Below are 110504 nucleotides of genomic sequence, written 5' to 3' on the forward strand. Positions count from 1 at the left end.
ATTCCAGCACATCCATGAGAAGCCAACAAGGAGCTTCAATGTAGGGCAACCAGTCTTGGCCCGCGACTACCGAACAGAAAAATGGCAGCCAGGAACGATATGCACACAGCAGGGCCCACTAATGTACACAGTGGACGTTGGGGAGAGCATCGTGAGACACCATGCTGACCAGATCCTAGAGTCACAGGAACAAGTCAACCCCATGCCTCGCCCATACGTACCTGGTGATGAACCCGACATACAGGTCGCACCTACCCCAGAAACAGTAGCATCGGAAGCTGATGATCCAACCGACGACAGGGGGCCAGAATCGCCTCCGCACCAAGAGCAAGACACTCGGGAAAGGCGCTATCCAGAAAGGATCAGAAAGCCTCCCCAAAGACTGAATATATAAATAGACTATTTTCAGCTAATGTTGCATGTTAAAAGTGTTAATTGTAATTAGTTTGATATTTAATTGTTAAATGAGTGTTATGGTACTGTTAATCTAAAAGGGGAGGAATTGTAAAGTATATACCTTTAAGGGAGGGAACTATCTTTTACTGCTCATGTATACTGCAGTACCAGCAGTGACCACACCTGTATATAACACTGAGTAGTAATCTGTACAGATCAGTTCCTGTGTGAGCCACGTTGAGTAGACACCTGTTATACTGTTCTCCTGCAGTCTGTGTCTTATTATACATAGACACAACAGTAGTGACACAGGAGGCACCACCAAAACCACCTCATACTGGATTCGTACTGGTTTTCCCACACTTTGTTATCGACAAAACACAATTATTACAGTTACAAGTTATAATTCAGTCTCGCAATCATTTCAAACGACATTACAGTTTAACATCTAATCAACTAATCATGGACTTAAAAGATTCTCCAGGCCTCTCTTTTACTCGTATCCATCTTTTAGATAATTCTTGCTAAACATGTTTTCTCCTTAGCCCTCAATTGTCCCAATCCAGATTCCATGTAATTCTCCACTTCAACTTCAATTTCAATCCCTCTAACAGGTACCAGTGTGTTTAATTCTATTCTGATTGTTTCATTAATTAGATAGTTTCTCAATGGAGTATGTGTCAATGCTTTAAAAGTTGTCTCGCTCTCCTGAGCCACATTAACCATTTCATGTCTTGCTGTTGTCAAGTAACTGAGCCTGTCTGAGATCCGTTCTTCAGTGCAAACTCAGCATACATTCCCGGATGGTAATTGCTTTATACATAACAAATCACATTTGCACACTCATATCGGTATCTCCATATTATGCCATACATACCATCCGATACAAGCCTTTCTCGGGCTTTCAGATGATCTTATCAAAAGATTGTAGTCGTCTAAAGATCTTTGTTCATCTTCCACCACATGGTTCTGATGTCTTGGATAGTGGCCAGACTATCAAATTCAGTTTTCTTAAAAAGTTCATTATAGGCAGGGACACAAATGTCTCCAAGAGAAAGCTATCAATTTACTATTCTTAACTACACTTTCCTGACTTTCACTAGAAAGTTTGGAAAATTCCCAATTGGTGGTGTAATTCTCCTGTTTCTATCTCACACCCTCAATCACTTCCTCTCTCCATTTTACACATCCCATTAATTATCATTCATATCTCATTCATGAGCCCTGGAGAAACGTTATTGTCCAGTACAATATTTAAGATTGAAAACATAGATCAAACATTCTCACTTGGTCCAAGTTATTAACATTTTTTATTTATCATTATTTTTTATTTATCTTTTATTTTCCCAAAAGTAACCCAATATATAGTGCCTGAGTCCATTTTGTTATTTCAAAATTATCCCCAAATCCAAACAGCAGCATTGTTGAACTGATAGGTTTTGTCAACGTTCAATTTCATTTCTATCAATTTATCTTCCATTTCCAATTTCAGAAACAAGTGATTCCCAGGCTAGGTGGCTTACACAGTGTTTTAACATTAGAGACAGAAGTGCTACAATTAGTTTACAAGGTAACTTCCATATAACAAAAGAAAGAAGAGAATCCACTGTGGCTCTGCTTAGAGCCCAAGGGGTTAATTTATCAAATCGTAATTTTTCTTCTGTCACTCTAGGGAAATATTAACTTAAAATTAAGAAACTTAAGTTTAATAATGTCCAATATCTTTAAATGTTATACTAAAGTTGTTGCTTGGTGAACTTAAACAGCTGTCAGTGGAAAGGGTTAACACCATTGCAGGTTTTTAAGAAGGTGGAGCGAAACATTGTCAGGCGCATGCAATTGCGTCACTTCACGTAAATTAAAACTTTCCCAATCGAAAAAGATAGTTGTGTTTTCACACTTTAACTAAACATGAACAGAACAGATAAAACAAAACAAAATAGCACATGCTTGCAGAAAACAGTAAATTGTCATATTTCTTATTGTCCTTTCTTCAGATGCCTTTCCAAAATACTGTAAAAACATTGAATATAACTGGAGAAAAATTAGTTTTTCACATTTAAACAAATCAAATCAAACTGCTTTGGAAGATTTCACCATAGCAACCGCAACTCCAAGGTTAAATCTTAGACTGAAACATAATCTTTTGTTAAAGAAACTTTTTGTTGTTCTTCTCAGATTTTACACACCAGCTTAATTTAAATTGTAGTTCAAAGTTTTTTTTTCCGGGTGCACAATCTTATTCACACATTCTTATAAGTTCCAAAATCCAAAACAAGACAAAAGTTTGGTCAATGGCTACACTTGAATTTATACATATATGATTCTCATCTACTAAATATCTCTAAATATCAGCCTTTCATACACAGTGGTCACTTTGATGGTCACTGGCAGAGCTAATATTGTCATGGAACTTGTTTGAAGTTCTGGCTTGAGGTGATGGTGTAATTCTGTGACTGCCTGGTGAAGCGTAGGCAGCAAAGGCAGATCTTCACAGACACGTGTAAGTAGTTCCTTGTATGCACTGATGGTTGGATAAAGATGGTGTGGCCAGTCTGTCACAGGTGTAAATACATCTCCTTCTTATGCTTTTTTAGATCCCCTCTTCCTTAGTTCCACCAGCAACTAAGGAGATATGCAATCTACTCTGAATAATTGTCATTTTTTAATTGAAAAATGGAACTATCCAATATTTTGAACTAATCAATATAAATAATAATAATAATAATAATCAACTTTATTGTCATTGTTAGTGCACAAGTGCAGTACAACGAAATGTAGGCTTGCGGCTCCTGAGAGTGTACATTTAGATTAAGACATTTAAACATTCAACATACATTTGGCTTGTAATACATTAACATAAACATAACCATAATAAAGTGCATTGGCAGATGTGCAGGCTTTAGAGTTTATTTGTGGAGTTCAGTAGGATGACGGCCCTGGGAAAGAAACTGTTCATAAATCTGGACGTACGGGTGCGAATGCATCTGTAGCGTCTCCCAGATGGCAGGAGGGCGAACAGACTGTGGCTGGGGTGGGTAGGGTCTTTGATGATGGTCCGTGACCTCCGTAAACAGCGTTCCTGGTATATGTGCTCTATGGTCGGTAGCCGGGTGCTGGTAATGCGTTGGGCAGTTTTGACTACCCGCTGCAGGGCTTTCCGGTCATAGTAGCTACAGCTGCCATACCATACTGTGATACAGTTCATCAGGATGCTCTCTATTGTGCAGCGGTAAAAGTTAGAGAGGATCAGGGGTGACAGGTTACATCCCTTCAGCCTCCTTAGGAAATATAGGCGCTGCTGGGCCTTCTTCACCAGAGAGGAGGTATTGAGGGACAAGGAGAGGTCTTCCGTGATGTGGACTCCGAGGAACTTAAAGCTGTCCACCCTTTCCACCACAGCCCCATTGATGTGGATGGGGGTGTGACTTCCGCCTTTAGACTTCCTGAAGTCCACAATGATTTCTTTGGTTTTCTTGATGTTAAGGGCCAGGTTGTTATCGGCGCACCACTTCACGAGATGCTGGACCTCCTCCCTGTAGGCTGACTCATCGTTGTTGGTGATCTGGCCTACTACCGTGGTATCATCCGCAAACTTGATGATGGTGTTGGAACCATGAACAGCCACACAGTCGTGGGTGAAGAGGGAGTAGAGGAGGGGGCTCAGCACACATCCTTGTGGGGCCCCCGTGTTCAGGGTCAGGGGGGGGGAGGTGTGGTTACCTAATTTGACAGACTGGGGTCTGTTTGTTAGGAAGTCCAGGGTCCAGTTGCAGAGGGAAGTGTTCAGGCCAAGAGTGTGGAGTTTGGTGGCCAGCTTGTTGGGGACATAGTGTTGAATGCTGAGCTGTAGTCTATGAACAGCATTCTGATGTAGGTCTCTTTACCATCTAAGTGATTCAGTGCAGAGTGTAGCAGTTGTGATTGCATCCTCCATTGATCTGTTTGCACGATAGGCAAACTTGTGTTGGTCAAGAGAGACGGGAACACTGGCTTTGATGTGAGCCAGGACCAGTCTCTCAAAACACTTCATTATGATGGGTGTGTGTGTGACAGGTCGATAGTCGTTCAGGCACGTCACAGCCGTTTGTTTTGGCACAGGAATAATGGTAGCAGTCTTGAAGCATGTAGGGACTACTGCCTGGGCCAATGACAGATTGAAGATGGCGGTGAAGACATCAGCCAGCTGATCAGCACATTCCTTGAGTACCCGTCCAGGGATGCTATCCGGTCCAGCAGCCTTTCGTGTGTTCACTCCGCGTAGAACACCCCTTACGTCGGAGGTCGACAGAGTGAGCACCTGGTCTTCCGGGGGTGGCAAGGCTTTGGTAGCCGGCTCCCTGTTGTCCCTGTCGAAGCGAGCGTAGAAGTTGTTAAGCTCCTCCGGAAGGGAGGCATCGTTAACCGGGGGGCTGGTGTTTTTGCTCTTGTAGTCAGTGATGGACTGGATGCCTTGCCACATGCGCCGGGGGTCCGAGTTATTGTGGAAATGATCCTCTATCTGCAGTGTCTGTTTCCTTTTGGCAGTCCTGATACCCTTTTTTAGGTTGGTCCTAGCTGCACTGTAAGCCGCCGCGTGCTTTCAACAGCGAGCGGACCTCTCCATTCATCCAGGGTTTCTGGTTGGGGTAAATAACAGCAACGTGGGAGTTTGGTGCTTAAAAATGAATTGTCAGATGATTTGAATTAAGAGAAATAGACTGTTTTTCTGTAAGATCAGTTCCCAGTTGCCTCCTATCAAAGTTGAAAGCCTAATGTTTTTCCAGTCTTTCCTCAGACCTCAGTCCTCTAATACTAGGGATTAGCCTTGTAGTTCTTCTCTGAACTGTCTCCAGGCCTTGAATGTCTTCCTTATGTCGCAATAACCAGAGCTAGATACAGTTCTCAAGGTGTGGTCTGACCAGAGCACTATGGAGTTTGAATATGCTGCTTCAACACTCCACTACTTTGACTGTAAAGTTCAGCTTTCTGTTTGCTTTGTTCATTGCTACTCCACAATGGTCTGACATGGTGAGTGTTGAATCTACTCAAACCCCTTGATACCTTTCAATTTCGCTCTTAGCTATTTCAATACCATTCATGGAGTACTTACGTTGCACATTTTTTCCTTCCTATGTGCAGTGTTTTATACCTATCCATATTAAATTTCATCTGCATTTCTTCTGCCCACTTACATAGTTTTCCAAGTCATTTTGTAGTTCCCAAGCTGTCTGTGGGAGGCACTCCCAATGATATAATAAAACAAAATGTGATATTGCACAAGTGTAAGAAACATCAGTGCTAATTGGCGTAGACAGGGGCAGGCCATGTGGGGAAGATCCTAATAATTGTAATTTTAAACATTTCAGTATTAATGACACTTACACGTATTAAAACTAAGAATCTGCAATATAAGCAGTTTGTAAGAGTTCATATTCAGGACAAGATTGGAAGCTGTGAACAGACATTAATGGACTAATAATCTGAAAGAACAGACATGGTGCATTCTAGGCATCGAGCCAAGCTGTCAGGAGATGATCAGAAGATTTAAGATGAGATAATAAGGTGCAGACCATGAGAAAAGCAATGATAGTGTTGTGCAAGTGCACTAAAGAGGATTACATAATTTGCAAGATGACTTAATGGGCTAATGTGTTAAGTGTTACGTAAGAATAACGAGAATGCATTGATATGCTATAATCATGCTAGCAATAAGTTACTAATAATATAAATGGTACAATGCACAAAAGCTCAGTGGGACTTGAACTTCTACCTTCGACCAGTGTAAGCAGATTACAAATCTTCCTGATGAGTCCGCCCATGAGTATCTGTCTGTAACAGTAATCTCATGGCCACTGTATGTAGTGGGTTGTGTAATATGATTACAAGGCAGTAAACTGATGTCTCATTGTTTCCTAGTTTTTGAAATTGCTTAAAGGCATCTGGATACAGATTACCCTTTAAAACCCCAGTGTATATTGAGCCTATTAGGACCAAAAGCCTAACAAGTGGCAGTCTATGCTGCACCGAAGAGTATTTGGGAATCATTTTGCACTGGTTTAAGAGTCTAATGTGACATTGTAATTTAGGAATGCGTTTCTTAGAAACATAGAAGATAGCAGGAGTAGGCCATTCGGCCCCTCGAGCCTGCTCCGCCATTCAACGAGGTCATGGCTGATCATCCAAATTCAGTACCCTGTCCCTGCTTTCTCCCCATATCCCTTGATCCCTTTAGCCTTAAGAAATATATCTAACTCCTTCTTGAATATATTTAATGAATTGGCCTCAACTGCCTTCTGTGGTAGAGAATTCCACAGGTTCACCACTCTCTGGGTGAAGAAATTGCTCCTCATCTCAGTCCTAAATGGCTTACCCCTTATCTTTAGACTGTGACCCCTGGTTCTGGACTCCCCCGCCATCAGGAACATCCTTCCTGCATCTAGTCCTGTTAGAATGTTATAAGTTTCAATGAGATCCCCTCTCATTCTTTTAAGCTCCAACGAATATAAGCCTAATCGACCCAATCTCTCTTCATACGTCATTCCTGCCATCCCAGGTATCAGTCTGGTGAATCTTCGCTGCACTCCCTCCATGGCAAGAACATCCTTCCTCCGATAAGGCGACCAAAACTGCACACAATACTCAAGGTGTGGTCTCGCCAAGGCCTTGTACAACTGCAGCAAGACATCCTTGCTCCTGTACTCGAATCCTCTCACAATTGAGGCCAACATACAATTTGCCTCCTTAACTGCCTGCTGCACCTGCATGCTTACCTTCAGCGACTGGTGCACAAGGACACCCAGGTCTCATTGCACTTCCCCTTTTCCCAATCTATTGCCGTTCAGATAATAATCTGCCTTCCTGTTTTTGCCATCAAAGTGGATAACCTCACAATTATCCACATTATACTGCATCTGCCATGCATCTGCCCAATCACCCAACCTGTCCAAATCATACTGGAGTTTCTCTGCATCCTCCTCACAGCACACACGCCCACCCAGCTTTGTGTCATCTGCAAATTTGGTGATATTACATCTAGTTCCCTCGTCTAGATCATTAATATATATTGTGACTAGCTGGGGTCCTAGCACCGATCCCTGCGGTACCCCACTAGTCACTGCCTGCCACTCGGAAAAAGACCCATTTATTCCAACTCTTTGCTTCCTGTCTGCCAACCACTTCTCTATCCAAGTCAGTACCTTACCCCCAATCCCATGTGCTTTAACTTTGCACGCTAATCTCTCATGCGGGTCCTTATCGAAAGCCTTCTGAAAGTCCAAATACACCACATCCACTGGTTCTCCCTTATCTATTCTACCAGTTACATCCTCAAAAAATTACAGTAGATTAGCCAAGCACGATTTACCTTTTGTATATCCATGTTGACTTTGTCTGATCCTGTCGTTGTTTTCCAAGTGCTCTGCTATTACATCTTTTATAATGGACTCTAGCATTTTCCCCACTACCGATGTCAAGCGTACCGGTCTATAATCCCCGTTTTCTCTCTACCACCTTTTTTAAATAGTGGGGTTACATTAGCTACCCTCCAATCCATGGGAACTGATCCAGAGTCTCTAGAATTTTGGAAGATGACCAGCAATGCATCTACTATTTCTAGGGACACTTCCTTAAGTACCCTAGGATGTAGATTATCAGGCCCTGGGGATTTATCAGCCTTCAATCCCGTCAATTTCCCTAACACCATTTCCCTACAAATACTGATTTCATTCAGTTCCTCCCTCTCATTAGAACCTATGTTCCCCAACATCTCTGGGAGGTTATTTGTATCCTCCTTTTTGAAGACAGAACCAAAGTATGTATTTAATTGGCCTTCCATTTCTTTGTTCCCCATTATAAATTCCCCTGATTCTGACTGCAAGGGACCTACGCTTGACTTCACCAATCTTTTTCTCTTCACATACCTATAGAAGCTTTTACAGTCAGTTTTTATGTTCCCTGCAAGCTTACTCTCATACTCTATTTTCCCACTCTTAATTAATCCCTTTGTCCTCCTTTGCTGAATCCTAAACTGCTCCCAATCCTCAGGTTTGCTGCTTTTTCTGGCCAATTTATATGTCCTCTCCTTGGATCTTATGCTATCCCTAATTTTCCTCGTTAGGTACGATTGAGTCATTTTTTTTGTTTTATTTTTATGCCAAACAAGGATGAACAAATTCTGTAGTTCATCCATGTGATCTTTAAATGTTTGCCATTGCCTATCCACCGTCAACCCTTTAAGTAATGCTCCCCAATCCATCCTAGCCAACTCACGCCTCATACCATTATAGTTTCCTTTATTTAAATTCAGGACCCTAGTCTCTGAGTTAACTACTTCACTCTCCATCTTAATGAAGAAATCTATCATATTATGCTCACTCCTCCCCAAGGGGCCTCGCACAAGATTGCTAATTAATCCTTTCTCATTACATAATACCCAGTCTAAGATGGCCTGATCTCTGGTTGGTTCCTCGACATATTGGTCCAGGAAACCATCCTGCATACACTCTAGGAATTCCTCCTCCATGGTATTGTTACTAATTTGGTTAGCCCAATCTATATGTAGATTAAAGTCACCCATGATAACTGCTGTGCCCTTATTGCACCCATCTCTAATTTCCCATTTAATACCATCCCCAACCTCAGCATTACTGTTTGGGGGTCTGTATACAACTCCCAGTAACATTTTCTGCCCCTTGGTATTTCTCAGCTCTACCCATACAGATTCCACATCAGAGCTAATATCCTTCCTTACTATCGTGTTAATCTCCTCTTTAACCAGCAATGCTACCCCACCTCCTTTTCCTTTTTCCTGTCCTTCCTGAATATTGAATACCCCTGGATGTTGAATTCCCAGCCTTGGTCACCCTGGAGCCATGTCTCTGTAATCCCAATTATATCATATCTGTTTACATCTATTTGCACAGCTTATTCATCCACCTTATTACAAATGCTCCTCACATTAAGACACAAAGCCTTCAGGCTTGCTTTTTTAACACTTTCTTACTCCTTTTAGAATTATTTTTTTTACTGTGGCCCTGATTGATTTACACCCTTGATTTCGCTGCCTTCCACTTTTGCTTTTCTCCTTCCTGTCTTTTGCTTCTATCCTTGCTTCCCTTTCCTCTGTCTCCCTGCATAGGTTCCCAACCCCCTGCCATTTTAGTTTAAACCCTCCCCAACAGCACTAGCAAACACTCCCCCTAGGACATCAGTCCCGGTGCTGCCCAGGTGCAAACCGTCCAGTTTGTACTGGTCCCACCTCCCCCAGAACTGGTTCCAATGTCCCAGGAATTTGAATCCCTCCCCCTTGCATCATTCCTCTAGCCACATATTCATCTGAAATATCCTTCTATTTCTACTCTGATTAGCACATAGCACTGGTAGCAATCCTTTGAGGTCCTATTTTTTAAATTTACCTCCTAAATCCCTATATTCAGCTTTTAGGACCTCATCCCATTTTTTACATATATCGTTGGTACCTATATGCACCACGACAACTGGCTGTTCACCCTCCCCCTCGCGAATGCCCTGCAGCCGCTCTTCACATGAAGTGAGCTTGTTTGATATGCTCTAGTTAAATTATTGAACAGACTATGAGAATAAAGAACTGAATACAAATCATCCAAACAAGCATAGCTCACATCAATATTGGGTAACAGTGCAGGATGTCTTTTTTCAATTAACGAAACCAAGGAGAAGGGTCAGGGGCAACAGTGGAGGGCCACTTCCAACTTGTAAGAAATAAAGAGAAGATAAATGAGAAAGTAGTAATTAATTGATGCCATCTTTGACTTTAAAAAAAGCTGAAGACAGAGGAAAAGAATGCCACAATTTTGAGGACCTGGGAAAGCGGGAATCAAAATCCGATTGATAAGTTTTCTTATACAGGGGTATGTTGAAATCAAGACAGCAACATATATTGGAGTGCTGACCATAGCAGCAAGGATGAAAGAAAAAATTGTGAGGAAAAGAGATTGGTAGCTAGAGGTAAGAAAGATCACTTATTAGAGGATATGCTTTTCCCTGTATCCTATTCAGGAGTGCAAAAGAAATGCTACAACAGCCATTTTAGATAAAGGAGCAGGGTGAATATGGTGGCGGTAAAATTAAAAAAAAAAAAAAAATCCCACACGGGTGGTTCAGTTAAGTGTGCATGGTTATAGTTGGTGACGGTAGACAACAACACATCAAATGATGATTTAAAGTAGCTAACCAATGGTACTCGGAACACGATGCAAAAAGTACCAAAAGCAAACATGCTTAACACGGTGCCCAGTTCACTCCGGAGAGTGCCTTTTCCGAGTTTTTACGTTGCTCATCGACGTGCGAAAACCTCTAGCATTACCACAGCTTTGGGGCCGGGCCATACCGGTGTTATTAAGAGGTAGGGGAATGACTGGGGTCATTTGGGTCACAGTGGCATAGTGGTTAGCACTGTTGCCCCTCAGCGCCAGGGACCCGGGTTCGAGTCCGGCCTCGGGTGACTGTCTGTGTGGAGTTTGCACATTCTCCCCGTGTTTGCGTGGGTTTTCTCCGGGTGCTCCGGTTTCCTCCCACAGTCCAAAAATGTGCAGGTTAGGTTGATTGGCTATGATAAATTAACCCTTAGTGTTAGGCGGATTAAATACGTGGGGTTACAGGGATAGGGTGGGATATGTGTTGGTGTAGGGGTTACGGGGATCGGGTGGGATGTGTGTCTGTGCAGGCTCGATGGGCTGAAATGGCCTCTATCTGCACTGTGGGGTTTCTGTGATTGTTAAGCTTTGGCCACACAGGGGCATTAGAGAGAGCTAAGAGTTGGTGAAGGGAAAGTCGCCTTTAGCACAAAACAGGAAATTGAGTCAGTTTAGCAATGGGGATGAACTTCCACCTGAGGAAAGTGGAGATAGGTCAAAGGTAAAAGGGGATAGCTGTTGGTGAGACTTGCAAGAGACGTGAAGATATTGTTTGTGAGGAACTGGAAGTAGTTTTCACTGCCCTGTTTAAAGATATGGAGAAAACTGAATGATTCAGCTATTCCACTGAGGAGACTGGAGGTTGTGAGCATTAAGGGAATGCAATGTGTCGGAAGGTGATGACTGTAGAGTGGAAAAACCTTAAGAGTGGATGGAGTTGGATAATGAGTGGAGAAGATTATTGATTTGAAGGAACAGAATGGAAGAGGACAGATCTCTGAAGAATTCCTGAGTAATGGCGGGGTGGGGTGGGGGGCAAGAGTCAGGATGAAACAAGGTGGACACAGGTTTTCTGCGGTGAGTTGCTAAACAGATGCCACCATGTACATTTCGGATAATCACAAGATATAAAATATTTTTGTGATGAGGCAACAAATCACAGACAGGCAGAGGTAAAGCATGCTGACCCCAGAGGCAGTGGTGTAAAACAGGCACCCGAGGGTCCAATATGGCAGACACTGTGCGCACTGGCTGTGGCCGTCAAGCTCACCATGGCCTTTAGCTTTTATGCCATGCGGTCGTTCCCGGATGCAGCAGGTGACATCTCCCAGTTTGCTGTGCACCACTGTATCAGGGAGGTCACCAAGACTCTATGCCAGGAGGAACATCTACATCACTTTCCCAATGGACACAGCAAAACAGGAGAGAGCACCAGACTTTGCCCACACTGCAGGTTGCCCCGCACTCCAAGGAGCCATAGTCTGCACCCATATTGCTTTGCATGCACCCCATCACCATCATGACATCTTTCCAAATAGAAAGGCATTCCAATCCCTCAATGCCCAGCTTGTTTGCGACCATATGTAATGCATTTTGCAGGTCTCTGTCCGGTTGCCAGAAAAGTGTCACGATTCATTTATCCTGTGCCACCTTTATTCCAACTAGGCTGTCTGGTCACACTGGCTACTGGGTGATATGGGATATCTCCTCCAGACATGGCTCATGTCTCCTGTTAGAAACTTGGGCACACTCTCCTGGCACTGCACCTTGACACTCCTACGGCTCTGCATGGAGAGCGGAGTGCAGGAGTGCTCTGGAAGCTATGTCAATGCTTTTGCAGCAAGGTTCCTATCCTATTTTATAGCCATCTGAATTTCTGGACCATTTGGGGATGGGTGGCTATGGCAACCATCCGAGCTGGCGTGGCAGTAGTATGAACTGCAATAGAAGCTGTCAGAGTGGTCAGCAGAGGCTTCATCATGGTGGATGCCACTGCCGAGCAGGCCGCATGCTCCACGTCGGATAAACAGTCTCCACGAAGCCACGGCACAAGTTGGAACTGGTCTCCATGTGTGGAGACATGGCATGCAAGCTCACCGGCAGGCTGCCCAGTGCACCTATTATTTCCTGGTGTATGCCCATCAGCCTTCTTCGGTAGACCAGGCCCTCAAACTCAGCATCCGAATCCTCTGCAGCAGGAAAGCTGGCACTTGTGGTGTCCCATCAGCCTGCACGAGCTCCTGCACGCTTGTGGCCGGTGATAAATACCACAGTCCAATATCTCTAAGTGGCAGGGTCCGTTGTGAAGGAGGAATAGAGGCGACAGAGTTGAACTTCTGGTACTGGCTATTTTGCATTTATTTAGTAAACAAAAGTCTAATTACACAGAAAGAAAAACAATAAATATGGCCAGAATGGTCCATTTCGTATAACAGCGCCATCCTTCCCTTACAGAAATTTCTGTAAAATACAGACATAAAATGTAAAAAAAAAAAAACTGCTCAATGACGATCTTTGCAACCCTGTAAAATGTTTAGAGATGGAACCTGCAAGTCACAACTTCATATACATAAAATATATTTTTATTGCCAATAAGATGGTTACAAAAACTCTCTTTGGTATTGTTTAAAGCATATCTGGTCAGCTGACTGATTAGAACGGGTTACATTCAAATAAGAGATTTTTTTTTTTCCAGTACTATTTTAGATTAGTGCTAAAAGTGTAGATATACAAAAGTTTTAAATTAGAATGATTCCATTTGAAAGTTTACCAAAATATACATTAACAGCAATACAAGCTTAAAACAGGTTAAAGCAGATCAAAGTGGTCAAAATCCAGTTTGCACAGGTAATACTGCCACTTTCACCAGTAACTGGTAGACTGAAGGGTCGGCATTACTTTGAGCTGTTTCAGGCATGCATAAAGAATCAAACTCAGGCCATTACGAGCACAAGCATGGGGTACCCTATGTTTCTTAGCCCAACAAACTGCCCGTTTACCGCCCCCATGTGTGTACTTGTATGGAGCATATACAATTCCAGGGAGTACCCCCTGCTGAGGCTTATCCAAGAGTTTATATATAATTATGCTCGTCGTCATCAGCTTATTCACCAAAAAGTTAAGGGGGAGGGGGGTGGGGGGAGGATAGATTTAGACTATCCCTCTCAGGATCAGACCGCCGCCCAAATTTACTTTCATTTGAAGTTGATGAGAAGCAAAACGGGCAGCTGCTCTGATCCCATCAGTTTTCCGCCAGGCAGGTTTGGATAAAATTAAGAATTTATTCCAATGACTCCAAAATGCTTCCCTGCCTTTCCAAGAGGTACAGCTAGTGCTACTAGTTTTTTTCCTTCTTCCCCCCCCCCCCCCAAATATTTGGGAACATCGAAAACAGATAAGCAAAATGTATATTGGGAAAAAAAAAGGTCGGCAGGCTTCTCTTGCCACTTGCCTTTAGTCTACAGCCTCCACTTTATTCTGAAACAGTGTAGATTCGTCACCTACTTTATACTAGAGTGTGAATTTATTCATGTGAATGGTGAACTTTAGTTTGACCAATAGAATCTTATTGCTGCCTCACGTTCTACTGCGATCGATATACTGGCATGAAAGTTATTGATATTTGCACTCACTTTCCATAACAAAGAACATCACTGCAGCAAGTTTGCCATTAACACAAAGACTTAACGATTGCTGTACACCCGTCTAGCTGGCCCCTATAATTTGAATGGACAGAGCACTGGTTTGATTAATGTTTGGCTCTTTTGGAGTTTTGCCTCTCCCTTCTACTTTTGTAGTGGTATGCCATCACAGGAAATCAAACTTTCATCAGAATCCATTTCCTGTTCAGTGTTTAAGACAGACTGAGATTCTCCACATTTAATATAGCGGATCTTGATGGCATATCCTTCCGGTGAACTTCCTAATTTCTCAATTTAATTTCCCATTAGGAAGCACAACCTTTTTTGTAGTACTATGTTTATGAAGACTAAGGAAGTTAAAAGGAGTGATATATCCCAAGATTAGAAATGCAGTACAAGTCTTTTCAACCCTCTGGGCAGTAGCATTAAGTGGGTATTTTTTGTGCTAACATGCTCTGCAATTCAATAGCTTTCACCTCACTGAGAGAAAGTGCAGAAACAGGCAGCCACACGAGCCGTGTGTCAGATTTCAGGCCAGTTTGCAGGCGATCACGTTAAGCGATAGTGAGGGACCGTTCTACATTTAAAGTAGGTTTTTATTTAGCAGATTGTTGCCGTTAGAATCGCAATGGTAATGATTCTACCATCAAAATTACTGGTTAGAACACACACCATTCCTTACAGAAGTATTACATACTGGAGAAATACAAATTCTTGTCGGACTATTCTCAGAGAATTCATGTGATTTTCAAAAATTTGCATCAGAAATCAAAGCTATAAACTAGTTGCCAAAATCTACTTAAAAATATAAACCAAGTGAGAAAATTACCTGATGAAAAAAAATTGCCATTTTTCCTCCCATAATTAAATCACTGCTAATGAAATTTGCAGGACCACAGATCTTCCATTAGCAGATTAAATTAAGATAGGCAGCAGCCAGTCTCCCACTCTGAGAAATAAACGTTACTTCATGTGCTCCAATACCTAGCTGTTAACATTCTAGAAGTGAAAGTGTAAATTTTCATTTGAGAAATACAAAATCATCAGATTCTACAAGAAAAACACCCCCGTCTTGCTGCACTATCAAAATTGGATGATTCACAGAAGCACAGCTGGATCTTGAGGTGACGTTTTACAGGCGCTTGCAGCTGCTGATGTGCGCTCTACAATTTGGACAACTGTGTTCCACATCCTGAAGACCATCAACACAAAATGGGATCAGGCAGCAGCCAAACAGACACCTGGTAAAAGCAGAAATATCAAACAATTAGAGCGCAACCAAGAAATAAGATTTTGTAGGACAAGCAGCTTATGAAAAAGGTGACACTATGGAAAGAGAGACCAGATCAAAGTAGCATAACTGTAGGGAGAAAATAAAAATATACAGTCCAGTCACTTGGGCAAAACTGTGCAATATGTAAACGTGGCCACAGACAGTGAGCTAGGAGGTGTACAAAAGCATATTTAACCTCAGCACTAACTTCCTAATGAAGCAGCATTTACTTTCACATGCATCTTTTCACAATGTTACTTTTGTTATAGATTAGAAGTTGCAACACGGAAACGGCCCAACTAGTCCAGGTCACGTGTTTACCCTCCACACGAGTAAATAGTTTGCATCACATTTACCCGCCCGGTTCCCATATCCTTTAATCCCCTTTCTTTTCATCCACCTATCCAATCTAATTTTGAATATTCATTGCATTTGTTCAAAGTGCATATGATCCACATTGTAACAGATTGCTGGAAGCATAGGAAGAGCCAAATGGAGATTGCCAAGTCCGTCAATCAAGCTCACTTCTCAGTTCCAAACTATTCTAGAGGACATTTGTTTTCAAAAACTAATTGTGCGTGATCATGGAAGCTTTTGATTGAAATGCTTAGCTCAGTTGGTAGCACTCCATCACTTATGAGAAGGTTGTGGGTTCATGCCTCACTCCAGGATTTGAGCACATAATCTAGGCTGACACGCCAGTACAGTACTGAGCAAGTGCTGTACTACTGAATGTGCTATTGTTCAGATGATACAATAAACAGATGCTTGCTCAAGCAGACATAAAATATCCCATGGTTTATTCAGAAAAGAGCAGCATTCTCAGTGTCCTAATCAATATACACCCCTCAAACAAAGCTCATCTCACCAGTTGGAACTTGGTGCACATAAAATTGGCTGCCACATTTGCCTGCATGAAAGGCATATTTAAATGCATGTTTTCTATCACATTCACCTACAAAGTAGTGACTACACTCAAAAAATAACTTACAGTATGTAAAGAGCTTTGGGATTTCTTCCTGGAGTATCTCGGGATGTGGGCAACACTGGCAAGGCCACATTGATTGCCCATCATTAACGGCCCTGAGGTGGGTGGTGACAGGCCTTCTATAACTGTTACAATCCTTGTGGTGTTGGTGCACCCAAAATGGTGTTGGGCAAGGAATTCCAAGTTTTTGATGCAGTGACAGTAAAGGGACAGCGATATATGGCCAAGTCAAGATGGTGCGTGACTTGAGATTTTAGCAGCTGAAGCCGGCTGGGCCAATAACACTGCCCTGAGGAGCTCCAGCACCAATGTCCTGGGCTGCAATGATTGGCCTCCGACAACTGAAGCCATTTTCCTGTGCATCAGGCACGACTCCAGCCACTACTTTCACTTCAAACTGACGGTAGACCTCAAATCAGTGCACTTACAGAAGCAAAGGAAAGCTTGAACCATCTGTCTAGCATATGACGCAGCTCATATGTATATCCTGCTCTATTAGCATTATTAATGCACAAGCTAACCCTTAGTTAAAAATAGTTTATTAATGGGTTGCTTGTTCCGCAAAGCCGCTTCTACAAAGTTGAGTTGGAGGGGAGAAACTTAACTGCTTCTGGCCTGTTTAATTTGTCAAGTGGCTAAGAAACCACTACTGTTACACAAAAACACCTCAATCACCATCAAATCCAATCAGATAACATTTATTAATGAAGGTTTTCAGAGTCAATAGCAAACAGGAACTTGAACAGATTATTTATACCAGCAGCAATTTTTTTTTTTTTTTAAACTGCGCTATTATTTTCAGTAATTCATAGGCTGTATATTTTGGAAAACTAACAATTTTTAGTTGACTAAACCAAGTGATAAAAACTTAATACACAAAAATTAAAAAGGTGCTATAAATTTAGCCCACAACTCCTCTCTCTTCCTCCTTCCCTTCCAGAAGCCCAATTTAACTCATGTTGAGATTCTGTACAAGAGCCAAGGGAAAACAAACGGCTTGCCCACCATTACAAAACAGCTCACTCCTGAAGAAAAAAAAAAGTTACCACAGAAAATATCGTGACATTATAAGAGTGCTCTGCTGTGTGCAGGTACACAGTTTATACAGCAGTTTGTATTCCAGATATTTTCAGGCCTTTTTAAGCGGAAACAAAATGTTGTGCAACATCTCCCATATGGCCTACATTTACAAACAAGCCAAAGAAATGCACTACTCAGGAAGATCATGAGGAAAGCATACCGAGTAGGAGGCAGAGAAGCCTAATTAATTTGCAATAGCACAAGTCGGCTTCAAGTATGTATGGTTTGTGTATTGATGCTGTGGATGTCACCTGTGGTTTGCGTATTGTGCTCCGACATCTCGTCTTCACGGGAGCCGAAACCGGCAGAGGAAGAGAGAGGCCTTAAAACTCCACCAGGATTTTTCCTGGTATCCAGCCATAACTTTTCAGCTGATCATGCCATTTTGCTGATTTCCACCTGGAGACCACCCCACCCCCTCCAGAATCTCAGGGCCAGATTTGTATTCATCACATCTCGCAAACATAACAAGCTTCACATACAATGAATTACATCTGAAGTGCAGACACTTATGGATGGTATGCACAGAGCTCCAGTTTCAGATAACTAATTCCCGACAAGAGCACACGAGATGGCTGGAGCTTTTGCTGTAAACATTAAAACATAGAAGATAGGAGCAGGAGTAGGCCATTTGGCCCCTCGCGCCTGCTCCGCCATTTAATGAGATCATGGCTGATCATCCAAATTCAGTACCCTGTCCCTGCTTTCTCCCCATATCCCTTGATCCCTTTAACCTTAAGACATATATCTAACTCCTTCTTGAATATATTTAATGAATTGGCCTCCACTGCCTTCTGTGGTAGAGAATTCCACAGGTTCACCACTCTCTGGGTGAAGAAATTCCTCCTCATCTCTGTTCTAAATGGCTTACCCCTTATCTTTAGACTGTGACCCCTGATTCTGGACTCCCCGACCATCGGGAACATCCTTCCTGCATTTAGACTGTCTAGTCCTGTTAGAATTTTATAAGTTTCAATGAGATCCCCTCTCATTCTTCTAAACTCCAGCGAGTATAAGCCCAATCGTCCCAATCTCTCCTCATACGTCATTTCTGCCATCCCAGGTATCAGTCTGGTGAATCTTCACTGCACTCCCTCTATGGCAAGAGTCCTAGTGCGAGCAAGCACTGAGTGCGAGTCATCAAAGATTGCTCTGAGTTTGGGTAAGTGTGAGAGTTCTTTAATTGTTATTTCTCTTTAAATCATTCTTGATAAGATTACTTAAACAGTTTAAGTAAAGGGGAAAAGTTAAATATTTGGGATTCTGTTGGTTTAAGAGTAAAACAAGGTTACACTGCAGTAGGAGTAAATTGGCACAGCAGGCAGTGGAAATCAGTTTTCTAACCAATCAGCAGGGGTGACTCATTTGGCTGTAAACAAACAAACAGTATAAAAAGACCAGTCCTAGTGCGAGCAAGCACTGACTGCGAGTCATCAAAGAGTGCTCCGAGTTTGGGTAAGTGAGAGTTAGGGTAAGTGGGGTGTTCGGTGCCCTTTTCAAACTTTAACTCTGTGGGTTGTAGTTAATAAGGCCTTTCTGGTGCAGAGTGACTGTTGGTAAACCATTTAACTGGTGTAACTAGAGGGATTGATTTAATTTAAATCCAATTACTTAAAGGGGATACTAGCATCTAAAATCGGGCAGAGGGTGTCCATAACTAACAATAAAAAATGTAATTAATTACATAGAATGGAGCAGGTGATGTGTTACTGTTGTGAGATGTGGGAGCCGGTGAACCCCATTGAGGCTCACGGTGATTACGTCTGTGACAAGTGTCTGCTGCTACAGGAATTCCAGCTCCATGTTGATGAGCTGGAGTCTGAGCTTCAGACACTGCGACACATCAGGGAGGGGGAGAAGTACCTGGACTCTGTGTATCAGGAGGTGGTCACACCTATGAAGTTAATTAATTCAGATGTAGCCCATGGTCAGGGACAGGACGGTGTGACTACGAGTAAGGCAGGTACGGGGATCCAGGAGGTAGAGCTGGAGCAGCCGCAGCCCTTGCTCTTGTCAAACAGGTTTGAGGTTCTTACTCCCTGTGGGGACAGGAGCAGGGACTGCAGGGAGGATGAGCAACCTGGCCACAGCACCGTGGAACGGGGGGGCATTCAAGAGGGGGGAGTAAATAGAAATGTTGCAGTGGTAGGGGATAGTATTATTAGGGGGATAGATAGAGTTCTCTGCAGCCGAGAGCGAGAGTCCCGAAGGCTGTGTTGCCTACCCGGTGCCAGGGTTAAGGACATCTCCTCTGGGCTGGAAAAAAACTTGCAGTGGGAGGGGGTGGATCCAGTTGTCGTGGTCCATGTTGGTACAAACGACATAGATAGGACTAGGAAGCCGGTTCTGTTAAAGGAGTATGAGCAGCTAGGGGTCAAATTAAAAAACAGAACCTCAAGGGTAATAATCTCTGGATTATTACCTGAGCCACGAGCAAATTTGGCTAGGACAAATAAAATTAGAGAGTTAAATGCGTGGCTCAAAGACTGGTGTGGGAGAAATGGGTTTTGCTTCCTGGGACACTGGTACCAGTACTGGGGCAGGAGGGAGCTGTTCCACTGGGACGGGCTTCACTTGGCCAGTGCTGGGACTAGAGTCCTGGCGGATCATATAACTAGGGCTGTAGAGAGGGCTTTAAACTAACTAGTGGGGGGGGAGGTTCCTAGAGAGCAAATAATAAAAATGACAACAGAGAAGGTCATAGACCTAGGTAGCAGTGGGGGAATTAAAAACCAGAGCGTGTCAGAAAGGGGCAGAAGGTATGGAGTAAAAGGTAAAGTAATAAAAAGGGCAAAAGCAGGAACTAAGTGTCACAAAGCATATTTGAAAGTTCTTTATCTGAATGCACGTAGCATTCGTAACAAAATAGACGAGCTAATAGCACAAATAACTACATATGGGTATGATCTTGTGGCCATTTAGAAACATGGCTGCAGGGTGACAATGCCTGGGAATTAAACATACCAGGTTATTTAACGATCAGGAAGGACAGGCAGGAAGGAAGGGGAGGTGGGGTGGCTATGTTAATAAAGGAAGGAATCACTGTAATACAGAGAAATGATATTGGGTCAAAAGATCAGGATAATGAAACAGTTTGGGTGGAGGTAAGGAATAATAAGGGGAAAAAAACACTAGTGGGCGTAGTCTATAGGCCTCCGAACAGTGGCAACTCTGTTGGACGGAGTATCAATCAGGAAATAGTTGAGGCTTGTAATAAGGGAACATCTATAATTATGGGGGATTTTAACTATCATATTAATTGGACAAATCAAATTGGGCAGGGCTGCCTTGAGGATGAGTTCATTGAGTGTATTAGGGATGGGTTTCTTGAGCAGTATGTAACTGAACCGACCAGGGGGAAAGCAACCTTAGATCTGGTCCTGTGTAACGAGACAGGATTAATTAAAAATGTCCTAGTAAAGGATCCCCTTGAAATGAGTGACCATAACATGGTTGAATTCCATATTCAATTAGAGGGTGAGAAGGTTGGATCTCAAACAAGCGTGCTAAGCTTGAATAAAGGAGACTATGAAGGTATGAGAGCGGAATTGAGTAGAGTGGATTGGGAAAATAGATTAAAGGGTAAGATGATACATGATCAGTGGTGTACATTTAAGGAGTTATTTTACAACTTCCAAAAAATATATATTCCACTGAGAAGAAAAGGGTGTAAAAGAAAAGACAGCCATCCGTGGCTAAGCAAAGAAATTAAGGATAGTATTCCACTAAAAACAAGGGCATATAAGGTAGCCAAATCTAGTGGGAGGATAGAGGATTGGGGAAACTTTAAAAGACAGCAAAAAATAACAAAAAGATTAATTAAGAAAGGGAAGATAGATTATGAAAGTAAATTAGCAAAAAATATAAAAACAGATAGTAAGAGTTTTTATAGTTATATAAAAAGAAAAAGGGTGGCTAAAGTAAATGTTGGTCCCTTAGAGGATGAGACCGGGAAATTAATGGTGGGAAATATGGAGATGGCAAAAACACTGAATGAATATTTTGTATCAGTCTTTACAGTAGAAGACACTAAGAATATCCCAACACTGGACAAGCAGGGGGCTATAGGGCGGGGAGGAGCTAAACACGATCAAAATCACTAAGGAAGTGGTACTCGGTAAAATAATGGGACTCAAGGCGAATAAATCACCTGGACCTGATGGCTTACATCCTAGGGTCTTGAGGGAAGTGGCGGTAGGGGTTGTGGATGCATTGGTAATAATTTTCCAAAACTCCCTGGACTCGGCAAAGGTCCCGGCAGACTGGAAAACTGCTAATGTAACACCCTTATTTAAAAAGGGCAGTAGACAGAAGGCTGGAAACTATAGACCGGTTAGCCTAACATCTGTGGTAGGTAAAATTTTGGAGTCCATTATTAAGGAGACAGTAACAGGACATTTGGATAATCATAATGTAATAAGACAAAGTCAGCATGGTTTTATGAAGGGGAAGTCATGTTTGACAAATTTGCTGGAGTTCTTTGAGGAAGTAACATATAGGGTGGATAAAGTGGAACCAGTGGACGTAGTGTATTTAGACTTCCAAAAGGCATTTGACAAGGTGCCACACAAAAGATTATTGCTTAAGATAAAAAATCACAGGATTGGGGGTAATATTCTGGCATGGATAGAGGATTGGCTATCTAACAGAAGGCAGAGAGTTGAGATAAATGGTTCATTCTCAGACTGGCAATCAGTAACTAGTGGTGTTCCGCAGGGGTCAGTGCTGGGTCCCCAACTCTTTACAATCTATATTAACGATTTGGAGGAGGGGACCGAGTGTAACATATCAAAGTTTGCAGATGATACTAAGATGGGAGGGGAAGTAGTGAGTGAGGAGGACATAAAAAACCTGCAAGGGGACATCGACAGGCTAAGTAAGTGGGCAGAGATTTGGCAGATGGAATACAATACTGGAAAGTGTGAGGTTATGCACTTTGGCAGGAAAAATCATAGAGCAAGTTATTATCTTAAATGGCAAGAAACTGGAAAGTACTGAAGTACAAAGGGATCTGGGGGTCCTGGTGCACGAAACTCAAAAGGTTAGTATGCAGGTGCAGCAAGTGATTAAGGCGGCCAATGGAATGTTGGCTTTCATTGCTAGGGGGATAGAATATAAAAATAGGGAGGTATTGCTTCAGTTGTACAAGGTATTGGTGAGGCCGCACCTGGAATACTGCATACAGTTTTGGTGTCCATACTTAAGAAAAGACATACTTGCTCTCGAGTCAGTACAAAGGTTCACTCGGTTAATCCCGGGGATGAGGGGATGGACATATGAGAAGAGGTTGAGTAGATTGGGACTCTACTCATTGGAGTTCAGAAGAATGAATGAGAGGCGATCTTATTGAAACATATAAGATTGTGAAGGGGTTGGATCGGGTGGATACGGGGAGGATGTTCCCAATGATGGGTGAAACTAGAACTAGGGGGATAGTCTTAGAATAAGGGGCTGCTCTTTCAAAACTGAGATGAGGAGGAACTACTTCACTCAGAGGGTGGCAGGTCCATGGAATATGCTGCCCCAAAAAGCTGTAGAAGCTACATCATTACATAAATTTAAAACAGAAATAGACAGTTTCCTAGAAGTAAAAGGAATTAAGGGTTACGGGGAGCAGGCAGGAATTTGGACATGAGTCTAGGTTCGGATCGGACATGGCCCTGTGGGTAGCGAAGCGGGCCCAGGGGCCGTGTAGCCTGATCCTGCTCCTATTTCGTGTGTCTAATTCTGTTAGATTCAGGAGATGGTTCTGTGATTGTAGATTGGCGGTTAGGATCAGATCAGCCATGATCTTATTGAATGGCGGAGCAGGCTCGAGGGGCCGATTGGCCTACTCCTGCTCCTATTTCTTATGTTCTTATGTAACATCCTTCCTCAGATAAGGACATCCTTCCTCAGATAAGGTTCCACAGGAAATTTAAGGATGCTAGTGGATCAACTTGACAGTATGATCGCACTGGATATAGTATAACTTCAATCCTGTCAAAGTCCACATGCTGCAAGACCACCAGCTGGAGGGACAAGGACTCTCTTAATTCTGGCTTCAGTGTGTTTGGGAGTCAAATAAAAAAAGGTAAAAAACTGAAAATAAATCGGAAACACAGAGAATCCTGGAAACACAAGCAGCCTGGTTACCATCTGTGGACAGAACATTTTGGGCCAGGCCCTTACTCAGGACAGAGAAGCGAGAAAAAAAAGCAAACTTTTTAATATAAATCAGAAATAAAAATGTGAAGGAAGGGATAAACAAATACTCCAAGCACAGAGAGGGAAATTACTGAGCTGAATGACCTGTAATCCATTTACCACCTCCCACATTCCGTAACACCACTTCTGCAGGAGATTGTTAGTTGAGGTTACATTAAATAAGCTTAGTCAGGCAATAAAATAAAAAGCATTAAAGAAACTGATGATATTAAAAGAAACAATGTGAATAGCTAAAGCAGGAAGAGGACCATCAAGAAAAAGAGAGAAAATAGGAGGAAAAAAACAGATCAGGTATGTAGTTAACAGAGAAAATACTGGCAAAAAATGGGTCTTCCAGTCCAAAAGAGCAAAGTAAAAAACAGGTAACTATAGGGGCACAGACAACCACTCCCTTCCCTCACCAGCACTGTGGCCGTGTTTTTGTAGGCTATGTTGAATATTTTGTTCTGATCCTACTGATCCCTCCCCGAGCTCCTCTTCCCTTACATTGGTGACCGTGTTAGTCCTGCTTCCTGCTCTCGCTCTGATCTCAAGTGTCATTAATTATGCTTCCAATTCTTATCTATTCCTCATGGTCACAAGTTTCATCCCTGACACGTACCTTCCTGGACTTTCTTCTCTGTCCATCTATCTCTGGCGACGGGTTTGCCACACACACCTATTACACGTTCACTGACGTCCACAATCACCTTCTTCACACGTAGTGTCCAGTAAGGACTCCACCCGTTTCTGCCAGTTGTTCTGTCTCCATTGCTTCTATTCATTACTTTACCATCCACACCAAAACACTGTGATTTTTCTTCAGCCAAGGATTACCATCTACAGTGACAGGATCCTTGACCGCCTCGGACCCCTTCCTGCGCCTCTGCCGCCACCACCCCCGCAATCTCCTTTCATAACAGAACCTCTCTTGTCCTGAACCTTCTACCCTACTAGCCTTCACATTCACCAGATCACATTCCACCATTTACATTATCCAAACACCAGAAACATCTTCCGATCCCCTCCCCGCTTTCTAGGACGGTTTCCTCTGTGAAATCCTGGTTCACTCTTCCAGTGCCCCAACCGCTAGCTGCTCTGCCCCTTCCCATGCAAGCTTAGAAGAAGCAATACCTGTCCATTCACCACCTCCCACATCCCAAACACCACTTCTGTGAGATAAAGCAATTTACATGTAGTTACTCTAATCTAGCATACTGTATGCGCTGCCTTGGATATTTCCTCTACACCGAGGATGTCTTGGGTGGAGATATTTTATCAAACACAGTGCTGGCGGGAGGGCCTGTCTCACTGCTGCCTGCTACTTTTCCCCTCTCCGGGACTGGCAGACCCACTGTTTTGTCAGCATTTTGTTAATTTTAACCTGATCAGCAGGCTGTATTTTCAATTTCTCCCAGTGTCTCTTTTTTCCTTAGCTGTTCACTTTTTTTGGGGGTATGATTTCTTTAATACTTTTTTTCTAATGCTGGACATGAATGATCATCTAACAATTTCCTGCTTGGTCATTCAACCCATTAGCTCTGTGCTTGAAGTATCTGTTTCCCCCTTTCAATTATCAATTCTGCAAATGGTCCCAACCTAAAACAATAACCCATTTGTTTTCTCCACAGATGCTGACTGACTTGCTATTGTGTTGCTAGCATTTTCTATTTGGAAGTCAGATTGCCTCCTAATTTATACTGCTACTCATGTCAATGTCCACTGACACTACTTTGCATTAATGCAAAACGTACTTAAATTACAGAGCAAGATAACAAAGATTTGTTTCAACCAATGCATATCTCTCATACATACATATCTGGCAGCGTACATTTAAAAAGGAATTGCTACTTTCACGCTGAACATTCAGAGAAGTTAATAGTTATTTGGATAACCTACCCAAGAAGGCAGAGACCTCCACAGCTAAGCCATGTCAGCGCTCCTGGTGAGTGATTAATACGGGTTATAATGACCTGGTTACAGGACGGACAGGTAGTCTGGACTGGCTGGAAGCTGAAGTTTTGAGCAGGCTGCATATAAACAGTGTGCAATACTGGAGGGAAGAAAAAAAGCTTCTGTAAGCACATCCTGCATAGCAAGAGCAAAATATTCAGTAAATCTGTCCTATTCAAACTATTTACGATTTGGCATCGAATTATTAAAGTTCAAATATTCCTATCCCCATTTTTACTTTCCTCCCCTGAAGGTGCCTCCATGGGTAAATTGTGTTCTGCGTACGTGCCGAGTCCATATCACCAAACATTGGAGAGAAGGGGCACGTGGGGGGGAACCCGAGGCAGCAGCTTGCATGGTCAACTGTAGTGTGCTCAGTTGAACAGAAGTGTGTATATGTACAAATGCTCCCGAGTTGCAGAAGATCAATAAAAGCCGTTAACAGCAAGCTTGAAAAGCCAAAAATGGCATTCAGGAACAGATCAGAAGTTCAGGCTTGAGGTTCTGTTAACAACGAGTGCTTTTGGAAACTCACGTCACAAGCACGTGCCCAGACAAGTATAATCATTTCAATAAATCTTGAGTTAGTGAGTAAATGCATTGCCTAATGTTGTACTAAGCCACAGACCAGGAAAGCTCCATGTTCAACTCTTACTCAGCTGAATTAACGGATCTCAGCTGCAGTAGGGATGCACCAATTTGTCAGAAAACCCCGAGCTAAGGAAGAGAAGGAAAATAGCTAGGGTTCCCACTTTTCATCAGTACCCAGTAACCTGTGCTGGAAAATGCAACAAGTGAGCACAGGATCAGCTCGGCCGTGAGGCTCCCTCTATATCTGAATAGCCTGCTGGCACTAATGTTAAAGACCTGTATGAATGGTCAGCACACGTCAGTGCATTTTGAAGAGGAAGGGAGAAAATTGGAATGACTAGGTTACCAGTTTCTTTTTGCACTCCCCAAGGGCACAAACCTAATTTTGGGCATGAATGAAAACCATCATTCCTAATCTTTCTTAAATCACGCAGCACTTCTAACTTAGAGTGACCCTTCTATCAGCAGGCTACAATATGGAAACAGTGCCCCCATTCCATGATTAGTAGATATTTAAACCCTTTTAATTAGATTCCCATCCAGTAACCAACACTTGAGTAACTGTTTTGGTCATGTGTCAAAAGTTCACTTTAATGCTTTCCAAGGGATGCTACTGACAGACTTACCTACAGGAGGGTTAGCAGGCTGGATTGGATACTGAGGAACTGGCATCCCAGGATTTCCCATGACAGGCCCTGCAGGATAAGGCAGATGTCCAGCATTCCCTTGATAGTTTGGAGGTTGCATTGCATCAGCATAGGCAGGGGGTGCACCAGGAGCAACTTTCGAATCCATTGGGTCAGATATCGGCTGAAATTCAAGAGACTATGTAAGAAATTTTGCTCAACTCTTCCCAAGTATCAAATCTAATGCCAGCTTAGAAAATCTTGCGTATAGTTTTGTTCCAGGCAATAACCTAGAACAAAATTATGCTGCAGAATTTGCTGATATCTTTGCTCTGCCTTCATGCTGTTCCTCTAAGTTACACATTGGAAATTAAAGCATTCTGTACTCCATATGCATAGCTAAAAAATGTTTTCCAAAAAACAGGTATTGCAAATCCTAAACCAACAGTCAGTCAGTTACAATGAAGGCCAAATGTCTAATTAAATTAGCATTATAAATCCACAAGCAACAGGTTTACTACTGAACTAGTCTTTGGTTTGGAATGTTACATTTGTCCTATATCAGTCAGTCAGTCATTCTCTACTATGTCCACAGCCAATATTCGAAGAGCAGGAGCATTCTCCCCAGTGGCCTGGCCAATATTTATCCCTCAACCATCAAAAACAGATGATCTGAGCTCACATTGCTGTTTGTGGGGCCTTGCTGTGCACAAATTGGCTGCTGCGTTTCCTACATTAGAACAGTGACTACACTTCAAAAAGTACTTCATTGGGTGCACAGCGCTTTGGGACATCCAGAGGTCGTGAAAGGCAATATAAAAATGGAGCTGATTATACTATCCGATTAAAAAGCAATAGTTATCCGATGACTATTTCCCCTAAAATGTTAATAGAAAGGAACATTACCAAATGGTAAATCACAAGGGATCCTAGGGTACTTAAGGAAGTGGCCCTAGAAATAGTAGATGCATTGCTGATCATCTTCCAACATTCGATGGAATCTGGAATGGTACCCATGGATTGGAGGGTAGCTAATGTTACCCCACTATTCAAAAAAGGTAGTAGAGAGAAAATGGGGAATTACAGACCGGTAAGCCTGACATCGGTAGTGGGGAAAATGCTAGAGTCCATAATAAAAGATGTAATAGCCATTGGAAAACCATAGCACTTGGAAAACAGTGACAGGATCGGACAAAGTCAACATGGATTTACAAAAGGTAAATCATGCTTGACTAATCTACTGGAATTTTTTGAGGATGTAACTGGCAAAATAGATAAGGGAGAACCAGTGGATGTGGTGTATTTGGACTTTCAGAAGGCTTTTGATAAGGTCCCACATAAGAGATTAGCGTGTAAAGTTAAGGCACATGGGATTGGGGACAAGGTATTGACTTGGATAGAGAACTGGTTGGCAGACAGAAAGCAAAGAGTTGGAATAAACGGGTCTTTTTCCAAGTGCCAGGCAGTGACTAGTGGGGTACCGCAGGGATCGGTCCTTGGACCCCAGCTATTCACAATATAGATTAATGATCTTGACAAGGGAACTAGATGTAATATCTCCAAATTTGCAGACGACACAAAGCTGGGTGGGCGTGTGTGCTGTGAGGAGGATGCTGAGAAACTCCTGTATGATTTGGACAGGTTGGGTGATTGGGCAGAAGCATGGCAAATGCAATATAACGTGGATAAATGCGAGGTTATCCACTTTGGTGGCAAAAACAGGAAGGCAGATTATCTGAATGGCAATAGATTGGGAGAAGGGGAAGTGCAAAGAGACCTGGGTGTCTTTATGCACCAGTCACTGAAGGTAAGCATGCAGGTGCAGCAGGCGCTTAAGGCGGCAAATGGTATGTTGGCCTTTGTAGCAAGAGGGTTCGAGTACAGGAACAAGGATGTCTTGCTGCAGTTATACAGGGCCTTGGTGAGACCACATCTTGAGTATTGTGTGCAGTTTTTATCACCTTATCTGAGGAAGGATGTTCTTGCCATGGAAGGAGTTCAGCGAAGATTCACCAGGCTGATACCTGGGATGGCAGGAATGACGTATGAGGAGAGATTGGGTCGATTGGGTTTGTACTCGCTGGAGTTTAGAAGAATGAGAGGGGATAATCTTATTGAATGGCGGAGCAGGCTCGAGGGGCCGATTGGCCTACTCCTGCTCCTATTTCTTATGTTCTTAACTCATTGAAACTTATAAAATTCTGACAGGGCTGGACAGACTAGATGAAGGAAGGATGTTCCTGATGGTCGGGGAGTCCAGAACCAGGGGTCACAGTCTAAGGATAAGGGGTAAGCCATTTAGGACAGAAATGTGGAGGAATTTCTTCACCCAGAGTGTGATGAACCTGTGGAATTCTCTACCACAGAAGGCAGTAGAGGCCAATTCATTAAATATATTCAAGGAGGAGTTGGATATATTTCTTAAGGTTAAAGGGATCAAGGGGTATGGGGAGAAAGCAGGGACAGGATACTGAATTTGGATGATCAGCCATGATCGCATTGAATGGCGGAGCAGGCTCATGGGGCCAAATGGCCTACTCCTGCTCCTATCTTCTATGTTTCTATGAAGGCTATTCGGTGCAAGCTCCCAAAAAGGACCCTAGTGTTACCTCCCTCACAGCATCTAATGTTTCCTAAAAAATGACAGTGTTTGCCTCCACTTCCCTACCTGGAGCATTCCATGTGTTGATTAATCTGTGAGGAACTCCCTGGAATTCAGCCTAAATTGGTTGTGTTTTTTGGGGTTTTTTTTAATTGAAAGTGTCGCCTTGTTCTACCATTACTATTCACTTTATAGACACCAGATCATTCAACTTTGGAGGGGGCGTAAAACGGACGATAACGGACCGACCGCCCATTATACACCCTCCCGAATTTCATTTCCATTGAAGTCAATGGGGTGTAGACCTGGTGCCAATCTGATAGCACCCATTTTAAGCCCCTGAAGTGTAAAGATCGGCTCAGATCTACCTTGTCCATATCATTTGCTATCTTATAATACCCTCATAAGGTCACCTCTCAATACCTCCTTTTGCAACTTTAGCAAATATAGTAAACAAATATGGGCCAAATGGCTCCATTTTGTGCTGTAAACTTCCATGATTCGATGACTGAAAACTAAAGTTGCTCCAGTCTTTTGTGGTGCTAAACTTCGAATCTTCTCTAGCTCAGAGTTTCTCCCGTATGTCTCAGTGGCCAGAACTCTAATCTATTGTTTGCTTTGTCAGTTGCTGCCTTGCAGTGGTGCCACATGTTGAACTTCTAGTAATCCCACTCCCCTGCTCTTTCCCCATAGCCCTGTCATTTTTCTCTTCAAGTATTTATCAAATTCTCATTTGAATGCAACTATTGAATCTGCTTCCACCACCCTTTCAGGCAGTGCATTCCAGATCACCACAACTCGCTGTGTAAAAAAGATGTTTCGTCATGTCACCTCTGGTTCTTTTGCCAATCACATTAAATCTGTGTCCTCTGGTTACCGACCCTTCTGCCACTGGAAATATTTTCTCCTCATCTACTCTATCAAAACCATTCATGATTTTGAACACCTATCAAATCTCCTCTTAATCTTCTCTGCTCCAAGGAGAAGAACCCCAGCTTCTCCAAATATCTGAAGTCCCTCATCCCTGGTACCATTCTACTAAATCTCCTCTCCACCCTCTCCAAGGCCTCGACATCCTTCCTAAAGTGTGGTGCCCAGAATTGAACACAAAACTCCAGCTGAGGCCTAACCCGTGTTTCCTTGCTTTTGTACTCTATTCCTCCACGAATAAAGCCAAGGATCTCATATGTCAGCCTTCTCAACTTGTTCCATCACCTTCAAAGGTTTGTGTACATACACCCCCAGGACGCTATTTCTGCACCCACTTAAAAAAAAAAAAAATTGTACCTTTTAGTTCATATTGCCTCTCCTCATTCTTCCTACCAAAATGTATCACTTCACACCTCAGGTGTTAAATTTCTACTGCCACATGCCTGCCCATTTCAATTCAAATCGCTTTATTGGCATGACAAGGTACATCTTATGTTGCCAAAGCATTGAAAAACATTCATGGTTGAACACAAAAATACAGATCTATCCATACAGTGTATAAACAGATATATCCCTGAGTGTATAAATATACATTCATATAATTTGTATATACTCTTTTCTTATATTTAGTGGTTGTCCCTCTGTTTATGGCAAGCTGTAACATAGTGTGCCGCTAAGGTTACACAATTTCTCTCTTCCCCTAGTAGGTATGGGAGTTTTTGGTCGTCATTCAAATTTCTGAATTCCGGGCATATATTTTTGTGAATTTTGGGTAGAAATTCTCCCTTATGCCCTGATATATTCTACAAGCTGTGAGGAAGTGCATTTCTGCCTCCACCACTCCCTGACTGCAGTGAGAGCATATCCTGTCCTCTCTTGGTAGCCGGGTCTGCCTGTGTCTACCTTTTTCGATCGCCAGGCTATGTTCACTAAGTCTGTACCTTGTCGAGGTTTTTCTCAGTTTGCTATCCTTTACCATGGTCAGGTAATCAGCCATGTTGTATTGTCTGTTTAGGGCCAAGTAGCAATTGAGTTTGTTTTGGGTTTTTGTTGTTTCTGCCCAATATGACAGATATGTTTCCTTTTGCTTAGTGACGATTGTGTTGGGTCGAATTCTTTGTGTTACGCTGTCACTGTCCTGGGGCTGGTTATTGTTAGTAGTGACTTCACTGAGTCCCAGGACTAGTTGACTGAAGGTATTCTTCTTTATGGTCCTCTCTTGGCATTTCAGGGCTTCATAATGATAGCAGTGGGGGTTGCTCATTTTTAGGTGTTTCCAAAATTTGGTGGCTCTTTTTTGGATAGTGATTATTAATGGATATTGGCCTAGTTCTGCCCTGCATGCATTGTTTACGGTTTTCCTTCGAGTCCGGAGGATACTTTTACAGAATTCTGCATGTAGGATCTCAATTGGGTGTTTGTCCCATTTTGCAAATTCTTGTTGTGTTAGCAGTCCCCACACCTCACTGCCATAGAGTGCAATTGGTTCAATTACTGATTTAAAAATTTTGAGCCCAATGCTAATTGGGATTTCTATTTGGATTGATTTTTTAAATGGCATAGAAAGCCCTTCTTGCTTTCTCTTTTTCATTCACAGCCAGATGAAAATTTCCCGTAGAACTGATTTTTAAGCCCAAGTATGTGTAGTTAGTGGTTTGTTCAATTTTGGTTGTTCCTAGTGTGAAATTTATTTTGGGTCCCTGATGTCTGGATCTTTGCTGGAACACAAGGACTTTGGTTTTTTGGGGATTTATTGTCAGGGCCCAGGTCTGGCAGAACGACTCCAGCAGATCCAGGTTCCGCTGTAGACCCTCCTTAGTTGGTGACAGCAGAACCAGGTCGTCTGCATAGAGGAGGAATTTAACCTTGGATTCATATAGGGTGAGGCCGGGCGCTGTAGATTGTTCAAGTAGTTTTGCCAATTCATTTATGTAAATATTAAAGAGCGTCGGTAAGATGGGCGAGCCCTGCATCACCCCCCGCCCCTGTGGGAAGTATTTTGTTTGTTTGTCTCCAATTTTAACTGCACATTTGTTGTTTGTATACATTGATTTAATTACATCATATGTTTTTCCCCCTACGCCGCTTTCGATAAGTTTCAGGAATAGACCGTCGTGCCAGATGGAATCGAAAGCCTTCTGGAAATCTATAAAGCATGCGTAGATTTTGCTTTTGTTTTGATGAACGTGTTTGTCAATTAGGGTCTGTAGGGTGAAGATATGATCTGATGTTCTATAGTTTGGCAGGAATCCAATTTGGCTTTTACTCAAGACATTGTGCTCCTCAAGGAAGTTTATAAGTCTTTTGTTTATGATACTACAGAATACCTTCCCCAGGTTACTGTTTACACAGATGCCTCGATAGTTATTTGGGTCGACTTTGTCCCCACTTTTGTATATGGGCGTTAGGAGTCCTTTGTTCCAGATATCAGGGAAGTGACCGACACTCAGAACCAAGTTGAAGAGTTTTAGGATAGCCAGTTTCATTTTATCGTCTGTGTTTAATCATCTCGCTTAGTATGCCGTCTGCACCGCAAGCTTTTCCTGGTCGCAGGTCCTTGAGTTTTTCAAATAGTTCTTTTTCTGTTATTATGGAGTCTAGCGGGTTTTGGTTATCTTTTATGGCCATTTTGAGCTTTTCCAGTTTTTTACATATTTGGTATTGCTCTAGCCTTAGTGTGTTTTTCTGGTATAATTTTTCAAAGTGCTTTTCCCATATGTCTCCATTTTGAATGGCCAATTCATCGTGTTGTTTTTTGTGTAATGTATTCCAGTTGTCCCAGAAACAATTGGAATCAATGGATTCCTCAATGGAGCGGAGTGTATTCTTAATATACTGCTCTTTTTTGGTTCTGAGTGTGTTTCTGTATTGTGTTAGTGTCTGACAATAGGTAAGGCGTAATTCCTTGTTTTCTGGCTGTCTGTGTTTTTGGTTGGATATTTTTCTAAGTTTTTTTCCTCATGTTATGGCAATCTGGGTTTCACCAATCTGTCTATGTTCTCCCAAGTCTGTTAATATCCTCCTCATTATTTACTACATTCTCAAGTTTCGTATCATCTGCAAACTTTAGAATTATGCCCTGTATACTCAAGTCCAGGTCATTAATATATATGAAAAAGAGCAGTGGTCCCAATACCAAACACTGGGGAACACCACTGTATACCTCCCTCCAGATTGAAAAACAACTGTTCACCACTATTCTCTACTTTCTGTCCCTTAGCCAATTTTGTATCCACGCTGCCACTGTCCCTTTAATCCCACAGGCTTTAATTTTCCTAACAAGTCCACTATGTGGTACTTCTTCAAACAACTTTTGAAAGTCCAGATGCACCTCAACTGCACTACCCTCATCAACCCTCTCCGTTATTTAATCAAAGAACTCGACTAAGTTAGTCAAACACGAATTACCTTTAAAAAAATCATGCTGACTTTCATTTATTAGCCCATACTTTTCCAAATGCCAATTAAATTGGTCTCAAAGTTTCCCCACCACCGAGGTTAGGCTGACTGGTCTGTACCTGCTGGGTTTAGCCCTCTCCCTTTTTTAAAAACCAGCCATGTAACGTTTGCAATCCTCCAGTCCTCTGGCACCACCCCCATATCCAAAGGAGGATTGGAAGATTGTGGCCAGAGCCTCCACAATTTCCACCCTTACTTCCCTTGGTAACCTAGGATGCATCCCATCCGGACCGGGTGACTTTTCGACTTTGAGGAGTGTCAACCTTGTAAGTACCTGCTCTTTATTCTATTCAAGATCACTACTGCCACACTGGCAGCATTCTCTTCTCTAGTGAAGATACATACAAAGTACTCATTTAGTATCTCAGCCATGCCCTCTGCCTCCACAAGAATATCTCCTTTTTAGTCCCTAATCGGCTCCACCCTTCCTTTTACTATTTATGTGTTTATAAACGACTTTTGGGTTCCCCATTATGTTAGCTGCTAATCTATTCTCATACTCTCCCTTTTTTTAAATCTCCTCTGTACTTTCTATATTCAGCTTGGATCTCCACTGTATTATGAACCTTACAATTGTCATAAGGCTCTTTTTTCTGTCTCATTTTAATATCTATATCTTTAGTCATCGAGGGAGCTCTAGCTTCGGATGCCCTCAGTTTCCCCCTCATGGGAATGTATTCGAACCATCTCCTCTTTGAAGACCTCCCATTGTTCAATTACTGTTTTGCCTACAAATGTTTTGATTCCAATCCACCTGGGCCAGATCCCTTTTCAACTCACTGAAGTTAGCCCTCCTCCAGTTAAGTATCATTACCCTTCATTGTACCCTTGCCCTTTTCCATAACTATTCTAAACAGCTAACAAAAGGTCATCAGTTATTCCATTACATGGCTACATTTGTCTCTGCGCATCAAAATGTTAGGCAAGCTAAATCAAACAGATAAACAGACACAATGTGCCAACTGTGTGGGAACATGTATAATAGGAAGTGTTAGTTAGAAACCATCAAGCAGGTGAGCAGGAGGAACCTGGGCACATATATAAAGTATGAAATGATTCATTCGATCTGCAAAACCATGGCTCAGGAGAAAGAAATTGATGTACAGCATCTGACATTTAATACATGCATAAATTATCCCCTGCCCCAAAGTGACAGGATAGCAATAAGGCTTTAATAAGGAGATACGTGTAGCATAAACAATCCACAAGGACTCTGTAGTTTTCAAATAGAAGAAGAAGAAGAAGGAGGTCTTTAAAAGGCAACATTGGTCTGAATAAAAAGAAAATACTGGAAAGACAGCAGGCCAGGCAGCGTGTGTGGAGAACACAGATATGGAACGTTAGTAACCTGAAATGTTAACCCATCTGTTCGTTCCACACACGCCGACTCACCTGCTGGCCGTTTCCAGCTTTGTTTTTATTCAAATCAACATGGCCTTTTAAGGCCCTCATATTGTTCTTTTAAACAGGAACTCCGATCGCAGCCCTGCCTTCGATCTAGTTTCTTTTCTTTCCAGTTTTGAAGGGTTCGACCCGAAACGTCAACTCAAATTTCTCTCCACGGATGTTGCCCGACCTGCTGAGTTTTTCCAGCATTTTCTGTTGTTATTTCGGATTTCCAACATCTGCAGTATTTTGCTATCCTGCAAACTTGGCATCTGGTTCCATAGGCCAACGGCAGACTCGTAGCCATGGCTCTGTGGTAGCACTCTTGCCTCGGAGTCAGAATATTATGGGTTCAAGGCCCACTCCAGAGACTTGATCACAACATCTAGGCTGACATTCCATGGCAGTACGGAGGGAGCGTCGCATGGTTTGAGGCGCCATCTTTTGAATGAGACAATAAACCAAAGCCCCGTCTGCCCCCTCAAGTGGACACAAAAGATCCCATGGCACTATTTTGAAGTTCTCTCCAATGTCCTGGCCAATATTTGTCCCTCAACCAACAGTGAAAAACAAATTATCTGGCCATTATCACAGTGCTATTTGTGGGACCTTGCTGTGCTCAAATTGGCTGTTGTGCTTCCTTGCTAGAGAGTGACTATAGGTGCTGTAAAAATGCAAGTCTTTCTTTCTTTAGACCCAGTCTTACCTACGCCTGAGAATATAGAATGCAAAAATAAGGTAACAACTTGCTCCGCATGGCCAAGGACCCTGCCAACCTAAAATGGAGGACCCTGTTAGCCTAAAATGGTGGTGCAATGTCGACATCGCTGAGTCACTTGCATATTGTGAGAGATGATCATGTTAATTCAAGAAACTGAAGGCAGCAGGAAGTAAAATGCTAATATGGCTGGCACCCACGATGTCACACCTTGCTGGTGGAACAATGTAGGGTGGAGTGCAAAGGGTATACTGACAATAGGCGATCCGAAAACACATTACCATGCATTACCATAATGATTAGGTGATCGTGAAACCATTACCTGCATATTTTCTATATTATAAACCAGTGAACTGTGACTTCTTTATTTCAAACTGCCAGGCCAGGACATCACTTTAAACTGTGTACGTGCCTCGCTCGGGATTGGTGTAGAATGTACGATGTGTTAATGTCTTTTCAAAAGTAAAGTATAATAATGTGACCCACTGTATGAAAGATTGCTTGCTCTGGTGGAACCTGTCGAGACTCTGCTGGAGTCAGAACGGTGCTGTATCAGAGTAAGTCTCCCGGGACAACAGAATAAAACAACTACGATGATAGCAAAATACTGCAGATGTTGGAAATCCGAAATAACAACAGAAAATGCTGGAAAAACTCAGCAGGTCAGGCAACATCCGTGGAGAGAAATTTGAGTTGACGTTTCGGGTTTGACCCTTCTTCAAAACTGGAGAGAAAAGGAACTAGATCGAAGGCAGGGCTGCGATCGGACAAAAGAATAAAAGAACCAAAAGAAGTAAAAGAGATTAGAAGCTAGACGAGATGGTAATAGGCTGGGATTAGGTGTAAAGTGTACTGGCAGGGCAGAAGATCGACTCAGTGTTTGTACTGAACCAGATTGAGGACCAAAAAATCCGTTTCAACACGCCTGTCAAGTCTTCTACCAGTGTAAGGAAACTGGATTAAATAGCATAAAGGCTGCAAGCCAGCTCCAAGTTAAAATACTAATTACAGCAGCTGAACATGTTTACATATTTGGTTCATTCAGTTCACATTGTGCTCACATAGTACTTTATACATTGATAGCTTGCACATAGACATTGAAGAACTGGCCATGCTTGGTATCATTATGCAAAGGGAAATTGGAGCGAGTTCTCAGCTGTGACTCTTTGGGGAAAGTTTGGGGGGGGGGGGGGGGGCGGCGGGGGGGGCCGGGGTGGTGGCGGTGATATATACCTGGTAACATTTGTATTAACACAGTGCCTGATCATGTCAAACCGTTCAAAGCACTTTAAACAATGAACTACTTTTGAAGTGCCCAAGCATCTAGAGGGTTGGATCTATGCAACATGCACCAGGCCCAGTTGACCATGGACTGCCTTTTCAATAGAAACAGATGGAACAGTCTTCCTTTAACCCGGCCTCGTCCTGCATCCCCTGTCTCACATACAAACTTTTCCAAAATCTTTCTGAACACCTTTAAAAGTGACACAAGAACAGGACTAATGAGGCAAGAAACATCTTGCATAGCTTGGCCATTTATAAAAACACTGGCTGTAACTGAACGGATATTTACACTTTACAACGCCTGGCACAAAAATCAAGACACTTCCTCCAACTGTTTGCCTATTTTAAAAGAATGACGACTTAAATACAACTTGTTCAATAACCGAGAATTATTTTGGTTGGTTGGTCCGGAAAGGGACCTTTGGTTGACATGTTTGATGCTTTCGTGCTTTTCAGGCCGGGAGGCCGCTTCCGGACGTTCGGTCGTCTTATTGATGACATTAGCTGGCAAGTTCTCAGTGAAATAGCACACACAGGGAGACCATGTGTAGGTTGTCATCGGCTCCCAGAATACTGCTCAGCCTCATGGTCCTGCAGCCACCACACGAAGATCGTGGACATACAGCTAAACGCCACCAGGAGGACGGTGTCAGGGGCGCTCAAGTCCACACCAACTGAGTGGCTCCCGGTGCTGTCCCACATTGCCCCGCCTGCCATTCACCGCAACACCACCGTGCTCCACGAGATGGAAAAAATCACTAGCAACACAATCTTCCCATTCACGACGACTGGAAAAACCCACCATGAAAGCGCTTAAAATCGTGCCAGCCATTCTGGGAAACAGCAGCCAATATTCACGCAACTGGTATCGACCCACTATCCAGATGGACGGAATCGTGGGACACACGCAACATTAAGAACCAACACCTCATCGCTGACCCAACAGCAGAGGTTCCTGGCGTCGACCTTCCTCGAAGACAGTGGACGGCGCTCAACCGAATCCACAAAGGGCCTGGACGATGCGGCCACCTGCTCCACAAGTGGAAGATGAGGGGCGACCCGAAGTGCAACTGTGGCCATGTGTCCCAGATCATGGAACACATCACATCAACCTGCCCACTGAGATCTGTTGCAGGAGACACCTCATTTCTCCACTCGGCATCTCGGGAGACCTTCGAATGGATAGCCAAACTAGACATCCCATTATAAGCTTTTCCCCGTCATATGAAGCAGCAGCAACGAATTAGATTCTTTAACACCCCACAGTGGTTAACACGCCACAGTGTGGTACCAACAATTAGCAGCAAATAGAGGGTGCTGGTCAATTCCACCATTATCAGAGATCTCTATAGTGCACCATATTACAGGAGCTAGAAACAGCAGCACACTGCATTCATACCTTTCAACCACAGGCCTCAGCACAGTAACTGAACAATATTATTTGTTAAATTTAGCATGCAATCAGGTGAAAAAAGAAAACAGGAAATGGAAACCAACTTCCTGTCCTGTCTCCAGCACCGACACAGACTGGGATTTTAAGAAAATATTTGTGGAAGAAAAAAACATTAATTTCATGTGCAAAGCATAAAACACCATAATGCCCAAAAAAATTGCTTTAAAAAAAATTATATAAACCACTGTCTAATTCATAGGCTTTTTTAGCTGCAATATTCAGAATGTAATCTTCCTGGTGTTGTGGTGTTATAAGTGTAGCAGAACCTACCCTACTCAGGAACAACTTTTTGTTGCACTATATATATCACTAGTTAATTCCCCTCTCCAATCACACACAAACCAAAATAAATATCCAAAACTTTGCTTTATACATTTTTTTTTAAATTCAGGATTTGGGCAACATTGGCACAGCCACATTTACTGCCCATAACTAGGTGCCCCGAGGTGGTGGTGATGATGAGCCTCGTTCGTGATCTGCTGCAGTCCTTGGGGTGGTGGTGATGATGAGCCTTGTTCGTGATCTGCTGCAGTCCTTGGGGTGGTGGTGCGCTTTGTACATAGGAACAGGAGGAGGCCATTTAGACCCTTGAGCCTGTTCCGCCATTCAATTAAAATCATAGCTGATCTGTATCTCAACTAACCGCCTTTTGGTTCCATATCCCTTAATACCCTTGCCCAACAAATATCAATCTCAGTTTTGAAATTTTCCAATTGACCACCAGCCTCAACAACTTTTTTTTTTTTTGGGAGGTGGGGGGGGGGGGGGGGGGGGGAGCAAGTGTTCCAGATTTTCACTACACTGTGAAGAAGTGTTTTCTGACATTACCCCTGAATGGCCAAGCTCTAATTTTAAAGGTTATGCCCCCTTGTTCTGGTTTCTCCCCCCCGCCCCCCCAAGAGGAAATAGTTTCCATCTACCCTATCAAATCCTTTAATTACCTTAAATGCCTCAATTAGATCACCCCTTAATCTTCTATATTCAAGGGGATACAAGCCTAGATCTATGTAATATGTCCTCATAATTTAACCCCAGTATCATTCTGATGAACCTGCGCTGCACCCCCTACAAAGCAAGAGAACTTCCTGAGGTGCGGTGCCCAGAACTGAATGCAGTACTCTAAATGCGGTTGAAACAGAGCTCAGTACAGCTGTAACATAACTTCCACCCCCTTGTATTCAGCCCTCTTAAGAGAAAGGGCAACATTCCATTAATTATGTTTTGTACCTGTCCACTAGCTTTTAGTGATTGCTGTTCTTGGAACCCTAAATCTCTCTGCTCCGCCACAGTTCCCAACTTCTCGCCATTTAGAAGATACTCTCGTCTATCTTTCTCAGGTCCAAAGTGGATAACCTCACACTTTCCCACATTGAACGCCATCTGCCATAATTTTATTCGTGCTGCTCATTTAATTTATCAATGTCCCTGCTTCCGTCTATGCTATTTACTGCATTACATTTAGTGCCGTCAGCAATCTTAGATATACGGCTCTCTATTCCATCATTCAAGTAATTTATAAAATACTAGCTGAAGTGCCCGGCGGTGCCGAGGCTTTTTCAAGGGAATGTTGTTGTTGGGAGAGCGCGCGCGCGGCTGGGGGGCCGAGAGCGTGGGGGGCCGAGCGCGCGCGACTGGGGGGGCCGAGCGCGCGCGACTGGGGGGGCCGAGAGAGAGCGACTGGGGGGGCCGAGAGAGAGCGACTGGGGGGGCCGAGAGAAAGCGACTGGGGGGGCCGAGAGAGAGCGACTGGGGGGGCCGAGAGAGAGCGACTGGGGGGGCGAGAGAGAGCGAGACTGGGGGGGCGAGAGAGAGCGAGACTGGGGGGAACGAGAGAGCGAGACTGGGGGGAACGAGAGAGCGAGACTGGGGGGAAGAGAGAGAGCGAGACTGGGGGGAAGAGAGAGAGCGACTGGGGGGGAAGAGAGAGAGCGACTGGGGGGGAAGAGAGAGAGCGACTGGGGGGGAAGAGAGAGAGCGACTGGGGGGGAAGAGAGAGCGCGACTGGGGGGGAAGAGAGAGAGCGACTGGGGGGAAAGAGAGAGAGCGACTGGGGGGGAAGAGAGAGAGCGACTGGGGGGGAAGAGAGAGAGCGACTGGGGGGGAAGAGAGAGAGCGACTGGGGGGGAAGAGAGAGAGCGACTGGGGGGGAGGAGAGAGAGCGACTGGGGGGGGGAAGAGAGAGAGCGACTGGGGGGGCCGAGAGAGAGCGACTGGGGGGCCGAGAGAGAGCGAGACTGGGGGGAACGAGAGAGCGAGACTGGGGGGAACGAGAGAGCGAGACTGGGGGGAAGAGAGAGAGCGAGACTGGGGGGAAGAGAGAGAGCGAGACTGGGGGGAAGAGAGAGAGCGAGACTGGGGGGAAGAGAGAGAGCGAGACTGGGGGGAAGAGAGAGAGCGAGACTGGGGGGAAGAGAGAGAGCGAGACTGGGGGGAAGAGAGAGAGCGAGACTGGGGGGAAGAGAGAGAGCGAGACTGGGGGGAAGAGAGAGAGCGAGACTGGGGGGAAGAGAGAGAGCGACTGGGGGGAAGAGAGAGAGCGACTGGGGGGGAAGAGAGAGAGCGACTGGGGGGGAAGAGAGAGAGCGACTGGGGGGGAAGAGAGAGAGCGACGGGGGGAAGAGAGAGAGCGACTGGGGGGGAAGAGAGAGAGCGACTGGGGGGGAAGAGAGAGAGCGACTGGGGGGAAGAGAGAGAGCGACTGGGGGGAAGAGAGAGAGCGACTGGGGGGAAGAGAGAGAGCGACTGGGGGGGAAGAGAGAGAGCGACTGGGGGGAAGAGAGAGAGCGACTGGGGGGAAGAGAGAGAGCGACTGGGGGGAAGAGAGAGAGCGACTGGGGGGAAGAGAGAGAGCGACTGGGGGGAAGAGAGAGAGCGACTGGGGGGAAGAGAGAGAGCGACTGGGGGGAAGAGAGAGAGCGACTGGGGGGAAGAGAGAGAGCGACTGGGGGGAAGAGAGAGAGCGACTGGGGGGAAGAGAGAGAGCGACTGGGGGGAAGAGAGAGAGCGACTGGGGGGAAGAGAGAGAGCGACTGGGGGGAAGAGAGAGAGCGACTGGGGGGAAGAGAGAGAGCGACTGGGGGGAAGAGAGAGAGCGACTGGGGGGAAGAGAGAGAGCGACTGGGGGGAAGAGAGAGAGCGACTGGGGGGAAGAGAGAGAGCGACTGGGGGGAAGAGAGAGAGCGACTGGGGGGAAGAGAGAGAGCGACTGGGGGGAAGAGAGAGAGCGACTGGGGGGAAGAGAGAGAGCGACTGGGGGGAAGAGAGAGAGCGACTGGGGGGGGAAGAGGGAGAGCGACTGGGGGGAAGAGGGAGAGCGACTGGGGGGAAGAGGGAGAGCGACTGGGGGGAAGAGAGAGAGCGACTGGGGGGAAGAGAGAGAGCGACTGGGGGGAAGAGAGAGAGCGACTGGGGGGAAGAGAGAGAGCGACTGGGGGGAAGAGAGAGAGCGACTGGGGGGAAGAGAGAGAGCGACTGGGGGGAAGAGAGAGAGCGACTGGGGGGAAGAGAGAGAGCGACTGGGGGGAAGAGAGAGAGCGACTGGGGGGGAAGAGAGAGAGCGACTGGGGGGAAGAGAGAGAGCGACTGGGGGGAAGAGAGAGAGCGACTGGGGGGAAGAGAGAGAGCGACTGGGGGGGAAGAGAGAGAGCGACTGGGGGGGAAGAGAGAGAGCGACTGGCGGGAAGAGAGAGAGCGACTGGCGGGAAGAGAGAGAGCGACTGGCGGGGGGGGAAGAGAGAGAGCGACTGGGGGGAAGAGAGGGAGGGGAGGGGGAGAGGGAGGGGAGGGAGGGGGCGAAGGGAGGGCTGGGGGGAGGGGAGGGCGGGGAAGGGAGGGCCGGGGGGGAGGAGGAAGGGAGGGAGGGGGGGGAAGGGAGGGCAGGGGGGGAAGGGAGGGGGGAGAGGGAGGGGAGGGAGGGCGGGGGGCGCCCCCCCCCCGAGGGTCGCCCCCCGAGGTGAAGACCGCCGATTGCGCGCGCCCCCCGCCCCCCGAGGTGAAGACCGCCGATTGCGGCTGTGGGAGACGTCCGGCGGGCCCGGTTGCCAAGGTAACGCTGGACGCTCAGCAAGCCCCGCCCCCCGGCCAGCCAGAGAGAGACAGCGCGTCTCAGCTCCTGCTGCGCGCGCACCCTAGCAGCGCTGGGCTGAGGCTCGGCCCTCCAGCCTTCGAGTGGGGCCGGGAGGTGCCTAGCTCGGGCGTGGGTGCGGAGGAGACACGGAGGCTTCTAGGCCTACCTGGAAAAACGGGGAAAGGTAGGAAAATTAATGAGATTAGATAAGTTAATTACTTTCTAAATCATTTAAAAAAAAAAACAATATGTGTTTTAAAAGCAACGTTTTTTTTAAGACGCAGAAAGCGGGAAAAAGGAAAAGTTTGGAATCAAGATGGCGGCGACTCACCTCGGTTCAGAACGATAAAGCCCGGCCACGCACGCACCGATTGGCCCGGCAGCACACGCCAGCAACCCGGCGTACGATTGGTCGAGCTCGAGGTCACTCTGTCGCTAATGAGCGGATAATGAGATGCTAATGAGTGGAATGTTGAAGGTTTTTGGGATACCGCGGGCGCAATTTTAGCCTGGCCGAAACGTAAATACGCTTAAAACCGTCTCGGAAGCGTAAGCTTTCTTTGGAGGTAACGCGCGCGTAGGTACGCCCTGTAACTTTCGAGTGCATACCCGCAACGCACACGCGATGACAGATAGACAGATAGACACAATGACACAATGACAGAAGTACCGATTTATATATATAGATAGTGAAAAGTTGAGGTCCCAGTACAGATCCCTGGGGGACACCATTAGTCATCCTGCCAATTTGAGTGCAAACCCATTATCCCAACTCTGTCTCCTACCTCCTAACCAATAGGTTGCCTCCAATTCCATTTTTGTCTTATGTGGAACCTGGTCGAATACCTTCTAGATGTCCATATATCTACCACATTGGTTACTGCCTCAAAAAATTCAGCTAGATTCATTGGACGTGACTTACACTTTACAAATCCCATGCTGACTCTCTGATCAGCTCATTTGTCCAAGTGCTCAGTCACTCTGTCCCTAATAATAGATTTTAATAACTACCCCAGAGCAGACTTTAGACTAATAGGCCTATAATTTCCTAATTTATCTCTCCTACCCTTCTTAAATAATGGAGTGACATTGGCAATTTTCCAATCCAAGGGGACAATTCCTGAATCGAGTGTGTTTTGGAAGATCGTGACTAATGCAACAATTTCCTCACCTACTTCTTTCAATACCCTGGAGTGGAAACTATTGTTGTTTGTACAACGGAGTGAACTGTTGAGCCACTGAATCAACCACATAAGAGTTACATGCAGGCCAGGCCAGAATGGGCAGGTTCGATTCCCTCCATGACATTAGTGAACCAGTTGGATTTTTAATCTGGCAATTTTCTTGGTCATTTTTTTCTGGTGCTAGTCCACAAGTTACCAGAATTTGTGGTGTGATTTGAATTTACAACCAAGTCCAATACCATAACCAAAGAGGCTGAAAACTATTCCAAGTGGGTTCCTGACACAGTAGCAGCACTCATCAAGCCCCATTACAGTCTATTCTAGGTAATTCAAAGTCATATTTTGTACTAAAAATTCAAATTATTCAAAAATCTTAATTAAGCAACATAAATAACAAAAGGAAAGTGCGAATTTAGGGCTCTATTGATGTATTGTCCTCATTATCTCCTCTGATCTCAGACTGAACTTCCACATTTTATCCATCGCAAAAACCACCCCCGAGAAGCTTGGTTTCTTCATGCGAAATATTTAATTTCCACCTCTACTCTCCGAAAACCCAGGTCTAAATACACCAATACTGTTCCCATATTTGAAATAGTTCTCTTGTAATCTGAAACAGGATATAAAAAAGGCTTGTTGTCACTTCTCTAACCTCCAATCACATTTTGTAACATGATATTACTATAATTACTCCTCCAAATCTTTCTTCTTTCTCTAAGCTCCAAATACATATAGTGAGTAGAATAAATCTCCTCCATTCATTCTCAGTGTTGAAATTAAACACTCAATGTACTCGTATTCTAACTCACTCTTTCCCAGGACCACAGAACTATGAAGCTCTTTACCTCGTTCAGTCTTCACTTCCTCCAACAACAGGCACTTCTTCCAGCAACAGGCCAATATAACTTGGCATCAGTTAATCAGTACTTCTTTATTTTTCAAACACTGCGCTATTCTTTTCAAACATAATGGCGACCAACTCTGCAGGCCCTAGCATTTCATTAGGTTCCTTATTTTAAATTATTAAGCCATTCTCCAGAACAGCTAATGTAAAAATAGCGAGGCCACCACATAGCACATGTGCAGGCTGTGAAGCACAATTGTGGGCAACACACAGCTAGTCTGCCACTTGGTCACTGAATGTTAGAATCTTCTGGTTATTTGTCCTCCATGGGTCCCTGGCAAACGAGGCCTTTAAACTGTTCAATATATGCAGCCACCTTTTGTAACCTGCATGGTACTTTACCATAACTGAATACAAGGCAGGGCAACTGCAGCCCTTGTAACACGGATCACACATGGCTGTTTTTTTGCAGAATATTTTGCACTGACTGTAGGGGACTTCAGCAGTGGGAAACTGGTCCACTTTGAGCATCCAGCACCAGCCTCTTAGATTTGCAATTTTAACTCTGCTTTACTCCAATGTACTTTAACCCAAACTTTTGAAAAGCATACCCGTTTCATCACTGCTAAATATTTTGCGTTCACACACCAACTAGACCTATGGCATCTCCAGGTGAGATTATCATTTAGTGCCAAATTATGCTGAATTATGGGAAGTTTTGTCCAATGACGTGGACTGGAACTACCCAAATTTATTTCACTTGGGATTCTTCCTGGTAACATATAAACTTCTATTTCGTCAGTCTAGGCTGGATTCAAATATAGATCACAAAAATGAAGAGTGTAAAAAGCTGTAGCCATCAAGGAAATGTTAGGTGCGAGATTTACGATCAAACAAAGAACATATCACAAATAAATAAGCTATGTTAAATCAAAAGGCAAAAAAGTCTCACTACCAACTTTGAGGGATTTGGCAATTGGGTCTTCTGATGTTAATTCTAATCTTAGTTTATATAAACTAAAAAAAACCATGGTTAAACTTAAGCACAGCAACAGAAAAAGCATTCGATACAGCACTATGCTACGTCCCCCATGGTGTCGAAAGTAGCAATGCAGTGGGGATATCTAAAACAAGTTGTTGCGGAAACCTCGTTTGCCTGAAGTGTGTTCGGAGGTGGAAATTTTGGCTGGGTTTGTGTTTCTCCACAGCCCAGGGACACTGAATCGAAGTGTAGCTTCTCTCTGCCCTGCTGAGATTAGCAAGCTCAGTACCAGAACACAAGCTGGAACTCGTGCTAGCACTAAGCATTAAAGATCAGACTGTGCCATTACACATCGAGCCACCAGGACGTTTCATTTACATATTTTGCAACTTCATGTGAACGTAGTTTAAGTATCAGCCACTTGCGTCATCGACTAGAACACCACTTCTTGTATAGATCAACTGGTATTGCTACATCAATTTATAATTTATTAAATACCTTCCAGTTGCCATAAATGAAAGAGAAATACAAATAATTTTATAAACGTCATCTTTCAAAACTGCTCATTCTGCAGAATGAGACTGTACAGTTAAATTTAAGCAATGGCAGCCATTTGCATTTTTCTAAAATGGCAACTCTAGCCAAATGCAAAAAAATAAAGTAAAAATATTTTTCACCAAGAATGCAGTATTCAACAGTTTATTAAATATATACAACAAACAATATGCTATAAAAAATTTGAATTTAAATTAAAAATATGCAACATCCCCACCGACACCTGGGAATCCCTGGCCCAAGACCGCACAAAGTGGAGGAGAAGCATCCGGGAAGGCGCCGAACACCTCGAGTCTCTTCGCCGGGAGCAAGCGGAAGCCAAGCGCAAGCAGCGCAAGGAGTGCACGTCATCCCAAACACCCCACCCAGCCGCCCCTTCAACCACCATCTGCCCCACCTGTGACAGAGACTGTGGGTCCCGCATTGGACTCATCAGTCACCCGAGAACTCATTTTTAGTGTGGAAGCAAGTCATCCTCGGTTCCAAGGGACTGCCTAAGAAGAGATTAAATATAAATGTTTGTGCTTCCTGTTCTAGTTTGGTTTTGGCACCTGTACAATACAGATATCAGGGTGCAAGTCTTCCCAGGATTACAAAGAACAGGCAACATTCAAGATTACTACTAGTGAATACAAATGCAATTCAGGGAGACTTTGGGTTTTAGAATGGATCAGCATGAACCTCTAGCAGATATTTTAAAGATGTTTTACATGTTAAAAGGTGTCAGGTGTCAAATCAAAAATTTTACAAATCAATCAAAAGCTATTCTTTGTCAAAATATGGAAATCATGGGCCTGAAATTGTGGTGGTTTTGACAGCAGACGCTCAGTGTACGCTGTCAGAAGCCTTTGGAAAGGCCCCGCAAGTTCCGGGTTTCCGCATGCGCTGCAACCCAGAACTCGCGATCCGTCAAGTTTCGCATTGACAGATCGTTTGCATCAGCTGCAAAAACACTTTCGCTGGCGCAGAGTTTGGCTATTTACTCAACTACTGCCCGGCAAATGGCCACGAAACCCTTACGCCTGGTAAAAGCAGGCGCGAGGCCTTCTTTTACCAGCGTAAAGGGTTAAAATAAATGTTAAAATAAAATTTAAAAAATGATTAAACCATACACATACATTTAAAGATTAGTTTTAGGTAAATTTTGACCCGTTTTAAAATGTTTAAATTTATTTTACAAACATTTTTTATTTTTTATTTTAAATGCCTAATTAAAGGGTCTTTTAATTAGTCAGCGACCACGACACCACACAACCCTGCCACAGCAACCTCTGCAAGACATGCCAGATCATTAACACAGATACCATCATCACACGAGGACACCACCCACCCTCATGTGACTCGGCCAATGTTGTCTACCTCATATGTTGTTATTTCAGATTTCCATCATCCGCAGTATTTTACTATTAAAAACTGTAGTTATGTGGAGAGATGAGATACTGGGACTATTTTCATTGGAGCAGAGAAGGTTAAGTTTTTAAGATTAGGAAGGGTTTTGATAGGGTGAATAGGGGAAGACTATTTATTCTGGTTGGAGAGTCAGTGACAAGGGAGTCATCAATTTAAAATGGTCACTAAGGAAGTGAGGAGAGGGGTATAGAGAAACGTCTTTATGCAGAGGGTTATTGGAATATTTTGCCACAGGAAGTGGTTTAGGCAGAAACCATTACATCTTTTGAGACAATTGGATAAATAGATGAAGCACAGAAAAACACAGGGGTGTGGGGTGGAGCATGGGCAGCGAGATTCATTTTGATTGCTCTAGCAAAGGGCTGGCACAGGTATTATGGAATGAATAGCCTCCTTCAGTTTTGTAAATGTCTTTTGGCGCTATAGGGAAATGCACCCAGGTAACAGAAGTTATTTGCCAGCCTGCACTGTAGGGGTAAATTTTACAAGTTCACAGTTCCAGCACCAGAGAACTGAACTATGTACTAGCAAAGGGAACAATAACTTGCATTTATACCTTTATAGCTTTGTACTTTAACATCGTAAAAACAGTGCTTCACAGGGGCGTTATCAAACAAAATTTGACACCGAGCCACATAAGGAGATAGTAGGACAGGTGGAGGTGGGTTTTAAGGAGCATCTTAAAAAAGGAGGTAGAGTGCTTGAGAGGTTTAGGAAGGTAATTCCAGAGCTTAGAGCCTAGGCAGCTGAAGGCACAGCAAAAAAATCAGGGCTAAGAAGTGGCCAGAATCTCAGAGGAGGAGTCAGTAACTGACTGTGAATGCACTAGCTTTACCAGCAGCACTGGCAAGTGCAATGTATAATAAGGCTGATGGCTAGAGACCCAAAGATACAGATAGTTATTACTGACACCAGACCATCATCCACTATACACAACTTTATTGGCAATGGATTCTATGCGCATCTGAACAGTTCTGAAAATATATCAGCGACATGTTGAGGCCTGAGCAAGCTTGTTCAGCTGATGGATGGAACAGTTAATAGGCTATGCAGAGTTACTGTAAATCTGGGTGCCTGAAAACCTTCAGGTGACAGTGAGACAGGCAACCATAACTGAAGTAGGCAAGTGACAGCTACTGCCTTGGATCAGTGGTAATACTCTCGCCTCGGAGTCAGGTGGTCATCGGTTCAAGCCCCACTCCAGAGACTTGAGCACATAATCCAGGCTCACACTCTAGTGCAGTACTGAGGGAGTTCTGTATTGTCAAAGCGTTGTCTTTCGGATGAGACAGTAAACCAAGGCCTCACCTGCCCTCTCAAGTGGACGGAAGCGATCCCATGGCACTATTTGATGAAGAGCAGGGAAGTTCTCCATCGTGTCCTGGCCAATAGTTATCCCTCAGCCAACATCACAAAACAGATTATTTGGTCATTATCTCATTGCTGTGTGCAAAAACTGGCTGCTGCGTTTCCTGCGTTGCATAAGTGACTACACTTCAAAAGTACGATAGCAAAATACTGCAGATGCTGGAAATCCGAAATAACAACAGAAAATGCTGGAAAAACTCAGCAGGTCAGGCAACATCCGTGGAGAGAAATTTGAGTTGACGTTGCGGGTCGAAACCCTTCTTCAAAACTGGAAAGAAAAGAAAATAGATCGAAGGCAAAGCTGCGATCGAACAAAAGAAGAAAAAAAAAGACAATAAAAGGTATTCGAAGCCAGACGAGATGGTAATAGGCCCGTGGAGACAAAAGGCAGCTGAGATTAGGTGTGAAGTGCACTATATAAATGCAAGTTCTTTCTTTAGTTCTTTGCTCTGCAGTCTGTACTGTTTTGTCAAATCAGAAAAGCTAGAATCAAGCCACATTGGGAACATTTCCATAAGCAACACTACCCATTTGCACCTCGCAGATCTGAAAATACCCACACAACACTTCTCACTCATTCCAGCCATCAATAAAAATAAAATTTCTAAAAACTGACCAATTTTCTATTATAACTTTACAGCATGACTGCCTAACATCCTATCTAAACTAAAGGTCAACTGCACCAGCTAACGTAACATTGTAACCAAAGCACGAGACTGCCCAGAGTTCTTACTAACCAAACTGGCAACTTCTGTGAAAACAGCACTGTACTGATCATTTAGTGTTAGTGCAATGCGAAAGATTATGACATTCCAACATCCCGTAAAATTCTGAGAACACAGGAAATAGCTTGTTTTGGTTGTTTTACATTGAGTCAATGTGATACTTTAGTCCATCACTTTGGTTAACTTAACAGATATGAGTCAATCACGATTTTCTTATTGTGCAGATGGCATACAGGGTTGAGACCATTGATTTGTGACACCTTCAAGGAGGTGCAAGACTACAGATGCATACTGGACGGATAACTTTTACTTTATGTGGAGGCATCATTTTACAATATTTATAAGTTGCGCCAAGGTTCCCAGGAATTTTCCATTTATTTCCAGCATTATCCTTTAAATTAGTTCTTAATGCTGCAAATAGCAAAGAAAGAACTCAATTAAATATTTTAATCTACTAAAATTTAAAGGCTGCAACAGAGACACTTCCCAAATGACAGGTGGCAACCCTGATTTGGTACCAGCAGGAATTTGATGTAGACTGTTTTCACCTGTCCACAACAGCACCATTTCAAAAACAATATGCGTGTAAAGCGCCTGAAAGTAGTGACCACAGCAGTTACAAGGAATTTTGCACAAGGGGCCTCAAACAGGCGTAAGGGGCCCCCTATTTACACAGGCAAATGGCCTAACACCCGTTTCAGGCACGAGCCCTGGACATATGCAGGAGCCTTTACCAATATGGCAGGCGGCATACTTCTGGTGCAGAATGAATGGCGCACGCCGCACTGGATGCCCGTTTTACTGTGTAAAATGGGCGTAGGGCCAGCGTCTGCACTTTAAAAGTAATTCGCCGGCTGTGACACATTGTGCGATGGCATGAGGGCACAAAAGGTGCTATATAAATGCAACCTATTTCTTTTGTTTAATTCAGATGGACAAAAAAGTTTCCCAGGTTCATTCCTAAAATTGGATCTTCCAACATGAGCCTTTAGACATTAGGATATTCAAAGGTCTGTTGCTGGTAAGCAGCACAAAATGTCAGTATACACACAGTTGATTTGCTCTAACCCCTCATGCACTCCTCCCTGAAGTCATGACCTTGCCTCGCTTTAAACTCAATTGCACCAAAAGAGGAATCATGTCTTAGGCACATGCTTCCTCTAAATGGACACATTTACTTTTTAATTAAATCAAGGTCCACAATGACTATACAGAAGCAAAATACCCTCTACATCAACGGTCGGCGTTGAGTGCAAGCGAGAGTTTGCTAAGTGAGAGAAAAGTTATTTAAGTTTATTTAGAGAATTTAAGTGAAGGGAAAATTTAATTTTTTTGAAGTAAGTTTAATTTATTAAAGTAAATTAAATTGTTGGAGAGTTTAAACCAGAAGTAGAATCCGGGTTTAAAAAGGGGCAGGCCGAGTGCGGCAGCGTGAGTGTGGTCAGCGTTGAGTGTAAGCGAGAGTTTGGTAAGAGTGTGTTCGGGCAAGTGGGAGGTGAGTGGGGTGTTTTTGCCCTGTTTTGTTTCCCCCTCTCAGGCTTAGCCAGCACTGCGGAAGTGGAGCAGCGAGGCGAATCAACCTAACAGGCCCCACAGACAGCATTCAAAAGAGAGGTAGGTGATCAGCTGGTTGGTAGGTCCTCTTCCTTCTCTTTTATACCTTTATAAGTTGGTAAGTACTATTAAATAGTGGTGTGATATTATCATCTATATCGGGGCAGAGGGTCTTCATAACTAATAAGAAATGTAATTAATTATACAGAATGGGTGAGCAGGTGATGTGTTACTGCTGCGAAATGTGGGAGCCAGTGGACCCCATTGAGGCTCACGGTAATTACATTTGCGACAAGTGTCTGCTGCTAGGAGGAACTCCGGCTCCGTGTTGATGTGCTTGAGGCCGAGCTTCAGACACTGCGACACATCAGGGAGGGGGAGAAGTACCTCAGGAGGTAGTCACACCTATGAAATTAATTAATTCAGATGTAGTCCGTGGTCAGGGACAGGACGGTGTGGCTATGAGTGAGGTAGGTACGGGGATCCAGGAGGTAGTGTTGGAGGAGCCACAGCCCTTGCTCTTGTCAAACAGGTTCGAGGTTCTTACTCCCTGTGGGGGCGGGAGTGGGGACTGCAGGGAGGATGAGCAACCTGGCCACAGCACCTTGGAACAGGGGGCCATTCAAGAGGGGGGGGAGTAAATAGAAATGTTGTAGTGATAGGGGATAGTATCATTAGGGGGATAGATAGGGTTCTCTGCAGTCGAGAGCGGGAGTCCCGAAGGCTGTGTTGCCTGCCCGGTGCCAGGGTTAAGGATGGAGAGAAACTTGGAGTGGGAGGGGGTGGATCCAGTTGTCGTGGTCCATGTTGGTACCAATGACATGGATAGGACAAGGAAGAAGGTTCTGTTAAAGGAGTATGAGCAGCTAGGAGTCAAATTAAAAAACAGTACCTCAAGGGTATTACCTGAGCCACGAGCGAATTTGGCTAGGATAAATAAAATTAGAGAGTTAAATGCGTGGCTCAAAGACTGGTGTGGGAAAAATGGGTTTTGCTTCTTGGGACACTGGCACCAGTACTGGGGCAGGAGGGAGCTGTTCCGTTGGGACGGACTTCACTTGCCCAGTGCTGGGACTAGAATCCTGGCGAATCATATAACTAGGGCTATAGAGAGGGCTTTAAACTAATTAGTGGGGGGGAGGTTTCTAGAGAGCAAATAATAAAAATGACAACGGAGAAGGTCATAGACCTAGGTAGCAGTGGGGGAATTAAAAACCAGAGAGTGTCAGGAAGGGGCAGAATGTATGGAGTAAAAGGTAAAGTAGTAAAAAAGGGGAAAAAGCAGGAACTAAGTGTCACAAAACATATTTGAAAGTTCTTTATCTGAATGCACGTAGCATTCGTAACAAAATGGACGAGTTGACGGCACAAATAACTACATATGGGTATGATCTTGTGGCCATTACAGAAACATGGCTGCAGGTTGACCATGACTGGGAATTAAACATACGAGGGTATTTAACAATCAGGAAGGACAGGCAGGAAGGAAGGGGAGGTGGGGTGGCTATGTTAATAAAGGAAGGAATCACTGCAATACAGAGAAATGATATTGGGTCAAAAGATCAGGATAATGAAACAGTTTGGGTGGAGATAAGGAATAATAAGGGGGGAAAAAACTGGTAGGCGTAGTCTATAGGCCTCCTAACAGTTGCAACTCTGTTGGACGGAGTATTAATCAGGAAATAGTTGGGGCTTGTAATAAGGGAACAGCTATAATTATGGGGGATTTTAACTTTCATATTAACTGGACAAATCAAATTGGGCAGGGCAGCCTTGAGGAAGAGTTCATTGAGTGTATTGGGGATGGGTTTCTTGAGCAGTATGTAACTGAACCGACCAGGGGGCAAGCAACCTTAGATCTGGTCCTGTGTAACCAGGCAGGATTAATTAAAAATGTCCTAGTAAAGGATCCCCTTGGAATGAGCGACCATAACATGGTTGAATTCCATATTCAATTAGAGGGTGAGAAGGTTGGATCTCAAACAAACATACTGAGCTTGAATAAAGGAGACTATGAAGGTATGAGAGCAGAATTGATTAGAGTGGACTGGGAAAATAGATTAAAGGGTAAGACGGTACACGATCAGTGGTGTACATTCAAGGAGCTTTTTTACAACTTTCAAAAAATATATATTCCACTGAGGAAAAAAGGGTGTAAAAGAAAAGACAGCCATCTGTGGCTAAGTAATAAAGGAAAGTATCCGACTAAAAACAAGGGCATATAAAGTAGCCAAATCTAGTGGGAGGATAGAAGATTGGGAAGTCTTTAAAAGACAGCAAAAAATAACTAAAAGATTGATTAAGAAAGGGAAGATAGATTATGAAAGTAAATTAGCAAAAAATATAAAAACAGATAGCAAGAGTTTCTATAGTTATATAAAAAGAAAAAGGGTGGCTAAAGTAAATGTTGGTCCCTTAGAGGATGAGACCGGGAAATTAATGGTGGGAAACATGGAGATGGCAAAAACACTGAACAATTATTTTGTATCAGTCTTTACAGTAGAGGACACTAAGAATATCTCAACACTGGATAAACAGGGGGCTCTGGGGGGGGGGGGGGGGGGGGGAGGAGCTAAATACGATTAAAATCACTAAGGAAGTGGTACTCGGTAAAATAATGGGACTTATGGCGGATAAATCCCCTGGACCTGATGGTTTACATCCTAGGGTCTTGAGGGAAGTGACGGTAGGGATTGTGGATGCATTGGTAATAATTTTCCAAAACTCCCTGGACTCAGCAAAGGTCCCGGCAGATTGGAAAACTGCTAATGTAACACCTTTATTTAAAAAGGGTAGTAGACAGAAGGCTGGAAACTGTAGACCAGTTAGCCTAACATCTGTGGTTGGTAAAATTTTAGAGTCCATTATTAAGGAGACAGTAACGGGACATTTGGATAAACATAATTTAATAGGACAAAGTCAGCATGGTTTTACGAAGGGGAAGGCATGTTTGACAAATTTGCTTGAGTTCTTTGAGGACGTAACATACAGGGTGGATAAAGGGGAACCAGTGGACGTAGTGTATTTAGACTTCCAAAAGGCATGTGACAAGGTGCCACACAAGATTATTGCTCAAGATAAAAAATCATGGGATTGGGGGCAATATTCTGGCATGGGTGGAGGATTGGCTATCTAATAGAAAGCAGAGAGTTGGGATAAATGGTTCATTCTCAGACTAGCAATCAGTAACTAGTGGTGTTCCGCAGGGGTCAGTGCTGGGTCCCCAACTCTTTACAATCTATATCAACGATTTGGAGGAAGGGACCGAGTGTAACATATCACAGTTTGCAGATGATACAAAGATGGGAGGGAAAGTAGTGAGTGAGGAGGACATAAAAAACCTGCAAAGGGACATAGACAGGCTAAGTAAGTGGGCAGAGATTTGGCAGATGGAATATAATACTGGAAAGTGTGAGGTTATGCACTTTGGCAGGAAAAATCATAGAGCAAGTTATTATCTTAATGGTAAGAAACTGGAAAGTACTGCAGTACAAAGGGATCTGGGGGTCCTGGTGCACGAAACACAAAAAGTTAATATGCAGGTGCAGCAGGTGATCAAGAAGGTCAAAGGAATGTTGGCTTTTATTGCGAAGGGGATGGAATATAAAAACAGGGAGGTATTGCTGCAGTTGTACAAGGTATTGGTGAGACCACACCTAGAATACTGCATACAGTTTTGGTGCCCATACATAAGAAAAGACATACTTGCTCTCGAGGCAGTACAAAGAAGGTTCACTCGGTTAATCCCGGGGATGAGGGGGTCGACATATGAGGAGAGGTTGAGTAGATTGGGACTCTACTCATTGGAGTTCAGAAGAATGAGAGGCGATCTTATTGAAACATATAAGATTGTGAAGGGGCTTGATCGGGTGGATGCGGTGAGGATGTTCCCGATGATGGGTGAAACTAGAACTAGGGGGCATAATCTTAGAATAAGGGGCTGCTCTTTCAAAACTGAGATGAGGAGAAACTTCTTCACTCAGAGGGTGGTAGGTCTGTGGAATTTGCTGCCCCAGAGAGCTGTGGAAGCTACATCATTAAATAAATTTAAAACAGAAATAGACAGTTTCCTAGAAGTAAGGGGAATTAGGGGTTACGGGGAACGGGTAGGAAATCGGACATGAGGCTAGGTTCGGATCGGTCATGGCCGTGTGGGTGGTGGAGCGGGCCCAGGGGCCTTGTAGCCTGGTCCTGCTCCTACTTCGTGTTCTAATTCTGTGTTAGATTTCAGGAGATGGTTCTATTTACAGGGATTAGTGGAGACCTCGGGAACAGGCTGCCAGCTAGGAGTCCTTCAAGAGTAAATTGGGCCTGTTCCTGGCTGGGGTGGAGATCACCTCTTACAGGAAATACAGGGACTGAGTGATCTCCTGGACAAGTTTCGATGGCCTAGATGGGTCAGAGAGGAATTTCCCAGTTTTTTTCTCCCAAATTGGCCATTGGGTTTTTTTAATCTGGTTTTTCGCCTCTCCCGGGAGATCACATGGGTTTGGGTGGGATGGAGAGTGAAAGTAGATTTGAGGTTAGGATCAGATCAGCCATGATCTTATTGAATGGCGGAGCAGGCTCGAGGGGCCGATTGGCCTACTCCTGCTCCTATTTCTTATGTTATGTACATTATATCCTAATCAAGAGGACATGACATAGTGGCCTCTATAAGGAACATAGAAACAGGAGTAGGCTATTCAGCCCCTCGAACCTGTTCTGCCATTCAATGAAATCATGGCTGGTCTGTGATCTAACTCCATCCTTATGGGTGGGTGACCGCCCAGGGTACCATGGTCAGGGGGGTTGAAAGATGACAGAGCAGGAAACCCAAGTTGATTCAGTATTTATTTATTTATTTTTTTAAACATAATCATAAGCGCCATTTCAAGCAGCGATATTTTTTTATTATTTTTTTTTATTCGTTTATGAGATCAGGGTGTCGCTGACAATGCCAGCATTTATTGCCCATCCCTAGTTGCCCTTGAAAAGGTGGTGGTGAGCCCCCTTCTTGAACCGCTGCAGTCCGTGTGGTGATGGTACTCCCACAGTGCTGCTAGGGAGGGAGTTCCAGGATTTTGACCCAGCGACGATGAAGGATTGGCAATATACTTCTAAGTCAGGATGGTGTGTGACTTGGAGGGGAACTTGGAGGTGGCGGTGTTCCCATGCATCTGCTGCCCTTGTCCTTCTAGGTGGAATAGGTCGCGGGTTTGGGAGGTGCTGCCGAAGAAGCCTTGGCAAGTTGCTGCAGTGCATCTTGTAGATGGTACACGCCACAGCACACCGGTGGTGGAAGGAGTGAATGTTTAAGGTGGGGTGCCAATCAAGCGGGCTGCTTTGTCCTGGATGGTGTCGAGCTTCTTGAGTGTTGTTGGAGCTGCACTCATCCAGGCAAGTGAAGAGTATTCCATCACACTCCTTAATTGTTCTGCAATCAGATTGAGCAGAACCTCTCTCACTCCCCGCCCCCAAACCCTTCACTAGGGAATTCCAAGAGTGGGCTGCCAGTCCGTTTGATTGTTCCGCTCATGATTGTCAATCAGCGCTCCCATTGGGAATGTGGATCAGAAGAGTAAGTGAAATAACGGCGGCCGGAGGCGGGCTAGGTGTGAGCCGGGAGCGGTGTGTGGCCGCTACATCTGCAGCGCAGAGTGGTGCCTCACCTAGGGGAACGCGCATGGAGGAGCGCCGAGAGCGGTACGAAGATCGCTAGGTAGGACCACAGGTACCAAGGCTGGTGGTGGGTGCCAGCTGAGTTCAGGCAGGCTTCTAAATAAACCAATCAATCCATAAAATAAACAAAAAGAACCTCTGTGTTTAATGCACAGACTTTTACTGAGCCTTGTTCAAGAGGGGAGTATTTTTTAATATTTAAATATATAGTAGTTGGAGTGAGTCACTCTGCTTACTGTTAGTTGTAGGTGAAATTGCCTAGAAAATGCAAACCTATAAAAGGAAGGTTGACTTTGTTTTTAAACAGAGGCAAGAGGGTTTAATGTGGTAAACCACTGTTTGTATTCCTGTTTGTCCTGTTTGTATTCCACTGTGTACATGCCTGGACATGCCTCGGCTGACTCCTCCCACAGGTCCTAGTATAAAGGTGACTGCTCCCCAGCCCAATTCCAATTCCAATTCAAATGCTTTATTGGCATGAAAGTTTACAGAGAACCATATTGCCAAAGCTTACATAGCAAAAAGGTACAGTTTTCCAACATTCTGTTGGTGTCAATCGATTTGACATTTGTTGGGTACATACAATATTACTTTGAAACAATATTAATTTTAAACAGTCTTTGTACTTCATTTGGTACGTTCAATATTAATTTTAAACAGTCTTAATTTTAAACAGTCCTCAGGTTGTGACATGTTGTTACATATTTGGCCCCAAGGTATGGTCTGTCTCCTTCTCCTAGGACTAATCTCAATTTTGACAGGTCATCCAATTCCTTGAAATCTGGGGTTGTTTGGCTTAGCTTGTTGAATAATATGTTTCTTGATGTGTTGAATTTTTCGCATTTTAGGAGGAAATGCATTTCTGTTTCAACCTCGCCAGCCAGACATTGATCGCATATTCTATTCTCTCTAGGCTGCCAGGATTTCTTGTATCTGCCTTTTTCAATTTCCAGTTGGTGGTCGCTTAGTCTGTACCTGGTGAGGGTCTGTCTCTGTTTTGTGTCTCTGATGGTCGTGAGGTAGTCTGCCAGTTTATATTCTCTTTTTAGGGCCCGGTAACATTCTAATCTGCTTTGGCTTTCGGTTATTTTGTTCCAATGTTCCAGGTAGGTTTCTTTGCATTTTTTAATGATTTGGTTCACTCGGATTGGTGTTTGGACGGCTGTGTTGGTCTGGGGCTGGTCAGGGTCCGGCTGAGTACTTAGTTTCAGTAGCAGCTGACTCAGGGGACTCTTTTCTGGGTTTAGCTCTTGGGTCTGAAAGGCTTTGAAATGAAGGGTGTCTGGGGAGCTAGATTTGAGGTGATTTAGGAAGTTTAGTGCTCGTTTTTGGATGTTTATTATCAGTGGGTATCTGCCTAGTTCGGCTCTGCATGCATTTGTTGGCGTTTTTCTTTGGGTGCGAAGGATGCTTCGGCAGAATTCTGCATGTAGGGCTTCTATTGTGTGTTTTTCCCATTTAGTGTAGCTTTGGTGATTTAGCGGGCCCCATACTTCACTACCGTACAGTGCAATGGGCAGGATTATGCTGTCAAATATTTTGAGCCAGATTTTGATTGGGATTTGGATGTTGTAGAATTTTCTTTTTATTGCATATAGGGCTCTTCGGGCTTTTTCTTTTAGTGCATTCACTGCTATGCTGAAGCTCCCTGATGCTGTAATAGTTAGACCAAGGTAGGTGTAGCTCATAGTGTGTCCTATAGTGGTATCACTGAGGGTAAACTGGTATTTGTTTTCCTGACATCTGGGCCTTTTTTGAAAAATCATGATGTTGGTTTTCTTTAGATTTACTGTTAGAGCCCAATTTTGGCAGTATTTGTCGAGTAGGTCTAGTTGTTGCTGTAATCCCTGTTCTGTGGGAGACAGCAGAACCAGGTCGTCCGCATAGAACAGGGATTTCACTTCTCCATCCAGGAGACGGAGACCTGGTGACTCGCTTTGCTCCAGCATGTCTGCTAATTCATTTATGTATATGTTGAACAGGGTCGGGCTCAAATTGCAGCCCTGCCGGACGCCTCTTCTCTGGGTGAAGAAATCGGTGCGTTTGTCTCCAATTTTGACCCCGCATTTGTTTTTCAGATACATTGATTTAATAAGGTCATAGACTTTGCCCCCTATTCCACACTGAAGAAGTTTATAATAGAGCCCTTCGTGCCATATAGAGTCAAAGGCTTTCTTGAAGTCGATGAAACAGGCAAATATTTTCCCATTTTTTGTTTGGTGTATATGTTTTCCAATGAGGGTGTGAAGGGTATAGATATGGTCGGCTGTGCGGTGTTTTGGAAGAAAGCCTATTTGGTTTTTTCTGAGGATATTATGTTTGTTAAGAAAATCAAGTAATCTACTATTTAGAATACTGCAGAATAACTTCCCTAGACAACTGTTGACACAGATGCCGCGGTAGTTATTTGGGTCTGATTTGTTTCCACTTTTATATATGGGGGAGATTAGTCCTTGGCACCAGATATCGGGAAAACAGCCTGAGCGTAATATGATGTTGAATAGTTTGAGTATCGCACCCTGCATCTCCATATTGCTGAACTTGAGCATTTCATTTTTGATGTTGTCTGGGCCACAGGCTTTCTTTAGGTGGAGAGATTTTGTTTTTGTGGCCAGTTCTTTCCATGTGATTGGGGAGTCTAGAGGGTTTTGGTTGTCTTTAATTGTTGCTTCTAATGTGTGGAGTTTTTCTGTGACCTGATGTTGACTTGGGTTTGTTTCGTTTATTGGGATGTCTTTGTAGAGGTTTTCAAAATGTGTTCTCCAGATGTCTCCATCTTGGATTGGTAATGCTTGCAATTGTGTTGTACTCAGGTTATTCCACATTTCCCAGAATTGTTTTGGATTGGTGGAGTTTTCAATTTCTTCGAGTATTTTGTGGGTATAGTTTTGTGTTTTGTTCCTAATGGTGTGTTTATATCTTTTGAGGGTTTCATTGTATCTAGTACGTAGGTCCGGATTGTTTGGTTGGTGATGCTTTTGGTTTGATATTTTTCTCAGGTCTTTTCTGGCATTTTTGCATTCGTGGTCAAACCATTTCTTATTTTTATTTTGTCTTTCCACGCGAGGCAGACCTCCATTCTGTTGTTAATAAAAGCCTTTGGTTACTCTTCTAACGCTCAGTCTTTTATGAGTAATTGATAGCGCATCAATTTTATTAACAACATTTTTATAATGGAGAAGATCCTCACACCAGCATGCCTGGACTTAGATCATCGGGAGGCGGACTCATCCACCAAGTTTACTCACTGGCTTAAGTGTTTCGAAAAATTCCTGACCGCCTCCGAAGCAATCAAATCGGACGAGGACAAACTGGATGTCCTGACCTCCAAAGTGAACCACCGAGTGTACTCGGTCATCCAAGACGCGACCTCGTACGCGGACGCTATCAAGCTCCTCAAGGACCAGTACACGCGCCCAGTGAACGAAGTGTACGCCAGGCACCTCCTGGGGAGTCGTAAACAACAACCTGGGGAATCGACCGTGGAATACCTTCAGGCACTGTCTGTGCTTGGCCGGGCCTGTGGTTGTAAGGATGTAAAGGCCGCCGTGTACACAGAGGAACTTATCCGGGACGCTTTTGTAGCGGGCCACAGATCCAATTACACCCGACAGCGACTGTTGGAGCAGAGTAACCTCGACCTCAACAAGGCCTCTGAACTCGCACTATCGTTGGATGCAGCCTACCAGGGCATGGATGCCTACTCCTCTGCACCGTGGACGCCGCGGGGAATGACAGCCTGGGACACGGTAGGACCGCCTCATAGCGCCGTGCCACCCCAGCCACACCCCAACAACGGCCCAACTACCGCAGCAGTGTCCCAAGGCCAGACAGCAGTGCCCCAAGGCCAGAAATGCTACTTCTGTGGCCAGGCAAAACACCCCAGAGCGCGCTGCCCGGCGAAAAACGCGATCTGCTCGGGCTGCGGGAAGAAGGGACACTACGCTAGCGTCTGCAGGGCCAAAGCCACCCCGAACCCCAGCAGCGCCGCGTGTGGGCCATGCGGGCCGCCATCTTGAACCTCCCCGGCCATGTGCGAATCACCGGTACAGCAGCCATTTTGGACGCCTCCAGCCACATGGGGATCATGGACGCCGCCATCTTGGACGACAGCCGGGACGCAGCAGGCCCCCGACACCGCCTCATCTGATACCCGCAGCGACACACCGACCCCTACGCTGGCATCCGTTACACTGGACCAAGCGAGACCGCACCAACTGGCCAGTTCCACAATGGACATTAAGGTAAATGGTCACGATACAATCTGCCTTTTTGACTCTGGGAGCACGGAGAGCTTCATCCACCCCGACACGGTGCGGCGTTGCTCTCTCCCAGTCCTGCCTGCGCAACAGCGGATTTCTATGGCCTCCGAGTCCCAGTCGGCGGACATCGGCGGCTACTGCGTGGTGACACTCGTAGTAGACGGGACCGTGTACGATCATTTTAAACTTCTGGTCCTGCCTGACCTCTGCGCTGCCGTCCTGCTGGGGTTAGATTTTCAGTGCCACCTTAAAAGTGTTACGATGGCGTACGGTGGACCCCTACCCCCACTCACAGTCCGCAGCCAGCAGCTTCCAAACTGCCCGCCGCGCACCAGGTGCAACCTCTCCACACTCAGAGTCACCCCCCCCCAACTGTTTGCTAACCTCACCCCCGACTGTAAGCCCATCGCCACAAAGAGCAGGCGATACAGTGCCGGGGACAGGGTTTTCATTAAAACCGAAGTGGAGCGGCTCCTGAAAGAAGGGATTATTGAGGGCAGCACCAGCCCCTGGCGAGCCCAGGTTGTGGTCGTTAAGACCGGCGAGAAGCAGCGCCTGGTCATCGACTACAGCCAGACAATAAATCGCTACACCCTGCTGGACGCCTACCCACTCCCCCGTATAGCTGATATGGTCAACCAGATCGCGCAGTACCGCGTCTTCTCGACCATTGACCTGAAATCAGCGTACCACCAGCTCCCCATCCGCCCTGAGGACCGCCAGTACACTGCCTTTGAGGCAAACGGCCGCCTCTATCACTTCCTTAGGGTTCCCTTTGGCGTCACCAACGGGGTCTCCGTCTTCCAAAGGGAGATGGACCGGATGGTAGATCAAAATGCGTTGCAGGCCACTTTCCCATATCTGGACAATGTGACCATCTGCGGCCGTGACTTGCAGGACCATGACGCAAACCTCGAAAAATTCCTCCGCACCGCCCAACTCCTAAACCTGACATATAACAAGGAGAAGTGCATATTCCGCACAAACCGCCTCGCCATCCTTGGCTGTGTTGTGGAACACGGAGTCATCGGCCCCGACCCCGACCGGATGCGTCCCCTTATGGAACTTCCACTGCCCCACTGCCTCAAGGCCCTGAAGAGGTGCCTAGGGTTTTTCTCCTATTACGCCCAGTGGGTCCCCTACTATGCGGACAAGGCCCATCCGCTGATCAAGTCCACCTCTTTTCCCTTGACGGCAGAGGCCCGCTTAGCCTTCCACCGTATCAAGGAGGACATTGCCAAAGCCACCATGCACGCAGTGGACGAATCCATCCCCTTCCAGGTGGAAAGCGACGCGTCTGACTTTGCCCTGGCCGCTACCCTCAATCAGGCGGGGAGACCCATGGCCTTCTTTTCACGAACCCTCCAAGGCCCGGAGACCAGACACTCCGCTGTTGAGAAGGAGGCCCAGGCGATTGTGGAGGCTGTGCGTCATTGGAGGCACTACCTGGCCGGAAAACGATTTACCCTGCTCACTGACCAGCGTTCAGTTGCTTTTATGTTTAACAACAAGCAGAGGGGCAAAATCAAAAATGACAAGATCTTGAGGTGGAGAATCGAACTTTCCACCTACAACTACGAGATCTTGTACCGGCCCGGGAAGCTAAATGAACCCCCGGATGCGCTATCGTGTGGCACCTGCGCCAGCGCGCATATCGATAGACTGCGGGCCCTCCACAATGACCTCTGCCACCCGGGGGTCACCAGGTTCTTCCACTTCATCAAGGCCCGCAACCTGCCTTACTCTATTGAGGAGGTCAGGACCATGACCAGGAACTGCCAAGTCTGCGCTGAGTGCAAACCACACTTTTATAGACCAGACAGGGCCCACCTGATAAAAGCCACTCGCCCCTTCGAGCGCCTGAGTGTCGATTTTAAAGGGCCTCTCCCCTCCTCCGACCGCAATGTGTACTTCCTCAATATTATTGACGAATACTCCCGTTTCCCGTTCGCCTTCCCCTGCCCGGACATGACCAGTGCCACGGTCATTAAATGTCTGAACAACCTCTTCACCCTGTTCGGCTTCCCCAGCTATATCCATAGCGACCGGGGCTCATCGTTTATGAGCGACGAACTCCGTCAGTACCTGCTAACTAGGGGTATTGCCACAAGCAGGACCACCAGTTACAACCCCCGGGGGAACGGACAGGTGGAAAGAGAAAATGCGACAGTTTGGAAGGCCATCCTGCTAGCCTTAAAGTCTAGGGGCCTATTATTAACTGAGCTTGCATCTTCTGCTTTTTGTGGGAGAGTGTTCCACCACCCTTTGCGTGAAGAAATGTTTCTTAACGTCTCTCCTGAATGCCCTGGTTCGGATTTTAAAGGTTATGTGCCCTTGTCCTAGACTCCCAAAAAGCAGGAAAAAAAAGTTTATCTCCATCTACCCTGTCAATTCCTTTCAAAATCCTTAGAATCTCAATCAAATCGCCCCTTACGCTTCTATATTCCAGGGAATACAAACCTAGTTTGTGCAATCTCTCTTCACAATCTAACCCGAGGAGTGATGGTAACATGCTGGTGAATCTGCACTGCGCTCCTTCCAAGGCCTATATATCATTTGTAAGGTGTGGTGCCCAGAACTGCACACAGTACTCCAGCTGTGGTCTAACCAGGGCTTTGTATAGTTGTAGCAATACTTCCTTTTATATTCTAGCTCTCTAGTTATAGTTATAATAAAGCCTAACATTCCATTAGCCTTTGATTACCACAGTCTTACTCAAGGTTGATTTTCCCCTATGATTTATCAGTCACAGTTGGGTACTGACCTGAAAAAGGCTGCACATTCATCTACAGCTTTCTAACTGATTGACTGGATGGATCGAGATTGTGTGATGTTGCTGTGCTTCTAATTTGCAAAAACTCCAACACAAATACTGCAACAGCGTCAAGAACACATTCTTCTTTTCTGTTGCTCATGTCCTCACTCAGACCAAGTCCCATTCAGCAATCACGCCTATGCTCGCTGACCTACGTAAGCTCCCGGTCCAGCAACGCCTCGATTTAAAAATTCTAATCCTGTTTTCAAATCGCTCTGTGGCCTCCTCCCTCCCTATCTCTGTAACCTCCTCCGAGGTCCCTGCACTCCTCCAATTCTGACCTCTTGCGCAACACCAATTTTCAATTGCTCCACCATGGGTGGCCGTGCCTTCAGCTGCCAAGGCTCTAAATAATAAAATTTAAAATGGCCCTTTATTAAATACAGCAAAGGGATATTCCAGAACACATTTAGAACTCACTCAAATAAAACATTATTTTTCTTACAAAACACAGTCTACTTCAAATGATTCAAAAATAATCTTCGTACAAAAAAGGGCATTAGCCAATAATCTGAATTACGCAATCTAAACAAAACAGGAATTTAGTGCTAAAAAAGCTGGCGTTAAGGGAGTGCATCAATGATCCTGTGAATTTTGCCCAACCCAGCCGAGCCTCTCAATTGTTTAGCAATTGTCCACTTTACTCGAAAAGGGTAGTTTAACTAATAATGTAAACATGCCATGCGTCATTGTTAAGTAAACTATTTTCACCAATTAAAACTGGTCATCCTGATATTTTGTTTAATAACAACAGAAAATGCTGGAAAAACTCAACAGGTTGGGCAACATCCGTGGAGAGATATTTTGTTTCATGTATGGTCACAGGACTGATCAAAACCTTGTTAAATTATATGCAGATTCTGCCGAAGAGAGCGAGAAAGGAAAAAGAACCTCCCTGCCCGACATCTAGAGCTGCCGAGAAGAGTGGAAAATAACCAACTTCATTCTTCGACTTTCTTCCGCTGGCTGTGGGCGTGACACAAACATACCAACAAAGTTGCCATTTCTCCTTTCCACATTGAAATGCACTCACGCGCGAGTCTCAGAAACATTTACCTTCAGAAATCCCCCCGTTAATCATTTACAGAAAGGAGAGCGCCCCAACAATATTTATACCTGGCCAAATGTTACTTTTTTTAAATGAACAAAATACTTTCACCCCCACGCAGTTATCCCACAACGCTTTTTTTTTTAAATGATTTATACCGCAACAATCTTCCAGGAGCAAATCTTACAATTTTAAAAGAAATACACATAAACCAACTGCTCTTATACCTTTAATGCGTTTCGTCCGTTTGCACTATAGACGGAGTTCAATCTGAAACAAGCCAGCAGCAACTTCTCCCTCTGCAAGTTGCTCGAGCTATGGTTCAACCGCAATACATCCAATGACTTACCACAAACCACCCAGATGGCGGTGACGTCGGACTGGCGATTTAAAAAAAAATCGATCTTTACTCAATTGCAACTGTCCTCACTGCTACTGATCAAATCCATACAGTGCAATTCTAAAAAAAATTACTCACTTGCAATTATCTCCATTTCCTTATGGCTGACCTCATTGACACTGACCAAATCTATGTTGCGCAATTCTATTTTTTTGAAGAGCTGTCTGGTAAAATACTTGCAATGTCAGTGAACTAAAAGCTCACATTGTTGATGGAACAAGAATAACAATAAAGAAATCACAAACTTGTTGGTGTGGCACACAGTCTAACACACCAGGAAGGCTCATGTTAACTTGGAATCTTTCCAGAATAAAATAGATTGGTACAAGTAAGATGGGCTACACTTAAAGCAAGTATAGACAAAGGGACATGTGACGAGCATTGAGACAGCACTTAAGAATCATTTAAACTGGGCAGTGACGGGAAGAAAACAGGATCTCAGAAAAGACAGATTGTACAGTTGAAGGCACGGGTAGCGTGGGCACGGGTACCAGCAGACACTGGGGGATGTGAGAGGAGGCACATCTATAATAAGATGTATACATATGAATGCCAGTGTGTGCCTTCAGTGTGCCAGTGCAGCCTTCGGTCGCCTGAGGAAAAGTGTTTGAAGACCAGGACCTCAAACCCGGCACTAAGCTCATGGTCTACAGAGCAGCAGTGATACCCGCCCTGCTGTACGCCTCAGAGACATGGACCATGTACAGCAGGCACCTCAAAGCACTGGAGAGGTACCACCAACGCTGCCTCCGCAAGATCCTGCAAATCCATTGGCAGGATAGGCGCACCAACAGCAGTGTTCTTGCTCAGGCCAACATCCCCAGCATCGAAGCTTTGACCACGCTCAATCAGCTCCGATGGACGGGTCACATTGTCCGCATGCCCAATACAAGACTGCTAAAACAAGCGCTCTACTCGGAGCTCCGGCACAGCAAGAGAGCCCCAGGTGGGCAGCGGAAATGCTTCAAGGACACCCTCAAAGCCTCCTTGAAAAAGTGTAACATCCCCACCGACACCTGGGAATCCCTGGCCCAAGACCACACAAAGTGGAGGAGAAGCATCCGGGAAGGCGCCGAACACCTCGAGTCTCTTCGCCGGGAGCAAGTGGAAGCCAAGCACAGGCAGCGCAAGGAGCGCACGTCAACCCAAGCACCCCACCCACCCGCCCCTTCAACCACCGTCTGCCCCACCTGTGAAAGAGACTGTAGGTCCCGCATTGGACTCATTAGTCACCTGCGAACTCATTTTTAATGTGGAAGCAAGTCATCCTCGGTTCCGAGGGACTGCCTAAGAAGAAGATATGAATGCGAGAAGCATTAGGAATAAGATGCAGTAACTGTGGCAGTAGGGAACTACAATACAGTGGGATTATCAAAAACATGACTAAGTCTAGAGGATGGGAATAAATATAGCATTCAGGTGTTCTTAAAATACAGAGTGGACAAAAGAAGGTGATGTAGATTATATGTCAGGGGCACTTGGGAGGTAAAAGAGGTTGATCCTGTGGGAGTAGGAAGCTATGAAACAAACTCCTCTGGTTAGGTATCTTTAATGCAAAAAAATCCAAGCGAACATTACAGGTATGCTATAGATCACCAGGTGGAGGAGGACAATTTGCTCTATGAAACGATATGAGAGCAGAAAATGTATTTTAATGGGAGACTTCAATCAATCAATTTTAAAAAATTTGTTCATGGGATGTGGGTGTCACTGGCAAGTTCAGCATTTACTGTCCATCCCTAATTGCCCCTGAGAAGGTGGTGGTGAGCCGCCTTCTTGAATTGCTGCAGTCCGTGTGGTGAAGGTCCTCCCACAGTGCTGTTAGGGAGGGAGCTCCAGAATTTTAACCCAGCAATGATGAAGGATCGGCGATATATTTCCAAGTCAGGTTGGTGTGTGACTTGGAGGGGAAATTGGAGGTGATGGTTTCTCATGCGCTTGCTGCCCTTGTCCTTCTAGGCAGTAGAGATCGCGGGTTTGGGAGGTGCTGTCGAAGAAGCCTTGGCGAGTTGCTGCAGTAAATCTTGTAGATGGTACACACTGCAGCCACGGTGTGCCGGTGGTGGAGGGAGTGAATGTTTAAGGTGGTGGATGGGGTGCCAATCAATGCTTTGTCCTGGATGGAGTCAAGCTTCTTGAGGGTTGTTGGAGCTGCACTCATCCAGGAAATATAAATATAAATATAAAATGGGAAAAGCCAAGTGGTTTAGAGGCAGAGTTGGTAAATGTAATGTTTTACTGTTTCTTGACCCAGTGTGCTAAGGAAGCCATGAGAGGCAGTGCTCATCCTGATCCGTTATTTGTAAAAGATCCAGAAACTATACATGAAATGGAAGTTGAAAGATCCTTGGGAGATAGCAACATGGGCTGAGAGTCAGAAATGCTAAAGGAAACCTATTGGGGGAGGTTGTTCAATGACACTTCAGTAGAGGTCAAATGGAGCACATTTAAAAGTATAATAATGCTGAGCACTCAGGATAAAAACATTCCCAAATCCAGCAAGCTCAGGTTAAACAAACTTGACCCTAAATAAATTAACAAGCAAATTATAAGTGAGACAAAATGGCCTATACATATCCTGCAGTGAGAAAGAAGAAGGAGCTCACTAGGATGAATATAAGAAAATGCAGAAACACATTTAAAAGGGTGGTCAGGGAGGCAAAGAGAAATCTAGAAAAAAATCATAGCAGCTGGCACCAAAGCATAACCATAAAAAAAAATTCAATACCACAACAGGAAGAGGGCAGTTAGAGAAGAGCTGCAAACCTTAAAAGATGCAAAAGGACTCAAAACTGTGGATGAGCACAAAATAGTAAATAATTTAAATGGTTAGTTCCTCCAAGTGTTTACAAGGGAATACATGAGGAACATATCCTCTCCAAACAACGATATCCCAAGTAAAATCAATGAGTGGAACGTTCAACTTTGGTGGGGGTGTAAATCGGTCGCAGATAGGCTGCCAGTTATACACTCCACTTGATTATCCTGACCATTGAAATTGAACATTTTGCTTAATGACTGTTATAAATGAGATAGAAATCCTAAAAAGCCTAAAAGGGTTCAAAACACATGAATTTCTGTTTATTCCAGAGTGCTGCAAGATAAGAACATAAGAACATAAGAAATAGGAGCAGGAGTAGGCCAATCGGCCCCTCGAGCCTGCTCCACCATTCAATAAGATCATGGCTGATCTGATCCTAACCTCAAATCTTCTATCACTCTCCATCCACCCGAACCCATGTGATCTCCCGGGAGAGGGGAAAAACCAGATAAAAGACCCAATGGCCAATTTGGGAGAAAAAAATCTGGGAAATTCCTCTCCGACCCATCTAGGCGATCGAAATTCTTCCAGGAGATCACTCTGTCCCTACATTTTCTACAGTACTTACCTTCTAAGATACTAAGGAAGAGATTTGTGAAGCATTGCCCAGCATTATGAGGGAATCAAAGGACACTGGGGAGGTACATGTAGGCTGGAAACAGGCTAAAGTGTTCAAAAAGGGTGACAAAGCAGACACTCATACTCATTAGTCTTATTCCCATCAAATCAATTATCAGGAGTAAATGGGAGGATCATCTGAACAAGAACAATTCAGTAAACAGCAGTCAGCATGGATTCAGAGGAGGAAGAGGCTGCCTGACCAACCTCTTTGAATTCTTTGAGCAAGAGGCAATCCAAATGAACTCTGGTAATCCCTATGATGTGCTATGCATTAACTTCCAAAAGGCTTTGATAAAGTTCCACATGAAAGGCTATTAATTAAACCCAACGCTGTGGTAATTCAGGGCAAACTCTGCAAATGGATAAGAAACTGACTTAAGAGTAGAAGACAACGAAGGAGTTGTGTCAGAATGCTGGAAGTATTGAGTAGGGTGCCTTAGGGTTCAATGTTGGAACCACTACTGTTTCTGTTTTACATCAATTACTTGGATTCAGAAACTCAATGCAAATTGGTTTGCAGATGACACCAGACTTGGAGGGGCAGCAGAATAGAAGGAGATAGCCCAGCAATTACATCATGAGCTAAACAAAATATGTGAGTGGGCAGAACAATGGGAAACAAAAGTTAATGCAGACAAGTGTAATGTGCTAGAAATAGGAATAAAAAGCAGACAACATGCTTGACGCAAGAAAACTACTAGGCACTTGGTCTAAGCGTTAAACAAAGCTTTAATCAACTGTTTTACAACATGGAGGTCTAGTTGTGTCCTTCACTAGTTCCTGTTAAGAATGTCCTGCGCAAGCTGGACCTGTGCCCGAGTATTTATACTCTCCCTGGACAGCGCCACCCGTAGGCCGCTCAGTATTATTTCATAAGTCTTTCTTTCATGAATGACTGATTCAAGTCAATGCTTACTCCATGAATAGTGTTGAAACTGCTAAGGATGAAAGTGAAAGAGTCTTAGTAAATGTGACCCTAAACATGTCCAACCAATATACAGCAGCAATCAACAAAGCTAATAGGACGTTGAACTACATAGCCAAAACAGTATATAAGTCAGAGCAGCTAGTTATCAAACGTTATAGTGCTCTGGCCAGACCACACCTTGAATACTGTGTTCAGTTAAGATCACCAAGAAACAGGAGAGATTCAGATAGTGGAGAGAAGAGCAATCAAGCTGATCCCACATGTCAGGTGTCTGAATTAGGAAGAAAAACGGGAAAACTCGCACCAAGTCTCATTCAGCCATCACCCCTGTGCTCGCTGACCTACATTGGCTCCCAGTTAAGCAATACCTCGATTTTAACATTTTCATCCTTGCTTTCAAATCCCTCCATGGCTTCGCCCCTCCCTATCTCTGTAATCTCCTCCAGCCCCACAACCCCTCCAAGATATCTGTGCTCCTCTAATTCTGACCTCTTAAGATTCCCTGATTTTAATCGCTTCACCATTGGTGGCCGTGCCTTCTGTTGCCGAGGCCCTAAGCTCTGGAATTCCCTGCCTAAACCTCTCCGCCTCTCTACCTCTCTCTCCTCCTTTAAGACACTCCTCAAAACCTACCTCTTTGACCAGGCTTTTGGTCATTTGCCCCAATATCTTGTGGTTTGGTATCAAATTTTGTTTGATTAAGCTCCTGTGAAGCACCTTGGGACATTTTACTACATTAAAGATGCTATATAAATACAGGTTGTTGTTGTTGTTTTTAGTCTGGGAGGCATATAAGAGGTTTTTTTTATAGAGGTATATAAGATTGTTAGTGGTATGGAAAGAAGGTAACCTGGAACATTACTTTAAATTAAGCTTTGACTGTGACAAAGGTAAACTATCCCTCCTCGTCCTTCTTGACTTGTCTGCAGTCTTTGACACGGTTGACCACTCCATCCTTCTCCAATGCCTCTCCACCGTCGTCCAGCTGGGTGGGACTGCACTCACCTGGATCCATTCTTATCTATCTAATCGTAGGCAGAGAATCACCTGCAGCGGCTTCTCTTCCCGCTCCCACATCGTTACCTCTGGTGTCCCCCAAGTATCTATCCTTGGCCGCCTCCTATTTCTCATCTACATGCTGCCCCTTGGTGACATCATCTGAAAACACTGCATCAGTTTCCACATGTACGCTGATGACACGCAGCTCTACCTCGCTACTTCTTCTCTCGACTCCTCCATTAGGCAATGTGAGTTTTTCCAGTGACTAATTGTCTCATACAAAGTAGAGAAGTATTATCTTCAATCCCTGGTTTGTGCTGATTTAGTTAACCTCAGCTAGGATAAGGGTAGTGGTCCTAAAATGCTCCTCAGCACTCCTGTGTTAGGCAAGCGCTAATCATTCATGGATCTCACTTCTGACTGCTACGCAGTGCACCTTACTGGAAACAAAAGTTAGGTCACGTTTGCGGTTTTGTTCTCTGATTGGTGGGATGTGACAAGTGGTGCTTCCCAGGGACCTGTACTGGGGTCTCAGCTTTTCACTCTATATATCAATGACTTGGATGAAGGAATAGAGAGCTGTGTATCCAGGTTTGCAGTTGACACCTAAGTTAGGAAGCAGAGAAAATTGTGCAGATGGAAGGAGGAACTTACAAAGGGATACAAGCAGACTAAGTGAGTGGGCAAAACTATGGCAAATGTAGTACAATGTTGGGAAGTGTGAGGTCATCCACTTTGGTTCTGCAAAAGTAAATTGAAATATTTTCTTAATGGTGAGAGACTAGGAGTTTTGGAGGAGCAAAGAGATTTACGCGTCCACGTACACAAATCACTAAAAGCTAGTGCACAGGTGCAAAAAGTGATCAAAAAGGTGAATGCAATGTTGGTCTTTATCTCAAGGGAACTGGAATTCAAAAGTGAGAAAGTGATGCTTCAGTTGTGCAGAGCCTTGGTCAGACCACATCTGGAGTACTGAGTCAGTTTTGGGCACTGAATCTTAGGAAGTATATATTGGCCTTGGGGTGGATACAACGCAGATTCACCAGAATTGTATCAGTGCTTAAAAGTGTTAAATTATGAGGAAAGCTTGCATAAACTTGGTTTGTATTCCCTTGAGTTTAGAAAATTGGGAGCTGATTTAATCAAGGTGTTTAAAATTATAAAGGAATTCGATAGAGTAGATACCGAGAAATTATTTCCTCTGATGGGGGAATTCAGAACAATCTTAAAATTAGAGCTTGGCCATTCAGGAGTCAAATTAGACAGCATTTTTTACACAAAGGGTAGTGGAAATCTGGAACTCGCTCCCCTAAAAGGCTGTGGATGCTGGGTCAATTGAAATTTTCAAGACTGAGATCGATAGATTTTTGTTGGGTAAGGGTATCGAGGGATATGGAACAAAGGCGGGTAAATGGAGTTGAGATACAGATCAACCATGATCTAATGGAATGTCAGAACAGGCTTGAGGGCCCACTCCTGTTCCTAAGTTACAGCGGTCGATCGAGAGAACCCACGAGGAAATTGCCGGTGACTGTCTCAGCAATGAGCCTTAATAATCCCGGCCTCAGAAAGCATACCCCATTGAGCCATCTGTATATTACATACAAACTTTAATTTTCAAATTATGGGCAGTTTTGTGGGATGGACTGATTAAATCAACCCAAATTCACTTCACATTGGATGTTCACAGTTCACAGAGAAAGACGATTTTCATCCCATCAATCTAGACTCATTTTGAACCCATTTCCCAAAAGTTGAATCCAGTTCCCTGCTTCTTTTGATTCCTTTTATAATATTTGCGTACACAGAGATAAGATGAGACCATAACCATATTCAGGAACTGCTTTAATAGATTAGAGTATCGCATTTAGTTTAGAGTTGTGGCATCAAAACCGCCTGTGCTGGATGTACCCTTTGGGCCGCTTTCCTTGAACCCAATCATGGCCACCCATCCATCATGGCCACCCATCCATCATGGCCACCCATCCATCATGACACCTCTGCTGCTATTCAGTTGCTCAACTGCTCCCTTGCCTCTGCCTTCAATTTCCTTATTCCCACCAAATGACTCACCAAATTCCACCTTTGATATTCCATTGGTACAGTTTTCATTCCCTTGAGTCCAAAGGCCACAACCTTGAATGCAATTAGCACATATCTGGTCTAGTTAGTCATCGCCAAGTCTGGCTTGACTATGTTTGGTAATATTATGGGCTAGTCTGCTCAGCCAAATGTTTCTATTACTCCAGAATTATTTTGAAGGGCAAGGGCAACTCACAGCTCCTTTTCTGCATGATGAGCTACATTCTTCCTCCCGCCCCCTCCACCCTCACCCATAATACCAATCTTCATCTCTAAAATTGAGACCGTCCATACAATTGCTTTTGCCACCAGCCCCCCTCCAGTGCTTCGATCCTGACTACTTCCCAACCCTAACCCACTCTACCACTGATCCCCTGTCACTCTGCACTTTCTCTCCCATTTCCTCCCCTGCCCTTTCCAAGCTCACCTCTCCTTTCAAAATCACCATCAACACTCACTCATCAAAAAGTCCACCGCTGACCTGTCTGTCCTCTTCAACTTCTGCCCTGTCTCTAGCCTCCTTTTCTTCTCTTAGTTCCTTGAACATGTCGTCATTTCCCAGTTCCAAGGCCATCCTTCCTGAAATTCCTTGTTTCAATATCTTTAGTACAGCTTCTACCTGGTTTACACTACCAGGACCTCCCTGGCCAAAGTCACAAATGATATTCTCAGCAGCTACAACTACAGTGCATGATTCTTCTTTGTCCTTCCCTCTCTGCAGTGGACAATTTGATTGACCACACCACCCTTCACCATCAGCTGTCTTGCAGATCCATGGGCCTGCCATTGTATGGTTCATCTCTAACCTGTCCAAATGTAACCAGCGCAGCCCCGGCTATGGCTTTTCCTCCTATAGCCACAGTTATTTCAAATTTCCCCAAGCATCTATCCTTGGCCTCTCCTCTTTCTCATCTACATGCTGCCCCTCAATGACATCTGCCACAGGTCAGCTTCCATTTGTCTACTGACAACACTCTCTGCTGCTTGCCTCAACCCCATGACCACCTCTGTGTTGTCAGAGTGCCTGCCTGACATGAAATGCAAATGGGTCAAAATGTACTCCAACTGAACATCAAGAAGATCAAAGCCATAATTTTGAGCCATCACTATAAACCCCCATTCCATTGCCACTGACTCTATTTGCCTTCCTAGCCACTTGCTCAGACTGAATTAGGCCATGAAATGCCTTGGTGCCCTACTTGGCTGAGAGTTCAGCTTTAAATTCTAATTCCTATCCATCATTGAGGCTGTTTACTTCAACTCCGCAACATTGCTGCCATCACTATTACCCCCATTACTGCTAAAACCTTTAGCTACGCTTTCGTCACTTCTAGCCTCAGTTTCTCCACTATCCTCCTTACTGGCCTCCCATTCTCCCAGAACTCCAACTTTTTCAAAACTCAGCCTGCTTGCATTATATCTCACTCACCCATCATCCTTGTCTATGCTGACCTACACAGGCTCCCTGCCGTCCAATGCATTGAATTTAAAATTCAAATCCTCATCTTTAATTTCCTCCATGGCTTCACCCCATCCTATCTGTGGATTCACCCCATCCTATCTGTGGCTTCACCCCATCCTATCTGTGCAATCGCCTCCAGACTCATGTCCCTCCTACACCCATTGTTCTCCCAGCTCTGGCATTCTATACATCCTTCCATCCCTCCTTTTCTTCCAATATTGATGGTAGAATCTTCAACTACCTTGACCCTACTCTCTGAAAGATCCTCCATTTCTCTAGTTCTCTCTCTTCCTTTAAAATCCATCTTTTTGACCAAGCTTTGGTTACCTCTCCTAATTCTCACATCACGAAGGTGGCATCTTGTTGACTGGCTCCCCATCCAAATGCATTGAGTGGCTTGAAGTTCCTGTATGGTAGATACAAAGTAAACTCACCACAGAAAGATAAGTCAAGTCATTTCAATTCTAAGTATCCTTTTAACAACATGATAAGTGTTATTTACTGTCAGTCAACCTCTCTGGCACTAAAAATTAACTATTACATATTCCAGTCACTACCAATAGTCTTACATGCCCACACTGTAGTAGAGTCTGTGGATCTCGGATTGGCCTCCACAGCCACCTGAAGACCCACAAGTAAATGACTGATGAAGGATATACCATACTCGAATTCGAGTGGTCGCCAATGATGATGGAGTCTCATTTCTTCAGGTTTTAATTGTTGCTGGAGATTTTTATTTAAAAATTAATTACTTAAAAAAAAATTATTTCTGTCTCTTTTTTTCTCTCTCTCTCTTATCTATTCTTTCTTTCCGTCTCTTTATTTTGCTTTCTGTACCTGATTTGCCATTGAATTCACCATTCTAATTTACACTTCCTTGTTCAGATCTTATGCTATTTATTTCACAATCCTTCAATCTGATTGGTTAAGGAGATACACAGTTGCTTGTCTTTTTACTCAGATGCCAGATGCTCTATTTCCCTCGCTGCGCCGTTTCCATCTCCCACTTCCAGCGACTTGCAGTGCAAAATATTGTCGACAATACTGATTAAGATTGGCTGTCATTCTGCTTGATTGAAAGCCGTGTTGCTGGGAAAATTCTGTAACAATCAAACTTTTGCGGCTCAAGCTATTTACAGATAAGGGAGTAGACAATAAGGTGTTACGAAGCTACAATCAAGACAACCAGAAAGGAGGCCTGCAAGACAGAACACAAGTCAACGACCTTTGCACAATGCCTATTGTGTTGCTGATCACCTCTGCAAACTTTGCAATTCTCGCAGACATTGTTTAAGTGACCTCGAGTCTGATAAGGAGATAAAGACATTAATAGTTGACAATAGCCAGTGGACTCGGGACACAATGGAAGAATGCCAACTCGCCCGACTCCTCCCATATACAGGAGAAAGGAGGGAACGTCCCTTTGCAGCACAGAGTGGGTTACTGAGAAGAATAAAAGCCAACACCCAAAAAGATAACTTCACTGCAGTCAGAGGGAGGTGGCCTGGCCAGTCATCTCACCTAGGAGGAGCTATTGCAGTCGGAAGGAGGTGGCCTGGCCAGTATTCTCACCTACGAGGACCTATTGCAGTCGGAGGGAGGTGGCCTGGCCAGTCATCTCGCCTAGGAGGACCTATTGCAGTCGGAGGGAGGTGGCCTGGCCAGTCATCTCACCTAGGAGGACCTATTGCAGTCAGGGGGAGGTGGCCTGGTCAGTATTCTCGCCTACGAGGACCTATTGCAGTCAGAGGGAGGTGGCCTGGTCAGTATTCTCGCCTACGAGGACCTATTGCAGTCAGAGGGAGGTGGTCTGGCCAGTACTCTCGCCTAGGAGGACCTACTGCAGTCGGAGGGAGGTGGTCTGGAAAGTCATCTCGCATAGGAGGACCTACTGCAGTCGGAGGGTGGTGGTCTGGCCAGTATTCTCGCCTAGGAGGACCTATTGCAGTCGGAGGGAGGTGGCCTGGCCAGTCATCTCGCCTAGGAGGACCTACTGCAGTCGGAGGGAGGTGGCCTGGCCAATCATCTCGCCTAGGAGGACCTACTGCAGATGGAGGGAGGTGGCCTGGCCAGTAATCCCGCCTACGAGGATAGGGCTGCAGTTGGAAGAGGGTTGTGACTTGGTTGGTCGGCCCAAAGAACCTACAATCAACACGAACTGACCATCCGTGGGTGATCATATGTATATCCTATCCGCAACATATGTTAGTGGTGACGGGCATTGTATTGCAACAAGTTTAGTTTTGACATTGTATTGTAACCTTTGATCTCTGACATCTCAATAAAGTTGGAATCCACGTTTGTGTCAATGACTCACTTATAATTCTCGGGTCAGAATCTTAAACCTGTGACATCCTGAAAGGAAACGTCTTACAGATTTTGGCACCCGAGCAGTGACCCGAGGCAAGTGAAAGTAATGGCACCTTCGAACAAAAAAGGGAAAACTATGGATGAATTAGTCACCAAGTATGTGGCAGGGAAACTACCCTTGAAGGGGGGTTGGATCTGGGTCATTATAAGCGGCAATGATCCGGTATATGAGGCAGAACAGTGGACGATAGGATCCACTTGTAAGCCTGGTGTTATGAAAGCCTTTCAGCTGATGGCATATCAACGGCAGTTTAAAAATGGGGAAACAAAAGATATGTTACAAAGAAAAATGTTAGAAGAAAAATGTTCAGTAGTCGATAGGCTACAGGAACAGTTGCAAGTAGAAAGGGATGAGAATAAAGCGTTACATAGAAACATAGAAAAATAGGAGCAGGAGTAGGCTATTCAACCTTTCGAGCCTGCTCCACCATTCACTATGATCATGGCTGATCCTCTGTCTCAATACCATATTCCCGCTCTCTCCCCATACCCCTTGATGCCTTTTGTGTCTAGAAATCTATCTACCTCCTTCTTAAATATATTCAGTGACTTGGCCTCCACAGCATTTTGTGGTAGAGAACTCCACAGGTTCACCACCCTCTGAGTGAAGAAATTTCTCCTCATCTTAGTCCTAAATGTCCTACCCCTTATCCTGAGACTGTGACCCCTCGTTCCCCCAGCCAGGGGTAACATCCTGCCTGCATCCAGTCTGTCTAGCCCTGTCAGAATTTTATACGTTTCAATGAGATCCCCTCTCATTCTTATAAACTCTAGTGAATACAGGCCTAATCGACCCAATATCTCCTCATACGACAGTCCTGCCATCCCAGGAATCAGTCTGTTGAACCTTCACTGCACTCCCTCTATGTCAAGTATATCCTTTCTTAGGTAAGGAGACCAAAACTGCACACAGTACTCCAGGAGCCAGGTTGGAAAAGGAAAGGTGGTGCAACAAGAAGCAGCATCTGGAAAGTCAGTGCACGATTGAGGGGGAGGAGAGTAAAGCGTGGAAAGGTGAGGCTTGTAGTCAAGAGGACAGGGCCGAAAAGACAAAAAAGGATAATGATGACTTGAAAGCTGCCATTCAAGTGGCACAGAAACAAGTCACAGGACAGTGTGGTCACCAGGACCATACCGAATGTAAGAAGAAGCATAAAGAACAGGAGAGACAGTGGGAGATAATAATAATAATAATAATAATCAACTTTATTGTCATTGTTAGTGCACAAGTGCAGTACAACGAAATGTAGGCTTGCGGCTCCCGAGAGTGTACATTTAGATTAAGATATTTAAACATTCAACATTCATTTGGCTTGTAATACATTAACATAAACATAACCATAATAAAGTGCATTGGCAGATGTGCAGGCTTTAGAGTTTATTTGTGGAGTTCAGTAGGATGACAGCCCTGGGAAAGAAGCTGTTCCTAAATCTGGCCGTTCGGGTGCGAATGCATCTGTAGCGTCTCCCAGATGGCAGGAGGGCGAACAGACTGTGGCTGGGGTGGGTAGGGTCTTTGATGATGGTCCGTGACCTCCGTAAACAGCGTTTCTGGTATATGTGCTCTATGGTCGGTAGCCGGGTGCCGGTAATATGTTGGGCAGTTTTGACTACCCGCTGCAGGGCTTTCCGGTCATAGTAGCTACAGCTGCCATACCATACTGTGATACAGTTCGTCAGGATGCTCTCTATTGTGCAGCGGTAAAAGTTAGAGAGGATCAGGGGTGACAGGTTACATCCCTTCAGCCTCCTTAGGAAATATAGGCGCTGCTGGGCCTTCTTCACCAGAGAGGAGGTATTGAGGGACCAGGAGAGGTCATAAGGAGAGGGAATAAGATTGGTTGCAGGCTAACCAATCTGGAAACTCAGGAAGGGAAAAAAGTAGGGATTTGGGGAGTCAGAATAGGTTGCTGAGACAATTTAAAAGAAGGAATAAAAGGAAACTTAAAGCTATTAGCTTCTGTGCCAAAACAAATAAAACACAGGATTTGCTGAGTGAAAGGAACCTTAAAGGATGCTGGAATCTCAGTTTGTGTGAAAGTGTGTGTTAAAAATGTGGAAGTTTACTGTCTTTGAAAGAAGGGGCAGGATTTTCATTGGGCCGTGGAGGCGGGATTGGAGGCATGTGGGATGTTAAAGTCTCAAAATAGGGGGGCACAAACCCATCCCGCCCCCAACCTGCCTCCATGCCCGTTTCCCAGGAGGCGGGTACCCGACCTGTGCTGGGAGCCGCCTCCCCGAGGCGGGAAGGGGATTAGTGCCAATTAACTGCCTGTTAACAGGTAGTTAACAGGCAGTTTTTAGCCTAATCCCTATTTTTATTCCTGAAGTGTGGGATTCCCGACAGCTCCAAACTACACCAAGTTAGCAAGGCGGACCGTCGGGCTGAAGGGCTTCGAGGGTTCGAGATGTCTGTTGTTCAGGTGAGTGATGGGTGCTGGGCGGGCTCAACAAGGTCAATCAAGTGAAAATCGCGTGGGTTGGCCACAACTCGATGGAGGCGGGACTACAACCCCAAAAGTTGTAGTCCCGCCTCCTACACGCCTCCAGTATTAAAATCCAGCCCAAGGTGTCTGTTATGTTTGTTTTAGCACCACCCACTTTTCTGTGCAGCGAGCTAAAAGCTGTTTAACCCTTTGTACTCTTGTCTTGGACGTTGGGCAAGCGTGTGCTGTTTTAAGTTTGCTAATTGTTTATGTATGTATACACATGTATTATTTGAGAGATACTTGAGCCATGTTTTTGGTTTTTGAACCGATTTGACACTTCAAGTTCGTAACCCGTTACAGGGATCAATATTTCTAAGTTGTGTGAATGTGGTTGTTTAAGTATGTTTATTTCAATTCATGTTTGTGCACCCAAAATTGAATTACAATTTAAATTAAAGACACAGGTGAGGATTTATTTTGACTATGATCTACGCAGCTATGAAATGCACAAAAGACAATTTGTTATACAAAAGATAAGCTTCAGCCTTGAAGTCACAGTTGCCATGGTGCTCGGAAGAAAATGAATTTGAATATTTACAAAGCATGTGTGAATGTTTCTTTGTTAGTGTGGCTGTGGCACCTCCCTCTTTTTCAAGTGGCACTGGTTAGTTTACGAGATTGGTCTGAATTAAATTGGAGTTATTGAGGTTAATTTAACCTATTAAAACCAGACTTTAATTATGGCCATGGTGAAATTCTGGTTGGTGTAAATTGTGTGAAAGTCTCCAGTTCCGGACATGAGGCAATCCCATCAACAATTGGTATTTTTGAAATTTTTGACCAATTTCAAATATGTGTGACCAAGGGGGAAAAAAGGGAATGCTACTGTTGTGTGTGGAATTATTTCACAGAATGTTTGTAGTGGTGTTACTAATGATGTCTGATGTTTTAACCTATTGGCTAAGGCAGGGCTTAAGATAAACCCAAAAAAGGCACAGATAGGACCGAGGGAGGTATAGTTTTTGGGACTGACCCTCCGCCCGGGAGAAGGAGCCAAGTGATGGTTCGGAATTATGCAAGGGTAGGAGTGTTTGAACCTCTATATAAGGGGCCGTATAATATCGTAGAAAAAGCTAGTCCAATGGTATATGCCGTCTGGTTGGAAAAATGGGTCAAGTGGTCCCATGTTAACCAAATGAAGCTTTTAAGCCTACAGATAAGCAACCCCGGAGCACAAGAACCATTATGAGCATGGTACACCGACAACTAATTTCTTGGGATGAGGAAACTGATCCACTTCCCCAACTTTTGGTACCCCAAGAAGAAGGACTCGATGCGATAGCCCCTCCACCCATTGTAGCAGGAGAGGGAATGAATGCTTTCCAGCGAGGACCCGATCCCCAAACCCCGCCTCCGGTTCCACCAAGGAGAAGTGATCGAGTCAGAGTGGCTCCGGATAGATATAGTCCTTAAATAAGACCCAACTTGTTTTTGTTACAGAGAACAAAATGTGACCTCTAGTAGTGATATGGGGACTGATGATTGGGCGGTGACAATCTCCTTTGACATCGGTCCAAGCACAATCTCCCAACAAGGTGGTTAGGAAACTGGGAAGGTAACAGTGACTATAACCAGTAGAGACGGAGGGTGGGCTATATTGTGAAAAGGGGAGGGAAGTAATTCAACTGATAAAGAATCAGGATTATGTTACAATGGAATGTTGATGGTAGCACTAGTACAAATAAAAGAAGGACATAAGATATGTATTACCTGTGTGAATCGAACAGGCACGGATAACGTAGCATTTATAAAGAATACTAGTGATCAATCTAAAGGAAATATAAAAGAAAAGGCATAGAAATTGTTACTGAAACAAATGGATACCAGAAATTTTGTTGGAGTAGCTTCTGGAAAGAAAATGAGGGCATATATGTGTGTGAAGGTTCTTACCCTGAAAACTGCACCAAGCCTAGCGATAAAGATGGGCTGTGGCTGCAAATAGCTCCCAAAGAAAATCCTCCCAATCAAACTAAAGAGGATATATAAAGTGTCCCTCTCATGAACCAAGACCTAATAACGGTCTCGTTCTGATCCCCACAAGGTAAGTGTTGTACCATGATGTACATCATGAAGTGATCTCCGTGATGTTAAATTTGTCAGAGTTGGGTTTGCCAAAGTGGTGTAAACCAAAAAGAGTGGCTCTTTACACCAAATTATTGCAACAAGTGGTGGCGGACATGGACTTGGAGGCTTTCCATAGCCACGGCAGTGACCACGAGGCGGGCCTCTACTCTAGCTCTACACCAGCCCCTTCCTTCCGACAAAGGAAATGAGAGCTGGTCAACGACGCCGCCACCATCTTTAATACTGGTACCTCCTTGGTAAACAGCCTAGATTTAGTCCAATTAGACGAAAGAATGAGCACCTTGAAAAAGGAGCTCAAGAAAATTCTACAGGAAACAAACACCAATCAGGGGCAACAATTGAATGAGGACCAGATCATGGCTGTCCATCTACAGGACATAGTGGAGAGTTTGGAGTTACATGCTCACACTGTCAATGAGGTAATAAAAGAAACCAAAAATGCCACTGATAAGGCGGCCCAAAATGATGTTTGTGTAATGTATGGATCTTGGTTGATTGAACAAGCCAGAGAAAATCTTCGAAAGATCCAAAATGGGGAAGTTCCCCCATGGTTGACAAACAAACATTTGCAGGCTTTGTCCACCTATGACAATAACATCACGGAGTGCCAACTCAGGTGCTTGATCCAGGTCTATCCAGTAAAATCAGAATGTAAAAGGAGCAACCTCACCATGTTAGGACTAATCCTATACTTCCCAATCTTGCCCCATGGAGCCACACCCCTCCAGGTTTACCGAGTAGAAAACATTGGGGTAATGTGAGGAACAGCCCATGTAAGATATCATGATATCAAGCCTTACGCAGTAAACTTAAAGGGATATATGATTGGAACCAGACTAGAGGGGTGTAACGCCCACGGACAAACTGTGGTATGCCCATATTTAATACAAAATCATCCCCACACCACGTGTGGTTTCAACTCCACCAAGGAAAATATAAACTGTACTATGGAAACTTTCGAGGCCGAGTTTAAACCCACTTTGTCGGCCTACATAGGAAAAGGAAATCACCATGAGTCAGTTAAATTATACTTGCGGTCAAAAGAAACAATGTATAATTGTAAATAGTAACTTTTGTTTTACGTTGGTTCGACCTGTAAGAATTGGAACGCAGGAACTTGTGAATATATATGACCACAATGTAACCACTATTAAGATAAATGATACGCTCAAATATAAGTGAAGGAGCTATGTTGCGAGATTTGGATATGACATACCACCCCTACCTGAACACTTAAAAGCCCTAAAACAAGGGGTGAAAGACCTCGGAAACATTATTTTCAGCTACAACAACGTAATCAGGCAACGCAAACAAAACTAAACAACATCAATGCTGGAAACTTTTGGTGGGAAATTGGTATGAGCATAGAAATACACCCGTGGATCCGAATAGTATCCCATGTCCTGGTAATAATTCAACTACTGTACTGTGTATTGTCTATCTTATGTTTGACCTCGTGAGGGGAGGAAGGAAGAGGAAGCAAAAACAATTGATAAAATTAATGAATCAAAACCCACCCCAAGTCCATCAACAACAGCCATTGCTTTAAGTGTCTCAGTTGAAGTCAAAAGAGACACTTGAAGGAGGACTGTAGCAAAAAGCCTTTTGCTGATTAAGATTGGCTGTCATTATGCTTGACCGAAAGCCGTGTGCTGGGAAAATTCTGTAACAATCGAACTTTTGCAGCTACAAGCTATTTACAGATAAGGGAGTAGACAATAAGGTGTTGCGAAGCTACAATCAAGACATCCAGAAAGGAGGCCTGCAAGACAGAACACAAGTCAACGACCTTTGCACAATGCCTATTGTGTTGCTGATCTCCTCTGCAAACTTTGCAATTCTCTCAGACATTGTTTAAGTGACCTTGAATCTGATAAGGACATAAAGACGTTAATAGCTGACAATAGCCAGTGTGGACTCAAGACACAATGGGAGAATGCCAACTCGCCCGACTCCTCCCATATACAATACAATACAATACAAATCGCTTTATTGGCATGATAAGGTACATCTTATGTTGCCAAAGCATCAAAATACATTTATGGTTGAACACATAAACGCGGTTCCATATACTGGAGAAAGGAGGGAACGCCCCTTTGCAGCACAGAGTGGGTTACTGAGAAGAATTAAAGACAACGCCCAAAAAGATAACTTCACTGCAGTCGGAGGGAGGTGGCCTGGCCAGTCATCCTGCCTAGGAGGTCCTACTGTAGTCAGAGGGAGGTGGCCTGGCCAGTCATTTCACCTACGAGGACCTATTGCAGTCGGAGGGAGGTGGCTTGGCCAGTCATCTCACCTACGAGGACCTATTGCAGTCGGAAGGAGGTGGTCTGGCCCGTATTCTCGCCTAGGAGGACCTATTGCAGTCGGAGGGAGGTGGCCTGGCCAGTCATCCCGCCTACGAGGACCTACTGCAGTCGGAGGGAGGTGGCCTGGCCAGTCATCTCACCTACGAGGACCTATTGCAGTCAGAGGGAGGTGGCCTGGCCAGTTATCTCACCTACGAGGACCTATTGCAGTCAGAGGGAGGTGTCCTGGCCAGTCATTTCACCTACGAGGTTAGGGCTGCAGTTGGAAGAGGGGTGTGACTTGGTTGGTCTGCCCAAAGAGCATACAATCAACACGAACTGACCATCCGTGGGTGATCATATGTATATCCTATCCGCAACATATGTTAGTGGTGACGGGCATTGCATTGCAACAAGTTTAGTTTTGACATTGTATTGTAACCTTTGATCTCTGACAGCTCAATAAAGTTGAGTTAAGTAGGAATCCGCGTTTGTGTCAATTACTCACTTATAATTCTAGGGTCAGAATCTTAAACCCTGTGACATCCCGAAAAGAAACGTCTTACAGATTTTGGCACCCGAGCAGGGACCCGAGGCAAGTGAAAGCAATGGCACCTTCGAACAAAAAAGGGAAAACTATGGATGAATTAGTCGGCATTAAGCGGGCAAGGGCAAGTCTAACTAGTGGCGGGCACCTTTCGTTGACCGGTTACAGGAATTTTTGGGCCAATATTAAGAGAAAATATACCTTATTGATGTAAACTTCAATTAAACTGATACACTGAGATATGAGAAAGTAAATATTACTAAATAAGTTTAAATTGTCTGCAGTGTCTAATATCTATAGCAACCTTTGATCATTCAGATAGTGACCTGGATACCTCTCTGTATTACTGCCTGTTTGGGTGCGGATTTGGGGAAGTAAATAAATTATTAAAGGCTACCACCTCAACGCCACTTCAAAAAATCTGCACCTGAAGTGGTGAAACTTCCCCAAAATGCAAGGGACACATATGGCCCTTTGAGAGCCTGAGGGTAGATGTGGACCTTACATAAACTGAAAGGGGTTCTAATACCTTAATGTAGGGGGCTGGACTTTAGTCGTCCCGTCAGTGAGGTGGAACTTCTGCCTACCCATGTGACATCACCATCTCACTTTCCTGGGTGAGGGGGCTCGTTGAGCGTGCAGAGCGGTGTGGTAAACCACTGTTATACCTGTCTGTAGAGGTATGTGTATTCCACTAGGTACAGGTCTGGACATGCCTCGGCTGACTCCTCCCACTATTCCAGGTATATAAGTGACTACCTCCCAGTCCCTTAGTATTCTGGATGGGTCGACCACTCGAGACAAGACCTTCATTCTTTAGTTAATAAAAGCCTGATTGTTACACGCTCAACCTCAGTCTTTTGAGTAATTGATGGCGCATCAATTTTATTAACTAAATTTTTATAATGGAGAAGATCCTCACACCAGCATGCCTGGACCTGGACAGTCGGGAAGTGGACGCTTCCACCAAGTTTGCTCACTGGCTCATGTGCTTCGAGACATTCCTGACTGCCTCCACTGCGGTCACAACGGATGCGGACAAACTGTCTGTCCTGATCTCCAAGGTGAACCACCGAGTGTACTCAGTCGTCCAGGACGCGACCTCGTACACAGACGCCCTCCAGCTCCTCAAGACCCAGTACGCGCGCCCTGTGAACGAAGTGTACGCCAGGCACCTCCTGGGGAGTCGCAAGCAACAACCTGGGGAATCGACTGAGGAATACCTCCAAGCACTGTCCGTGCTTGGCCGGGCCTGTGGGTGTAAGGCGGTAACGCCCGCTAAGTACACGGAGGAACTGATCCGGGATGCCTTCATAGCGGGCCACAGGTCCAACTACACCCGACAGCGTCTGCTGGAGCAGAGCGACCTCAACCTCAACAAAGCCTCCGAAATCGCACTAACGCTGGACGCAGCCTACCGGGGCATGGATGCCTACTCCTCTGCACCGTGGACGCCGCGGGGAACGACAACCTGGGACACGGTAGGACAGCCCCATAGCACCGTGCCACCCCAGCCACAGCCCAACAACGGCCCAACTACCGCAGCAGTGTCCCAAAGCCAGACAGCAGTATCCCAAGGCCAGAAATGCTACTTCTGTGGCCAGGCCAAACACCCCAGAGCGCGCTGCCCGGCGAAGAATGCGACCTGCTCGGGCTGCGGGAAAAAGGGACACTACGCCAGCGTCTGCAAGGCCAAAGCCACCCCGAACGCCAGCAGCGCCGCATGTGGGCCGGGCGAGCCGCCATCTTGGGCCCCCAACAGCGCCGCGTGTGGGCCATGCGGGCCGCCATCTTGGGTCTCCCCAGCCATGTGCGAACCACCGCAGCAGCAGCCATCTTGGACGACTCCAGCCACATGGGAATCATGGACGCCACCATCTTGGACACCAGCCGGGATGCAGCAGACCGCCAACCCCCCCCCCATCTGATACCCGCAGCGACACACCGACCCCTACGCTGGCCTCTGTTACGCTGGACCAAACGAGACCGCACCAACTAGCTCGGCCCAAAATGGACGTAAGGTAAACGGCTATGCAATAAACTGCCTTTTTGACTCCGGGAGCACAGAGAGCTTCATCCACCCCGACACGGTGCGGCGTTGCTCTCTCCCAGTCCTGCCTGCGCACCAGCGGATTTCTATGGCCTCCGAGTCCCAGTCAGCGGACATTGGCGGCTACTGCGTGGTGACACTAGTAGTAGACGGGACTGTATTCAATAATTTTAAACTCCTGGTCCTGCCCGACCTCTGCGCTGCCGTCCTACTGGGGTTGGATTTCCAGTGCCACCTCAAAAGCGTTACGATGGCGTACGGTGGCCCCCTCCCCCCACTCACAGTCCGCAGCCAGCAGCCTCCAAATTGCCCACCGCGCACCAGATGCAACCTCTCCACACTCAGAGTCCCACCCCCCCCCACTGTTTGCTAACCTCACCCCCGACTGTAAGCCCATCGCCACAAAGAGCAGGCGATACAGTGCCGGGGACAGGGTTTTCATCAAAACCGAAGTGGAGCGACTCCTGAAGGAGGGGATTATTGAGGGCAGCTCCAGCCCCTAGCGAGCCCAGGTTGTGGTCGTTAAGACCAGCGAGAAACAACGCCTGGTCATCGACTACAGCCAAACAATAAACCGCTACACCCTGCTGGACGCCTACCCACTCCCACGCATAGCTGACATGGTCAACCAGATCGCGCAGTACCGCGTCTTTTCGACCATTGACCTGAAATCAGCATACCACCAGCTCCCCATCCGCCCTGAAGACCGCCAGTATACTGCTTTTGAGGCAAACGGCCGCCTCTATCACTTCCTTAGGGTTCCCTTCGGCGTTACCAACGGGGTCTCCGTCTTCCAAAGGGAGATGGACCGGATGGTCGATCAAAACGCGCTGCAGGCCACTTTCCCTTACCTAGACAATGTGACCATCTGCGGCCAGGACTTGCAGGACCATGACGCAAACCTCGAGAAATTCCTCCACACCGCCCAACTCCTGAACCTGACATATAACAAGGAGAAGTGCATATTCCACACAGACCGCCTCGCCATCCTTGGCTGTGTTGTGGAACACGGGGTCATCGGTCCCGACCCGGACCGGATGCATCCCCTTATGGAACTCCCACTGCCCCACTGCCTAAAAGCCCTGAAGAGGTGCCTAGGGTTTTTTTCCTACTATGCTCAGTGGGTCCCCTACTATGCAGACAAAGCCCGTCCGCTGATCAAATCCACCTCTTTTCCCCTGATGGCAGAGGCCCGCTCGGCCTTCCACCGCATCAAGGAGGACATTGCCAAAGCCACCATGCACGCAGTGGACGAATCCATCCCCTTCCAGGTGGAAAGCAATGCGTCCGACTTCGCTCTGGCCGCCACCCTTAATCAGGCGGGGAGACCTGTGGCATTCTTCTCACGAACCCTCCAGGGCCCGGAGACCAGACACTCCGCGGTCGAGAAGGAGGCCCAGGCTATTGTGGAGGCTGTGCATCATTGGAGGCACTACCTGGCCGGAAAATGATTTATCCTGCTCACTGACCAGCGTTCAGTTGCTTTCATGTTTAACAACAAACAGAGGGGCAAAATCAAAAATGACAAGATCTTGAGGTGGAGAATCGAACTTTCCACCTACAACTACGAGATCTTGTACCGGCCTGGGAAGCTCAATGAACCCCCAGATGCCCTATCGCGTGGCACCTGCGTCAGCGCGCAGATCGATAGGCTGAGGGCCCTCCACAATGACCTCTGCCACCCGGGGGTCACCAGGTTCTTCCACTTCATCAAGGCCCGCAACCTGCCTTACTCCATCGAGGAGGTCAGGACCATGACCAAGAACTGCCAAGTCTGCGCTGAGTGCAAACCGCACTTTTATAGACCAGACAGAGCCCACCTGATAAAAGCCACTCGCCCTTTCGAACGCCTGAGCGTCGATTTTAAAGGGCCTCCCCCCTCCTACGACCACAATGTGTACTTCCTCAACATCATTGACGAGTACTCCCGTTTCCCGTTCGCTATCCCCTGCTCGGACATGACCAGTGCCACGGTCATTAAATCTCTGAACAGCCTCTTCACCCTGTTTGGTTTCCCCAGCTATATCCATAGCGACCGGGGCTCATCGTTTATGAGTGACGAACTCCGCCAGTACCTGCTCGCTAGGGGTATAGCCACAAGCAGGACCACCAGTTACAACCCCCGGGGGAACGGACAGGTGGAAAGAGAGAATGCGTCAGTTTGGAAGGCCGCCCTACTAGCCTTAAAGTCTAGGGGCCTTCCGACCTCCCGCTGGCAGGAGGTGCTCCCCGATGCGCTCCACTCAATTCAGTCACTGCTCTGCACTGCCACCAATGCCAGCCCTCACGAGAAAATGTTTGTCTTCCCAAGGAAGTCCACATCGGGGACATCGCTACCGCCATGGCTGACGTCCCCAGGGCCGGTACTACTGAGAAGACACGTGAGGGCCAATAAAATGGACCCCCTGGTCGAGAGGGTAGACCTCCTCCACGCCAACCCCCAGTACGCTTACATTGCGTACCCGGACGGGCAGGAGGACACAGTCTCCATACGAGACCTCGCACCCTCGGGGACCACTGTAGGGCGGGAGGACACAGTCTCCATACGGGACCTCGCACCCTCGGGGACCGCTGTAACCCACTACCCATTACCACCCCCCCCCACGACCCGATATCCAACCCCAGCAGCCGGCTCGCCTTGGACCGTCACCCACGAGGACTACACTCCAGGGCCCCAGCCTACACGGGACACGACGCCGGAAGCTCCACCACCCCTGCTGTCGCCACGTCGATCACAGCGGCAGACAAGACCTCCGGAGAGACTCCAATACACGAACTTTTAAATACACTTCACCCCGCCGGACTCATTTTTAAACAAGGGGTGAATGTGGTAAACCACTGTTATACCTGTCTGTAGAGGTATGTGTATTCCACTAGGTACAGGTCTGGACATGCCTCGGCTGACTCCTCCCACTATTCCAGGTATATAAGTGACTACCTCCCAGTCCCTTAGTATTCTGGACGGGTCGACCACTCGAGACAAGACCTTCATTCTTTAGTTAATAAAAGCCTGATTGTTACACGCTCAACCTCAGTCTTTTGAGTAATTGATGGCGCATCAAACGGGTTTTCAGTGGTCTTTCTACTCTTGACTGTTTTAGCACTTCTGTGAGGGAGGAAAAGGTGATGCAGCTGCCATGGTTACAAGGCGGCAGCTGCCCACAGGGCCAGAAGCAAAGCAAATTGGAGTCTGCGAAAAGAGACAGAAATGGCAGAATGAGGAGCAGCATTGGGGGCTTCTGCTGTGGCAAGAGGCATGAGATTCTTGGTGAGCATGGCGGCCAGAGGCCGACCCGCGAAGAGAGAAAAGTAGGCCCCGGGACGTGGAGCGTGGAGCCGGCGACGGTGAAGAGGAGGCTGAATTGGAGCATTCACATCTCGACGATGTGTTCGGCGAGTCGGGCGGAGGAGCGCAGCGCAACGAGCAGCAGCAGCAGACTCACGACACGCTGCAGCACGTCGGCTGGCAGCTCCATTTCGGGTAACTCGCAGTCCGGATGGGAGGAGGGGAGCCGGGCATGGTGGCCAGAGCGGGAGAAGCAGGCCACCACACGTGGAGCCGGCAACAGTGAGGAGGAGGCCGCGGTGAAGAGGAGGACGGAGCGGCTGAGGGACATCGTGCTCCCACTGCCACGGGAAGCCATTGTATTGACTCTGAACGCGGCGCTGTATGTATAGCTGACGCGTCCCTACGGGGAACAAGCATTCCATTGTACTTGTTACATATGGCAAATAACTCTAATCTGAATCTGAATCTGAATCTGAATCTAATGCAATTGGACGTACTATTGACAGAGGAAAGGGCAAGGAGTCACTGGGGTCGATTTTCCCGCAGGTGCGGGGAATTGTTGGGTTCCCCGAATGTCGGGGTTCCCACACGAATCTAAATGGGTCTGCCAGATTGATGCAATTTTCCCTCAATTGGCCAATTCATTTCCAGCGTGTGGGCACCCTTGCTAATTGACTATTTCCAGTCAGAAAGCCCCACAGTATGATGTCATCATTCGTGGTACTTTTAAGGTCCACAGCAAGCATTGCAACCTCTGCAGGCTTCCATACGAACCACACAGGATGGCAGAGGAGCCTGCAGCAGCTGTGGCCAGTGCCAGACCCCGAGCTGGCAGCAAATTCGACGAGGCTTCACTGCAGGCATTATTGGATGGGGTGAGGGCCCACAGGGAGGTCCTCTTCCCTAGGTCAGGGAGGAAGAGGCCTCCCACTGAGACCATGGATGCAGGTGGCAGCAGATGTCAACTCACTGGGAGTCACCAGAAGAACCTGGATACAGTGTCGGAAGCGATTCCATGACCTTCAACGTACAGGAAAAGTAAGTATGAAGTTTCCATCACCCTCAAACTGATCCCCATTACCTTTCCCCACCAGCACTCAGCTTTAGCACCCTCTTCCTCCACATCCCACTTCACAGTCACATCCATGCACCCTTACCCATTCCCTCTCTCTCACACAACTCTCACATAACTATTCCACCATGCAGCCCTCACACTCCCTCTCACTCTGATGCTTTGAGCACAACTGACAACACACAGGGAGGGCCCTTGGTCTTGCAGCCTCACACCATCTTTGTCTCCCTCTAAGTATCTATGCTATGCAATCTCTACACTCACTCCTTCATTCTCACTCAAACTCCACTTGTCTCCCTCATTGCAGGAAAAGAGAGCTCACAATAACAGAGAGCGAGCCAGGACTGGAGGAGGCCCACCCTCAATAGCCCACCTGACCCCCTGGGAGGAAGGAGTCCTGGAAATTGTCGGGGCTGATGTGGCTGCGGAAGCTGGGGAAGGAGAGACAGGGGCAGGCCCGCAAGCTGGTGACAGAATAGTTTTCCATCTCTCTCATTGACATAGCATGAGTCGCTGTTATGTTTCTGAAGCTACATCATTTGGATTTATGAACATCTGCAAAATCCAATGTGCATATAACCATGGCATCACATCTCTAACTCTTTCCTTTACTCCCCCACAGGACCATCCGAAGCCCCCATCCCGACTGCGGAGCAGGAAGAGGCTGAGCAGCCAGACACCTCAGAGGAAGCTCCCACCTCTGAGGACGCAGTGTCAGCAGAATTCAGCGCACCCAGCACCAGCGCAGACACTCACACCTCGGTGGGACCATCGCGAGATAGAGTAATGTTGTCACCTGGTGTATCACAGCTCACAAGTGAGCATCAGCAGATTGTGGAGACAGGGACAGCAGTGGAGAGTCCTCATCGGAGGGCGCAGGACTCTGCCAGCTCAGCTCTGCTGCATGTCGACCCTCTGCCTCTGGGTCCATCCGCAAGAGAAGAGGTGATGGATCTCCATGCACAGATGCAGGAGTCTCTGGCAGGTTTTGTCTCCAGGGTCGCTGCGAGTGTGGAGCGAATGGAGGAGTCCATAGCGAACATGATCAGAGTCTTTGTGAAGTCATTGGCGCATGAACGCATCACCACGGAAAGGATGGCAACCTCCGCGGAAAGGATGGCTACAGTAGAGGAGAGGATGGCTACGGCCATGGAGGAGCTAAGTCGCCAGAGTGTTGGAAACATGGTGAGTGTTCAGAATAGACTGACATCTCTGGAGGAGCGATCGTCAGCTATTGAGCAGAGAAACCAGACCTTCATGGCAGGCCCTCTGAGTAGGACTGCCATTGTAGAAACGGGCCCCCATGGCCCCCCTGATGTGCAGCAAGCTGCTCAAGCCACTTGCAGGCACTGAGGGGGACCTGACCCATGAGATGGAGGTTGGTGGCAGACCTCAAGGAAGTGGGGGCTCCTCTCCAAGCGCTCACACTTCCATGCCACTGCAGAGCCCTCGGTCAGAGCCCCACACCCAACGGAGATAGAGGTCTCAACCCCTGCACATCCGCAGGAGCAGCAGGCTGCTGGCGAGCCCTCACAGGCTCGCCACCCCAGAGGACGCCCGCCAAAGGTGTCGAGACAGGAGCAGCAGGAAAGTGAGCAAGGGGCCTCCACATCTGCTGAAGCCACAGGGGAACCACTACGTAGGAGCATGCGTAAGAGAAAAATAAAGCACCACTAATCACAAGGGTAGTCACTTGGGTGAAATGTGTTTATTTTTAAAATGCCATCAGTTGGTTATTGTAAATAAAATTTCAGTTGGCAACTTCTGCAGTTGTGGCATGTGTCATTTCACGATTGGGGCTGGAGGTCCTCTAATGCCAAGAGGGGAAGGAAAAAAAGGCCTCCCATGCTTCTGGTAGGTGCCTCAGTTGAGGAAGCACTGAGTGAGGGTGGCGAGAGGGGCTTCCCAGGAGCTCACACTGGAGAAGGGTGTGAGGCTACAACCTTCCACAGCTGTGCCTAAGCCTTGAACAAGTTGCCCCAAGCCTGAAAGAACAAGGTCCTGCAACCTACAAATGATGTCTGATTAAATCTCTTCTTTCCTGATTGACCTGCAGCTGAAAGTAAGCAAGCCGACATTGTTCACGCCAGGTTTCATCAGCGGGGTTCCCACCAGGCGTGTTTAGCGTGGGAAAAGACTGAAAATAGCAAGGACCCCTTAAAATGGCATTATAGATGCCAATTATTGGTGATTAGGCTCCCGACGTCCAGTCCCGCCAGCTGCGGGCGGGACTGATTTGGGTCGGATTGAAACGCCGGGGTGAAAGTCGGACGGGGCGGGGAATCAGGCAGGGGGGGGTCGCGACCCCCTATTTTTGCGATTTCCCCCCCCCACACACGCCTGAAACCCCGCCTGACGGCTCCAGGAAAATCGACCCCACTGACTTCCTGGCACTCAAGAAAAAGCAACAGAAGCGAGTCATGCAAACTTTTTAGCGGGAGTTGTATCAGGTTGTGACTGCCACTTTCTTCACACCACGCATTACCACACAATGCATGAAAATATTTAATGACCATAAGGTAAATGAAGGCATGACTTCACAGGGCTGATTTTGCCAATGTTGTCCCGCCTCCATCGACTTATGGCCAACCCACGCTATTTTCCCTTGATTTACCTTGTTGAGCCCGCCCAGCGGGCTTAGCAGGCCAATTAAGGGGAAGCCGGTTACAGAGAACGTCAGCGTATGACTTTTCATTTGTCAAAAATTTTTGACAGATGAATTGTCATCGTTTGACAGCTCTGTGAAGCGGTCAAACACGGACATTCTCTGTTGTTTGATGAGTCCTTGTTTTCGAGACTCATCAAACCTCTTTCTTTAGCAAAGATTAGATGGTTGTTGCATCGGAGAATGCAGCAGCCATCTGTCATCTCTGCCGGTGAGATGCGAGACTCTCCGCATCCCCCAACTGTTGCAGCCTGCAGGAAGAAACAAAGGGAAGTAAACATTTTCTATCACTTTACACTCACCTCTCCACACTTGCACCCATCACTTACCTTCACATCGCACTTATGCACCCCACCGACCCCCGCAGACCCACTGCTCGCCTCAGTGGCCCTGGCGGGGTTTCCCTCCGTTTCTCCCTCCAGAGATGCTGCCTGACCTGCTGAGTATTTCCAGCCTTTTCTGTTTATACTTCAGATTTCCAGCATCCGCAGTATTTTGCCTTTTTTATTAGTAAAGACAGCGTTGATCTGCTCTTTGAATGCTTATTACCGTTATCAACATCCATCATGAGTGCTCCCCTTTTTCACATATATTTTCTTTGATATTTTCCAGGCCATTCTCGACAAGAATCTGAACCTCGATCATTAAAGCAGCCTGGTACCTCCCCCTCTTCAACCGTGACTTCCACCTTGGCACCTTACGTACTCAAACACCAACATAGATATACCCACTTGGGGGGGAGATGTTCCTATTGAGTCAGAGGGAATATCACAGGGTGACACACAGAGAGGGTGACACACAGAGAGCCACAGAGCAGGAGGAGCTTGGGAGTGAAAGACAAGGAGGCATCTATCTGATTGGAGGAGTGAGAAACGATCGCCTTTGGCTGAGGAACATCGGAAACAGAGCTCAGTGACCTAGTCTTTAAATGGAAAATGATACATGAGCATAGAACTCGTATGCAGGCAGTTGAGATGGTTTTCATGAATGTGCTGCAGATGGTGAATATAATTGGAGGATCCAACAATTGCTCCCCCTGCGATTATGTCTTTCTTTTGTAAGAGGTGAAATGGAGATGAAGCAAATGAGAAAGTGTACAGTGCCAGCTATTTAGCCCGTGTGAGAGGGGAACTGGTAAGAGACAGAAATGGATCAAGCGGATGAGGTGCTTGCTAGGTTGGAAGCATGTACCAGTGGACATGCTAATGCGGGGAATGGTGAGCACGGAAGATAGAGAAGAGTGAAGCCTGGAGGATTTGAGGGCCCATGCCAGAGAGCAGGGCACACGTCCGGTGAGCTCTGCCCACATTGCACTCGAGGAGTGCCCAGAGAGGAAAGTCTCCCCTATTGTTCTTTACATGACATGAATGCTCAGTACTGACACATATGTATGGTATTGAAGCTTGTTGCCAAAATGAATTCCTTGGTACATTTCCATGTACCAAGAGATGCCTTTTGTCTCAGCTTTGAGATTTTACGTACCTTCTCCATCTTGGAACTTGAGACCCAATTTTAAGAGTTTGTCACAATGATTAGATCTGAAACTGACTATGAAGAGGACTATATCCTACAGCTCTGTTGGGCTTGAATGTGCTGAATTCACACCGCCCACTAGCCACGTCCCTTTTAACCATGCAATTTTTTCCCCTCACCTTCTGAAGGCATTGATTTTGTTGCTAAGTTATGATTTCAGGGACTACAGTCATCGTCCAGGCTATTTAACTGCAGAGGGCATCACATCTGAGCCTAATGCTGTCCTCTCCCAATATCCACATACACACACACTACCATAAGGGATCACTGGATAGTGATTAAAAGTGGGAGACCTGTCTCTCTTTACCTCAATGCTCCTGTGAAGCGCCTTGGGATGTTTTACTACGTTCAAGCTGCTATATAAATGCAGTTGTTGTAAGCCATCAAGGATTGTTTTTTGCTCGCTGACCAGTTTTTTCTTGCTATGAACCTTTGGTCAGATTTAAAGACTTTTAGGGTCAATTTGAAGTGTTTTTTGCAGTGGGCTTTTACATCTTGTTTCGAATGGCTTCCCCACAACCGTGGATGACTTGCAACTTTTCCAGTAAGAATTTTGAAATCTTTTGGAACATCACGATCTTTGGAAAATCAGTCCCAAAATCATGTTTGAAAACTTACTACAGTAATGAAAGGAAGCGTCCCCGAAAATGAAAATGAGCATTTCACATACAGTATTGAAGTTTGCTGGTACTGTGCAATGTACAAGAAACTCACATTAGAAATAACATTGTTTGAAAATGAGATAAAAAGTTACTTTTACAGTCTTAAACTCCAGACTTTAGAGTGAACTTGAAATCTTTGACCGCAAACCTCAGAAGTAACCATCCTGACTGCAGATGGTGCCAATGACCTTGAGATTCCAATAACTAAAACTATCTCATTTGACTCCCACAGCAGCAATGTTATAAACTACCGGAGGAGTCCATTTTTCTGGTTATGAGAAATGATAAGAATGGTTCCCCAGTAAATGTTGAAACAATAGTGGATTACTCAAAATATTGTGTGCTTGAAAAGCTTTAATGCTGGTTAACTGCTGGCATCTGCTTGCCAGTTAGCTCTGGCGCTAACCCCCGCCCCCTGCCCTCCCAGAGTTAGCGGGGTCAGGGGGAGCTAATCTAATTTGCATAACATGAGCAGGCACCTACGCCACTGTGCTACATCTTAGATGGCCAGCATAGGGGAGAGGCCAAGTAATGCGTTAGAGAGCTGCATAGAGGTCCATGGGCGGTGGGGTGGGAGGGGGGGGCGGGGCTGTTGGTACCTCCCCCCTCCCCCCACCCCCGCCAATGCAAGGGGGGTCAAGAAAAAGTTTTTAAATTGCCAAATCTTTGTGGGGTCAAGGCTTGAACCTCCCTAACAGGTGAGCCCCACATCCACCATCCGGCAAGCTGGTACACCTGCTTTCATTCAGCAATGAAATCAATGGAAAAGAAAGCAGGCCAGGGTGTAGAATGGACTGCCGATTCACTACCAGCCCATTTCATGCTACTGGCAAAGACCAATTTCACCCTCAATGCACAAAAAAAAAATCGCAATTTGGCCAGTACAGTGTGTGGTAAAGTAAGCATGAATGGTGCCTCACCAAGTACATTGTAGAAGCATTTTAAGGTAACAAATTGTAAGAATGTTCAAGGCGAAATGCGTTGCACTGTATTTCCTCATAGAATACCTTTCCGTTTAAGAATCATTGTAATTATTGATTAAACTGAACTAATCATGTTACAGGAAACACTTCTGCTCACTTTGCCTTTTAAAGTCCCTTATTAGTGTCTGAAAGCTATAAATTAGTCATGAGTAATACATAAATAACTCATCAACCAAACGTTATTGGCTTCCATCAACCTGGGACCCATCAACTTACACTCAACAATTTCAAAATGTACTAATGAGAATAAGTAATTTGCAATGTCAAACTTGTGCTAACAATGCTGCATACCATAAATTATTTGCATCACCTTTGCCCTCACAATACAGACTGTTCTTGAACTATTCTGTAAGAATTCCCTGCCGTTTGAAATACACTGTTTCCAAATAGAATTTTTATATTACAGCTGATTAAATATTGTCTATTTTACCCCCAGTGTTTTACTGAATCTCTTTGTATCAATCTTTCTTATATTAATTATGCAACTGTTCTCTCTTGACAGTGATTTTGTATTTTGCTGCCTTTCTATTGAATTGTCAGAATTTTAAAAAATTAAATTGAGAAGCTGTATTGCACTAAGATTTTTTTTAATTGGCAATGCAATATTGAGATGCCATTTGAGGTGAAAGGAAAAGGAGTTTGCAAGGCTCAGACAATAGTCAACAGTTACATACATTGAGCCTACAGCACAGAAACAGGCCATTAGGCTCAACTGGTCCATGCCGGCATTTATGCTCCACAGCCTCCTCCATCTCATCCTTTCTGCATATCCTTCTATTCCTTTCTCCCTCGTATGTTTATCTAGCTTCCCCTTAAATGCATCTAAGGTATTTGCCTCAACCACTCCCTGTGGTAGCGAGTTCCACGTTCTTACCACTCTTTCGGTAAAGAAGTTTCTTCTGAATTCCTTAGAAACATAGAAACTAGGAGCAGGAGTAGGCCATTCGGCCCTTCGAGCCTGCTCCGCCATTCAATGTGATCATGGCTGATCATCCAAACTATCCCACCCGATCCCCGTAACCCCTACACCAACACATATCCCACCCTATCCCCGTGTATTTAATCCCCCTAACACTAAGGGTCAATTTATCATAGCCAATCAACCTAACCCGCACATCTTTGGATTGTGGGAGGAAACCGGAGCACCCGGAGGAAACCCACGCAAACACGGGGAGAATGTGCAAACTCCACACAGACAGTCACCCGAGGCCGGATTCGAACCTGGGTCTCTGGTGCTGTGAGGCAACAGTGCTAACCATTATGCCACCGTGCTGCCCATTGGATGTATTAGTGACTATCTTACATTTATGGTCTCTAGATTTGGACTCCTCCACAAGTGGAAACGTTTTCTCTACATCTATCCTATCAAACCCTTTCATAATCTTAAAGACCTCTATCAGGTCACCCTTCAACCTTCTCTTTTCTAGAGAAAAGAGTCTGGCCTGTTCAGCCTTTCCTAATAAGTATATCCTCTCAGTTCTGGTATCATCCTTGTGAATCTTTCTTGCACCTTCTACAAGGCCTCGATATCATTTTTATAATATGGAGACCAGAAACCGGAAACCAGAACTGTGCACAATACTCCAAGTGCAGTCTAACCAAAGGGAACTAAATAACTTCAATGAGGTAGAATTTCTGTGTGGTTCCAGAATCTCCCATTGTAACTACGTTTACACCTTTGCTCCAGCAGATCAGGTAGAACTGCAGCAGAAATTCCTGCCTCTGTAGATTTTCTAGATCATTATCACCAATGGACATAGGAGGCCCAGCGTTTCCACCTGGTCCTTCCCTTCAAACATACCCCCATTTCCAGGTCCGTACGCCTTTGTGATTCATTTTGAGCATGACCCTAATTAAGCAGGGAACAAGCAAATGAGAACCATTAACAACTCTGTTTATGTTTCTTACATTTGTACTTTAAACTTGAAAAGGAAGTCTAACAACAACTTAAAGTCTCAATTTAAAGGGACTGAAAGAACCAATTTTTGCTACATTTCTAATAATTTTTGTGAAGTGCATTTTTTTTTCATTTTAACGTGAAGTGTATCAATGAATTAATTTTTTTTACAGCTAATGTTTTATGTATTTTTCTATATTTTCCAGATCAGCCCATGGTAGGAATATTTATGTATTGACAGAAGCAGCAGAATGCTTGTTACCAATAGTACCTCCGGGCTCCACAAGGAAAGTTTAAGCCCCCTCTGCTCTGGGCTCCCCGCCCTTCTCTGCCACGAGACCCTCCAGAAACCCCCACCCCGTGATTTGCTTCTGTGCTTGGGACCGTTCATTCGGTCCAGGGCGACGGCCTCCTGTGGCCTAACATTCTGCTCCTATCTTCCAGCCAGCTGCTGCTGCTTTCAGGCAGGCAACTGACCGGGAGCCACGTGGCTGAGACCCGGGAGTTCAAACTGCCCGGGCCTCATGCTCCGAGGTCAGGGGGGTTTGCCGTTTGTCTCAGCTCCTGTCTGCTCGATTACAGCCCCGAGTTAAAATCCTTAGACTATCCTTAAGAAAATGGGGGGGGGTGGGGGTGGTGGTGGGGGTTGAAAAATCGCAGCTCCTCTGACACACTCCCACCGTTAGTCTGGCAGGAAAGCAGCAGAAGGCCAGAAATTAGACCTGGAACCACCAGTTTGAGGTGGAGTTTCCTTGACCCTGGTCTGGGGGTTCACTATCGCCCAATGAAAACATGTGTGGGATCCACCTGGGGTCCAGGCCTAGGCTGTTATAAAGAAGGCCAATAGACTATATACAAGATATTTCCGGGGGGTGGGGCAAGAGCAGGAGTAAGCATCCTCTGCTGGATTTTGCGGCTTCCCCAAACTAGCACGCGTTCAAATTTTGCTGCCAGTGATGAAGGTGCCAACCAGGAGTATGTGAAGGAGGAAACCTGCCCCTGACCCTGCTTACTCCAGTGAGAAAGGTTCCCGGCTGGCATATCCCGACACATGCTGGCTGTCAGCCCCACGAGTTTTCACAGCCAGGGTCAATTCATTTCACCTCAGGGTGTGCCACTGTACCTGACTGGAAACTATACCCAGTACAGTATCCTTTGGCAAGTTTCCTTTACCTTAATGTTAGGGGTTCTTTTGAAAACATCCACCTTTATTCCACCAATCATGCCTGTTGGCCCTATCACACCTGCCTGGTTCTGCAGGCTCCCGGTCAGCCTGGAGCCACTTGTAGATCTGTTTCATCTGCAACTACGACATGTGCATCCAACCTGCACCACTGAGATAGAACTGTCAGTGGTTGTCAATTCTACCAGCTCACTCAACTTGTTTGGGCTCTGCCTCCTTACAGTCTAGCATTAGGGCCATATGCACTATTTCAAAGAAGAGCAGGGGAGTTATCCCTGGTGTTCCGGCCAATATTTATCCTTCAACCAACATCACGAAAAGAGATTATTTGGCCATTATCACATTGCTGTTTGTGGGAGCTTGCTGTGCGCAAATTGGCTGCCACGTTTCCTACACTGCAACAGTCACTACACTTCAAAAAGTACTTCATTGGCTGTAAAGTGCTTTGAGACATCCAGTGGTCGTGAAAGGCGCTATATAAATGCAAGTCTTTCTTCCTTTCTTGTCATTAGCCAAGGTGCTGCCCACAAGTTTATGAAACAAGTGGCTGATGCTTCAGTCAGTGTAGCCAGCATTTTTATCTCATTTGCTACCAGGACCATAACAGAGTTACCCAATATCATCATACTGTTACATTTCCCAAAGTAGATAGGTATTCCTAATGATTCCTGCTCCTCCTCTGCCACCACCAGTTCCACCTTCTCATCTGTGCACTGTGATGCAACCTCCTCAAGCTCACGAACTGCATCCTCCGGGATGTGTAGTTGTGCTGGTGCTTGCAAATTGATGATGAGAAGAATGCAGGGTGTTGTCAGGTGATATCATTTGCTGACCTACTGACAGTGCTGGCCATCTATTGTTACAGAGCTACAATATCAGCTTGACTATGTTGGGAGCGGTCTTTCATCCGAGGCAAAAGATCACGGGATCAAATTCCACCCCGGCACTTGGGCACGTAATCTGTGCTGGCACTTCAGGGCAATACTGACAGAGGTGGTCTTTGGATGAGATGTTAAACTGAGGTCCCGTCTGCCTCTTCAAATGGATGTCAAAAATCCTATGAAGCTAGCCGAAGAAGAGCAAAGATTCTCCTGGTGTTACGGCCAACACTTATCCCTCAACCAACACCACCAAAAACACATTAACTCATCGGTCATTCACTTGCTGTTTATGAAACCTTGCTGTGCACAAATTGGCCTACATAACAACACTGACAACGATTTTAAAAAGTCAGTTGTGGATCATTTTACAATGACAGAAAGGTGAAAAAATGTTACAGTGCTGCCTCTTCCAATGCAGATTGCAAGATATTAAGGCCTGGATTTTCCTTGGAATATCTGCACATTTCCAGGCATTATAGAGGCAGTCTTGCAAATAAAACAGGGTGGAGAGGCCCTCCACTAAAACTCCACCCCAAAAAAATGGCTGCCACAATTTCCCTCATGTGACTCCCACTGTAACCCACTTACAGAAAGTGGCCTCGTCCTCCCTGGGACATCCATGAATTTCTGTCCACTTACTGCCCCTGCAAATCACCAGTGCTGTAAATTGTGTCGGTGATGGGCCAGAGGCTGGAAATAATGGAGAAACTGAAAGGTCGCAAAGGATAGTCATTCTGCAATATTATTTCAGTTGGAAGTCCCCTCCAATAGTTAAAAGCTGCAGTTTCTGAGCATTTGAAGGTATTTGGTGAAACTTGTTCAGAATTTAAAGGATTCTGCATAGATCAATAATGGATTTCCCTCTGGGGTTTCCAGTGTTCCTGTGCCCTGATGAAGAGGATGATGTGGACGTGGAGGAGGAAAGGATGGAAGCCAGGATGCACACAGGTATTCGTGCCTGACTTTTCCTATAGGCAGTGTCTGAGAAGGCTGCATGATTCTCCGGAAACCAAGACAGTAATTGAAACTTGACTTGTAGCCTTTTTCCACCAAGGGCAGTGCATTGTCTGCGGCGGTGAAGGTAACAACATCACTTAATGTTTGGGCATTCAGATGCTTCCAGGTGGCCTCTGTGACATTAGTCACTTCAGTCAGTCAACCGTTCATCAATTATTAGGCAGGTCACAGATGCCCAGTTCAGGCATGCTTCTGAGTTTATTCACATTCTTGTAGATCCAGTCAATCAGAGAGAGAGAGAGAGTCATCAATTTCTTCACAATGGCTGAATTTCAACAAGTGCAGGGTGCCATTGATGCCACCGCTGTGGCTATAAAGGCCTCGTCTGAAAGTGCCATAAACATCTTGAACAGGAAGGGATTTATTTCACTCTATGTGAGGGATGTAAGCCACTTCATTCTACATGCCAATGCATGCTACCTGGAGAGTAGCCATGTTGAGGTTGTTTACAAGTGAACACAGTGACATTTGGGCTTGGAAAATAGTGGCGGAACATAAGGTCATTGCAATACTTCGAGAAAGTGCATGCAACTGACCTTTACTGATGAATCTTGCCCTACCTTTACCAGCTTTCTGCTGCCACCTCATCTCCAAACTCACCATCTCTCTGTCTATTAATTGCTGAGCTTCCTGTTTCTGTGAACTAGGGTGTTTCAGTATTGCTGTTCCTCCCCTAATTGCGGTTCACTGTCAGTGGTTATGCATCACCTTTCCCTTTGTGGGGAGAGACAGCCTTGTTAAAGGAATGTGACTGGCATTGAGACTAGTTTTGCCCCATCTGAGCGCATGCGTCCCAAAATGATGAAAGGTGCACTGTCTCTTTAAATGAAGACTAGCAGAAGCCCTTATGGCAAGCTAGGTGAGTTGACAGAGTCAAGTAGGTGCTTGAGTATTTGCGGAGGTTGCCCTTTGCATAAATTCGTTTCCCTGATACGCAGGTGATGAGAGGGAAAAGGTAAGGAGGTAAGTGAAGGCTCTACCAACGGAACAGGATGTGGATTGGTAACCATGACTCAATTTACCTTGACCACCCTGGAAAGGTCACTGAACCTCCTCATTTGCTGTGAAAACTGTTCTTGGTTGCACTCATTCTTTCTGTGACTTCCCTCCATGCAACCAGAAACACCCACTTCTGAGAAATCCTGTCCCCAGTGCTCTATCGATGATCCATTCTCGTCCTGACTTCAGTCATTCACAGCCCCATGGTATGGTCATGTGGACAGAGGAAAGTCCCGCTCCACCATTATTCCACCAAGGGGATTACAATTCAGCCCACAATCTCCTCTGTATTCTGTTTTACAGCCTAGTGCAGAACCCCCTCTCCCTGCAGACCTCAGTCTCCCGTAGCCTTTTGCTGCCTGACAGCCTGTACAATGTCCTATTTCCAAAAGCCAGACTACCTTTTTGGTGTATGTGTCTTCCTTCATAATTCCTTTTACAGACAGAGACCAAAGGATTTTCCTAATACAATGGGTGAAAGGTAAAAAAAAAACTTGTGAGAATACGCTTTCTTTTTAAAACCCCAGCAATAAAATAAATTATTTTTCCAAAGCAGGAAAAATGGACAAAAAATATTCTGAGATGGGACAGTACCTGTTGGGCATTCATGGTTAGCAGTGAAAAATTAGTAAGTTTGCGTGAGAGCTTGGCGTAGGTCAGTAATAAATACACAACAGGTTGACTGGCAACATTGTGACATGCATCCTTGGGCCGTGTGCCTCGTAAATGGGTCGGTTTGCTTTGGCCATTTTCCCTAAGCTGTGCCTGTCATAAATTGCAACTTCTACAAGAAGTAACTCAGGAAGTACTACTGGACGGCCAGCTGAGGGCACCGTCCGAGGAGTATAAATACTCGGGCGTGGGCCCAACTTGGCCAGAGACAATCTGGAAACAGGAAGCTAGTGACTACTAACTAGACCTCCATGTTTTGTTACAAGTCGATTAAAGCCTTGCTTTATGTTCAACCAAGTGCGTAGTGAGTCTTTATTACGTCAGTGCCATTGCTTTCCGCATCCATTCTCAGATCTTGCAGATAGTGCACACAACATTGAACCTGACCGGCACCTCCCACCAGACACTGCTGTTATCAGATGCCCTGGAGTACCAAACAACACAACCCTCCTGGCAGCAGCTCATCTACCTCGCTCTGCATCAAGCAGGGGGGTCGGCTAATGCACAGCCTCATCACTTCCCCAGAGACTCCACTGCCTCTCTCCACATACATTTTGGAAGATTTTGGCCCTGAGTTTCCTCGGGCTCACTGCTGTCACTTGGCCGGAAGTGCAGCAGAAACCTGATTAAGCACTTCCAGTGAAGCTACGCCAGGAAAGTCCAAGGAAATACAGAGCCTTCACTTTCTTCCCATACAACCTTTATTAAAAAATGGTTACAATTTCTGGGCAGGAAGGCTGCCTTTATAAAGATTTTGCAGTTTGTGTCCCCGTAGCTTTAAGTGGCTGCTTCCCTTTTAATTTTTTTAATTCATTCTGGGGATGTGGGCGTCGCTGGCAAGGCCGGCATTTATTGCCCATCCCTAGTTGCCCTTGAGAAGGTGGTGGTGAGCCTTCTTCTTGAAGCGCTGCAGTCCATGTGTTGAAAGTGCTCCTACAATGCTGTTAGGGAGGGGACACCAGGATTTTAACCCCGCGACGATGAAAGAACAGCAATACATGTCCAAGTCAGGATGGTGTGACTTACAATTTACTCACAATGCAATGCTAGCCATCCTTTAAGGATGTCTGTGATGTCATTTCCTGCCCACTCACTAACTCAGGGGCTTCCCAGTAGCAGATCCAATTTTGGCCAGGAGCTCTCTTGTACAAATATTATCAGCCAGCCACATGACATCCTGTGAGATTGGCATGTTGTCAAGGTAGCAAGCATTAAGGTCTGGTCTCATCACTTTAGGACTGAGATCTGAAAATTCATGCTGCAATGCAGCAAAAGATACAGGAAATATGTGAAAATAGGTTCAAAGGTGACCACAATAAAATAGGTGTGTCGCAGGCATATCTTAGCAGTTGCTCAACAAGTGGAAAGTAAGTTTAGCAGCATTCCTTTCCCACCATCCCTGGGTATGTCCTGTCCCACCGGCAGGACAGACCCACCAGGGGTGGCAGCGCAGTGGTATACAGTTGGGAAGGAGTGGCCCTGGGAGTCCTCAACATTGACTCCGGACCCCATGAAGTCTCATGGCTTCACGTCAAGCATGGGCAAGGAAACCTCCTGCTGATTACCACCTACCTCCCACGCTCAGCTGATGAATCAGTACTCCTCCATATTGAACACAACTTGGAAGAAGCACTGAGAGTAGCAAGGGCACAGAATGTACTCTGGGTGGGAGACTTCAATGTCCATCACCAAGAGTGGCTCGGTGGCACCACTACTGACCGAGCTGGATGAGTCCTGAGGGATATAACTGCCAGTCTGGGCCTGCGACAGGTGGTGAGAGAACCAATACGAGGGAAAAACCTACTTGACTTGATCCCATATGCTTTGCTAACCACTCTCAATATTTGTCCTGCCACCTTCAGGGACCTATGCACATTAACTCCCAGGTCCCTCTGTCCTCGCCCTCTTTAAAACTGTGCCATTAAGTGTATATTGCCTCTCCCTGTTCCTTCTGCCAAAATGCATCACCTCACACTTCTCTGTATTAAATTCCATCTGCCACTTGTTTGCCCATTCTGCTAGCCATTCTATGTCCTGTTGCAGTTGATTGGTATCACCCTCACCGTTTGCCACACCTCCAGGTTTGGTGTCATCGGCCAATTTAGAAATTCTACTCTGTATTCCAATATCCAGGTCATTTATATATATCAAAAAAAGCAATGGCCTCAGCACTGACCCTTGGGGAACACCACTGTCTACCATCCTCCAGTCTGAAAAACAGCCATATACTACAACTCGCTGTTTTCTGTCCTTAAGCCAAATCGTTATCCAAGCTGCCACTGACCCACCTATTCCATGAGCTTCAATTTTGTTAACCAGCCTTCTATGTGGTACTTTGTCAAATGCCTTCCAAAAATCCATGTAGACAACATCCATTGCATTCCCTTCATCAATCCTCTCTGTTACTTCATCACAAAATTCAATTAGATTAGTCAAACACAACGTGCCTTTTACAAATCTGTGTTGGCTCTCCTTAAATAGCTTAAACCTCTCCAAGTGCTTGTTAATTTTTTCCGGTGATTATTGTTCCTAAAACTTTACCCACCACTGGTGTTAAACTGACCAACCTGTGGTTACTAGGATTGTCCTTACACCCTTTCTTGAACAATGGTGTGACGTTTGCCACTTTCCAATCTTCAGGCACCTCCCCCGCATTGAGGGAAGATTGGAAAATTATGGCAAACCCTTCTGCTATCTCCTCCCCCAATTCCCATGGCAACCTGGGATGCAAGCCATAGGGACCAGGTGACTTATCCACGCTAAGCATACCCAGCCTTTCTAGTACATCCTGTCTATCAATTTTGACCCCTTCCATTGCTTCTACCTTTTCCACTTCTACTGATATTTTGTCAGCATCCACCTTCTTAGTAAACACCGATACAAAATACTCATTGAGTATTCTAGACTTGCCCTGCGGCTCTAAACATATATCACCTTCTTTGTCTCTAATAGGCCCCACCCCGCCTCTTACTACCCACTTACTGTTTACATGCCGGTAGAAGATTTTGGGGTTCCCTTTTATGTTAACCACCATTCTACTCTCATATCCTCTCTTTGCCAATCTTATTTTTATCTTCACTTCCCCTCTCAACTTATTGTATTTGGTCTGGTTCTCCCTTAAAGAATTCACCTGACATGCATCATACACCCTCTTTTTTTGTTTCATCATCTTCTCCATTTCCCTTGTCATCCAAGGAGCCATTGCTTTGGTTCCCTTACCCTTCCCTTTTGTTGGAATGTACCTAGCCTGTACTTGGAACATCTCCTCCTTAAAGATCACCCATTGTTCCATTACAGTTTTTCCTGTCAGTCTTTGGTTCCATTTTATCCTGGCTAGTTCCTTTAGCATCCCATTGAAGTTAGCCCTATTCCAGTTTAGAAGTTCCACTCTAGATTGTTCCTTGCTCCTCTCCATTGCTAATCTAAATCTTATGATACGATGATCACACCTACCCAAGTGTTCTCCCACAGACACTTGGTCGACCTGGCCCACCTCATTCCTCAGCACCAGTGCCAGCAATGCCTCCTTCCTAGTTGGGCCAAGAACATATTTGTCAAGGAAATTCTCCTCAACACATTTCAGAAATTCCTCCCCCTCCTTTCCCTTTACCCTAACATTATCCCAATCGATATTTGGGTAATTAAAGTCCCCCAATATCACCACTCTATAGCTCTTGCATATCTCTGCGATTTCCCTGCAGATTTGCTCCTCTACCTCCCTCTCACTATTTGGAGGCCTATAGAATACCCCCAATAATGTGGTCATACCTGTAGTGTATGTAACCTGTACCACCTTAAGAGGATACCTTAAGGTGATGGACTACTTTTTGATGGCTCCTGTACATTGTAGTACCGGTGGTGACCACACCGGTATATAAACCCTGCGAAGCAAAGTGTATCCCAGTTCAGCCTTGACCCTCAATCACTAAAGACCTGTTTAATTACTTCTGTAGTCTGTGTCCTGTTATTCAGCATAACTACATTTGAAAACACAGACTCAACAGTGGTGACGAGTCTGATCTTACCTAGCGGCAGTTGCATCAAAGGAAGCTTCGCCCTCTGAAACAGGCGTCGAACAAGGACATCCACCCTCAACATCCTGCTGGGCACTGCATCACACGGGAGGCCATCGGGAACCCGGGTTGGTTTCTGGCCACGAAGTCAAACATCAGTGAACATCCCTTCGACGACAGCGGCGGGTAAGCCCGATCGAGCGGCACGGGAGGGAAGTCGGCCGAGTTGTCAGTAAGAGAAGGGGAGGGTAGCGACGAAAAGGGCGGAGAACACGACCGCAGCCGGTGTCAGGGGCCAGACTGCAATCGGGGCAGAGACGCGCAGCAGCCAGGAAAGCATTTATGACCACAAGGACCGCGGGAGCGGCGGGGAACAAGAGCAGCAGCGTAGGGGAAAATAAAGGACCGCTGGGAGGCGAGAACGGCAACAGCGCGGTAATCGCCATTTTGAGTCGGCGCGGGAAGAAGACAAGCGCGGGAAAAGCCGCCAAGCGCGGGAAAAGCCGCCAAGTGCGGGAAGCCGCCATTTTGAATAAATAAATAAATAAATAAATAAATAAAATAATAATCCTATCCGAAGGAAAGGAAACTCAACAAGGATGCCAAAAACGGGTAACATCACTGCTTTTGATAGCGATGTGGAAGATTGGGCCACTTATGTGGAACACATCGAAGTTTACTGTACAACGAATGAGGTACCGGAGGATAAGAAAGCACTAACCCTATTAAACTCGATGGGTGCGAAGACGTATGGGTTATTAAGGAACCTTGTAACACCAGATAAACCGGTAGGAAAGCGTTTCGCGGATATTGTTACTATCCTGCAAGAGCATTTAAACCCCACGCCGCTGCTGATAGCGGAACGATTTAAATTCTACAAAAGAATTCAACTTAAAGAAGAAAGCAACGCAGAATTCTTAACCGAACTGCGCAAGTTATCAAAGTACTGTCAGTTCAGTACAGGACTAGCAGACGCACTGAGAGATAAGTTTGTGTGTGGGCTCCTAAGGGAAGGAACCCAGAAGCAACTGCTAGAGGAAAAGGATCTTACGCTGGACAAAACTTTCAGCATTGCAGCATCGCATGAGGCAGCAGCACGAGGCGCTGCAGAGATACAGCAAAGGCCATTGGAATTCAGCACCAATGAAATGGCATTGGGCGCAGTAAAGTGCTATCGTTGCGGAAGGACAACACATGACCAGAACCAGTGCTGGTTCAAAGATAAAGAATGCAGGCAATGTGGCAAACTTGGTCACATAGCGAGAGTATGCCGGTCAGGAAAGAAGACCAGCAGCAAAAAGTCGCCACAGGAGAAGTACAAAAATGTACACAAGGTGACAGAGAACAGTTCGGATGAACAGAAGATGGATTCAGACTCCAGCAGTAAGGAACTGGGTTGTCTAAAAATACATAATGTGGGTAACACAGCAGACCACCAAACCATCTGGGTCATGCTTCGGATAGCAGGAGTCCAAGTGAAGATGGAATTGGACACTGAATCGGCATTAACGGTCATGAATAAGCAAGATTACAAAAGGTTATTCTCGCACATTCCCCTGAGGGATACGGAGATTGTATTGAAAACATACATGGGGCAAATAGTATACCCCAAAGAAAAGATAAAGGTGAATGTGGTCTACAATGGTAAAGAAAGTCAGAACATGGACTTGTATGTGTTACCTGATGGAGGTCCGCCACTTCTGGGACAGGAATGGATCCGGAGAATAAATGTGGACTGGCATTCCATACAAGCACTGACTGTAGATGCCTGTAAAGAGGACAACGTCAAACCTAAACGACTGTCCAAAATATTAGACGATGCTAAGGAGGTGTTCCAACAGGGACTGGGAACACTGAAAGGAATTACGGCAAACATCAAGGTTGAAGAACATGCAAACCCAAAATTTTTCAAAGCCAGACCGGTACCTTATGCGATACGACCTGCTGTGGAAGCAGAGCTGGAAGGGCTAGAACGTTCAGGAGTGCTGTCCAAGGTGGACTGGAGCAAATGGGCCACACCCATTGTTCCTGTCATGAAGCGTTCGTTGAGCAACAAGCCGGGGGAACCTGGGAAAGTTCGCATCTGTGGCGATTTCAAGATCACTGTTAATCCGGTTCTTCACACGGTGCAATATCCGCTTCTGCGGATTGAAGATATCTTCGCTTCGCTGTCTGGCGGGAAACACTTCACCAAGATAGACCTGGCGCAGGCGTACCTACAGATGGAAGTTGATGAAGCGTCACGCCAGTATCTCACGATCAACACACATAAGGGCTTATATCGGTATAATAGATTGGTTTTTGGAGTGGCATCGGCTCCAGCGATTTGGCAAAGGGCCATGGAGCAGGTATTGCAGGGAATTCCAGGTACACAATGCTACCTGGATGACATCCTGATTACAGGAGATAACGATAAGGTTCACCTCGCGAATTTGGAGCAGGTGCTCACCAGATTGAAAGAATATGGGCTCAGAGTTAATCGCCAGAAATGTGAGTTCTTTCAAAAGCGAATCTCGTACTGCGGCCACGTCATTGACCAGGAGGGGCTCCATAAGTCACCTGACAAGATCGAAGCTGTTGTGAAAGCTCCTGCTCCGGAAAATGTATCCCAGTTGAGGTCGTTCCTTGGGTTAGTTAACTATTACCACAAGTTTCTTCCAAATTTATCCACGGTGTTACACCCGCTGAACACTCTTTTGCAAATGGGAATACCATGGAAGTGGAGCAATGATTGTAAGCGGGCTTTTCAAAAGAGCAAGGCACTGATCACCTCTAAGGAAGTGTTGGCTCACTTTAACCCAATGCTGCCTATTCGCTTAGCTTGTGATGCTTCTCCATATGGTATCGGGGCAGTGCTCTCACATAAGTTTCCAAATGGCTCGGAAAGGCCAGTCGCGTTCGCATCCAGATCATTGACCTCCGCAGAGCGCAACTATGCTCAGATAGATAGGGAGGCGCTCAGCCTTGTGTGGGGAGTTAAGAAATTTAACCATTACCTGCAAGGCCAAAAGTTTACACTGCTGACAGATCACCAGCAGTTGGTTTCCATTTTCAACCCTAAGAAGGGTGTTCCGGTAATGACGGCGCAGAGGCTTCAGAGATGGTCCCTTTTCCTAGGGGCACATCAATATGATATCGAATTCAAAGGTACAAAGCAACATGGTAATGCTGATGGGCTGTCGTGCCTGCCACTACCTACAGCGGAAGAGGCACCGGCAGTTGACCCTGTCGAGATATTTCACTCGACCATCATCGAATGCTTACCAGTCACCAATGCGGGTATTGAGAGAGAGACCCGAAAC

General features: G+C 45.4%; 1 protein-coding gene across 4 annotated transcripts; it reads right to left on the bottom strand.

Annotated features, from left to right (window-relative positions):
• Positions 1–12884: 12884 nt before the first annotated feature.
• On the bottom strand, positions 12885–65878 carry LOC147110451 (lipopolysaccharide-induced tumor necrosis factor-alpha factor-like). Of its 4 annotated transcripts, none has more exons than XM_086000438.1 (4): positions 65673–65878; positions 26889–27072; positions 25618–25771; positions 12885–15432 (listed from the first exon to the last, which is right to left on the bottom strand). In XM_086000438.1, exons 2-4 carry the CDS (start codon positions 27055–27057, stop codon positions 15324–15326), a joined length of 432 nt encoding a protein of 143 aa, XP_085856564.1. In that variant the 5' UTR covers positions 27058–27072; positions 65673–65878; the 3' UTR covers positions 12885–15323. The 4 variants fall into 4 exon arrangements, with proteins under 4 accessions (XP_085856564.1, XP_085856562.1, XP_085856561.1 ...); XM_086000436.1 differs by lacking the exon at positions 65673–65878 and adding an exon at positions 65544–65651; XM_086000435.1 differs by lacking the exon at positions 65673–65878 and adding an exon at positions 65422–65539.
• Between the last annotated feature and the right edge of the window lie 44626 nt (positions 65879–110504).

The sequence above is a fragment of the Somniosus microcephalus genome, chromosome 11, assembly GCF_052327205.1.
Source record: "Somniosus microcephalus isolate GS21.2 chromosome 11, FLI_Smic_1.0, whole genome shotgun sequence".
NCBI classification, from domain to species: domain Eukaryota; kingdom Metazoa; phylum Chordata; class Chondrichthyes; order Squaliformes; family Somniosidae; genus Somniosus; species Somniosus microcephalus.

Coding starts and splice junctions, on each gene's coding strand:
- LOC147110451 (XM_086000434.1), bottom strand. Junction 25,772..26,888: donor GCCTGCTAACCCTCCTGTAG/GTAAGTCTGTCA, acceptor TCTTCCCTCCAG/TATTGCACACTGTTTATATG. Junction 15,433..25,617: donor GGAGGTCTCTGCCTTCTTGG/GTAGGTTATCCA, acceptor TGCTTTTACCAG/GTGTCTGTTTGGCTGCTGCC.